This window comes from Apodemus sylvaticus, chromosome 5, assembly GCF_947179515.1.
Source record: "Apodemus sylvaticus chromosome 5, mApoSyl1.1, whole genome shotgun sequence".
Classification (NCBI taxonomy): Eukaryota; Metazoa; Chordata; class Mammalia; order Rodentia; family Muridae; genus Apodemus; species Apodemus sylvaticus.
In genome coordinates this window covers 140249912-140394090 of record NC_067476.1, presented here as the reverse complement: position 1 = coordinate 140394090, position 144179 = coordinate 140249912, and the positions used below count along the sequence as shown (strand labels likewise).

The 144179-nt window shown below is 41.7% G+C and overlaps 2 protein-coding genes and 2 pseudogenes across 6 annotated transcripts; 2 read left to right on the top strand and 2 right to left on the bottom strand.

Moving 5' to 3' along the window:
• Positions 1-15826: 15826 nt before the first annotated feature.
• Positions 15827-16394, top strand: LOC127684970 (60S ribosomal protein L11-like; annotated as a pseudogene).
• Positions 16395-21395: 5001 nt separating this feature from the next.
• On the top strand, positions 21396-39344 carry Eif2s2 (eukaryotic translation initiation factor 2 subunit beta). The gene is made up of 9 exons (XM_052184019.1): positions 21396-21570; positions 26743-26920; positions 27312-27415; positions 29696-29831; positions 33895-33995; positions 34533-34681; positions 35274-35330; positions 38188-38273; positions 38887-39344. The coding sequence occupies exons 1-9, from the start codon at positions 21556-21558 to the stop codon at positions 39060-39062; spliced, it is 1002 nt and encodes a 333-aa protein (XP_052039979.1). The 5' UTR covers positions 21396-21555; the 3' UTR covers positions 39063-39344.
• Positions 39345-44971: 5627 nt separating this feature from the next.
• On the bottom strand, positions 44972-120064 carry Raly (RALY heterogeneous nuclear ribonucleoprotein). 5 transcript variants are annotated; one of them, XM_052184015.1, is made up of 10 exons: positions 92680-92752; positions 83594-83720; positions 54556-54820; positions 52335-52407; positions 52119-52166; positions 50086-50252; positions 47983-48096; positions 47618-47844; positions 46248-46296; positions 44972-45290 (listed from the first exon to the last, which is right to left on the bottom strand). In XM_052184015.1, exons 3-9 carry the CDS (start codon positions 54809-54811, stop codon positions 46252-46254), a joined length of 930 nt encoding a protein of 309 aa, XP_052039975.1. In that variant the 5' UTR covers positions 54812-54820; positions 83594-83720; positions 92680-92752; the 3' UTR covers positions 44972-45290; positions 46248-46251. The 5 variants fall into 5 exon arrangements, with proteins under 5 accessions (XP_052039975.1, XP_052039976.1, XP_052039974.1 ...); XM_052184016.1 differs by lacking the exons at positions 83594-83720; positions 92680-92752 and adding an exon at positions 119973-120064; XM_052184014.1 differs by lacking the exon at positions 83594-83720 and having other exon boundaries at positions 92674-92756.
• LOC127686117 (sodium/potassium-transporting ATPase subunit beta-3-like) lies at positions 86585-92752 on the bottom strand (annotated as a pseudogene).
• Positions 120065-144179: the final 24115 nt, after the last annotated feature.

Here is a 144179-nt window from a genome sequence, read left to right as displayed (position 1 = left end):
ACAGGAGAGGGCTGCCACGCCTTAGGAGAGTGTGCAGGAGAAGAGAGAGAGCGGTCATGGGAGAAAAAGAACGTACAAGAAAGAAAACAGGGCCGCCATATATAGGGCCAGGAGAACACAGCCCAGAGGACGGCTCATCTGGGTCAAGAGCGGCCAAGATGGAACATAGAAATTAGTAAGAAACAATGGGGTGATGGATGGAGAGAAGATTCTGGCAGCATGGAGGATAGGCAGTTGCCCTGCTACTGTGCTGCTTAAGACATTAAAATATAAAGACTGTGTGTGCCTTTCATCATAGAACATAATGGTCTAAGTCGGGAAGGAACCCTGCGCTGGACTTGTTAAATTATTCTTATTACAGAGAATAACAAATGTTGTCATTTCTGAAAAGGGAATTACAAAGATATCTAATGACATTCTTCTCAGGACACCAATGGACACATGTCTAGCTATCTGTAGTACCCACTTAAGTAGAGCACAGTAGTGACGGGTTATGTGGAAAATGTCAGAAGCGAAGACAAAGTTGGTACTTTAAAAAGTTTTTATGGTTTAATAAAACAGAATCATTCCTAATAAGTACACTGGGACATACTTGCTACTGGGAGGCATTTAGTAGGAAGCAGTTATTTTTTGGATGGAAGAAATAGGAGGGCTAGAGACACCTGGCCAATAAGTGAAAACAAACAAACAAAAAAGAGCCTAAATTTCCCAGTTCCATATTTAATGGTCATGTGACACTGCCCTTATCTAGCATTCTACTGAAGTTCCGTAGCCTCTATGACATTGGTGCAGCTTGCAGTTTTAAAGCAAGGAGAAAAAGTTTTAAAAGTTTTAAAGTCAAAGAGACTAACATGCTTACCAGTCCACCTTCTCCCATTTTGCGGGATGGTAATTCCTGTGGTACCCTAAACACTTTTTTGTGATACCTCAAATAGAACAGCCTCGTTAGTACTGTATTATTTTCAGATAGCTCAAGGTGTGTGTGTGTGTGTGTGTGTGTGTGTGTGTGTGTAATATCACATTATACATCACAGGTCTAGATAAATACTACACGCATTCATTCTCTTTTTTCTGATATGTGTTATCAAAGTACAAAAGGCTTGTAGAACTACCACCATGTTCATGCTCATAAGAATATAAGAATATAAAGTTGGGGACAGGTGTGGGGGGATGGGTGGTGGAGGGGCTCGCAAAGCCTGAAGCATCCTCTGAAATACTTCCTTGCTTTTGTTTATTTTCCTAAATGAAACAGTTATCAGAACTATAGTTATTTGGTAAAGTGTTTTCCTATCATGGACAGAGCCCTAGGTTTGAACCCCACTGCCATATAAATTAGGTATGGTGATACCTGACTATAATCCAAGCACTTGGGAAAGGGAAGCAGGAAGGTCAGGAGTTCAAGGTCATCCTTGGCTACAAAGGAAGTTTGATATGAACCTAGGATACATAAATCCTGTCTCAAAAAAAAAACTTTATTCTGCAATTTTTTGATTTTCAAATGTTAAGTAAGACCTAACTAGGGAGTCAGTTTTGTATTTTTCCTCCCTTAAGTCTTCCAATATTAACATTTAATGTTTTTTTATTAAGCTGATTGTTTCTTGATAACCTTATGACTATATCACTGTGGCTTATTTTAAATAAATTATTCACATTACAATTATATTTTCTGTCCTGTATTTTTTGTTCTTGGAATAAATACCTGTTTTTACTTGCAGTCTTTTTATGTTATTAGTCATTAATTCTCTCTGACTCTGAAAACGAAATATAAAAATGCTTAAGCTAGTTTCAGGATAGTCAAGCATCACAGATGCCTCATTAGGGTTGAAACAGTTTCCCAGGGTGCTCATCTTCCAGGCTAGCTGTCCCTGGGCTGGCTGTAGGGACCTTACCTCAGGCCTTGCTTCTGTTTCCTAAGTTCATCCTGTTCCCTGAGGCCTTCCTTTTGTTTTAGTGAAACATGTCGTTAAGCAGTACCCAAAGAAAAGTTATGTTTGTGGAGGAGACACTTTTAAAATCATTGCATGTTTGAACCAAAATCCTTTTTTTTTTTTTTATTCCTCAGACATGACCAATAACATGGCTGAATAAAGTTCTTGGCTAAAAAAGAATTATCTCTCAGAATTATGAAAACATTTGCTTCATTGTCTCCTAGCAACCAATGTTACTGTTAAGAAATACACAACTCTTGGGGCTGGAGAGATGGCCCAACAGTTAAGAGCCTTACTGCTCCTGCAGAGGACCAGAGTTCTGGTCCCAGCTCCCATATCGAAGTAGCTCAGACCTGCCTACAACTCCAGTTCCAAGCAATCCAGTACCCTCTTCTGGCTTCTTCGGGCACTGCACTCCAGTGCACAAACCTACACACACACACAAACACACATTTTAAAAATAAAATCTTTATAAATAACTCTTATTACCATTTATAAGTAACTGTGGTGCTTTGAATGAGTCCCCATGGGGTCATATATTTGGGTACTTTGTCCCTGGTAGGTAGAACTGTTTGGGAAAGATTAGGAGGCATGTCCTTCTTGAAGGAGGTGAGTTACTGGAGATTGGCTCTGAGGTTTCAAAAGCCTAGGACATGACATTCCCAGCTAGCTCTCTCTAGTCCTTACTTGTGGATAAAACGTAAGCCCTCTACTATTGCTCCAGAGCCATGGCTGCCTGCCTACTGCCATGCTCACTGGCATTGGCAATCATGGACTCGTGCTCTGAAACCATAAGCCCCAATTAAACTTCCTTCTATAATGTGTCTTGTTCGTGGGGTCTTCTCAGAGCCATGGAAAACTAACACACACAGGGCCTTACCCCCTATCAGCAAAATGTTTTTTTTTTTATTCGATATATTTTTTATTTCCTGGCTGACCTGGGACTCACTCTGTAGACCAGGCTAGCCTCAAACTCAGAAATCCACCTGCCTCTGCCCCCCAAATGCTGGGATTAAAGGCGTGCACCACCACTGCCCGGCAGAGTCTGGAGCTTTTCTAGTTGAATTTTTTTCAGAAAATAAATCAATGTTCAGGATTCTGCGAGGGGAAAGAATCTATCAGTAGTTTAACTTCTGCAGCATCTGCTAGCTCCAATTCTCAATATCTTAGTGATATGCAAGTCTCACCTGTCTCTTAAAAGATTTTTTTTTACACCACTCTGGAAATATTTAGGGTTCAGGTTTTTTTTTTTTTTTTAAGATTTCTTTATTTATTTTGTGTATATGAGTACACCATTGCTTTCTTCAGAAACACAAGAAGAAGGCATCAGATTCCATTACAGATGGTTGTGACCCACCATGTGGTTGCTGAGAATTGAACTCAGGACCTCTGGAAGAGCAGTCAGTGCTCTTAACCACTGAGCAACCTCTCTAGCCCTAGGATTCAGTTTTCTTAGCTCAAGTATGGCATTGTATCTTCAAAAAAATGTATTGATATTCTTCATCTTCTATTGTCTTCTTTCTGACTCTCTTTGTCCTCGTAGGCTGGTAATGTTAAAACTATTCAAAGGCCCAGAGAAATGGCTCAGTGGTTATGATTATTCATTGCTCTGGCAGAGGGTCCTGCTTCCATTCCCAGCACCCACACGATGGTTCACAACTATCTACAGCTCCAGTTCCAGGGGCTCTAATGCCCTCTTGTAACCTCAACAGGCACCAGGCACACATTTGGTACATGTGGGCAAAATACTCATAAAACAGAAGGAATGAATATAATTTAAGAATTAAAAACTAAATATTAAAAGTATATTTATTCACAGTTATTTTAATGATTTGTGAGCATAAACAAAGATCAGCCTGTGCATTGATCTGTCCACACACAATCAGAGTGCAGACTGTCAGAACACCAAGACTTTGTGCCTGTTAAAGAAATTAAAACTACTGTAAACAAGGGCACACTGAGATGAGATTCTACTCCCCGAGAGGATGCTTCAGAAAGAGTGAGAACTGCAGAGCCTGCATCCACGTTGAGTGCTTACTGCCTGCCCGCCTGTGTCATCTCTAAAATGGTGATGGTCCCTCACAGACTAGCCCGCTTGTTTAACCAAGTAAGACAATTGACATAAATGTGCCACAAATATGCGTCATTTATCATGAACTCTATATAAGGACAGAGGAATATATTTTGAGAGGCAGTGTCACATAGGAGAAAGGGTGCTGGCTCCAGGTCAAGCCCATCTCTGCCTCTTGGTTTATTGTATGAGTCTGAGTTAGTTAACAACCGCTCTGAACTTTATTTTCCCGCTTTTAGCAACCTGAACAGACAACAGTGGCTTCTAAATGAGATAGCACGGGACTGCTGTGGACCCTGACTCCTAATTGCTACACAACAGTGTTAATTCCTTCTCTCAGCCTCCTAATTTGGGACTAGCTCTTTGACTATTAACATGAGAATCCTGGATTTCTATTTCCTCAATTAATGCTAAACTACATTGATAATTAGTATCTTAGATCATCAAAAGTCTTCATAAAATGTCCCGACCCGCAGGACAGTCAACAGGGTTCCTTTAAGCCACCTAGAGGAAAGGCGATGGGGCGACAAGACACAAGAGAGAGAGGCCGGACAGCCTGTCTAGTTCTGATCAAGCTGTCAAACTTTATTTTCCAGACAAGTCAATATAAAGGGAAGCATACAAGGTTTGGGAGGGGTAAAGGGGGGAACAATCTCAGGGGGTTGGCATCATTTCTAAGAAACAGTTTCTCATAATTTCTGGTAAAGCTAGTTATTGCTATTGGAATGTTGGCATGATAAAAGGGGGTCATGAAGCGGTGAAGTGGAAAGGGGTTGCTATAGTAATGTACCTACAGATGGACTTCAAAGGGAGGGGTTTTGAGATTTATGTAGGAACAGTTCTTGGCATCTACAGATGAATTTCAAAGAGAGGGGGTTTTGAGATTTATGTAGGAACAGTTCCTGGCATGGAGATCTAAGTGAGAATGACTCCTGGTATCGAAGTCTCCTGGCATTGAGAGCCAGGTGGGGATGGCTCCTGGTATGGAGAGTTCTTGGCACTGAATTCTGAAGATGGCTCCCGGCAATTCCCCCTTCTCTGTATAGAGAGCAGAGGTCAGACAGCCATTGATGGCAAGCAGATAAGGCATCAAAATAATGGGACAGCGCCTGTCTTAGGAATCGACCCGGTCATCCAACATCCCGTTCCCGTTTGGTCATCCCTGCCAGCCTCCAGAGATACCTGTCTTAGGTGGGAGTGGCCCTGGGAAGTTGCCCGTCATTGGCTAACTGCCCAGCAAGTTTAATTGTTATTGATGCCTTTAGCTTGTGGGGCTCCTTCTGGAGTCCAGGCTGGAATGGCTGTGACAAGGATGCTCTTTCTGTTAAGGCACTAGAGTGTGCTGTTTGGGCCGTTTTGCCCTGGGGGGTTTAGGTAGCCATCTCTCAGTCCTCCATAGCCAAACGATGGTAATGTACCTGAATAGGTTTGGCTGCCAGGTCATCTATCCGCTTCTTAATTAGGGCTGTAAGGCGTTTAAAAGCCCATGGTCCAAAAGAAAATAACAATAACAGACCTACAAAGGGTCCTAGGACACTGGGTAAAAGTGTGGTGAGCCATGGAGAGGTGGAAAACCAATTTTCATACCAGCTTTCTTTCTGTTCTCTTTCTCTCTTACGTTTTTCTAGGCCTTGTCTGACTATTTTCATGCTGTCTTTTACAACTCCTGTCTTACTAACATAAAAACAACACTCTTCTTTTAAAGCTGCACAAAGTCCACCCTGTTGGAGGAACAGGAGATCAAGTCCTCTCCTATTTTGGAGGACAATCTCAGCTAGGGAGTCAACGGAGTCGGAGAGATCAATAATCCCCTGCTGAAGGCGTTGGACGTCTTGATCGATGGTAGCACTTAGCTCCATGTACCTAGAGTTGGAAAGAACAAGGGAAGAAATACCGGTCCCTGCTCCTACAGCTCCAAGGCCAAGTAGGACAGAGAGAGTAACAGCAGAGATAGGTTCTCTGCGAGGGCGGCTCAAAGAAGTGGAGCCTCCAGTAGATGTGGATTGATCCCACAAGTGAAAAAATTCTTCAGAGCGATAATAAACTAAACGAGGGAACATCTTAATAAGAATGCAAAACTCAGGCTTCTCCCCCTTCTTTCGATTTTGAAAAACTGAGGCAGAGAGGCAAGGTGTAAGGCCGTCAAGGCACACCCACCAAGTTCCCTCTGGGGGGAGAATAAAATAATTGCCAGGAGGGGGAAAATAGGTTTCATTGCACAAGTGAGCATAAAGTGAGGGGACATTTGTTCCACTAGAGATCACACAAAGTCCCAGGCCAGATATCTGGGTTAACGAAAGACCTGGCCAAGCGCCCTTTTGCCAACGGCAGCGCCGTGGATCATCCGCATGGGGGGGGTCACCAAGAACAGCAATTCCTTCATAAAAGGGTGGTTGGGAATGGTAGCACAGCCAGCAATCTTCAACAAGTTCAGGGGAAGTTTCATTTAAGGTGAGAAAAGTCTGATTAACTAAAGAAAGTACAAGATTTTTAGTGGGAGCTGGCTGTACAGGCAGTGTAGTAGCTGATGGGTTAGCTGGTGGTCGGAGGGGAAATACAGAAGGTAGGGAAGTGTCTTTAATAGAAGGAGCACGGGTGCTGTCCTGATCAATTCCTTTAGGAGGAACAGGATGAGGTACCAACACAGAATTAGGTCCCATTGGTACTGGCTGAGCATGATATAAAGGCTCTTTAAGGAGCTTAATGGAGAAAATAATACCTGCATCAAAGCCAAGTACATAGAGGCGAAGACCCTGTTTATATCCTTTTTGCCAATGTAAATTGGGAGACTTTGCATGGGTGGTGAATGTAATTTGTAAAGGTGTGCACCATCCATTTGTAGAAGGATTAGAGGCCAGGCAGGACTCATCATATTTTTGAAAACTAGCTGAGGGTGTAATGTTATGTTTTACTTGGATGTAATCTCACGAGGAGAAGTCCAGAGGCTCTCCCAAAGGTCCCAAACAACCAAAGTAAATCTTGAAGATGTCTTAAAATAAATGGCAGGCCACGTTCTATTTGGTCTGCACTTGAAATCTGTAAAATTTAAATATATGGCCTTTTGACACCGTAAAGGGGGGCAATCAACAGTAGCCAATATCTCCCCTTTAATCTGTTTATAATTTGTCCAATTTTTAGCTAAATAAATTTGCCATGCAAAGAGGGATGTTGAGTCCGTAGATGTCCGTGGTGTCAGCACTAGTAAGAGGCATCCAAAGGTGTTGAGGACTGTGGCCATTTTCAATGATTATAATCAGCATCATTCTTTGTCTCAGCATTAGCATACTTTGGCAGCTAGCAAGTTCCTTCGGCATCCTGCAGAAAAAACACAAACATGCCTCTCTCTACACTCAGAGAGTTCCCTGGTATATAGAGATGTGATTTTTCCCCTCTTTTGTTTATAAAAATATTGTTTTAAAGTTCTATGGGCCTGTTTCATAATATCTTGTCTTTGAGAATTATGAGGAATCTCAGTAATATGACCAACATCAAATTGTTAAAACATCTCAAGTAACTGGCTATAATAATCAGTTTAATATTTGTCTTAATCTGATTTGGAACATCCAATATAGAAAAATAACATGTAATGACTAATTTTATTTGTTGTTGTTGTTGCTGTTGTTTCTTCTGTTAAAACATTTATAACTAGAAAGCTTGAGAAGCTGTTAATAATCATATGCGTATTTTTAATTAATTCTTTTGAATTGTATTTGTATAGATAATTGTAAAAGTTAAGAGCTGGTAGCATTAAAAAGGAAACAATTTCAAGCAATTGTAAGGCATGATATATATATATATATATAAATTTTAATTTTTAACATTTTAAAAAGAGGAGCTACAGCACCCAATTCAATTATCTGTGCTGAAGCAAGGGGACACTCAAAAAAATAAACATGTGATTTAATTATATGAGCTTTACTCCCACAGTAGATGCATTTTTATAGGATGTATGTATAAATCTATAAAAATATAAAAACATGTATGGAGGCAAATTATTTTAATAATTTATCTTTTGAATAACAATTATTAATTTTGTCAAAAAAGGCTTGCCATGTAATACATTGACTATCACTAATAATTAATTTGATTGCTGTTTAAAATAAGGAACAAACATTTTATCATGCTCTTACAACATTCTTTTTTAAAATTATTTCTATGATTTTATTTTGTAACACTTTATTATTACACCAAATCTTCATTGGAGGATGTCAAAACCTTATTTGGAGAGATTTTACATTAATGTTCTCTTTGTCAAGGAATGGAAGTAAACATATATCATAAATTGTTAACAAATACTTACGGAAGCTTTCTCCAAGTTATGTCTCTCAATATTTATTTTGTATTTACCTTGAGAACATCAGAGGCTTAAATCCTCTTATCGTAAACTTAAAGCAGTGTCTTAGCCAAATAATTTATCTTAACATTTTTTTAAATTATTTACTTAAAAAATTTAAAAGCCCATTGTTAAGAGCAAGCCATTTCTTGAGGAAGAACTTTCTAATGAAATATTTTTTACTGTTTTTTTTTTTAAGTTAGCTTATGTTTAACCTTTCACAGATATAAGTTTGAACTTTATTTTGAACCACATCTATATGAATCTGTTAAAAATGTTCTTTCGGCCAGAACTCTCTAGGTGAGGCCTGCAAGATAAGGCTAGACCTACACCCATCAGTCTTGCAAGGAGTAGCCCGTTGTATGAAGGTCAAATAACAAAAGAACCTGTAATATCAAAGCATAACTACAATTTTTTGAAAGCAAAACCCAGTTTTAAGCAATCTTTTCTCCTTAAAAATAATGGCAAACACATTACTTTTATATTGCAAAGTTTGTCTATCAGCTTGTGTGTTTGAATGTATGACAGTGTAACTTATTGAAGAGACATTATTTTAAATTTTATTTTTTATAAGTCTGAGTTCTAGGATAAGAATCACATAAAACATTATGTCAATTTAGAAATATCTTAGAGGCCTGTTTTTCTTGGCTTCTGTCATGCCTCGTGTTGCTTAAGATAGCTTTAACCCTAAATTATCAGTTTTAAACTTACCTTTTGTTACCATCATTATATTTTTTTTTTAAAATCATGTCCAATAACTTATGAGCCAATACTCTATAGTCAAGACATGTAAAACATTTATACCTTTAAGACCAATTAGAAATAAAGATGAAGCAATTACACAAATCTCATTAATTTAAACCAAACATTTTTTTCCAGGTGTAATTTCAGGGGCATAAAGCACTTTGAACCCAGTCATCACCATGGTAGAAATTTGTCTAGGAGAATTAACCATTGAGCTTGAGGCTGCTGGCCCCTTAAGAAGTAGCTTTTTCTCCAGCTGTGTTTAACTCGTAGTTAAGAATGTGAGGCACCTTTAATCATCTTCCTCTGTGTAAATTGCAGACTGGCAGGACTACCAGTAGATCACGTATTTTTTTTTTTACCATTTTTTTTTCTTTTCAACATATAACATAAACACAACAATCATTCAGCCAATCAAAACAATAGACAAACAAATTGACACACATATGGACAGGTTTTGGTGCACCAAAGACAGACAACAGACAGAGATGGAACTCGATGTCCCAAAGAGATCCAAATATCTTAACCAGAACTAAGGATATCTCTAGTAGGATTCAGAGAGGAAATAGGACGTCTCCCTTTTTTTTTTTTCCAGGAGAGTTTTGAAATAGTTTTTAACCAATTTTTTTTGATACCATGTCCTGCACATGGAAAAACTGCTTTTCTGAAACCTGTTTTTTCTCTTGTTTAAGAGTTAACTCCTTATCTTCTTTTTCTTCTGGGAATTCTGCCAGAGAAGGGCGGGGAGACACAGTGGCCCTGCTTTTGTAACCCCTATTGCGTTCATAAAAAGAGAAAGAGGTTTAGAGAATGTGATATACCTCAGGGTAGAGAAGGGCGGTGCCTAGGCAAACACACAGACATGGTATAGAATAAAGTTTATTCAGGATGGAGGATGAGAGTTAATGGGGTAGTGGAGACAGAGAGAGGCAGAGAGAGTGTGTAGATAAGTACAAACTGGCCATGACCATGTAGAAAGAGGTAGGAGGGGAGGAGACCCCAGGAATTTCTTTACAGTCTAGGACTTACATTCTGCCCCGTGAGTAGTTTTTACTTTCGATTTCTCTGGCAGTTTTAGCTGCTTCTGACTTCCAAAGAATAAATTCTCCCCCAGAGAACTCAGCTCGGGCAAGCTGGATAAATTCCTTAGGTGTGAGCCAGTCCTCCGTGCCAGAGTGAAGGGAGCAGTCCGCCCATAGGCTGTGACTGCAGACCTTAATTTTTCTAAAATTTTAAAGTCAAGGGGCTTGTTTTGGCTCTGGCTTTTTCTAGCTATTTGTCTTTGAAATAAATCTTGAAGTTAGAGTGACCATTTGTCCCTCTGAGTCTCGTAGCTCCTTTAAGAGGGCTACTTGCTCCTTGTGGCTACCATTTGGTGGAGAGAAGAAATTTTTTCAGAGGCTCTCCTGCTGGCAGCTTCTCTTCCAAGTTGTCTTCCTCCCCGGGAGATAGTGTCAGCACCTGGACTATGACTAGATTTCAGAGTTTGTAAAGAAAGATAGGCTTTTGGTCTTTTTGAGAAATTAGGGAAAAGAGCAGACATAGACAGAAACCATTTTAAATGTCCCTCCTCCATGTCTATCAAAGGCGGGAGGGATAAGAGAGCACAGAGACAGTGTCCGGACGAGCGCTTTTTCAGAGAACTAGATCTTGGAAACAGGAAGAATTCTGAATAATGTCATTAATCAGAGACCAGTAGTTAAAGACAGTAACCGGAACTTTTTTTTTTCCTTTTCTTGACCAAAAGTTGCATAGTAATCTCGTACTCTAGCCCATGTTTTCTTACCTATGGTTCCTTTCTCTGGGAACCAGGGACAATTTGTCCGACATAATACTTAAGAAGACCCTAAGTATTCTCAAAGAAGTACCTAAGATCTCCTTTTCTTAACCCAGCCCCGTGTCTTGCGAGATTCCTGAATCCCTGAAATGAGCAGGGATTGTTAAGTAAAAGCTTGCCCCATGGGGTCTCACCTTCTGAGAGACGAAGTTGTCGTGGAGACTTTTCCCCTGGCCGAGCGCGCCGGCGGGTCAACCGTGCTTCGACCAAATCCAGTTCTCCCAAGGAGCTGCTCCTCTCCAGGAGCCGAATGCGGAGGGCCCTCCTCCTTGATCCACGACCTCCTTTCTCTAGATAGCTCCACAGGTACCACACTGTTGGGCGCCAAAGTGTCCCGACCCGCAGGACAGTCAACAGGGTTCCTTTAAGCCACCTAGAGGAAAGGCGATGGGGCGACAAGACACAAGAGAGAGAGGCCGGACAGCCTGTCTAGTTCTGATCAAGCTGTCAAACTTTATTTTCCAGACAAGTCAATATAAAGGGAAGCATACAAGGTTTGGGAGGGGTAAAGGGGGGAACAATCTCAGGGGGTTGGCATCATTTCTAAGAAACAGTTTCTCATAATTTCTGGTAAAGCTAGTTATTGCTATTGGAATGTTGGCATGATAAAAGGGGGTCATGAAGCGGTGAAGTGGAAAGGGGTTGCTATAGTAATGTACCTACAGATGGACTTCAAAGGGAGGGGTTTTGAGATTTATGTAGGAACAGTTCTTGGCATCTACAGATGAATTTCAAAGAGAGGGGGTTTTGAGATTTATGTAGGAACAGTTCCTGGCATGGAGATCTAAGTGAGAATGACTCCTGGTATCGAAGTCTCCTGGCATTGAGAGCCAGGTGGGGATGGCTCCTGGTATGGAGAGTTCTTGGCACTGAATTCTGAAGATGGCTCCCGGCAATAAAAGTTATTTATTTGCTGTTTCTCTGGAGCCAAATTATAAGGTGTATAACCCAGATTGCAGGGGGGTTAGAATCCAGATCCTTTGAAGTGGTCACAAGCTTCGGCTGCGGCAGTTCTGGGAACACTGCACTATGAAATAAGACTCGAAACTTGTAATGAGTAATAAGACAGGAATGTCGGAATGCTGTGAAGACTACTAATCAAAACCTGGTCATAAGAGTTGTGTTCTTTGTTTTTTTATATGATCTTTATAAAAACCAGAACTTTCAGGGATATTATTTTGATTTAAAATGAAGCAATAGGTACAGTCCTAGGGCTTCCATTGCTGTGATGAAACTATGAGCAAAAATCAAGTAAGGGAGGAAAGGGTTTATCTGGCTTACTCATCCACATCGCTGTTCATCATCAAAGGAAATCAGGATAGGAACTCAGACAGGGCAGGAATCTGGAGGTAGGAGCTGATGCAGAGGCCATGGAAGGATGGTGCTCCTCTTGGTCTGCTCTGCCTGCTGTCTTATAGCACCCAGCACCACCAACCCTGGGATGGCACCACCCACAATTATGTAATAACAATTAAAGAAAAAGAGGTAATGTTAATTTTCAAATCATTTTCAAAAGATGTATTGTGTGTTTGCATGTGTGTGTCTAGAAGAGGGCATCAGGTGCCATGGAGCTAGAGTTGCATATAGTTCTGAGCTGCCTGAGGGTTGTTCTTCAAGGGCAGTCTATGCTTTTAGGTGCTGAGCCATCTCTCCTGTCTTTTTATAACTGGTTTGTTCCGTTTAGCAGATCATCCTCAAGGTTTATCCATATTGCTGCATATAGTATAATCCCCTTCCTTTTAAAAGGTGATATTCCATTGTATGCCCTTACCACATTTTTGCTTGTCTATTTGTCTGGTGATGAACAGCTAGATTCCCTCATTGTGACCTCTGTAAATAACACTATGAACCTGGGTATAAATATTTCTTTTTCTTTTCTTTTCTTCTTCTTTTTTTTTTCTGAGACAGGATTTCTCTGTATAGTCCTGGCTGTCCTGGAACTCACTCTATAGTCCTGGCTGTCCTGGAACTCACTCTGTAGTCTGTAGGCTGGCTTTGAACTCAGAAATCCGCCTGCCTCTGCCTCCCAAGTGTTGGAATTAAAGGCGTGTCACCACTGTCCAGCCAAATATTTCTTTATGATCCTGCTTTCGGTCCTCTTGGACACATAGCCACAATCAGAATTGCTGAATCATGTGGTAATTCTTTTAAAACTTTTTTTTTAAACTTACTGTTTCTATAGTGGATGCAGTATTTCATTTTCCTACTAATAGAACAAAAGGATTCCCTTTTCTCTATAACCTTGCTAGCTAGCACTTCTGCTTTCGTATATGGGTCTTTTTTGTTTTATTTTCTTGGTAACCATTCTAATGAGTGGAAGGTAGAATCTCGCTGTGGTTTAATAAAAATCTTCTAAGAAACCAAAACATTAAGTAGCCCTTGATACCACTACTGCCAACTGTTTACAGTATTACAATCCTACTAAATTTAAGACAAGTCCGGGCAGGGGATGGGCGGTGGTGCTGGGGAGGGGGGGAGGGAAACTGCCTTTAATCTCAGCACGCAGGAGGCAGAAGGTAGGAAAATCTCTGAGTTTAAGGCCAATCTGGTCTTACAGAGTGGGTTCCAGGACATCCAGAGATACACAGAGAAACCCTGTCTTGAAAACAAATAAATGACACTTCAAAGAGCATAGTTTTATTTTTTTTAAAGACTTATTTTACTTAGTCTCCATGCACAGATATGTGCAATACATACTGCATATGGTAAGGGTTGTCACAGAGTAATAGAAGAAAGGATTTTTACCTTCTTCTAAGAAATAAAAGTTTCCTTTGACCTCTGTACAAGGTATATAGCATGGACTCACACCCACACACTCAATAGGTGAATCAATGTAAAAATGTTTCAAAATAAGTCAAGGTGAGAAGGCTGGAGGATGTTGAGTTTGAGGCTAGCCTAGGGTACATAGCAAAACCCTGTATCAATCAACAAAACAAAGCATGTAAAAATAATTCCTATTCACGTGTTTCTCTCAAGAGAACCCACCCATGCCATGCATGCTAGTACATATGTTTAATCCCAGCACTCTAGAAGCAGAGGCAGGTGGATCCCTGAATTCAAGGCCAGCCTGGTCCCCAGAGCAAGGTTCAGGATATCCAAGGCTACACAGAGAAACTGTTTTGAAAAAAACAAAACCCCAAAAGATAGCCCCACCACCCATGACTTCTTGAAAGGATCCTCACTCTGATTTTGTCTTCTGTTTAGATCATCTGAAAGGTAAGTTTCACCTTGGAGTTACAAGATGTATTCCATTAATATTTCAGTGACTTTCCTCTTTTCCTCACCAACATTAACTTTTAAAGGCCTCATACAGTAAAGTACACACATATAGAATGAGGTAAATCGGCCTGGATTTCTATAGCCGGTAAAATCCTTACTTTAGATTTTCCATGACTTAAACATCACATATATGTGAGGCCTTAGGCTGGAGAGATGGCTCAGCAGTTAACACTGACTGCTCTTCTGAAGGTCCTGAGTTCAAATCCCAGCAACCACATCGTGGCTCACAACCATCCATAATGAGTCTGACGCTCTCTTCTGGTGTATCTGAAGACAGCTACAGTATACTTAAATATAACAGTAAATAAATCTTTGGGCTGGAGTGAACGGGACCTGAGTGAGTGGGGCCAGAGCAAGCAGAAGTCCTGAGTTCAATTCCCAGCATCCACATGATGGCTCACAACCATCTGTACAGCTACAGTGTACTCATACATACAATAAATAAATAAATTTTTTAAAAAATGTGTGGCCTTGCTTACTAAACAAAAAGATGGAGATCTATGAGACATTTATTATTATTATTATTATTATTATTTTATTATTATTATTATGCCTCAATATGGTGCACATGTGCCATAGTGTGCTTGTCCTTAGAGGCCAACTCTTTGGAGTCAGTCCCAGGACTGAGCTCAGGTGATCAGTTTGGCCAGTGTCTTAGTCACCCGCTGTTCTATTGCTATGAAGAGACACCACGACCAAGGCAACTATTACAAGAGAAAGCATTTAACTGGAGGCTTGCTTACAGTTTTAAAGGTTTAGTCCATTATCTTCACGGCGGGGACCATGGCAGCATGTAGGCAGGTGTTGGAGCAAGTAGGTGAGAGCTACATATTGGGGGGCGCGCTGTACCTAGCATGGCCTTTTGAAGCCCCAGACCCACCCCCAGTGACATATTTCCTATTTCTTCCAACAAGGCCACAACTCCTAATTCCTGTAAAGGGTAGTTATTCTTGGTTCCACACTGAAAAAATAAATCTTTTTTTACAGAACTGACTATTTGTTGGGTTTACCAACATCTCCCAAACAAGCAGTAGAGGGACAAGAAGACCTTATGAGGACTACTGTCTTAGAGTTTCTGTTGCTAAAGTGAAAAACCATGACCAAAGCAACTTGATAAGGAAATGGTTTATTTGCCTGGTATTTCCATATTTTAATCTATCAGGAAGGGAGTCAGGACAGGAATTCAAACAGAGCAGGAACCTGGAGGCAGGAGCTGAGGCAGAGGCCTTAGAGGACTGCTGCTTACTGGCTTGTTCCTTGTGGCCTGTTCACCCTGCTTTTTTCTACCAGCCCAGGGATGATGCTGGGCCCTCCTCATCAATCACTAATTTAGAAAATGCCCCAGAGGCTTGCCTATAGCTCAGTCTGATGGAGGCATTTTTCTCAGTTGGGGTTCCTTCCTCTCAGGTGACTGTAGCCTGGGTCAAGCTGATATAAAATTACACAGGTCCTTGTCAACTTGACACACAGAACTTTTCAAAACATAACTTTTCCCTTTTGAGGGAGGGTTTAGCTCCAAGATCTCAGGTTAATAAACATCACAAATGTAAAACATATTACCTAAACTTAGAAGTACCGCAGTCTTCACCAGTTCAAACACTTTAAAAGTTCAGTTCCACTTCCTGTTCTCCATCATGGCGCAAGATCAACGTGAAAAGGAGAACCCCACTCGGGAACCTTGCCTCCGCAAACTCTGCCTCAATATCTGTGAGGGGGAGAGCGAGACAGACTGACCCCGGAAGCCAAGGTGTTGGAGCAGCTCACAGGCCAGACCCCTGTGCTTTCCAAAGCTAAATACACCATCGGAGAAATGAAAAGATTGCTGCTCACTGCCCAGTCTGTGAAGCCAAGGCAGGAGACATTCTGGAGAAAGGCCTGAAGGTGTGGGAGTATGAATTATAGAAAAATAACTTCTCAGATATGGGAAACTTTAGTTTTGGGGTTCAAGAACCCCAGCATAGAACCTGAGCATTGGTACCTATAACCTGGACTTCTGTGTGGCGCTGAGTAGGCCAGGTTTCAGCATCACAGACAAGAAGCACAGAACAGGCTGCATTGGGGCCAAACAGAATCAGCAAAGAGGAGGCCATGCGCTGGTTCCAGCAGAAGCGTGGTGGGATCATACTCCCTGGCAAAGAAATTTTATTCAAAAGGCCAATAACATTTTCTCAGAAATGCAAAAAAGAAAATCAGTTCTTGTAAAAATCCAAAGACTTTTTTTTTTTTTGGTTTTTTGAGACAGAGTTTCTCTGTGTAGCCCTGGCTATCCTGAAACTTACTCTGTAGACCAACCAGGCTGGCCTTGAATTCAGAAATCCACCTGCCGAGCCGGGCGGTGGTGGCGCACGCCTGTAATCCCAGCACTCTGGGAGGCAGAGGCAGGCGGATTTCTGAGTTCAAAGCCAGCCTGGTCTACAGAGTGAGTTCCAGGACAGCCAGGGCTATACAGAGAAACCCTGTCTCGAAAAAAAAACCAAATCCAAAAAAAAAAAAAAAAAAACCCCAACACCCCCCCCCCCAAAAAAAAAAGAAATCCACCTGCCTCTGACTCCTAAGTGCTGGGATTAAAGGCATGCGCCACCACTGCCCGGCATCAAAAACATTTCTTAAATCCAAAAATCTCCTTTAAATCTTTAAAGTCTCACAACTGTGCATTCCTAGAAAATAAAAAATAAGCTAAATTCTTCCTTACTTTAAGATTGGGGCACATTCACAATCTAAACAAACCAAAACCAAACTCCAACACTGTAACTAATTCAATGTCCACTATCTGGGATTTCCTCACAGCCTTCCGGGTTCCTCCAAGAGGCTTGGGCTGCACCCCTAGCTCTGCCTTCTGCAGCACTCGCAGCTTGTCTTCTAAATGCCAATTGGCTCCACCCACTGCTGCTTCTCTCCTTGGTGGTCATCCCAGGGTACTGGCATCTCTTGCTACAACTGTACTTCCCTAGCACTAATAGCCTCTTCTGAACTCTCTTCATGGTACCAAGCTTCAACTTCTCATGACCTCTTCAATCCTGCAGCTTCAATTGCTACTGAGGCTATACCTTCACCCATAGCCTCTCCTGGCCTCTCACAGCGCCAAGCCTCCACTGCTCTCCACAACCCCCTTCAATGCCTTCAAAACCAGCACCACCTAGAGGACACCGTACACACTACCGAGTTTGGCTGCCAGCACAAGGTACAACCTAGGCCACCTCTAGAACACAGCTTCTGTGTGCTAACTCTTAGGAAACATTTCCCAGAAGATTTTACCTCAGTGATGATGCTGGGCTCTTCTGAGTCACCACTAATTTCTCAGCGACAGCTGACCAGCATCAATTGTCCCAGTAAATCAAAGGTTTTTCTTTGTCGTTTGTGGTCTCTTGTTAGTCACAGCTGATGTTTCTTCAGCTCCTGCTAACCAGACTTACAAATTCTTAAACTATTCAATGGCTTTGGGAATGTCTTTAGACAATTCTCACACTTTCCTCTGAAGCCTCACAAGCTAGGCCCCATTCTCTACCCTGCTCTCAGCATGCTTATCTCCCAGGCTCCCGCAGAACGCTTCACCAAGCTTTGAACCCTCAATGCTTTTGTAGCCCAACACTGTCTAAAGTCCTTCCACAATCTTCCCCAAAACAACATGGTGAGGCCTGGCATAGTAATACCCAATACCTGGTTTCCGTTTCTGACTTGGTTAGGGTTTCTATTGCAATGATAAAACAAACAAACAAACAAACAAACAAACAGAATCCAAACATGACCAAACAACTTGTGGAGGAAAGGGTTTACTTGACCTATATTTCCACATATTAGTCCATCAGGAAGGAAGTCAGGACAGCCACTCAGACAGGGCAGGAGCCTGGAGGCAGATGGTGCAGAGGCCATAGAAAGGTGCTGCTTACTGGCTTGCTCCTTGTAGTTTGCTCAGGATGCTTTCTTATAGACCCTACGACCACCAGCCCGGGGATAGCACCACCCACAGTGGGCTGGGCCCTCCCCCATCAATCACTAATTAAGAAAATACCCTAGAGGCTTGCCTACATCTCAATCTTACGGTGGAATTTTCTCAATTGGAGTTCCCTTCTCGCAGATGATTCTAGCCCGGGTTAAATTGACAAAAAAAAAAAAAAAAAAAAAAAAAAAAAAAAGTATGACTACTTTAGTGCATTCATTAGAGTCAACTATCTTTGCCAGTGAATTCCCTTTCTCTATTTCTGTCACTTTTCCTTTTATTTCTACTTTATTTTTCCTTTTGTTCAGTCTTTATCTTTTGAATGAACAGGCTTTTCTGAAACTTGATCCATAGCTTCATTCTCCCCTCCTCAAGGCCTCTCCACTAAGCGAGTTGAGGACTAGCCAGGAATATTTGTTATATCTCAATAACCTAGGAAGAGAAAAGATATCGGTGGTTCTTGACCAGGGGTGATGTTTGTCCCAGCGCCTCCCACCCCAGCAAACAGCAGGTAATGTCATGACTGGAGGGAGTGTGCTACTGGCATCTTTGAATATAGACCAGGTACTGAATAGCCTCTATGCAGGGAACATCAATCTATAACAGAGTTGTCTTGTCCAAATTACCAATAGTGTTGCTGATAAGAAATCCTGGAATGCAAAGATACTGTGCATAAAGAAGAGTGTGGTTTTGTGGCAGCAATTCAGATTCTCAAGGCGAAAGAACAGCCACTCGTATCAAACTGCCCAGGGTTCACTTTTTTTTGTTGTCTGCATTTGATTGTGGATACATTTTTTAGTGCTCTACAAGAAGTTTCTTCATCTGGAAAATGGGGCTAATAAACTATCTCTCTCACTAAATTTTAAGTTCCTAGGAGGCATGGATAGGCTCTGCTTAGATTAGGAACAGATATGCAGCAGGAAGCATTTCTAAATATTTGTGGGTTATCTCAGTTATCTTCAGGCCTACAGCAGAGAACATATTAAGGATTATGGAGCATGATGAGAAGGAGAGCAGCCTTGGACAACGGAGAGCTGTGCTGATGTTATCATCATGTGTGTGCTGTACTAAATAGTTTCACAGAACATTGTTTTAATTTAATTTATTTTTAGGACTAGCTGCGATTCTAACACGTTTATACTAAGTGCACAGCAAAGCAATCAGTAAGAAGACACTAAAACCATCTTTTCTGTTTTTGTTTTTGTTTTTCTGAGACAGAGTTTCTCTATGTAGCCCTTGCTGTCTTAGAACTCACTATGCATACTGTGCTGTCCTCAAACTCAGAGAACCACTACTGCTCAGTTTTGGCTGGTAGGTTTGCTTGTTTTGTTTTGTTTTTTAAGACAGTTCTCATTCCATCCTCTGGGCTCCATATTCTGGTTCACAACTCTGGCTGCTTTCCTAGAGGTCACTCCAGCACCAGGGACCCCAGACAGGAGCTCAGCATAGCTGATATTAGAGAGGCCTCATTCAGCAACTATGGCAAGATGCAGAGACCCACAGATAAACCTTAGGCAGAGCCTGGGGAATCCTGTAGAAGAGGGGGAGGAAGGAATGTAGGATCCAGAATAGTTAAGAACACCACAAGAAACCCTACGGAATCCACTAACCTGGGCATATAGGCCCCCCCCCCAGAGACTGAACCACTATCAGGGGGGCTTGCATGGGGACTGATCTAGGCCCTCTGCACATAAACTATAATTGTGTAGTTTGGTCTTCATGTGTGACTCCTAACAGCAGGAGCAGGGTTTTCTCTGACTCTGTTGCCTGCCCTTAGGATCCTTTCCTTCTACTGGCCTGTCTCATGTAGCATTAATAGGATAAGATGCCTCTAGTCTTACTGCAACTTGATATTCCAGAGCTGGTTGATATCAATGGGAGGCCTCCACTTTCTGCAGAGAAATGGAGGAGGAGTGAATGGGGGCTGGGAGGAGAAGAAACTTTGGTCAAGATGTAAAGTATATTAATGAATGAATGAATTAATTAAAAAGATAAAATCTTATGTAGTCCAGGCTGGTTATGAAATTCTAATATTCATGCTTCTATTTCTCAAGTGCTAGGATGATAATGCTACCATGCACAGTTCAGACAGACCATTTTGTGATTTCAGTAGATCAAAACAAAGACAGACTCAGTCATCAGGTATGAATACAAAAATAAATCAAGAAGAACATTTTGCCAACTACAAAAATCACTAGATACTTTCCCCATCTATTCTAACATGAGGGCCTTTTTCACTACTCATAGATTAATCCTCACATGATTCTTTTTATGCAAAAAGCATTAAAAACCTAATAATTACTCCCATCTCCTGATAGCATCTACTTACTTGAGCTATCCCTTCATTCACCTGAGAAGTCCTAATTGTGCATTCTTTCAAACAGTGGGGCTTTGCAGTTCCCTGTGGTTACAAGCACAGGCTTTTGTTTTGTTTTGTTTTGTTTTTTTGTTTTTTAACTACAAGTGCTAAGTGGCAGCTGTATCTCCCCAGGGAAAATGGATGATGCATCCAGAATTGTCTAGCAAAGACTTCATAAACAAGGAGTCATGCACCATATAAGGAAGCTTTAGACAAAAAAGGACACATAATTAATGGTCCCAGAAGATAATATCGCCTAGGACGTTGCAGTGTCTTTTCTTGTGTGGTATGAAGTTCGTCAACAAGTTAATTACTTACTCTATACATTTCTCAACATATCCCCTTTATTAAGCTAGTTATGGCTGCTTTTTCGAAGCTTCCTGACAGACTGTAGCTTGCTGGGCTGGCTCTCCTCCGAGTACGGCTTCGTTCCGCGGTTAACTATGGAAAACCAGGGGAGAAACTTGTGAAGTAAAAACTAGAAGGTTAAACTTTTCACGAGGCGAAACGCCTTTAATGAGGTGCATGCCTTCAGCGTCTTAGAATTTCTCAAATACTAGGCCAAGTGTAACATCTAGGGGCAAGTGTAACATCAGTCCCACGGGTTCATATCAAGGTTTCACTAACCTAAACCGGAAAAATGGCCCTAAATTCACTTTACAAGCAACACTGCACTTTTAGAACTACTTAGGTAACCAGCAGCACCAGAAACCGAACATCATGACAAGTAAAACAGTCGTGCACGCCCTCAAAACTCCAGATGCACAAGCGCCTGTCTTTTCCAGGCAAACTACAAGTCCCAGTATGCCCAGCGCCGGGGAAGTCGCCTAGTAACTCGCGCCACGAGATGCACGTAAGGTCTGCTTTACTGTACGCCTGCGCTTGGACGAGCTCTGCGCAGACGCACTTCCAACGTTTGAGAGGAGGGCGGGGTGTCGTTCCCTTTCGCTGATGCAAGAGCCTAGCGCGGTGCTGTGAGAGGTATCGGTAGGAGCTACGCTGACTCCGGGGTGTGAAGCCGACCGGTCTGACTTTTCATCCCTGCCGAACCCGCTCGAACCACAGCCATGTCCGGGGACGAGGTGAGAGCCTGAGCATGGAGTCAGGGCTAAGGACTGAGGCAGGAAGCCGAACCACACCTGTGGGAAGCCGGGCCTGCGGCCTAGCAGTCGCCGGCCGCCATGTGGAGCAGCCCGGCCTAGGCGTCCCGGAGCTGTGGAGCCGGCGAGGACTCTGGATCCTCAGACTTGGTCTCACCCAGCTCTCCTCAGGGCGGCGGCGGCGGCGAGGCCCGTCTCCTACCGTGATCGTCGTGTCGGAATGGAAAGCGTGTTGAGGGTCTGAAAGGGTTTGAATGCCTAGTTAGTTTGCCTGATGAAACAAAATTAGGGCGGGCGGCCCCGGCATTCCTTCCTAAACATTATCGTCTCAGCTCTCATGGCCGAGGAGTCAGGGTCCCCCGAGAAGCTCCTCTCGGTTCCGGTGGAGCACCGAGGTTAAAACTTTGTAGGCTGGCTTTTCCGGGCGGATATCTCGTTCCCGTTTCCCGCTCGAGGCTCTATTTCTTAAGACAGGAATCTAAAGAGCCAGGGGGAAAGATATTTTAGTCTCGAAAAGTGAACACCTTTCGAGCAAAGTTTTCGGGCCCGAGTCCCTAAGTTTCCTTTAACAGGGGAGATAAGCAGGACGGTCCGGCTGCGAAGCTGACTGGGTTTGGATCTCAGAATTTTTCAAGCCCCGTCCCCCGTTTTATTGTTTCTTTTTTATCTTTTTGGGTTTTGCCTTTCCAGATTTATCCTAGTTCACATAGCATAAAATGACTTAGGCATTGCTTAATGTTGGACCTAGAAGCCTAATCCTCCTTAGCCACAAGACTTTGTGTGTGTGTGTGACTTGCTTGACTTATAGGCCTAAGAGAGGGGTAAGAGGAATAGTTGAAGGCTCTGTGCAAAGTTGACTTTTGAGTGGCCTCTAGAAATGATCAGAATTTTCTCAACCAATGAGAAAACTGATCACAAGGCATTTGTGGTCAAGTAAGGAAAAAGTGCATAGAAAGTGAACTATTCGCTAGTTTGGCTGAAGTAGATGCTGGCTAGCTCACAGAGGACTTAGGAAACCATTAAGGAATCAGAGATTTGTTTCCTGGGAACTAGTTCCTATTTTAAGTTGATGTCCACGATTCTGTAAAATAGATCCTGGCAGTCCATTTTAGAGATGAGCAAATTGGAGCTTAGAGTTGTACAATGCCTCTAATAAAATCCCAGGTGGCCGAGCTAGCAGTAGAATCCCAGCTCTATGCAACATGCCTTTGTCTAAAGGACTAGGAGGCTCTTAAAGACTCACTAAAACCTGAAAGAGATGGTTCTTGCTTGAAATTCACGTTGGATATTGCTCCTAGCTACTGCATTATGTGTTTAAAAAGTTCAGAAAGTGTTAAGCCCTTGTTTTATTTCTACTCGTGTTCCAGACTTAAAAATAACCACCTGTCTACTGCTGTTGTATTCTGTGGTAAAGTGCTTATGGGTGGTAAGAGGTAATAGATAAAACACTTGTAGTAACCAAACTTCATAACTTAAAAGTAACTACCTATATATTGCTATATTGTTCTGTCCATTGCTTCTGTGGTAAAGTATGGTGTAGTAAGAAGTAATAGATAACACCTGTAGTGATGTGGGGGTATGGAAAGATTGTTTTTTGTTAATGACATCTTTGTTAAGAATTCATTTCTGGAGATGATCAGGATTTTATCAAGCAGAGATGGTGGAACTAGCGTTCAGACCAGCACAGTCTCTTGAAAGCCTAAAGTGTGTAACTTGGCCCTTAGACCTGTCAGTACAACTTTATTTTGTAAATGGAAAATGAGGACCCATGTTGGTTAGGCCATGTTTAAGTTGAATGGGACTATACCTAGCTTTTGACTTTACTCTCAGGTGGAATTCACTAGTAAAGGGAGATAGGAAGATGGGTTATGATTTTGATTTATCTAATGGTGTTGACTAGGGAAGCGTTACCAGGTAAAGCCTTTATGATTGCTAACTTAGATGGATTGACTAAAAACCTGTACATGAAGTGACTTGTAAGCCTCAAGGGACAACATTCCAGAGTGGGTATTCTGACTGATAGGCAGAAGAGAGAATAAGGCTATTTTTAAAAGTAGTTGTTCTTAAAATGGTTTATTGACATAAAGTATTCCTTTTTAAACCTGGTAATTAAACTCCAAACTCACTGTAACCTTTTAACCTAATAAGACTATACCTTAAGGAATGTGGATGCTCCTTAGTAAGGAAGGAAAGGTCCCCCAGTGTGCTGGCATTCAGAAATGTTTAGACTATTTTAAAGTTTTATTGTTTTGAGAAATGTTACCTGGCTGGTCCAAATTTGCCATCAGGTTAAGATTTTCTTTTCCCCTCAAAAGTATGTCAGTATCTTAGACTTTGTTATTCTCGAGTCCCATCCACAAGATGCTAGAACAGTGGGGTTTTTGCCCAAATCCAGTAAGGTATTTTGGAAAAGAAATTAAAAAGTTTTTTAAAAAAATGTAATTATGGGTAGACTACACCTTTAATCCCCAAACTGAGGCCTACATAGAGACTGGTAGATCTCTTCGAGTTTGAGGACAACATAGTGAAACACTCCCTCAACACACACACACACACACACACACACACACACACTAAAAAAAAAAAGACTGAAGATGGCTAGTCTTAGTGTGCTAAGCACAAGACCCAAATCCCCAGCATCACCAAAACTAAACTAAACAAAACACAAACTTAAATTTCCATGTAATCATGGCTGCCTCTGCCTCCCAAGTGCTGGGATTAAAGGTGTGTTGTCCCCCAAGGGGGGCTTGATATGAAACTTTTTAAAAAATTATTTTTATTTCATGTGCATTGATACATTGGCATTTTGCCTACCCATCTGTCTTGTCTTTGTGAGGGTGTCAGATTCCCCGGAACAGTTTTGAGGTGCCTTGTGGGTGCTGGGCATCGAACCTGGGTCCTCTGCAAGAGCAGCCAATGCTCTGATTGCTGAGCAATCTCCAGCCTCAATATGAAACTTTTTAAGCCAAGGTCTTAATGTATATCCCAAGCTGGCATGTGCGATCTTGTGATTTGGGGAGTTGTGCTTTGGGTGTGCTGACTTGGGATTTCTGGTTTCTTTATGCAACTATTTTACAAGGTTGTGTGAACAAAATTAAGTATTAATATGTTAAACATGTGTTAAGTATTCTGGGAACGTAATTACAATGTGTACAAAGATTTCTGCTTGTTTACCACTAGCCTTCATTAGGCTTCAGTCTACCTACTATATACTTAAATTAGAATTTTCTTAAAGGGTGAAAAGGTAACTGTGAAGTTATCATTTGATCATTTTAGGATCTCCCCCTTTGATCTGTCTTGATAAGGTGTAATGGTGAAAAAGGAAGTTGAGCCAGGTGTAATAATAGTGTGTCTCTATAATCCCTGCACTTAGCTTGGGAGTTCAAGACCAGCCACAAAAGCAAACTCAGAAAAAGCCACTAGTAGATCAGGGAAACTTAGACTTGAAAAAAATGAGTGGATTATAAGCTCTGCCAGAATCAAAGTTTCAATGCCTGTGGTAATTTCATTTGCCCTTGTGCCAAGTCTTCCTACTTCAAGAACACAGCTCAGCTCAACCCAGGCCCTGTAGTAAGTCAGCACTGGACTTGCTTTTGGTAATGGTGCTATATGAAAATTTCCATAATATCTTGCAAAGACTTGTCTGCTATGAGGCTTATTACAAACTATAGCTTGGTTTCAGTCTTGTGATGGACATAAAGAAATTACAGTTAGTTATTAGAATCAATTTGGGAACTTTTTTAAAAACAATTTTATTATGTCTGGAAAATCAAATCACTCCTTAGTTGAGAAATTTTCAATGACAGGATCATTGTTAGTTATAACTACAATCAGATAGTTGATTCTCCCAGTAACTTTGTTGTGGTTGGTATCAGTTATCTCCATTGTACAGATGAAGCATGGGATAACACATACAATTAGAGTCAGGTTTCCACTCGAGGTAACTATGCTCCAGTGTGCTTTAGATCACTACACAATGAACAAAATGAAAAGCTTAAACATGGTATGAAGAAAATACTTTAGACTTGAATCCAATTATGTGTGACTAAAATTTTGCTTTCCTCACTAGCAGGAGTATGCCCTATATGTTCAAATTATTTCAAGGGATCAGTATAAACAGTCTACAGGTTAGAAATTAATTTTTCACTTTTTCTACAATAGATTGAGATGAAAGTGGCTTGTGAATACTTCATATCCCATAACAAGAAACAGTAAAGGATTCCTTAGAAAAATTTCTTACAGTAAGGTTGCTGATAGGTTTATTTAAAAGTTAAGGTTGAGCCGGGCAGCGGCGGCAGCAGTGGTGGTGGTGGTGGTGGTGATGGTGATGGTGATGGTGATGGTGCACGCCTGTAATCCCAGCACTCTGGGAGGCAGGGGCAGGCAGATTTCTGAGTTTGAGGCCAGCCTGGTCTACAGAGTTAGTTCTAGGACAGCCAGGGCTATACAGAGAAACTCTGTCTCAAAAAAAAACCAAATCCCTCCCCCCCCCCCCAAAAAAAAAGTAAAGGTTGATGTGAGCTTCGGCATAAATTTTTAACTTTTTAGATTTTTTTATTTACTGTTTTGATAGTTTCATACATGTGTATAATACATCTTGATTTTGTATTTACCTCTAATTTCTCCAAACACTCAACAGATGAAAAATTTAAAAACCAAGTCTTAGGTCATCTGCTGTTAGCATCTATCCACCTTAAATAAATGTTTATCATCTGCCTAGACATTGTTGATCCTCACCCATAAGTGAGGAATGCAGCATAGGTTGTCCAAAGTCATTTTAAATTTCACGATTTGTTCAATCTAAATTTGCTCATAAGATAAAAATGAAATTATTGTAGCTTATAATAGCTTACAAATTAAAAGGCATTTGTGAGGTTCTCCCCATGTTTAATGATGTAAAGGAAAGTTAAGTAGACTTTCTATAAATTCTGTTTTGTATTTTTATTGTGTATATGTGCCTTTTAGTGTGTATTGCCTGTGAAAGGGAGCAAGCAAATAAGCAAGTGAAGGCTGCAAGTCTAGGGCGTCTCCCCAGCCCCTCTTTTTGGCATTTTTAATGTATCCTGTTCTTTAAAGAATACGTTTTTTGAAAATAAAGGATATTTGGAATGTGAACTTCATTAGGAATCATTTGGTGTTTTTAAATTAAAACAGATGATTTTTGATCCTACTATGAGCAAAAAGAAAAAGAAGAAGAAGAAGCCTTTTATGTTAGATGAAGAAGGTGATGCCCAGACAGAAGAAACCCAGCCCTCAGAGACAAAAGAAGTGGAGCCAGAACCAACTGAAGAGAAAGATGTGGAAGCTGATGAAGAAGACAGTAGGAAAAAAGGTGAATAGTTATTGCAGTCACAGTTGTTGTAAAAGGAACCCTTAGTTCCTCCACTGGTTTGGTAGAGCTGGAGCCAGACACTTGAGTGGTAGAATGTTGGATGGAACAGGGGAAGTAGACAAAGTGAAGGGATAGAGTTGGTGAGGCTTAGAGATTGTGTCATGGAATGCTCTCTGACATTACATGGTGTGATTATTGAGTTTCATATTTTTGACCTGGGCTTCTAACCAGATCCTTCTAGAACGCTTGAGTTGGCTTGTCAGTTTCTTCAAAACCATAACTTTGATGGTTGTGGTAGGACTACCATAGGAGTACTTGAAAGGAGCTGGCATAACTCAACTTGGTGCTTGCCTTAATTGTTAACAACTGGAAACCTTTAATCTATTTTTAGATGCTTCTGATGACTTAGATGACTTGAACTTCTTTAATCAAAAGAAAAAGAAGAAAAAGACAAAAAAGATATTCGATATTGATGAAGCTGAAGAAGCTATGAAGGTAGTATTGTTTTCTTATTGAAGGTAAAATTGGGATTCTGGTAAGGTTGCCAATAGCTGTTTTCTTCCTCATCTTATCTTTTGGTAGCTTTGCTTTTGTTGTTTAGCACTTAGCTACTACTATTAAGGTAATGTTCTTAGGAATATATCTGACTACCAAGGATTTAGGTCTTATGGAGTCATATAATGTCTACTGTCTTTAACCATACCAAAATTGTTTGGCTAAGGGCATCTTGGTTAAGATGTCTCTATGGCTGAGAAATCTTGAGGAACAAATATTACAAGTATTACTATAGCTTCTTGTTAAACGTTCAGTAGCAGCAAAGAACATCCCTCAGTGTGGTAGTTGGTAGCTGATGGCAGTAACTCTATAGGAAAACTAGCCTTGTGTGGCCAGTTCTGTGGAGAGTGCTCTGTTCTAATACACGATCATGTATGGTTATTGTCCTCTTGGGTTGATTTCCAATACAGATATCTGAAAAATTCCTTGAGTAAAATGTGGATAGGTGAGTAGGAAGGTGAGTGTAGGAGAATAGATGGGTGAACAGAGTAGCTAAAAGACTATTCTTTCTTGCCTGAGAGCTACCATTTTAAACATGGGACTAGGGAGATCACTTAGTAGCAAAAGTGTATTTTGCCATTAGGTCTCCAAGGATGACGTTAAAGCCTGCCTGGCAATATGCACCTGTAACCCTGACACTAGTCGGGGTGGAAACAGGTCGATTTCTGAACTCACTGTTAATCCAAACAGACAATGAAAATAAGGTGAAGTAATTGAGGAAAATATCCAGAAGTAAACCTCTGGCCTCTACCCACAAACATAGGTAAATGTATATTGACTCACAATTTGCTTCGAAGCTGATGTAATAAGTAAAATAAAAGCAATTTGGTTTTTACTTCTGGTTCCCCATTTTCAACTCCTGAAAACCTCCTAAGTCTTCAAAAACCCATGTTTTGCTCTTGAGAGATCTGGTATCGAGACAGTTTCTCAGGATGGATGGTTAGTCACTAAGAAGATCAAGCTATAATTAGGGTTTGGAACTTTAAATGGCCCCTGCGACCTCTGAGAATGGACAATGTGGAAATTGAGTTCTGTCAAACAGCTGAGTTTTAGCAAATTACTGAATATGGGCAGAAGGTCTTTACATTTGTAGCTTAGCAAAAGTGTAGGTGACATTAGTGACCTACACTTAATGAGAGCTCTTAGACTATGAAGTCAAGTTTTTAATTTAAACATGGGATATCTGAGTAATTACTCCAGGAAGTTCATATTCCATTACAAATGAATAAGATGGTGGTGCTTAATTTGTATTAGGGAGTAGGACGATTGTGCAAAAAATAACCATGTATTTGGTGTCGAAAGAAAAATCTCTTCCATTGGCCCTATTTTGAAACTTAAAAGGGGATGAAGAGTTGAGAGGAGGTATCAACATAAACAAGTATGCCTGCAAATGCAATAATAAATAATAAAGCAAGAAAGTTTATTAAGGTATAATTGACTTACCATTTAATTCATCCATTGAAAGTAAGTAGCTTTAGCATATTCAGAGTTCTGTAAATCATCAATTCAGAACACTTAAACCCTCATGAAAACAAATCACACATTCATTGTCACTCTTCAGTTCTTCCCACTAAATGCCAACCTCAGGCCTCAGCTACTGCTGAATCTGCCTCTGTAGATTTACCTGTTCAGAACACTTAATATGAATAAAATATAGTATTGGGCAAGTGGAGAAACTTAAAGTACTCTTGAATCCTGTTCCTGCTGAAAATGGCCAGTTAAAAGATTGAAGAATAATAGTTTCTCAAGTGACTCAGGTAGTACCTAGTTTAGGATATAGATAGCAACAGCATCCTAAAACTATAATAAAAAGGAAGAGCTGGAGAAAGGCAAACAATCCTAAAATATATCTTGAGGAATTCACAGTTTAAATATTTGACAAAGCTGAGCGGTGGTGGCGCACGCCTGTAATCCCAGCACTCTGGGAGGCAGAGGCAGATGGATTTCTGAGTTCAAGGCCAGCCTGGTCTACAGAGTGAGTTCCAGGACAGCCAGGGCTATACAGAGAAACCCTGTCTCGAAAAAGCCAAAAATCAAAAAAATCAAAAAAATCAAAAAAATAAAAATAAAAAAAAATTGACAAAGAGTCTGAGGAAATTTGGCCTACCTGAGAGACATTTCTCATCTATAATTTTAGATATGTGAAAAATATTCTAAAATGATACTTCTCTGTGTCATAAAAATAGTTCTATCAAATACTGAGACATTTCAATTTCTTAGGATGTTAAGATTGACAGTGATGCTCAGGAGCCAGCTGAGCCAGAGGATGACCTTGATATTATGCTTGGCAATAAGAAGAAGAAGAAGAAGAACGTTAAATTCCCAGAAGAAGATGAGATACTAGAAAAAGATGAAGGTAATGTTGGGAATTCAGCACTTTGTTTTAGATTACATAATCCTTTAATCTGAGTCTCCTTGGCTAGGTTGAGCTTTTTGAAAAATATTTGTCATGCCTTTTATTTCCACTGTGTGATAATGAGATGTGTAAAGAAAGAGTACATCCAGAGGCTTATTATTTATGAATTAATGCCTAGGCCTTAAGTTAGGCTTGTTCCCCAACTAGCTAGTAACTCAACTGGTTTATACTAATCTAGGTCTGCCATATGCCTAGTTATAGTTCTTTAGTTTCATATGCCAAACTTTCTCTGAGTTCCCTTCTACTACCCCACCACCACCCCACCCTGCCGGATGTCCCACCTTCTGATCTTCAGCTTATTGACCATCAGATTTTAGTTAACAGTTGATGCTTCCACTGATCAACCAACCCCCCTTAAGTGACGACAGATATCTGCCACCCATCAAATTACCAAAACCATCCACCCAAGTTTTGTGGAATGGGGTATCATCTTAAAATTGTTTTCTGCTGTCTAGAGGCTATATGGCATCTTTTGGGGGCCCATAGGAAAATTGGGATATTGGTTAAGTCCTAGGAAAGCTATATGTAATATTTGTCATCTAGTATCTGTGTGATGGGAAAATGCAGGGCTTAACTGGGCGGACTAGCTAACCATATAGGAGATTTTCTGGATGCAGATTTTTGAGGAAACAGCATGTGAGGTTGGATCTTTTAGACTATTTGTCTTTGGTGTTTTGTCTTTTGCAAACATAAATTTTCAAAGATAGAATACATTTCTGCATTAACACATGTATAGAATGTGCTGTGTGTACGATTCAGCTAAAGATGATTTTTTGCTCTATGTTCAGAACAGGAAAAGGGCATCAAACTTCTAAGTCTGTTTGAACTGTATATTCACATTTTTATATAAGTTTTCATCCATGCTGTTTGAAAGGATGCCATAATAAGTCTTGAGGGCTGTAGCCAACAAGATTTATTGGTCATGCAGAAACCAACCCTCTCATGTCTCAGTCTCAGAGCTGTTCCCATGTCGAGAGGGATCAGCATTCATGTCACCTGGTTTGTTCTTGGTTTCTTCCTTCAAGGTTACAGCCTAGATTTTCAGGAAGTCTTCCTGGTCAAATCTAATTATTTTGATGGAATCCATAGCTTTTCTTTCCCTATTGAAACAGACAAATACCTCTTATGACAACGTATTTCCTACCTTCCATTCTGAAGTTAAGACATCCTTAAAACAAATGGATAGACTTATTTCAGCAGTTTTTCCTGTAACCCAGTGTCTCTCAGTAGCTGTTTTTTGCTTAGTAGCATTTAAAAAATTGAAAGTTAATAGAGCATTATGTAATCCATCTCTGGGTGTCTTCGTTTTCTTTCTGTTTATTAAGCATCTCCTTTAGAATACAGTTGCTTTTTTTTTTTTCAATTGCTTGTCCTGTGGGATTATGTTTGTACCTGTACTATGCTTTATATTGTAGTAGGCAAAAAATTGCTTCACTAAGATGTTTGCTGCACCATTGTCAGTCTTAATTTGTGTAGGTATGCCCACAATACCCATAATTTCTAATGAGTATGTAACTACAGAATCAGCCTTTTCAGAACTAAAAGCAATTGCCTATTGAAATCTTGATATATGTTTATAGTATAGTGTACATATTTTAACTTTCCATTCTCTGTAAAATGAAACGTCCATTTGCCATATTTCATTTCTTTGGGTACCTTTGCTGTTAACATGCTTTTTCCTATGAAAATTTGAAGCTTCTAAGCACATTGTCTACATTGCTGATCAGTTTCATTATTACCTTGTGCCAGATGGCCTAGTAGACCTATATGGGATCTGATGTGTTATATATAATAGATGATTTCTATTTCTAATTACTTATAGTTGGATAAACAGTGGAGTTAATTTTGAATCTATATGAATATGACCTCTTTCTGAATATTGAGAGTCAGTACATTAAGAGATTCTGGAAAGTCTACCACCATAGGGATGACATATAGCTTTGATTTTTTTTTTTTTAACTAAATCATATGGATTTTGAATTATTTTACTTATATTTTCTGATTTAAGGGAGAATCCAATTATTTTTATAAGTCGCTGGCTTTGGGGCTATTTGTTGTTAATCTCTCCCAAAAAATTACTGCAAGCTATTCGTCAACATTTTTACCCATAATGAGGCAATTTCAGTATTAGTCCTCTCTGCCTAAATATCCCTGTGGGAGAATGAGTAGAAGGAATTTCTTTTCTACCAGAACCAAATTCTCTTTTAGCCTCAGCTGATAATTTTCTTGGACTATTTAAGTCCTTATTACCTTGCAAGGTTTAAAATAAATCATTTAGCTCTTGAGTAGTTAATCCAATTGTGGGCCTTAACCAATTAATGTCTCCCAACAATTTTTAAAAAAATCATTAGGAGTTCTTAATTGGTCTCTCCTGTTTTGTTCTTTCTGTGGTCAAATTTTTTATAGACCTATCGTATGTATGTCTTAGATAATTAGTAGAATCGCCTTCTTGTATTTTTTTTTTTTCAGGAATAGTTTGCAGTCTCCAGCAAGGCAAAATTCTCTTCATTAAACATTTTTTCCTAAGGTATCATCTGCATTTTAGTCAGCCATCCATCCATATAAATTGTATATTGAGGAAACTGTTTGAGTTACTTCTAATGGCTGTTGTACAAAATATTGGCATAATGTTGGACTGTACAGCATTCCTTGTAATAAGACCCTCCAGTGGTATCTTTTAATAGTTCAAGAGTTATAAGTAGGTATTGAGAAAGCAAACCTTTCTCTGTCATTCTCATGCAAAGGGATTTTGGAAAAGCAATCTTTTAAGTCGGGCACTATAATAGGCTGTGCCTTAGGTAACGAGGAAAGCAATGGGATTCAAGGATAAAAAGAGCCTGTTGGCTGAATAATTTTATTCATAGCTCTCAGATCTGTTACCATCCTCCATTTTCCAGATTTCTTTTTAATGGCAAATGAGAATTCCAAGGGCTGGTAGACTCTTCTCTGTGTTGACCCTCCACTTGCTCTTGGACTAGCTGTTCTAGTGCCTGTAACTTTTCTTTTGTTATAACCATTGCTCTGCCCATTAGTGGTAGGGCAGCTAGTGATGTACTAGCAATGGCACCCCCATAGAAAGAATCAGCCTTTGTTGTATCCTGCGTAATGGACAGTTTGGACATGTCAAGCTTTGATTTTTCTAGGTGTTTTTCAGAATTGTTTTTCCTTGGTGGACAGGACACTAATGGCTCTTTGGGGGTGGGGGCAGGCTCCTTAACTTTCTGACATTAAGGAATTGCTTCAAATATCTTTGGATGGCCTACATTCATGAGACTTCAGTCTGTTCTCTCCACATCTACATTTCACAGGGAACTTTCTCCCTGAATTATTAGAGGATTTTCTCCTTAGAAACTGTTTCTCCATGTAGTCTTTTAGGGAATGACTGTTGTGGGCAAGCACTTCACAGCCTTAGCAATGGCCGTTTTGAGTTTTTATATCTGTAATTGCTTGTCCAACTACAACTGAATTGTGAGCATTAAATCCTGTATCTTCATAGGGGAAGATTTAATTAAAGTATGATAAATATTATTTATAAAAATCATTCTGATTCATACAGGAAAATTGTGAGTTTTAAATGTTTAAAATTTTTAGTATTTATAGTTTTATGTTATCGGGGTTTTTTTAAAGAATTTTTTTAACATAGTTAAACAGATGGGTTTTTGTAGGTACAAAAGTTTCTCAAAGGTTTAAAAAATCAGACTCTCCCTCCTTTAAGTACTTGATGTTTTTTTTTCCTTGTTTTTGTCAAGAAACATTTCACATATTACCATGGATATCTCATTAAAGGTCTTTGTACAGTTGTAATATTCCTGTCTATAAGGAAAGAGGACTTCTCTGTGATCTCTTTTACTTGAAGCTACTGCAGCTATCACTGTGAAAGAGATGAGCAGTATCTGAAGCTGACATTCTCTAGATCTGTCGTCGTCTCTCCCTCCCCCACCGCTTTTGTTGGACCAAAGCCCACTGCTCATTATTTTTTATTTATTTATTTTTGAATCTGTAGCTTTAGAAGATGAAGACAGCAAAAAAGATGATGGCATTTCATTCAGTAACCAAACTGGGCCTGCTTGGGCAGGCTCAGAAAGAGACTACACATATGAGGAGGTGAGACAAAAAAATTTCTTTTGAGAAGGGAATTAGAGCTATTCATTTAAGAACAGAGAAAAGCAGGGTATGAATCTTCTGCATTGGAAGAGACACTGAGATACAGAATGGTGATAGAAGAGAGTCCAATGGGCCATGCAACCAGTGCATGACAGTAACTGACACTCTCTCCACAGGGCAGCCTATGCAAAGTGTGGCTGTCCCGATAGTATTCAGCCATAGGTATGGAGTCCTCTGTGAATTAATTAGTGGGGCTTTGGTGACAAGTGGCAGATTTGTGGTGAGGGTGGTCTTTCCCTTGTGTTGTGACTTTCCCATAAAGTCAGTAGAACGAGCGGGAAAATGAGTATCCGTGAAGACTCAGATTTTGGTTTAACAGTTTCCTCCCTTGAGAAGTTCTAGTTCCCAGAGCATAGCAGAGATTCATGCTTACATTTAATAAAAGTAAATCTGCGTCATTAAAGCAGAGTATCTCAGATCGAAACTATATTGTTGTTATTACTAAGAATGTGATTAAATTCCACCTTTTTCTTAAAGTTGCTGAACCGAGTGTTCAACATCATGAGAGAAAAGAACCCAGATATGGTTGCTGGAGAGAAGAGGAAATTTGTTATGAAACCTCCACAGGTCGTCCGAGTAGGAACCAAGAAAACTTCTTTTGTCAATTTTACAGATATCTGTAAACTGTAAGTTCACTAGTGGGAACCCTTCATTCCAAGTTCCAGATAGTGGGGCATTAGGAAAGTTAAATGTCTTTACTACAATATTTTTCTGTACAAATATAGAGGTCATAGATCGAGGGAAGTCAGTTTATTTATGTCTGTCTGTTCTTAGAGCTTTATCTCATCCAAAGCTGAGAAAAGTAAGTTAATGCTGCCTGATGAGTAGGGTAGGTGCTAGGGGCTGGAGGGATGACTTTGTGGCAGTATTATGTATAGGCAGGCAAAGTACCCATACACATTGTGGGTTGAACTTCCGTTTCTTATGAGTGCTGGGAATCAAACCTAGTTCATCCACTGGAAGAGCAGCCAGTGTTCCTAACTGAGCAGGCTGTTCGACCTATTTATTTTTGGAACAGGCACCCACTACCCCAGGCTGGCTTTAAAATCATCCTGCTTCCGCCTCATGGATAATAGCCAGGGCTGCACAGATCCTTGTTTCTATGTGTAATTGAGTTGTATACTGAGTAATCACAGTGAAATGACAAACAGCATGGGATGTTTGTTTGTTTTTTAGGATTTCCATGAAAGATTTTTAAGTATTTGACTTTCTCTTTAGATTACATCGCCAACCCAAACATCTCCTTGCATTTTTATTGGCAGAATTGGGTACAAGGTAAGAAACTGTATGTAAAGAGTACTTATATTTTAAACTTCAAAAGAACCATTTGTGTAATTTGAACATGCTGGGAGAAAAAAAAATCTTGCGTTCCAGGGGAACTTTTAGGTCAGACGGGAAAGGGGAGAGTTGGGTGCCTTAGGGATGGAGAATGGAGCTGACAGTGGTTCATCTGAGCAGGCCTTTGGTGTTGGAAACAGGCACTGCAGGTACTACTATATTTAGTCACTATTTGGAATTCCTGGGTCCTTTTATAGGAAATAAATACAGGAACTCAATTCTTGCCGGCTCAGGTTCCCCCCCCCATAACTGGTAAGAGACTGTTGATGAAGCAGGGCTTACGAGGTGATGAGTGCCATAGGAGAGACCATTTAAAACCGGGTCTGAGCCGGGCAGTGGCGGCACAATTTTAATCCCAGTATAGATGCATAGTTAAGATATCGAAGTTCAAGGCCAGTCTGGTCTTCAGAATGAGTTTCAGGACAGGACCCTGTCTTGAAAAAACAAAAATAAATAAAACTAGGGTCTGAGATTAACTAGCACTCCCCATCTGTAGAGCTCACCTATTGGAGATACTGAGCTAGTTAATTATTCAAGGAAACCAGGAACTCATGGAGCCAACTAAATGTATTCTTACCAGTGTCTCTTTAAATACATGGAATCTAACATTGATGAATTGCCAAGTTCTGCTTGATGTAGATGCCATTTCATACAGTTTTGTGAAGCAGAAAATAACATTTCTTTGGTCATTTGACAGCCAACCTGTTTGATAACCTTTTGATAGTTAGCAGCACAGACTGCAAGCTCAACTCTGCCTGCCTCTTGACTGGACCGTTAGCTCAGAATGCTCCGTCTCAGCTGAAGTACATTTATAATTACTTATAATAGTAAATTATAAATGTATAGATAGTAATTGGATAATTATCCAATATCAAGTTGGATATTGTTGATATTGTTCTTGGTTGTGATATTAAGTAATCTGCTTGAACATGGATGATGGTGTTAACAAGAGTTGTGGCTTTTATTTATTACACTTATTGTTTATATTAAATATAAATAGGAAAAAAGATAAATATGCTTCTATGTTTCTCAGAATAAGCTGGACTTTCTGTAGAGGTGGGATACATCCTAACACGTTGTGATTAGGAAATGTTATGGTTAGTGGGGTAAATGTTTATGAGTTGTTGGGAAAGTTCCTTTTTCTTTTTTGTACTTTTTTTCTTTTTGATAGTGAAAAATGCCCTACATTGGAATTAGGGTATTAAGGGTTACAATTTATGGTATGTGAATTTTTTTCCCCTTGAGGAAAATCAGTTCCTGAATAGTAAATTTAACTTTATATTTTACTTTATGGTTTATTGTTTTTAACAAGCAATAGTGTCTAACAAGGATCTTTACTTTCTCAAGTGTTTATTAGCTGCTTCCAATCATTAAGTTCATTGTTGACAACTTGTAGCATCGGATTTCAGTTGTACATTTTTTGGTAACAGCTTTCTTGACATACAACTCTCAATTTGAGTATAACTATATCATATGTTACTGAGTCAAACTGCGTAGTACTTAAAACCATTTTGTGATAGTGTCTTACTTATGTTGCATAGGCTGGTCCTCAACTCCTAGGCATGCATAGTGATCCTATGATAACTGGAATTACTGGTTCACTCAGCTGTATGTGGCTTAGATTATTTATATATCGATGTTCTCAGACAGGGTCTCAGTGTGTACCTAGACTTGACTCACACCCATGGCGGTCCTTCCTCCGGTTTCTGCCTCTTACATGCTGGGAGTACCACCAGGCTTGGTTTCAGAATTTTAAAAATAACATACAGCCTAACAAATACAGATTTGCAGTTTTGCATTCAGTAAGTTTTTCTTTGTTGGTTGAACAAGCAATCAAACTCAATTAAGGACTCTGTTTTGGTCAGCTACAAATCAATTCAGTTGTTACTACAGACAGCTGAAGTTGAATTGATTACATGTTAAGAAACATGAGTAAGCCATTAAATTAAAGAGAATTTTTAGGATCCCAGCAGTAGCGGTACACACCTTTAACCTGAACACTCCCAGAGGCAGTGTAGGTGGATCTTCTGGGTTTGAGCCAGTTTGGTCTACAGAGAGAGTTGCAGGACAGCCAGACTACATAAAGAAATCTTATCTCAAAAAGAAAAAGAGTTTGAGGGGTTGGAGAGATGACTCCAGTTAAGAGTAGATAGTGCTCTTGCAAAGGACCTGAGATAGGTTTCATGTTGGGTGGCTTACAACCATCTATAAATTCTAGTTGCAGGAAATCCAACACCTCTAGCTTGTAAAGAAACCAGCACTCACAGACACAGACATATACACATAATTAAGAATAAAATGAGCCAGGCAGTGGTGGCGCACGCCTTTGATCCCAGCGCTTGGAAGGCAGAAGCAGGAGGATTTCTGGGTTCAAGGCCAACCTGGTCTACAGAGTGAGTTCCAGGACAGCCAGGGTTACACTGAGAAATCCTGTCTCGAAAAACAAAAACAAAAACAAAAAAAAAATTAAATAATAATAATAATAAATGGTTGCAGAAGATTAACTCTACAAAAAAGGCCAAGTATAGTTATGTATATACCTGTAATGTTAGCACCAGAAAGGCTGAGACAGGAGGACTGGGAGTACAGGGCCAGCCTGGGACACATAAGTTCCTATCTAAAGAAAAAAGAAAGGACACAAAATTTGAGAGACCAGATAATATAAAACATCAACTCTAGAAATTATCCTACGCTACTGAATGTATTTTAAGTTCTTAAGCATGAAGGTGCAGGAATTTGGCTCCCTCGGAAAAGCAAGCAAAAGTAATGGGGATATTTCTGTTTTCTTTCATAGTGGTTCTATAGATGGTAATAACCAACTTGTAATCAAAGGAAGATTCCAACAGAAACAGATAGAAAATGTCTTGAGAAGATATATCAGTAAGTGTATAATTTTATCACATTTTAAAACGTTCTCTATAGACTCTCCTCTTTTGAAGAGAGCCATTTGTAATGGCCGTGGAAAAGCAAGCCTTAAAAAGATGGGAAATGGGGCAGGGCATAGTGGGACCTTTAGTCCCAGCACTTAAGAACCAGAAACAGGTAGCTCTTTGAGTTTGAAGCCAGCCTGGTATACATAGTGAGGTCTAGGGCAGCCAGGGCTACACACAGACCCTGTTTATTTATTGTTTTGTTTTTTAAAAAAGAAGATAGGAAATGATGAGCAGGAGGCAGAAAGCTGAGTTCATGCAACCTCTGCTAGCTGATTCTGGTACTAAAGACAGCCAGAGAAACATGCCCCTTACATAGCATGGCCTGTCTCAGCCCCACTTTGTTACATAATCATTTAAAAATTGACATATATCTTGCCTGTTCTCACATAAGGCAAAAGTGGATGGTCCAGGCATCTGGTAAACTTCCCTTTTATACTTGGGCATTTGAAATCCTTTCAACCTGTTCTTACTGCCAAAGGCTTTATAGAAGACGACAGCTTAGTTTATAATTTTTTACCCCTAGAATAGGTATGCTTAATGTTGTGTTGCTTTTCTTGCAGAGGAATATGTCACTTGTCACACATGCCGGTCACCGGACACAATCTTACAGAAGGACACCCGGCTCTATTTCTTACAGTGTGAAACTTGTCATTCTCGATGCTCTGTTGCCAGTATCAAAACTGGCTTCCAAGCTGTCACAGGCAAGCGAGCACAGCTCCGTGCCAAAGCTAACTAATTTGCTAATCACCATTGATTTTTCCAAAATGTGTCGGAGATTTGGCTGAACAGGTTACCATCAGAGTGGATGTACCATTGAGTTAAAAACTAGAAAAACTGCCAAGTTCTTTGGCAAGTGATTGTTCTGAAATCCTTGCAAGATACTGATATTCAAGCTGTTGACATACTTGTTGCCTACTTTAACAACTGTCAGAAGCGTGATGGGGTAAGGAGGTGCTTTTTAAAATCGTTCATAAACTTCTGTAAAATGCAAGATAAATTAAAGTTATTATAACAGTAATTCTTTCAATTTGATCTGTCCTTCAGTTTTCTTTTCTACTATAAAGTGCTTATTAAATCTGGCTAAAAACAAAACAACAAACTTGATTCCTGGGCTCTGGCAAATTCTCCTTGTCCTTAAAATTCAAAATTGGCAGATACTGGAGCTGGGGCAGCCGTTTTCCCTTTCAGTGTCTCTTGAAGCTACACGGCTAGAATAGATATGACTTCCCTTGAAAGAGTGGTTGGAACATAAAGAATGGGACAGCAGCCTGTTTTTAGTGCCTAGAAAATGACTGGAGATTTTAATTTCCTTTTGTGGGGATTGTTGCTAATTCTTCCTAGCCAACTCATTCTCTCATGTGATGACAGCTGAAACTGCCAGGTGCTACATTCCTCCTCTATGGAATTTTCTGTTAGGCTAGCTAGTCCTCTTCTTGAGGAAGCATATGGTACAGAGAATTCTTAGGGTCTGAACAGTAGCACTTAAGGAAGCTTCTCCAACCCGTGCTCTATGTCAGGAAAAGTTGTTCCTCTGAAATGCTTTTCTGTACTAAACTAACTTGAATGTGACCTAGAAACCAAGAAATACTGCTGCATGTGGGGTCTTGTTACCTCCAGCTCTGCAAGGTATTCTCCACTGGTCCACAGGAGGGTCAGTCTTGTGGGTCTGTGCTGTAATCTGTGTTACTTACACCCACCAGGATAAGGACATACACGGTGCTCAACTTTTCTGCCACCAGACTGTTAACCTTGCTAAATGGCCCAAGAACAGTCACTTAGCCCTGCTGTCTTGACTATGTTTTTAATCACTGTGACCTCTGAATTTTTCAAGTATAGGCCAAATGAGCCAAGTAACTTGGCTGTGAAGTGGTAGAGGGAACTTTCCCTCAACCAGGTAGGTCAAGAGATGGGCCATCTACTGGTTGACCTGCCACCACCACTCCTGCCATGTGAGTAACTGTTTATGACTGCAATGTCCTTCCCCCCCCCCTCCTTTTTTTTGTACCTCTGCCCATAATCCCCAATGTTGGCTATAACTGCGTGAATAAAGCAAGGATCAGTGCCTCTTGTATAACTAGTGCTCCATTGCTTTTGTGCGTATGTTCTGTCCAATTTTTCTTGGTGGGACCACTCGGGATGGCATAGTAGTTTCACTGTTCAGTATGTGCTGCTGACTTCAATCACAATTTTCAACTTCAAAAATGGGGATTTATAAAGAGCAAAGCTGGGTGTGGTAGCACACAGTTGTAAACCCCCAGTACTTGGGAGGCATGGTCGGCAGCTTTAAGAGTTTATAGACAACCTAGATCAACAAAGTGTGAGGGAGGAGGATACAAAGTAAGTATAAAAGAGACTGATCTGTTTGCAACTTCCCATTCCCAGTGCCCTCTTGTCCTTAGGAATTGCATGTATGTGGTATGTATACATACATACATACAGGCAGTTAAACAAAACACTCATACACTAAAAACATGAAAACTTTTTAATCTAATGTGAAAAGGGGCCTAGGCATGCATAGCCTGTGACCAGCAAGCCAGTCAAAGATGTAAATGTGGTACAACAAAATTATAAACTTATTTTAGAACATTTCCTATTTCATGCAACTCAATCACATGGGGTTTATAGATACCCTTTTGTTGGAATGTCAATAAGTGGAACATGCCTGAATCCTAAGGCAGTAGGATTAATGGTAGCCCATATTTCCATGGAAAAATTAGAGGAGTGGGAAATGCATACTTTGTCAGTAGGGTAGGGTTTGTCTCCGGTCATTAAAGACATCAGTTTGGCTGCCACAAAACAGAGTATGATGCCATAGGTTAGGTTCCATAGAAGGGTAGAGGGGTACAATAAAAGGAGTTAAACAAAAGACACTGGGAATGCACAGAGGAAGGCCCAAGAGACTAATCAGGAACAGTATTTTCAGTCATGTAGGCTACAAGTAGAGTTGTATTATGACTCTCAAGTGACAGGAGCTTAGGCAAATTGTCAGTTCCCAGTGCGTTAGCAAGATGTACATCTACTAATGGGAGATTGTAAGGAATAAACTGCCTGTAAAGAATTTAGCAGAATACCCATGAAATCTCTATCCTCCCTTCTCTCAGAACACACATTCTATAGAACCCAATACTGCATGTGTGGAGGCACATGTCTGTGATTTCAACACTCAGGCTGAGACAGGACTTGACAAATGTGAAAACTCAGGTCTGAGTATTGTCCTGCACCCAGAATCTATTCGTTACCAAACCTTGTAGTCAAAACCTAGGCAGAAGCTCTGCTGTGTGGCTGGTATCTAGAACTGGAGAGGTTCAATAAGGTATCCAGTAGTTTGCAAACATCACAGCTCACCTTTGATGAGCTGGAGTCCTAAAATGAGCAGAACAGCTGCTAAATCAAGAGGTGGTTTCCCAAAACAGAAACAAAGTCAGCAAAATGTCTGAAGTACTGTCTACAGCCCCATGCTGATGAGGCTACTTCTGTTGTCACTCAACTGGACTGAGGTAGGTATTTGTCAACCGTGAATGGCTGAAAAAGACCTGCTATGGCAGTCTTGAGAACTCAAGTTTAATTTGCTCAAATGGAAAATAAGGGATAAAATTAGTAACAGAAGATCTGTGTATGATCCTCTCCTAGGCTTGCAGCTACCAGCTCAGGTGTGAGGGAGACAAGTAGGCAGATGTTCAAGATAACAAACATTTCTTGAACCTTATAGACAAATAAATCACCTCTTAAAGGGCTTTTTGTCTCCCCAAAAGATTTTTAAGCAAGTAAAAATCTTCCCTTTCCTCACCCTAAAGACAAGATAAAACTAAAGAGTTGTAAAGATCTCTCCTACTTGCTAAAAGACTATACCCTTAAGTTAGTAATTAAAAGAAACAAGCTAGGTATTGGTCCCAGTACTCTAGGGGCAGAGGCAGGCAGAGCTGGAGGACATCCTGGTCTATATAACAAGTTCAATGAAAGCTAGGGCTACACAGACCTTGTCTCATAATAAATGGACAAGCTAAGAGTATTTGGCTACTCTCAACCTTAAGGTTGTCTAGTTATAAACTGCTTCAGAAATGGGGATGGAATGATAATGGCTCGGCACTGGTTGCTATTCCAGAGAACCCAAGATTGGTTCCAAGAACTCACATGGTAGCTCAAAATCAGTAGCTCCACTTCCAGGGGATCCAACACCCTCTGCAGGCACTAGGCACATAAGTGTTACAGATATAACTGCAGGCAAAACAGTCATAAAATTGAAATCTTACTGTGTTTTGCAGCTAAAATATTTACATTTTGTCATTCATACTTAAAGAATTTTTTGAGGTTTTTTTGAAATACGTGAGTGCTCTTATTTTAATGGAACTATGACAAAAGTGTATAAACGCTCAGTAAAAATCTGTTCCTATTTTAATAGTTTAAAATTAGAAATAACAACTCTGGGGTTTCCATGAAGGATATTCATAGAATGCCTGGCTTTAAATTCTGATGTTTGCCTTGGTCTCAAGTGTTTGATGTCATATCTGTCATCAAAAACTGGTAACTGCCACTTGTTCAAAATGGTACTACTGATGGTCTCCTACAGGGTTAGTACTCTCTAACTCTGCCTACCAGGTTGGGTGTTATAAATGATCAAACCTAGAGCATTTGTATTTGCTAGGTGGAAACTGTCCTACACCCTCAACCTAACATACATTCTTGGGATCCTGGATGACAGAACTATCTAATTGAAAAAAGAGAATATCTATGCATGTTAGTTAACACTTTTTTACTTTTACTGGGTATTGCTTCGACTTGATTGTCAAAATGGACTACTTGTGGCCTTTTGATCTGCTTAATTCAGATGGTCTAGTCTATGGGGACCCTGGCTAAGGAACATTTTACGAATCTGGTAGCCAGCCTTCTGCACTGTACCCTCTCAAGTTTTAAATGTCTATAGTCATCTGCAAAACTTTTGTCTTTCTTTAGCTCATGTGGCAGACTCATGATCATGGCAGACACACGATCGTAAGGGCACTGTAAACTGAAGATGTGTTAAATATCAGCATGCTCAAAATGGCAGTGATGGAGTAGAACAAATGGCCCACGTTTACCAACAGGGGAAGAGCCTTTTTGACTCTATAAGAATATTTGTATTTTAATGGGAAAGTGTCTAGACAGAATAAAACATAGTCTATTAAGATAGCTAGCAACATCAAAAAAGAAACCTATCACGTTACGAAGTGACATAAAGTTCCAAGAAGCTGAAGAGAAACAAATTCTAACAAAAAATTCATCCTCCTAAGGCAGAAAACGTGGCTACTTCTTGATCGTTTGATCCAAAAACCAGACTAAGAAGCTGAACAAAGATGCGGCTTTGACCAACTGCTGGATGACAGATGGGCTGGAATTGCTTGGCACCAGTGCAACACCTGCACAGTTACCTTATTTTAATCTTATTTACTGTTTTTTTTTTTAATTGAAACAGAGTCTCTTATGTAGGCTAGCTTCAAATGTTATATAGCCAAGATGACCTTGAACTTTGGATTCTTTTGCCTTTACCTAACCAGTACAGGGATTACAGGTTCATGCTACCTACAGCAGCTTTAAAAACAAACAGAAACAACAACAAAAACCCACTCCTGCTACATACCATTTTGGAAGAAATAAAGCTATTTCTTGCTTCAAGCTATTTAGAGTTGCATCAAAGCTCTAAAAATGGCAGATACATTTATGGTTGTTGAAACAAGCTCTCATGTAGCCCTGACTAGTTATGAACTGATTCTTCTGCTTTTATCTTAGTGCTGGGATTATAGGCATTTGCCATCATACCTAACTTAGCAAAGGAATACTGGTGTTAATGGATCAATATTGGACAAAAAACAGTACTCCCTGGAGAAGAGACGTTAGTGGAGAAGTGTTTAATATACCAGCTTTCTGGTAGGCAGGAGCCAGGATACCACTGAGAGAAACCACAGGCTAGTGTTGGCTACTTCTGTCAACTTGAGTCATTTAGGAAACAGGAAACCTTAACTGTGAAAAAAAATTCCTCTACCAGATTGGCCTGTGCTGCACTTTCCTGACTGATCATTGATAACTGATGTGGGAGGGTCCACCCCAATGTAGCACACAAAGCAGGCTGAGTAAGCCATGAGGAGCAAACCTTTAAGCAGCACTCCTCCATGGCCTCCAGGAGTTCTTGCCTCCAGGTTCCTTCCCTGACTTCCCTTAGTAATAGACTGTTTCCTGGAAGCAGAAGATAAAATTAGGGGCTGGAAAGATGGCTCAGTAGTTAAGAGCACCAAATGCTCTTCCTGAAGGTCCTGAGTCCAAGTCCCAGCAACCACATGGTGGCTCACAACCATCTGTAATGAGATCTGATGCCTTCTTCCAGTGTGTCCGAAGACAGCCACAGTGTACTTACATATAATAAATAAATCTTAAAAATAGAAAATTATCCTGCTCTCACCAAGTTGCTTTTGGTCATAGTAGCCCACATAAAGGTAGAAAGAGCAAACTGTCTCCACAAAACTGTCCTTTAACCTCTACAGATGGTGTGGTATACACATGCTTACCACCTAATACCATATACACACATCAACAATAAATGTAAACAAAACCAACCAACCAAATAAGCAAACCATTCCATCTCAAAGCATATTTGGATCCAATCTCTTTATTGTCAGGTTCCCCCTCCCTCCCTCCTCCCCTTTACTTTCAAACCTATAGAAAAACCCCAAGCCTGGGAATGTCCTGGGGAAGAAGAGCAGAGTGGTTCTGCCCCTTGGCCCAGGCAGTGCAGACAGGAAGAGTGCATGGGTAAGGGTAGGCCAATAACTCCACTTGCAAAGGATGTAGCACTCACTGGCTAGGATGCATGGGGAGAGGAGTTACTGCTGCCAGCTTTCCTCTGGTACCCGCTATAGACTGGCATCCAGAGATGGGTGCCTGGCTTGAGGCGTAAGACAGTGATGCCCTGCTGGTGGCCAATGATACTGTTAAGCTGAAAAAGAAAGAAAAAAACTAAGGTTGAAGGGAAGAAACCCTTTGATCGCAGGATAAGGAAAAAGGATACAGTCTGCCCAATTTTCTGACCATATATTAATCAATCATGGGAAAGGCTTACAACTCCTGCCCTGAGCCTCTATCTCCCCATCTAAGCCTCAATACCTAACATGAACTAGCTCCACAATGTATAATAAACAGCTTTTTGGGGTAAAAATAAATTCCAAGAGGAAAGACTTAACACAAGGAATTTTCTGAACTCATCTGGATGCTCTTACTGGTAGAGGTCCTGCATTACAAATGTGTGCTCTATTGAGACAGCTCTCCAGTTACTATCTTGGAAATTTATGGGACATACTGATATTTCATCCTACTCTTCAGTGTCTGCATTTCCACTTCTGTTGCATAGTTCTTCTCTTGCAGAGTAGAAGGCAATTGGATAAACATCAGCTCCTGTCATACATCTTGTTTACCATCTTTGTCCCATAACAGGATCAAGTTGAACCCCTAACTCTAGTCCAGAAGATATTAACTAGTCACCCCCTCTGAAGATAAATGGCACCTTTCCCCTACTCTTCAGGGCTAGTCTATAGAATTTGTCCTTACAGCATCCTAAAGACTGTCACAGTGCTGTGCTCACATAAAGGTTGTCTGTCCTCTCCCCTGTGGAATGCTTCTCCCTCAGTAACACACAGACTAAGCTGCACAACACTTCTTCCACCACCCCAGGCTGCAGCTTTCCTGTACGGTCACTCGGCTCACAAGGGAACCCATTCTAGGTGGTCCTCATGCACAGGCTCAGGAGTAGGGCTGCACAGAAGGACATTCAATCTTGGCACAGTATGGCCGTCTAAACCCAAGTCAGGGAAGCTGCAGCCTCTACTTCATTGCCTTCCTGTGTTTCCTAGCACACACACACACACACACACACACACACACACACACACACCCATACCTGGTTACTGCAAGGCTCCATCTTCTGCATCGGTGTCCTGGCTGTGCTCCTGAGAGGAAGAAGACAAACACAATCACTCACTGCAGGTTCCCAAGTTCTGTCCTGAGCCATCTGTTCTGGAAGGTCCTATGGCTCAGAGGACAGTTAGAAAGGTGGTCCAGCTAAAGGAAATCAGCCAATAAAATGGGCTTAGAATCCTGAGAGGGTCATTTGAAGAGCCTCCAGGAAAAGGGGAGAGAACAGTCAAGGGATGGAATATGCTGGTGTAAGAGGAGCACATTTCTATGCATGGACAGAGTGTGCACTACAGGAAGCTGAAAGTCACATAGGCCAGTGGGCTGCCCAAATCTAAGGAACTTTTTAGACTTCTTTAGAACTTTCACAGAGAAGATGGAGTTCTAGGCTAGGTGTTTTTTGTTTTTTAAAAATATTGTCAAATAGAGTTTATTTAGGGCATTAAAAGACGGGGGTGGGGGTAAGATGGGGGGAAGCGGGCCAGGAACACGTGGGGGTGAGGGGGAGAGAGGAAGAAAGGGGTCAGTGAGAGAAGAGAGTCAGGAAGAAGGGACAAGAGAACGAGAAACAAGCTGGGTCTAAGTATTTATGTCTATCACCACTAAAGCCAGTCCTCATCCTAGACCCCAGCAGAGATGAAAAGTAACAGCTCCACACCGAGTACAATTTAGACTCATTACAGGCCTGTGGTACGGTTTACTTGTGGTACGGTCCTGAGCAAGGCACCTGCTAACTCTGAGCTTCAGCTTCTCCCAGGGTAAGTGTGGCCATTCTAATCCAATGAGTAGCTCAGGATTACTGTTCAGGTTAAATTACCAAGTGTAATAGTCAACTCAGTGTTCCCTATAACAGCAGCAAATACATGGTAGCACATTTTGATTGATGGAAAAACTAGACCTTTCCCTTCACTTTAGGCCCCCTGTCATGGCTCCTAGCCTCACCCTGAATACTTCCAAGTATATATAGGAGTCGCCCCTTTAAGAGACAGCCTGCTAAGAGCTTGAAAGGGAATAGCTTTTAGAAAATTATGATGTAAAATTAAAATCCCCATCTTCTCACGGCTTCCCATCAACCCCAACCTTCCCTGAGAAGCTAGGTGTTGTGTACTTCCTAGGCCCAATTCTCTTCAATATACCTGGAGTTGACAGCAGATTGGGCCCTAGCTTTGCCAAGGCCTGCCCCAGTCTTCAGTGGGACTTCTGATCAGAAACTCAAACAGTGAACTAACTACACACTGCTCATTCTTCCCTACTCGTCATAGGATTGAGGCTCTGGAAAGCAGAAAGGAGGGAGCTCACAGGGAGCAGCCAGTTCTCATTCTTCCACTCTGTCACCACGCATAGCCAGGCCCTTACCAGCTCCTCCTCGCTATGTGTTAGCAGTCCCTCCTCATCACCATCATCTCGAGTTTGGACTTCTCCTTGGGGTGTGCCCGCTTCAGAAGCCGTGTCTTCTTGGGGGGCTGGTGGCCGGCTGCTGCTGCCACCGCCGATGCTGCCACCACCTCCACTGCCACTTCCACCTCCACCACTGCTGCCCCCTCCTCCACCACTGCTGCTATTGTCACCCTTCTTCTTGCCATCTTGAAGGATAAAAAGAAGTGGGAAAGGGACCAAACTTCAGCACACCTTGGTGAGAGCTGGCCACTCCATAGCAGGATCTCACGGCCCCACCCTACCCCTTGGGCACTGTCTTCCCAAGGGCTGCCCTCAAAGCTGACCTGGGTTGGCCTTCTGTTCCTCAGCAATCTGTTCCAGACGACCCAGCAGGGCATCGATGTTGGACTTGATCTGCGTCAGCTCTGTTTTGATGGTCTGTAGCTCACTACTCTTTACTGAAGAGGGGAAGAGACAGGATTATCACTGAGGGGCACAATGCAGACAACCCCCAGCCTCATTCTGTCAACTAGGGTGGCAATTCTTTTTTTGGTTCTTTTTTGCCCAGGAAAAGGTTGTTTTGTTTTGTTTTTCCCAGAGAACCAAGAGGCCATCCATAGGGTGCCAAGCTCATAGATATGAACCTGGCCATTTGAGACCTCTCAATCCTATGGGAACTACAGGTGACTAGGAATGTAAGTGTATATGTTCCTATAAACACCTACATAATGGCATGTGTCTTAGTTGTGTTAAAGGGTGGGATCTGTTTTTAAAGGTACAAAAGGGTCTTTTGCAATCAGATTTCCTGGGTGCCTGATTCAAGTATAAAGAGACCAGAATAACACTGCCCTTTATCCTTACTATAGAAAAAAAACAAACCACTGCTATTTCTTCAGTGGGTGTCACACCACAGCACTGGACTTCTTCTGAAGTTGTGTGAGAGTAGTAACTTCAACTGTAGATTTGTTCCTTTATTTTATTTTAAATTTATTTCTGTATTTTTTAAATGTAGGAGTACTCTGTCTCCATGTACATTTACATGCAAGAATAGAGCATCCAATCCCTTTATAGATGGTCATGATGCATCATGTGGTTGCTAGGAATTGAACTCAGAACCTCTGGAAGAGCAGCCAGGGTTCTTTTCTGCTGAGCCATCTCACCAGCCCTGTTCCTTTATTTTTTAATGTTTTTTAAAACAAACAAACAAACAAACAAAAAAAGCAGATACACCAGAATCAGATCTCATTACAGATGGTTGGTTGTGAGCCACCATGTGGTTGCTGGGATTTGAATTCAGGACCTTCGGAAGAGCAGTCAGTGCTCTTAACCACTGAGCCATCTTACCAGCCCCTTATTTTTCAATGTTAAGAAAGTATCAGCTGGGCAGTGGTGGCGCACGCCCTTAATCCCAGCACTTGGGAGGCAGAGGCAGGTGGATTTCTGAGTTTGAGGCCAGCCTGGTCTACAGAGTGAGTTCCAGGACAGCCAGGGCTATACAGAGAAAACCTGTCTCGAAAAAACAAAACAACAACAACAAAAGAAAAGTACTGTTCGCCAGGGGTTTAGGGGTGGGAGGAGTTTTACAGTCTTCAATCCCAGCAATCAGGAGGTAGAGGCAGAGGCAGAGGCAGAGGCAGAGGCAGGCAGATCTCTATGAGTTCAAGGCCAGCCTGATCTACAGAGTGAGTTTCAAGACAGCCAGAGATACAGAGAAACCCTGTCTCAAACAAACAAATAAACAACAACAATAAGCATGATTCTAGGGCCTGGAGAGATGGCTCAGTGGTTACGAGCACTGGTTGCCCTTATAGAGGACCTGAGTTTGGTTCCCAAGCTACCCATAACTCCAGTCCGGGGGAGATTTGTCACCTGCTTCTTTGCCTCCCAGGCAGTGCATATAAATGGTGCAGAGACATACATGCAGGCAAAATACCCCTATGCTTAAAGTAAAACATTTTTTTGTAAAATAAATAAAATAAAAATCCATTGTTAAAAAGTACAATTCTATCATTTTAGTGGTGGCAAAAAAAAAAAAAAAAACCAAACCATCTAGCTCAGTGGTTCTTGACCCTCCTAATGCTGCAACCTTTTAACACAGTTCCTCACGCTGTGTTGACCCCCAACCATAAAATTACTTTATTGCTACCTCATACCTGTAATTCTGCTACTGTTATGAACTGTAATGTAAATATCTGATATGCAGGATATGCAACCCTCAAAGGAATCAACAACCCACAGGTTGAAAACCACTAATCTAGAAAGATAAAATATATGTTACCAGGTGTACTTGTGTACATCTTTAATCCCAGAACTCAGGAGACAAAGGCAAAAGAATCCTTCTAAGTTTTAGGTAGTCTGGTTTACATAGTGAGTTCCAAGCCAGCTAGATACACAGCGAGATCCCGTCTCAAAAAAGAGATTAAAAATAAAAAATAGATGTTACTCACACTTGATTTTGGCTGAGCCAGTAGTGATAGCTGTGGAACGGGAGAAGAGCTTGACGGGTATTGTAGTTTTGACACGTCGAACCAAAGGGACCGTAACACGGGGACGCTTCACTGGAACTGCCCTGGGCACAGGCACTGGAGAAAGGCGGCCTCGATAATCAAACAGCCTGTGAAGGTAAATAGACCAGAGGCTGCAGCATGGACTGTGACAACTAGTAGGTACTACAACACTAGTAACCTGTGTAACCTGTGAGGGGCCACAGAGTCCTGGTGTGAAAGGGGCTTTCTGGAGCCTACGGGCCGATGAAGTCCTTACTATTTCTACCTTACTCCCAGCTAGGCCAAGAGAAACAGTGTAGGAACAAACAGCCCAATGTCAGAAAGAAGCCTTTCCTGAGGTCACTGGCATTGAGGCCTGCCTTCTACTCAGAACTGCCACCTCAACCTCTGATCACTCTACAAATCTCACAGCAGCATAAGCCTCCACGTTTGAAAATAAGTGGCCAACCTTTGAATCTTGGTTTTCCCAACTACGTAGTGAGGATGGCTATGGAATTCACTATCTACCTGAGAGTACAGTAAGGGTAGAACATGAAACCCTGGTTAAAACACCTGAGAAGGTGTGACAAGTGAAATCCAGGACAGCAGAGAACTGATTACCCAACAGAGAAACCCCTGACTCCAGACCCTAAGGCCATGTTTTTTGAGATACAGGCCAAGAACTCAACAGCATTTCAAGGGTAGGTATCTATATTAGATCTAACGCTCCCAGACTATGTGTTCTCAGGCTAATATAAATACTAGAAGGCTAAGTAGGGAGCTCTCCTACCATGTCTGCTATCACCAGGGTTCTGAAGGGAACCACGGCCTTGGTCAGGAATATATATATACTGTAGAACTATTTTCTGGATTAGTCATGGTACCTGCTATCAGTAGGAAACTCAAACAAGTCCCATTTTTTGGTGCTCTTTTCAAAGAGTTCTACAACTGGTGGCAGATGGTAATCAGTCTCTGGAATGAACTCGATACCTGATCCTGCTTTTGATCTAACCCACAAGAGGAGGTGCTGACTCTGGCCTTCAGAAATCACAGAACCATAGAATGCCAGAGACATAGGAGTCTCTGACATCTTGAGAGATCACTTGGTATAAGCCTATCTCACTGACTAGTACAATGGCAATTTGCCAAAAGCCAGATAATCCATCCACTGGCAGAGTTTAGAATAGCATGCAAGTCTCCTAACTTTTGGGTTCTGGCACTTTCCACTGTACCACATTATTTACTGAAAACACAGCAAAAAAAAAAAAAGGTTCAGAGGTTCAGAAAAATTATTTTCCCTAGGCTGTCTGAGGGATAAAGAAGGAAGAAGATGACTCAATCTTTACTATAATGTCAAGACATGGCCAGGAGCTGATATTGTGGTTAGTCTTGTAATCTCTGCACTCAACAGGCAGATGCAGGAGAATAATGAGTTTGAAGACTGTTCTCAACAAACACATGTGGCTGGGGCTACGTTGAGCCCACAACATCAAGGTTGAAGTTATGTAGGACTGGGGCTAGAAGATAGATGACAACTTATCAGGGACTAATTCAGGCCTCCAATGATGACCTCTTAGTAATAAGAGTCAGACTAAACTATCTGTAGGCTTTCTTTTTGGCTGGGCGATCACTTACAGAAGCACACACTAAACAACGTTAAAGGCTCAAGAACTACCTGTGGAGGTGCTGTGCTTGGTTCTGTATTCCACCTGCTCTGTGTGCTCATCTCTTAGCTGAATACTCCCCTACTCCACAGAATTAGGAGGAGGCAGGGCAGCCAAAGGTTGAGAGTTTGTTGTGATGATAAGAGCACTTACAGAATGAGACTCTAGCCTAGCTCTGTCACTGATTTGTGAAGCAACCTTGAAGCAAAGACCCATTCACACTTCGATGCTTCAGTTCCCAATTAGAGACTTTATAAGCTATACCAGCAAACTCTCAAGACCCTTCCAGTTTGGCTGTTTAATACCTGAACAAGCCCCTTCCCTGCTCACCTGGCACAGAAGTAGTCTTGGTAGTAATCATAGCCAAAGCTGTAGCCACTGGGAAAACAAAGATGGGAGATGGCCACTCAGCCCACTTCTCCACAGGTCCTCATCTCCAAATGTCTTTCTAAATTCTAAGCTCAGCATACCGTCACTATCAGCATTTATTCCCTCGATAAAAAAAGGGACCACCTGTACACACAAAAAACAGACATAGAGCCCCACCTGTAGATGGCAGTTGCTGCTCTCTTTAGCCCCTTGGGTCTATTAGGCTTGGGCTCTCCAGCCATGTTGATGTCTGTGTGAGGGAAGAAACAGAGTTGGAATGCTGATATGACAGTGGTATGCCCACACATCACTATCATGCCTCCATGTGTTTACACAGTGCACACATGGAACTAAGGTAGCCAAAGATCTTTATACATTTAATATTCAAACATTAGAAGAATACCTAGACATCACATGGATGTGCCTCGTTGCATATTTATACATATTCTCTCTCTCTCTCTCTCTCTCTCTCTCTCTCTCTCTCTCTCACACACACACACACACACAAGTCTTCACATACCATATATGCCATGTAAATATAAATTTTCAACTAGGTTAATATAAATTAGTTATATGTGAAAACATACACACATTCATATATACATATCCAGGTAAGAAAGTCATATACATAGGTAACATCTACACTCAAATATAGTTAGACTGCCTACAAAAAAGCCAATGAATATTCATGGGCATTACAGCAAACATCTCTATACCTAGCATAGAGCTTAGCCCATAAGACCAAGAAATAGTAAAAAATGAAAAAACAAAAACAAAAACAAGCACATTTGCTTCCAGTCACAAATATTCTCACACATATTATACTTATATATGCAAAAGTATGTGCTCACATATTATCTGTACATTCACATACATCATCCTCACTAGTATATATAGATGTCCCTTCTAAAACACAAAAGAAATATGTGAGCATGCACATGCACACACACACACACAAACAGAAAACACTGTAAGGTAAATACCAACAGTTATTTCACATGTGTGTGATCAATAATGCCAAGAGCAGGCATCTTCCCTTCAGTCCTTGATTCATAGCTCCTCATAGCTTTCAGAAAGGGTTCTAACCCTCTCATCTTCGGAAGACTGGAATAACAAGCCATACTAATTCATTTTGTTCCCCTTCTATGAAGAATCTAGATTTTAACTAGAACCATAAAGCTTGCTATTAAGACACTACAAGACAAGATCAGTGAGTGCATTGCTCAATCCACACCTGAGGCTTCTTTCAATACACAGGACTTAATAGAGAACAACTGGAAAATGTGAGGCTTTGGAGCACTCAGTTCTAAATGGGATGGATGCCTTCATCAAACCACTCCCTTAAGGCACAAGGGTCTATGCAGAAGAGAAGGTGGAAATGATTCTAACAGTCGGAGGTGATAGATGACTCCAAAGAAACAGTGTCTTCTAGACACAATAGGACTAATTGTACCTATGAACTCAGAGACTGTGGTAGCACACACAGGACCTACACAGGTTCAAGCCGCAGCACTAACGGGGTTAAGTGGAATAAGGTTCTTTACCCTAACCAAGAAGCTACGTGTAATTGATATCTCCTGGCAAAAGGAAAAGTCAGTTATCTCCTATGCAGCTGTCAGTAGATCTATCAACCATACACCAGGACAGGCCCCATGTCCAGGAACAACTGGCTAACACAAAACTAAATGAATGTTTGTTTGGGAGGAAGGAAACTTTTGATTTTTGTTTGGCATTTTTGTCTATTTGACTTTCTTGTTTTTATTAATTTCTTTCTTTTTTTAAGAGAAAGAGGGAGAAAAAAAATAAAAGTTGGATGGATAGGTAGATCTAGAATGAGTTGGGAAAGGGCAAAATACTCCAAAAGATATTGTATAAAAAAATTTTTTTAAGTTAAAAAGAGAGAGAGGGGCTATGGAGGACAGTGGGAAACGTCATTCATCTAGTCATCCTGATGACCAGATCCTTGAACCCACATAAAAGTGGAGAGAACCAAGTCCATCAAGTTGTCTGTCCTCCGACCTCCACACATATGTCATATGTGTGACATATGTGACACGGATCAGACATATGTACTTGTGTATGCACACCCCCTTCTTTTGAGACAGGGCTCCCTGTATAGCCTTGGCTCACCTTGAACTTGAGATATTCACTTGCCCTCCCAAGTGCTGGGATTAAAGGCATGTGCTATCATAGCCAGAAATACAATTTTGTTTTTGTTTTTGTTTTTTTTTTTAAAGAGGCACTGAGAAAGCAAGGACAGAAAAAAGGGCTTCTGTAACAATCTTCTATTTAGCACTCATTTAAGAATTACTCAATTTATATTTGAAATATTTCTATCTGTTGAAAATTTACAATATCGATAGCAGCTACTCAGAGGACAAAAAGATGTTTAACTTACCCAGGGTCTGTCCAGCCAGCACCCGCCCATTCTCTCCCAGCACAGCTGCCCGGGCATGGCGCTCATTGGCATACTGGACAAAAGCATAGCCTTTGTGCACAGAACAGCCAGCCACACGGCCATATTTGGAAAAGATGGTCTCCACATCTGACTTCTTTACCACAGCTGTGTTTAGATTCCCAATGAAGACCCTAGAGTTGATGGACTTAGGGTCATTCTTGTTGGTTACATTGCTGGTCTGAATCTTCAAGGACATGGTGTCCACCTGAAAAGAGAATGCCAATGTGAAATTGGGTTCCCAGGCTAGGCTGAGGGAATGTTCCTTACTCACCTGGATTGCTCCTTGCCTGTCTACACATTCTCATCCCTATGGTACCCATCCCTCCCTGATCATATATCTTGTTACATTAGCAAGAGTTCCCACATAATGGCTGCTCATCTTATACTAGGTACCTTACAATGTTCCTTCATTTGGCACTCACATACTATACATGGGAAAAACTAACATGTAAGATCGCAATGCTAATCAACTAGTAATGCTGAGACTCACCAGTCTGCTTGAAACCAATTCATTTTAACCAGATACTTTAAAAATATTTATCTCAAATATTACCCCATTGTAAAGTTAAATTTAATAACTTTCTACAGCTTTTCTTTTTGTTCCTTCAACGTACAACCATAGCAAAGAGGATACATGAAAACTGTAAGAGATGCTTACTAGAGAACAGTCCCCCGATTACAAAAATTGCTCAGTTTGATCTAAATGTACCTCATTTTTACTAACCTAGCCAGTAAAGTCTTCACTGTGCCAGCCATTCTGCAAAAGGTGTATTTACAGAGAGGCCTTACCAGGCACTCACTGTAGGCTAAGGTAGCTTATAATACTGGATGAGTCCAAGACCTCATGGGTGAATATAGTTTGCTATAGACTCTAGTTAAAAAAAAAAAAATCTGGTAAAATTATTAACTTGCTAATAAGAGACACTTAGACATGTTTAAAACTCATTTCTGTCAACTTCATCACTCTGCCTCCTAGAAGTAAAGCCAATTTAAATAGTTAAGATAACGTGTTTACCTCAGAATGGTCTTTAATAATTTATTGGTTATCCACTTTATACTGATTTCAATCTGTTCAGTTTAGAGACAAGTTAGCAACTTACTCTTTCTTGTGTGGATGTATACGTGTAGGTCAGCAGACAAACTTTGGTATCATTCCTCTGTCTACCTGTTTTTTTTGTCTTGTGAGATTGATTTCCACTATTCTAACTTCACCAAATAAGCCAACATGCCTGACCAGCAAGCCTAACTCTGTCTCCTCTTCCAACACTGGGATTATAATGCATGTCTCAATACCTGACTTTAAAATGTATGCCCTATTTGCTACAATGAAGTATACCTTTAATCCCAGCACTCAGGAGAAGAGTCTGGTGAGTTCAGGGCCAACCTGGTCTACATAGTGAATTTCAGGCCAGCCTGGGAAATACTGTCTTAAAAAAAAAATTCTGAGAATCAAGGCCCTCAACTGACCGGCCCTACAAGTATTCATTCTCTATACTTTGGCAATCAATCTATTTAACTCACAAGGCCTCTCTGCAGTGAGGCTATACCTTGGCTTCAGGAGAAAGAGAAGAAAGATGTTAATTCCAGTAGGAGAAGTTTGCAGTTTGGACTTGGCAGTTGTACTTACTGGCCATGTTTTGCCTACTGATGCAGGTTTGTACAAAATCATCTCCTAGGGTGGTTTCAGAAGATACTAAGTAGCCTCCAAGAAAAATATATTTTAAAAACCTTCATCAGCCTGCCTGTTTATTATACCTAATGGGGGAGGGGGTTGCTTTCAGAGAATTAGGTAAGAAGCAAGTTGAAGAAACCTGTTATCTTTCCAATGTCTTCTCTGTATGCTACTCTGTAGACATAGTGCCTTGAAGTTGGCTGATTCTCACCAGCTGGTGGCACTGTTTACAAATAAATCACAGGCTTAACATGGCATCTATTAAGGAAAAGGAAACTGCTCCCAGATCTGAGTTTGTTATAAACTCAACGGACTGACAGAAGTCAGATGTGTATTATCAAAGCAAGGGGCTCAGAGCTTATCTTGCTGCTACTAATGAAGAGCTGGTATGGTCTTTAGAACTAAATTGGAAGAGACAGGCTCTTACTAACAAGTTTACTTTTATACCCCAATCACCACCATTTATAAAGCACTGAAAGAAGATTTGATTACCCATGAACACACCCAACACACTCTGCACAAGCAACAGGAATGCTTAATGATCCCCGTTTTCCAGTTACAACAGTCCTCCTACCTGGATGGTGGTTCCTTGTCCATCCACAAATATAAAGAAACTTTACAAAGGACCTGTGTGACACTAGATGACTGATCCTGCTCAAAACTATGAAGTTTTAGCCAGAGAGATGCATGCCACTTAGTTTGGTGGAACCATCAGGGAACCATCCAGGCCCAGGGTATGGACTGCAAAGGGGAGGGTGTACTGGCTGGTTTTGTGTGTCAACTTGACACAGGCTGGAGTGATCACAGAGAAAGGAGCTTCAGTTGAGGGAAGTGCCTCCATGAGATCCAGCTGTGGGGCATTTTCTCAATTAGTGATCAAGTGGGAGGTCCCCTTGTGGGTGGTGCCAACTCTGGGCTGGTGCTCTTGGGTTCTATTAGAGAGCTGGCTGAGCAAGTCAGTAAGAAACATCCCTCCATGGCCTCTGCATCAGCTCCTGCTTCCTGACCTGCTTGAGTTCCAGTCCTGACTTCCTTTGGTGATGAACAGCTGTGTGGATTTTGTAAGCTGAATAAACCCTTTCCTCCCCAACTTGCTTCTTGGTCATGATGTTTGTGCAGGAATAGAAACCCTGACTAAGAGGGAGAGATGACAGTTTAGAAATAATGGCAGTGGCTCTGCAGTGTATCTGATAGGGACAGGCTAGTTACGGATCCCCTCAGACGCACAGAGAAGGAAGTATTCACTGGTTTGCTTTAGAACAGTCCTTCAGGTTTGGCCCTGCCAACCTTCTCTTTCCTCATCTGAGTTGGGACAATAAATATAAGAGAATTTTGCAAGCTGTGGAAGCTTTTACAAGATCAAATATTAGTATAACTATTTGTGTTTGTCTTTTCTACTAATACTACCACTAATAGGACCATTCTAGAGTTGTGATCAGACCAAAACACATTCTTAGGATACCAAGAAGAGTCAACCATGCTACCCTGTTCTTATCTCTAGAGATGACACAGGAAAGTATATGCATGTGGCTACTACATACATAGAACATGCTCTGGTATCCAAACCCCAAACTCCCAATCTAAATCTTCCCCGTTGATTTTTAAGTCTTGTATGATGCAGTGGCATGCAGGCTACTCTGTAGACTCCCTAAGCCCAAGAGGTCAAATGTCTAGAGAGTTGCACACTTGAATGGTACTACAGAGGTATGTGCCACACTACTACCTAGCTTCCAAGCCTAGTTTTCTAGTTTGGTCCAAATGTTCACCTTTACAAACCAACCATCCCCAACTTCAAAATCACCCCTATTTTATGCCCCCCCCCCACAATCTTCTTTCCACTTTTTAAAAAGACAAAGTAGCATGCCTTCAACTTGCTATTTGCCCAGGATAACCTTAAATTTCTGACCCTCGTCATTGCAAGTGCTGGGACTACGACATCTAGCTTCTTTCTGGGAATCCTAAAATATCAATATAGCTTCCAGCAAACAACTACCTAACTTGATAGTCAAGGGGACTTAACATTCTACAGTCCAGACTAATCTGCTGTAAAGCTGACTCTGACATGCCTCCCTCATAAAGCTTCCAATCTCGCCTCTCAGATTAAGTCTAGTATTCAAGCCTGCCCAGGAATAGATTTGTTTCTGGTTCATCTGCAAGGAGGAGTTGCTACTCTTGGTCTTGTTGCACCAATGCTGCTTAGTCAGTTTTAGCCAGTCCTGGTGGGTTATTTCTGGGTTTATTCTCCTCCTTTTGCTCTTAGATAACCCTAGGACAACAAGCAGTAAGTAGCTGTCAGTGATATGGGACTATCTCTGGAGAAAGCCAAGCAAATAGACAGCTCAGTATCTAGGGACTCCTTAGTCCAAGGATCCTGGTTACCAGGCAGCCATGGATGACAGAACATCTATTAATCTCATTAAACTCATCAGGCCTCCACTCATTAACACTGCCCAAATGATCATTACTGGCCAGACAGGCCTAATTTCCCAAGTAGTGCTGACAATTTCCACTCCCAAGAGAAACCCCAGCTCTCAGTTACCCAAACACAGAAGTGCAAGCTGAACTGGCTACAGACCCATAAGGCTCTACTTTAGCTTGTTTGTTCATGTGACCCAAATGAAATCATGTCATTTCTACAAACAATAGCACTCTTATACTAAAAACAGAAAGCATCTCCCTGATTATCTTTTTAGACCTGTATTGTGATCAAATAGGCTAATCGATGTGAAAGTGCTCTGTTGCATCTGCAACAAACTGTTCAAAAGAATACAGGATTAAAGCTATTTCTATTACTGCCCAATTTCTATACCTCACATTCAACAACCATTTTTGAGTGTTCTCCATGCTGACCTTGCTGAGAAAAAAAAATAGTCTTCAATTTGTTTGTCAAGAAGCTCTCTCTCACCATGCAAGTCTTTAATCTCAGCAGCAGGTATATCCTGGTAGCTGAGGACAGAGTAGTTTACACAGTGAGTTCCCAGCCAGCCAGCCCTACATAGTGAGACCCTGTCTCAAAAAATAAAAATTAAAAAAGCCTTTTCTCTGGGAAGCTACTTTTTTCTTATTGTTAGTTTTGTTTTTCCTCAAAACAAAGGAAAAATAAAATGAAATAGCAAGATCAACATAAAAGTTGGAGTTAGGTAGGATTGAGTTCAAAAACTAGTCCTATCAATTTTTAAGCTGGCCATGTCCCTCACACCTACTGGTTTCAATTTCCTCAATGGTGAAGCTGTTCTTCTATGGCCAGAGACAGTACCCAGGAAGCCAGTGAGATGGCTCAGCTGGTAGACACATGCCACCAAGTCTGAAGACCTGAGCTTGTTAGATCTGTAGGGCATTTACAGGAGAGGAAGAGAACCATTTCTTGCTTGCTGTTCTCTGATGTTCACAAGTGCACCCACAGACTGACTACATACATACATACATACATACATACATACATACATACATACATGGAATTTTAAAAGAAATTTAAGTGGGAGGTGGGGGCTGGAGAGATAGCTTAGTAGTTTAGAACACTGGCTGCTCTTCTGGAGGACTAGGGTTCAATTGCCAGCACCCACATGGCTACTGACACCTGTCTATAACTAGTTCCAGAGCTTCTAATACCCTTCCACAAACATACATGCAGGTAAAATCACCAATGAACACAAAATAAAAATTATATATCTTTTAAAAGTTTAAGTAAAAAATATTAAGTCAGGCATAATGATACCCATCTTTATACTTTTCAGCACTATAGAGGCAGAAGCAGGCAAGAACTCTGTTAGTTAAAGATAAGTCTAGTGTGACAGCTATTCTTGGTTGTCAACTTGACTCTATCTAGAATTATGGCCCAAGCAGCTGAGCTCTCCTCGGGGATATTTTATTTATTTTATTTTCCTCTTCTCCCCTTCCCCTCCCCTCCTTCCTTTTTTTGCAGGGGATAGGATAGTGGTTCAAGACAGGGTATCTCTATGTAGCCCTGGCTGTCCTGGACTTGCTTTGCAGACCAGGCTGGGCTCGAACTCTATCTGCCTCTACCTCCCTAGTGCTAAGATTAAAGGCATGTAATACCACACCGGACTGGGCATTTTTCTTAATTATATCATCTTACGTGGGAAGACCCACTTCTAATCTGAATCTTTGAGGTGGGAAAATATACCTTTAATCTGGGTCACACCTGCTGCTGGCAACCTACATAAAGGACATGGAAGGAAGGAAGCTAGCGCACTCTCTTTGCCTGCTCTCATTTCTGCTGGCAAGTCCATCACTGGCATTAAATCCTACCTCTTTGTGATTCCAGTGTATACTGAGGACCAGCTGAGACATCCTGCCTCATAGACTGAACAACTACTAGATTCTTAAGACCTTCTGTTCAAGACAGCCATTGTTGACTAGCTGATGCAAATCATTCTAATAAATACTCTTTCTATAATATATAGAGAGATCCATTCTGTATGTTCTATTCCTCTAGAGAACCCAAATATACAACGAGCTCCAGGACAGTCAGGTCTACACTGAGAGACCCTGCCTCAAAATACTACCTAAATAATAAAAGGAAATAAAAATTAAGTAGTATCCAGTCTAATGTCAGGTGCTGGTATGTATTAAGAAACAGAATGTTGTCATGTGGTGGTGGCGTATGCCTTTAATCCCAGCATTCAGAAAGCAGATCTCTGAGTTCCAGCCCAGCCTAGTCTACACAACATGTTCCATAACAGCCAGAGAAACCCTGTTTCAAACAACAACAAGAGGAAAAGAAAAGGTAATGAAGGGGTGGTAGGAATGTTATGGTTTGGCTATAATAGCTCCAAAGGTTCATGTGCTGAATGAAGTCTTATTCTCCAAAAAGAAACACTAATTTTAATGGCTGTAAGGATGCTAGTCAGTCTATTGAGGATTAACTAACTCCCTAATGAGCTCATGGCTGTACAGGCTGTGTGTTTTTGTTTTTTTATCCATGCCCCCTCTACCATGACATCCTGCTTGACCACAGACCCAGAAACAAAGAACTAAACATTGGTTGAAACCTCTGAAATTGTGCACCAAACCAAAACCTCACTTCCTGACTGCACCTGCGCTGCCACAGTACCAAGTATCAGTCGTAGGCCTGGGGGATTGACAGAAAACACAGACATGGGTCATTCTGTAAGGAGAAAGCCAAAGCTTTACTGAGTGACCAGCAATATATACTTGAGGCTGGGTGAAAAACAACAGGAAAAGACAATCATAGCCATAGGTCAGGCACCTGGGAAGTCCTTACCACACCGAGCAGGAAAGCAGGAATAAAGCTAAGCCTCGGGATGTTTTGTTCTCAGGAAACCTGCGTAAACAGCTCAGCTGGGGGCGTTGAGCTAAGCTCTCCAGTTCCCAACAACTTCCTGTACTGAACAGAACGTCTACACTAAATGCTCTTATCCCATCTTAGTGTCTAGTATCTACGAACTTTTATTCTATGCCTATAAAACCATCACAGCAAAAGAAGGGATTCCGGGCTTCACAGTGGCCACCCTCACTTACTGTGCCATAAGGCCCTAGTTCTGTTACTATTTTAATGTTGTCACCATGTAGTAGGACTTGAAGGGACGCCAGAAGGCAGGATAGGTCTCAGTCATCTCTCCACGGCATATCCAGAGTGTATATCTCACTTCTGTATGCGACTTTTGACTATGGCTTTACATGGAAGCTTAGAATCTATGAGGATTGTTCCTTAACAGTTAACAGAGAAATGCAACAGTGGGTAAGTGACTATCTTAATAATCTCCAAAACTGACTTAAGATAGTAAAAGAAATCACCCACAAACATATGTATCCATCTAATCATAACTAAAAATCCAAATTCTAAGCTAATCATGGGCCAAGTATTAGCAAATGAACTGTGTGTTATTCATCTAGTAAGTTGTCTGGTGACTAGACTCAGTCAAATGACCAATGCTCAGAGAGCAGATGTGCCCTGGGTCAAGCCCACGGCCCCAGAAGTAGTCTAAGCAAAGCAGTGCAGGGAACCAGAAAGGGAAGGAACAGGGAGAAAGGTCTACCAAAAAGGAGACTGTCTAAGATGAATACCGCTGGGTGGTGGAACAAACTGTACGAATTATGTCTTTCTTATGACTTATCCCTTCTCATCTGCTTCTGTACATATTCGCAGACTTAAAGAAGCTTCCCTAGTCGATTTCTACTGGATATTTTGAGAACCTGACATGATGTTTTGCCATAAAACATGAGATTTTTAGATCACAAAAGCCTCTCACTATGAGGCAAATGGTGTTCGATGTAACCAAAGAAAAGTTAGTATTACTCAAGTCAGAGCTGGCACAAATATGAGTGAGACCAGAGTTGGTCAGTTTCTGATCAGTTAGGTAAATTCATGGTCTTTCTTAGAGCAAACTTACAAGCCAAGAGCCAATCAGTACTTTGCTGTGAAACTGCAATTTAGCCCTCTCCCACTTTTCATGTCTTCCAAAGCTGGCTCCTTACCATGATAATGTGGCAAGATTAGTCACTGCTTGCTATTGCTTGATTATAGCTATTCTTTGCTGTAAATGAAGTTTAAAACTCATCAAAGGGTTTGTCAGCTATGACTTACGAGCCTTTCTCCTGCAGAGAAGTCAGGCAATGACAAATGCCCCTCTAGTTCTGCTATCCATTATAAGTTGGAAGGTGCCATGTTCCAATTACTAGAAGACCCCACTACAGCTCATGGAAAACCTTGCTCTAGGCTATAGCCATTACTCAGGCCTGGCAGGGATACCCTAAGCCCAAGCCTCCTTAAGTAACAGTAGACAAGAGTACTTTTCCTGACTTTTGAGCCAGTCCCTTCCACCCTTACCTTATATTAACCCTAGTGGTTTAGATACATTTCATAGAACCATGTTTGTTACCTCAAAGTAGTCAGGTTAGAGACTGCCTACACATTGAGGAAATAAGATCATATATATAGTCAGGTGAATGATATGAAATATGATCCTTCAGGGGAAAGTCAGAAGATCAAGTATGTGGGGTGTTCAGATAAAACAGACTTAAAGGACCTTTAGAGAGCCTCTATTATAATCAGTGGCCACAGTATTTAACATCCACTAACTATATTTCAACCCTTGTCATGCTGGAAGCTAAGGAATATAAAAATGACAAAATATGGCCCCTTTGTCATGGAAAAGAAATGAGAAAATTGAGATCCTGATAAAACTCTAGCTCTGGTAATATACATTAAAAAAAAGTAGAGGGACAAAGAGTTCTTGTGCACATTCTATGCAGAAAATGGCAGGTCTATCCAGATTCCTAACACTTACTACTCTATAACCTCTCCTAAGTCTCAGAAAAATGAGGGTGATAGCAAGACTTGCTTCAGAGTGATGAAGAGGATTAATGTGCACAGAAGGCATTAGTAGACATATATTTTAAGTAACCTAAATATTTACCACCACATTATCTATAAAGCAACTCTTTGAAGTAGGTACTGATAATTTAATCAATGAGAATAAAGATCATTTCTATTTTGTCATACAATCCAAGTAAGTCTGTATTTCTCAAAACTATTCATGAAGGATGTTTTGTATGTTTTTAAAATCTAACAAGTACTGATACAAGGAAATGTCAAACAACCAAAGTAGTTTCTAAGTATTTACTCTTCATACTTAAGAATGAACTAGCAAAAACAGATGGGCTACAATGTAAAGAACAGCTCTAGGCTCTGCCATAGCAAACTCCATGAAAACAAAGCAGAAAGGGGGGAAGAAAAAGAAATTAATTTCATCTCTTTCAAGTCATTTAACCTGAATTTTTTACACTTTGGTGTCAAGATTACTTTATAAAAACTGCCACCATCATCCTTTTCTAAGAGTGAGGAGAATAGGCAGGCCAAGGATATGTTGTTTTAGAGGTAATTCATCTTAGTTATCTACTCTGTAGGCCATGTATAGGGGAAGACAATTTAGGTTTAACAAGGACTAGAGTGGTTGCTCTGGTGCCAGAGGCCTGAGAAGACGACATATTCCAGAAGAATGATATTTATAGCTTGGTTCTCTGTACACCAAAAGAATAAAGACATCAGACAGGATTAAAAGGACATGTCCTAGCTTTTTAATTTACATATGTATGTATGTGTGTGTGTGTATATATGATGTGTGCTCATTCGAGTGCACAGATGTGGAGAGCAGAAGTTAGGATGTCTTTATTGCTTTCCACCTTGAGACTAAACCTGGAGCTCATATTTGCTAGAATGCCATCCAGATCCTCCTATCTGGAACCTGCCCAAGCACCAGGGTTGAAAACACATAATGCCACCACCTGGCTTTTAGGTGGACATTGGAGATCCAAATTCAAGATCCTGTGCTTGCATAGGGTCACAATCCATGTGGTGGACTGAATAGAAATGGCCCCATAAACTCATGTGTTTGAATGCTTGGTTCACAAGAAGTGGCACTATTAGGAGGTATGGCTTTGTTGGAGTTGGTGTGACTTGCTGGAAGAAGTGTGTCACTGTGTGGGCAGGCTTTGAGGCCAGAGACAGCTCACTTCCTGATGCTTATCAGGATATAGAACTCTCAGCTCCCACTCCAGCACCATGTCTACTTGCATGCTGCCATGTTTCCTACCCCATGACAATAATGAATAAACCTGAAACTGTAAGCCAGCCCCAATTAGATATTTTCATTTGTAAGAGCTGCAATGGTCATAGTGTCTTTTCATAGTGTCACAGCAATAAAACACAGCAATAAAAATACATAAGTACTTTAATCACTGAAGTATGTTTCTAACCCCTTTTATTGTGTTCTGTCTTGTATCATGGCTGTTTGTAAATCAGCTTCTCTTTTTATCTAAACGTTTAGAGTAAAAGGACTACCAAAGTCATTTCCCAAAGCTACTATACACCTAAGACCATGGCTAGCAAGGAAGGACTCAGCTTGCTGTAGGTTGCCTTTAAATAAATGTCCTGGGCTAGAGATGGCTTAGCAGTTAAGAACACTGGCACTCTTCCAGAGGACCCAGGTTCAATTCCCAGCACCCACAAAGCAGATAACAACTATAACTCCAGTTCCAAAAGATTCAATGCTCTCTTCTGGCCTTCATGGGCAAAGACACACACATGCAAAATAATCAAACACATAAAATAAAAGTGTTTAAAAAATATTTTTAAAGACAAAATATGTCAGCTATGGTTGCTGATGTCTTTTAACTCAAGCACTGTAGGAAGAAGATCTAAGTTTGGGATAAGCCTGATCTACATAATGGGTTCCAGTACAACCAGGACTATATAGAGACACTATCTCAAAAAAGAAAAAAAAAATTTTTAATAAACAAGCAAAAAACCTACAAAGCCTGCCATCAAGCAAAAGTCAACACTGAATCTCTTTGTGAGAAGCCATGAACTGTTCAAGAGAGTAATTTTTGAAACCACTTCCATTCGTCACAGCTGAAATATCTGTGTAATGTAAGCTTCAAGAAATATGCTAATTCTCTTTTTAAAAATTGTATTTAGATGTGTTTGTTTTGTATGTATTAGTGTTTTACTTGCATACATGTATATATATACACCACATGCCTTCTGGTGCCCTCAGAGGTCAGAAAACAGTTTTTGGGTCCCCTGGAACTGGAGTTACAGCTGGTTGTGAGCCAACATGTTAAGTGTTGGGAACTGAACCCAGGTCCTCTCCAAGAACAAGTGTTCTAAACCCAATTCATTTATCCAGCCCCCGAAATATTGTAAATTATTTGTGCAGATATCTCTTCTTAAGGTAGGGATAGTCATACATATCAATAGGCTTGCCAGAAAGTGAAACAACTTAATTCATGTAAGCTTCCAAAACATTACAAAGCATGTAAATAAGGTTAGGTTTGGTATCACAAGCCTCTAATCCCAGCACTCAAAACCAACCAAACATTGGCTTTATTACAGCTAGAACTTGTAAGAGTTTTTTCTTTGTGATTCTGATGGGGCAAGTGGTCAGTCAGCTCTACTTTAATGGTAATCTAGAGTTAAACTATGATAAAGGAAGCAGTACTTACTATCACTGGATATAATCAAGACTCTTTAAATGGGTCACCGAATTATATAAAAGAGACTATTTTTTAACATCATAGGGATGGTTCTAAATGTGACAGGAGTGGATATCCATCAAACATTTAGTGAATGAGTATCTGAAATTTAAAAAGCACCCTACAGAAATTACAAAGAATCCAAGTTGAAGAGGACAATAAGGCTGCACAAGACTGTGCTAAGGTTGTATACATGTCACCCTTTCTGAGCCTATACTAGAATGACAGAGAAGGTCACCTAACCCTACCCCATATCAGGCCTTAAGTTAGCCCTAGGACCTAAATCCTACCTCTACTAGCTATGAGACATTATGAGACATTGGGAAGTTATTTAACTTCTTCAAAGCACAAAGTTTCCCTATCAGGTGCAGTAGTTCAGACTTCTAATCCCAGTATCTAATTCCCCTACCACTATGGCAGATTAACAGGCCCAGTTAGACAATGAAACCTGTCTCAAAACAACAAAAGTTTTGTTAAGTTTCCCCACCTGTAACGGAGAAATAAAATCTGTGTCCTGTCCCCTTGCAGTATAGGTGTTGTGAAGGTGAAAAGAGATCCCATGCTGTGTTGCTTGAGTGTGCTATGTACCTGCAGGTAAGAAGACCCCTTAAAGTGTGGAAAGCAGATACAAGTCTTCAGAGGCAGAGCCACCTAGGCAGGTAAGCAATTAGCTGGGGCAGGACAGGATGGTCCAAATGGGCATTGCAACCAAGGATATTACCTCTTAAGATTAAGGATAGCTGATCTAAAGTCCTTTCAGGCAGAATCAATATTTTCCTCATTATATAACTCCTCCTTGAAAATTCTGACCACCATCCCTAACCACCTCACAAAAGTCTTGATCCTAAAAACAAATGTATTGACTCTCTCTATATATAAATTTATATTTATATATATTTAAATTTATATTTATACATATAAATATAATAAATATATATATATATAAATATATATATATATGTGTATATATATATTTTTTTCCCATATTCAGTGGGATATATGGGTGCTCAGTCAAACATAATTTAGTATTCTGCTATAGTTTGGATAGTGAATGATCACCTAAGAGCCATGCACTGAAGGCTTGGTCCTGGATGGTATCACTGGGAGTTGACTGAACTTTTGAGAGCTGGGATTTAGAGGAAGGTCTTTGCTTCCTGGCTTACCCTATCAGCAATTCTAGTTCACTATGTACTCTTGCCATGGGTGTAAAGCGAAGAGACAACTGACTATGGGGTAGAAACTCGTAAGTTGCAAGCCAAAATATTTTTTAGTAAGTTAAATTAATAAATAATAATTTATCATAGGTATTAGTCTACGAGAACTAAAACAGGATCTGAGAATCATCCCACAGTGCCACAAACTTGGTACAAAGGGGCCCACTCAAAATCATTTATTATTTCACTAGTTTATTGCAATAGAAGTTTTTCTTTTTAAAGGATTTCTAATGAAGAGCATATATTTGTGTATGTGAGTGCAATGCCTGCAAATGCCACAGGAGGGCATTAGATCCCTTAGAGCTAGAGTTATAGGTGGTTAACACAGGTGCTGGGCAGGTGCTGGAAACTGAGTTCAAATATTTAGTAGAATCAATAACCACTCTAAACCACTGATCCATCTCTCCAGCCCTTTCCATATAGCTGTTTCCTCCAAACTGAAAACATTGGGGGGGGGGGGGGGCAGACAGGGACGGGGGAGCGAGAGCAGTAGGACACAGACGGGACACAATACACTCATAAGACTCATGAAGTAAAGGAATTCCATAAGGCTCAGAAAGATCCTAAAACCTACACAATCCACAAGGCCTGTGTCCAAAGTTATATGAGTAGCAACAACTGCCAGGGAGGAATTCTGTCTCCCTAAGCTACCTACAAATTGTGCAGAGCTCCAGAATTGTCACCTATAAAGGGGTAGACTTAACAGTGATGCCGCTGCCTTCTGAGTCACTCATATTCTCATAATTACCCCTACCCCAAAGAATTCACTGTTTCACTAAGTTTGTCATTGTTACCCTATCTAGGGTAAACAGAATTGGTTTACAGTTGGGGGTGGGGAGTGGGGGTCAGACAACAGGATCTCACTCTGTGGGCCAGGATGGCCTTGAATTTGTAGCAATCCTGTTTCAGCCTGATGAGGATTACAGCTATGAGATACCATGCCCAGCTCCTTTTCTTCCTTCTGTAACACGAACTCCACAACAGCATCTGCTTATATGATCAGTCAAATATGTCCCTACTCTTCTACTGAAAACCTTTAAGAGCCTTCCATCTACCAAGAATCAAGTCCAACTCTTTTCATAAAGCTATGAGGACCTTCACTAAGGCAACCAAATTCATATGCAACAATCTTAAGCAATTATAAGCCACTTACTTTACACATGAGTAGACAAAAAAAAGTTTTAAACATTACTTTGGAGTTGGTGGGCAGTCCTTCAAATGTTCATTGTGTTACATAGAGCAACTAATTTTGTCTTTGTACTGTTGTCTACTAGTTTCTTGGGACAGATTCCAGGAGAAGAATTACTGGCTATATATGTATGAACATTTTTACTGCTCTCGAGATATACTGTCTAATTGCTCTCCCAAATGGCTGTACCAATTTACAGTGCTATCTTGAATGACAGCCACTTTCATGGCAAGCAGGATCATGTATATTATACTGTGCTTGTGTATGAGGTATGACTCAGTAGAGGAAAACAAATCCATGTGAAAATGAATAGTCTTATAATTTTGTTTACTAGTTTTTACTTCCATAGGTTTGAATTCTACAAGGAAGTAATTATAGCTCCTTAGACAAAAGAACAAAAAGATTTCTTTGCTGATTTATCAAGAAAGCATTTATTGGGGCAGAAGAGATGGTTCAGGGGTTAAGAATACTTACTCTTTTGCAGAAAATGCAGGTTTGAATCCCAGCAACCATATCAACAGCTCACAACCACTAACTCTCCAGTTCCAGTGTATCCAATACCTGTGTGTACACCCTTAATGGAAGCATCAGAAATTCTAATCTTATTAAGAGAGACAAAATAAAGTCAGTCCACATGCAATGGATGTGGAAACAGCAAAAGCGAAGTTACAGAAGCTTAACTTCCATAGCTTAAAAATAATATGTAGACAGTCTGGGATGTGTAAGGATTCATGCTGCAGAAAATGACACCAGAGAAATTAAATGACAGTCATCAGGACAACTTTGTGGCCAGCAAAGAGGATGAGAGCTAGTATTTATTCTTAGGTGATAAGCCACAGTGCTCTGTAAGAAGGCACATTAAGCGCTCTTGAGACTCAATCCCTGGGCAGAATATCCTGTCTCATGCTGACTTTTCTTATTTTTAATTACATACACCTTAATTTCTTTAAAATAGGGAAAGGACACACAAACCCCATACAGAAGTCAAAGGATAACTTGCAGACGTTGGTTCTCTCTTTCCACTGTTAGATCTAAGGACCAAACCTCAGGTCAGGCTTAGCAGCAAGTGACTTTACCCAGTAAGGCATATTGTCAATACAGATTTCTTATTTGTAGAACAGAAATATTATAGATCTTCCTCATACATAGGTCACCAGGAAAATTTAGTTAAGCATTTGGGAAATGTTCTTTTTTTTTTCCTTTTTCTTTTTTGTTTTGTCAAGATAGGGTTTCTCTGTGTAGACCTGGCTGTCCTGGAACTCACTCAGTAGACCAGGCTGGCCTCGAACTCAGAAATCCGCTTGCCTCTGCCTCCCAAGTGCTGGGGTTAACCACCACCTGGCTTTGGGGAGCGTTCTAAAAGACATTACTATTGTTCCCATTTACTAGATGGCTCGAAATTTCACAGAATTAATATTAAATGGGGCATAAGAGCATATGCGCGCGTGCACGCAAACACACACACACACACACACACACACACGCAAGAAAGAAAGAGACAGAGACAGAGAGACAGAAGCAGAGACAGGAATGGAGCCAATTTCAGATGTGATGAAAGCTGAGGTCAAATGAATTTCCCAATTACAAATACTTTAATGTGAATGATAGCTCCAATTAAAACTTTTCAGGTAAAAATTTGTTTCTTATCACTCAGATCCTCCAGATTCTGAAATCATTCTCAAATCTCAGGTATATATCTGTTGCACATCTGTATTTACACATCTGCCTCCCTGTACTAAAGCAAATAATCTAACAAGGAAAAAAAGATACGAGTACATGCAATCCTGGCCTCCAACACTATTACCCTAAAACCAGTGGGTATTTGTTAATATTAATGCAAACAAATAGGTGTAAGAATCTTATCAAAGGGCTACAAGATTGCTCAGTGCTTAAGACCACTGACTACTCTTCCAGGGGCCCTGAATTCAATTCCTAGCAACCACAGGATGACTCACAACTATCTTTAATGAGATCCAATGCCCTTTTCTGGTGTGTCTGAAGACAGAAAGCAACAATGTACTCACATACATAAAATAAAAAAAAATTAAAAATTAAAAAATTTAAAAAAAAAACTACCAAAGCTGGCCATGATGGTATGTATCTTTGATCCCAGCAATCATGTATGTGTTAGCTCAAGGAATCCTACCCCAAGTCCTGCTACAGTAAGTGATTCTTCACAGTTCCTGATAGAAATTTCTGAATGTTAAATATGCAGTTCCTGAGATTTACACAAGTCCTTCACCCCTCAGTAGGGAAGAAGGAGAGACTAAGCAGTGATGAGAGAAACAGAGCAAGAGGCTAAATTCACTACATTACTGTGAACAAAGGAGAGGCTGAGTATTCTGGCCAGACTTCTAGATCTGGGCTTTCTGTGGTAAGGACAATGCACAAATCTTCACAGCAGGGAATAACAAAAGCCAGAAAACACTATCTCTGTGAGCAATCAACACAAAGAGGGAGGCCCAGTCCTCCCACTCTGCACTGCCTGGGGATCTTCAGTATGACCAACTGTACTTCACGGTGCCCCACCAAGCCAAATCGAACACAAGGCAGGCACTTCATGCTAAACTATAGGTCATACCTTCTAAAAAACCAGGTGGGCTACCCACTGACCTCCTCTTCTCTCTGTTCCCCAAGACTGAACCACCAGTCTCATCCCTAGCACTACAATAGAACACCAGCTGCAGCCTTTCTTCCAGCCTGCCCACATGTGGATCCTCCACGGATCTTCCCTTAACTTCCCTACCCAAATCTGTTGCTTCCTCCCAGACCCCAACTCTGCTAACTCAAAGGCCACTCCTCCCAGGGCAACAAATAGGCTGAATACCTCACCTATAGCTCCTAAGATCCAATCCCCACCCCCAGTCTCATCCCCAGGAAACCTGTGTGGTTTCCCTTTCCTCTAGGACCTCATTGCCAACAGATCACAAGGACCCTTTTCTCTAACCTTCCTGCCTCCAATTCATCTCAGTATCCCTGCCTCCAACACCAGCAGCAGGCTGTGAACATACCAACTGAATAGGCTAGAAAAACAGGCCATCACATTCTCCAAAAATCAAAAGAAACAAAAACTAAGGAACAAAACACCCACCTAACAGAGACAAATCCAGATATCAGCACCTAGACTTCTAATCATCCCAATTCCAGATGTTAAGAAGACAACTTAAAAACACACTAACCACCAAGGCAGTATTTCTCCTCTGGAGCCCAGCTGACCTACTACAGCAGGCCCTGGATATTCCAACGTAGCTAAAGCACAAGAAAAAGTCCTAAAATAAGTCTTCATGAATATAATATGATCTAAAAGAGGAAATGAATAAATCCTTTAAAGAAATCCAGGCAAACAATGTAAGGAAATAAATACTGTTCAAGACCTGAAACTGGAAATAGAATCAATAAAGAAAACCCAAGGAAAGATGGCTCAGCGGTTAAGAGCATTGACTGCTCTTCCAAAGGTCCTGAGTTGAAATCCCAGCAACCACACGGTAGCTCACAACCACCTGTAATGAGATCTGATGCCCTCCTCTGGTGTGTCTGAAGACAGCTATAGTGTACTTACATATAATAATAAATCTTCAAAAATAAAAGAATCTTTCTTAAAAAAAAAAAAAGCACCCCCCTTCCCCCCCCCCCCCCCCCCCCCCCCCCGCGGCGCACACCTTTAATCCCAGCACTTGGGAGGCAGAGGCAGGCGAATTTCTGAGTTTGGGGTTTGGGGCTAGCCCTGGTCTACAGAGTGAGTTCCAGAACAGCCAGGGCTACACAGAGAAACCCTGTCTCAAAACACCACACACACACACACACACACACAAAGGAAAAAGAAAATGAAAATGAAAACAAAAACCCAAACTGGGGGAATTCTGAAAGTGAAAATTTAGAATTTAAACAGGAACTACAGATGCAAACTTCATCAACAGAATACAAGAACAGAAGAGAGACTCTTCTGGCACTTAAGATACAATAGAAGATGGTTACATCAGTCAAAGTTAATGTCAAATCTTAAAAACTTGACAAAAAAAAAATCCAGAAAATTTGAGGCACTATAAAAAGACCAAACCTAAGAATGATAGGTATAAAGGAAGGAGAAGAAACCCAGCTCAAAGGTCCAGAAAATGTTTTCAACAAAATCATAAAAGGAGATGCCTATAAAAGTACAAGAAGCATACAGAACATGAAATAGATTGGACTAAAAAAGAATGTCTCCTCAGCACATAATAATCAAAACACAGAATATAGAATATTAAAGGCTGCAAGAAAAAAAAAGGCCCAAAGACAGACCTATTAGAATTACAGCTGACTTTTCAATGACCTCTAGGAGCCAGAGGGCCTGAACAGACGTGCTGCGGATTCTGAGACCACAGATGCCAGCCCAGATTATGTTACCTAGCAAAACTTTCCATCTCCATAAAATGAGAAAATAGGATAATCCATGAAAAAGTCAAATTTAAATGGTATCTATCTACAAATTCAGCCCTACAGAAGTTGCTAGAAGAAAAACTCCAACCTAAGGTGGTTGGAGTTACACCAAAGAAAACACAGGAAACAATCTCACACCAGCAAAAATCAAAAGGGAAAAACACACACACACACACACACACACACCAACAAAAATAAGATCAACATTGGTCAATGATACCTCAAACGATACCTCACAACTGCCCAATAAAAAGATAAAAATAGAATGGATGTGAAAAACTGACTCCATCCTGCTGCTGTACCCAAGAAACACACCTCAACATCAAGGATAGACATTACCTCAGGGTAATGGATTAGAAAAAGATAGTCAGGGCTGGAGAGATGGCTCAGCAGTTAAGAGCACTGACTGCTCTTCCAAAGGTATAGAGTTCCATCCCCAGCAACCACATGGTAGCTCACAACCATCTGTAATGGGATATGATGCCCTCTTCTGGTGTATCTGGAGACAGCTACAGTGTACTCACAGAAAGGAAGAAGGGGGGGGGGGGGGGAGACAGAGACAGAGACAGGAATCTGATGCCCTCTTCTAGTGTGTCTGGAGACAGCTACAGTGTACTCACAGAAAGGAAGAAAGGAGGGGGGGGGAGACAGGATGGGGGGGCAGAGGGGGGGGAAGAGAGAGAGAGAGAGAACAATCAAATGAACCTAAGAAGCAAGCTGCTGTAGCCATTTTAATAGCTAACAAAATAGATTTCAAGCCAAAACTAATCAAAAGAGATACTGTACACTAAAAGGAAAAATCCACCAAGATGACAATTCTTAACATCTATGACTCAAACACAAGGACACCCAAGTTTGTTAAAAGTAACAATACCATAGCTTAAATCACATATTGAACCTCACACACTTATAGTGAAAGACTTCAATATCCCATTCTTACCAATGGACAGGTCATCGAGACAAAAACAGAGAAAATACTAGACCTAACAGATATTTATAGAACATTACACACACACACACACCCCTCCTTCTTCTCTGCAACTCATAGAACTTTCTCCAAAATTGGTCACATACCTGGGACACAAATACATAAAAATAGAAATAACTCCATGGATCCTATCAGATCACCATAAATTAAAACTGGATATCAACAAGTGAAATAAGAGAAAGCTTATAAACTCATGAAAACTAAACAACTCTCTCTACTGAATGAAAATCGAGTTAAGAAAAAACTAAAGAAATTAAGGACTTCCTAGAATGTACTGGCTGGTGTTGTGTGTCAACTTGACACAGGCTGGAGTTATCAGAGAAAGGAGCTTCGGTTGGAGAAGTGCCTCCATGAGATCCAGCTGTGGGGCATTTTCTCAATTAGTGATCAAGAGGGGAGGACCCCTTGTGGGTGGTGCCATCCCTGGGCAGGTTGTCTTGGGTTCTATAAGAGAGCAAGCTGAGCAAGCCAGGGAAGCAAGCCAGTAAGAAACATCTCTTCATGGCCTCTGCATCAGCTCCTGCTTCCTGACCTGCTTGAGTTCCAGTCCTGACCTCCTTTGATGATGAACAGCAATTTGGAACTGTAAGCTGAATAAACCCTTTCCTCCCCAACTTGCTTCTTGGTCATGATCTTTGTGTAGGAATAGAAACCTTGACTAAGACACTAGAATGTGATGAAAATGAATACACAGAATACCCAAACTTAGTGGGCACAACAAAATCAGTGCCAAGAGTAAGTTCATAGCATTAAGTGCCTACATAAAGAAATAGGAGTGATCTCGTGCAAGCAACTTAACAGTACACTTGAAAGCTCTAAAACAAAAAGAAGTAAGCACACCCAAGAGGAGTAGACAGCAAGAAATAAACTGAAAGCTGGAATCAACAAAATAAAAACAGAATACAAAGACTCAATGAAACAAAGTTGGGTGTATAAGAAAAGTCAGGGAGGGGGGAGTAAATCCAAATGAACAAATTCAGAAACAAAACAGGAGAGATTATCAAAAGACGCCAAGGAAATCCACAATCATTAAGGACATACTTTTTAAAGTCTGTACTCTACCAAATTAGGAAAGCTAAAAGAATCACCTTCTTTACAGGTACCACTTACCAAAGTTTAATAACTATTAGATAAGCAATTTAAATAGGCATATACCTGTAGTGAAACAGAAGCAGTCATTAACAGTCTCAAATAAACAAACAAACAAACAAACAAAAAAACAACCCGCGAAAACCAGATAGTTTTAGGCAGAATTCTACCAGACTTTAGAGTTAACACCAATGCTCTTCAAATTACTCCACAAAATAGAAACAGAAGGAATACTGCCTATTTGATTTTATGAGGCCACAGTTAACCTTGCTACTGACATCACACAAAGACTCAACAAACCCCTAAGAGATTTATTTACAGACCAATTCCCCTTATGAACAGTGATTCAAAAATATTCAGTAAAATACTTGCAAACCAAATCTAAGAACACATAGAAAAGATCATCTACATCCACCATGATCAAGTAGGCTTCATCCCAGAGAAGGTTCAATATATGAAAATTAGTAAATGTAATCTATCACATAAATAAACAGAAAAGAACCACATTAGGTACAGAAAAGGCCTTTGACAAAATCCAACATGCCTTTTTAAGTACTGAAGAAACTGATGACATAAGGGACATAACTAAACATCATAAAGGCAGTTTACAGCAAACCCATAGCCAACAGCAACTTAAATGCAGAGAAACTCAAAACAAGTCCAATAAAATCAAGAAAAAGATGAAGTTGTCCATTCTCTCCATAGTTATTCAATATAGTACCTTCAACTCTTAGCTAGAGCAATAAGACAACTAAAGGAAGGAGATCGGGGTGTACAAACTAGAAAGGAAGAAATCAAAGGATCATTATTTGCAGATGATATGATAGTATACATAAGTGTCCCTAAAACTTGCACCAGAGAACTATTACAGCTGATAAACTGTTTCTTTTTTCTTCTAAATGTATGGCATTTTTGCAGGGCTTCCCAGTCATGAGCCCCTTATTACTTACTAAAATTTGGCAGGATTTTAGATAATCAAGAAACATCAGTTTTTCCTCAGTATTGATTACTCTTGAAGTTGTTTAGTAGTCACACTAAACAGCCAGTCTAATTCTCAAAAAGTGAGGAGTGAAAGCAGGTGAGTGAATGGAAGCCTGGCAAGAAGCTAATGCTGGCTGTGGGACCAGACTCCTTAACCTCTTGAGACAAGCCTAGGAAGTAGGTTCAAAGTGTCATCTGGGATAGCAGTTCAGGATCAGGGTCAGTTCAGGTTAATTATATGGGACTAGGAGAAGGGACAGAAGTGGGAGACTAAAAAGGGAAATAGACTGAGATACTTTTGCTTTATTCTGAGATACAGAATAGTTTAGGAAGAGAATCGTTTAAAAAATTTGAAAACAACAGCAGCTGGTTATAGAGCGTTCAGCATATCCTCTAGCTCTACCTGAGATCATACCCTCATGATCCAAACTGCTGAGATAGCCATCTGTTCTCCCATGCTTTTGGCAAGTAAAGCCAAAACTATAGCAAAGCTTTCTTGAATCTAGGCCCTGGCTGTGTTCTTAATGAAGGACCTATACATAATCTCAGTACTGCAATACAGAAAGAAGCCAGTCACACTGGCCCTGAGCCTTAACATTTCTTTGTATACTTCTCTAGAGAACAAATTCCTTATCAGTAGCAGTCATTCCTTTTTCTTTTGTCTTTCTCTCTGTGCATGTATTCATGTGGGTGTGAATATATGTATGTATGCAAGTGAGTGTACACAGGTGAGTGTGGAAACCAGAAATCAACATCAGATGTCATTCTTCAATAGCTATCCACCTCGTTTCCTTTTTCAAATAGGGCATCTCGCTAGCCTGGAGCTCACCAAGTTGGCCAATGAGCTACAAGCATCTGCCTGTTTCTTAGTTCCCTAGCACTGGTATTATAGGAGCATGACATCACACTCAGCTTTTATTTACTTATTTACTTTTGGTCTTTTTTTTGAGACAGTCCACTATATAGCTTTGACTAACCTGGAGCTGTTATGTAGACCAGTCTAGCTTTAATTTCATAGTGATCTGCCTCTGCCCACATTTAAAGGCATGTGCTACCACATCCATCAAGTTTCCTTCTCCCCTCATCCCACCCTCTCTCTTTGGTTTTGAATACAGGGTTTTCTGTATAGCTCTGGCAATGCTAAACATCACTCTATAAATCAGGCTGGCCTCAACCAGCAAGCTTTTCTTAACATTGGTTTTGGGAACTGAACTTGGGGTCCTAATGCTGACATGGCAAACACTTTACCAACGGAGTTTTATTTCCTCAGACCGTGTGTGGACCTGCTAATCTCGAATACTAGGAAACCTCCATGACTTCACTCTTCTACCTTCCCCCATCCCCATGCTTGCTTTATCACAGAATACTGGCACACAGAATGTGGATTATTATATTTTAGCAGCTGGTGAGATGTCAATAGTTAAGACTGGTTGCTCTTCCAGAAGGCCTGGGTTCAATTCTCAGCACCTATTTGGCAGCTTCCCCAACTGTCTATAATTCCAGTTCCCAGGAAATCCAAGGCTCTCTTGTTGGTGTCCTTGAGGACCATACAGGCAAAAATGCCAACATGCATAACAATAAACAAAATAAATGCTGTTTTATAACTGAATGACATTCTGAATCTAAAAATTCAAAATGGGTTCAAAGTATATTCTTAGCCCAAAATCAGGCAATATGGCTGTAGTTTCACCATTAAACTACTTGGTGATCTTAAGAGCAAGTTCCAGTCATTCTGTGGACCCTCTGTAAATGAATTATCGCTTATGATCTAGAAGGTTCTTTTAGTGTTGAAGGTGAGATTTAGACTCATAAAGTCCCAGGGATGATACTCTTCGCAAACCACCCATATATTCCAAGGAATATAGGAGGCACAGCCAACACCCACAACACCCAACATAAAGCACATAGAGCTCTGTGGTCAGCAGCGTTATAGACTATAGGTTTCCTTAATTCCTTCTGATAAACTGCCAAGAATAAATTGAAGGTAAGCAGCAGAGCATTTTAATGAGTCCAAGGCCTAATGAATCTTTTTCTTCCAGTGTCAATTAGAATTTCAAAGCCAGGATCTCCAAGGACCAATTTATTGGGAACAGAGAGAAAGCCTGCCTTTTGTTCTTCAACTGCAGCTTCCAGGGCCTCCAACCCAGCCCTTGTTATCTGTTAGATAAAGTCCTGCTTACTCATGCACGCAGGCTGCTGAGACAGATCCTGACCTAGGTAACTCTTTTTTTGCCCAAGACCTCTGAGAACTGAAATTGAAAAAGAAACTGAGACCCAGAATTTCTTATGTAAGGGTGATTAGAAAAGAGCTGGCTTTACCGCCACCTCCAGGAGTCTTCCGAGAGCCAACAAAACAGACCAGCTCATCTTAGCCTTTACTCAATCAAGTACTAACACACACAGACCAGCTTGTCTTAGCCTTTACTCAATCAAGTACAATAAATATTACAGTATTTACCAAAAGTATTTAACTCCCAAACCAATCTCTGTTGCTTTATCTGTCACAATGACAAATCACCTAAGAAAGTCAAGTAAGGGAGAAAATATTTATTTTGGTGTATGTTTTCAGTCTGTGGCTAACTAGCTCCATTGCTTCAGGTCTATGACAAATGAGACTGCTCACCTATGGCACCTAGCATAAGACAGACAAAAGGGGCAGATACACTCTTCAAAAGCATGTTTTCAATGACCTACATCTTCCAACCAGACCTACTTCCTAAAAAGCCCATTCAGTATGAACCTATCAGTGGATTTAACCCACAGAAGAAGTCATTACCTTCATGGTCTAAACACCTCAATAGTGCTACCAGCTAGGGAACCAAATCTTCAATTCACTGAGGAGGCAGGAAATGACCTACCATTACATCTTCATATCTAAAAACTGTTACAATCTTAAAAGCCATTATCAACAGTACTATTATTAGACATGAAAACTGAATTCTTGAGAAGCAAAGAATTAACCTAGGAACAAAATTTGGAAGTTAGCAGGCAGGGATCAGAACATATATAATTCTGAAGGGGGTTCTTTCTACCAAACTACACCAACCCTGTTTAAAACAACACACCTGCAGATGATGTCCACAGCATCAGAGATGGCCTCCATCCAAGCAGCTTCAACAACACTTGGACACGTGGCCAAGTCATGGAAAAGTGTAATGTACACCAAATCCTGCCCTAGAAATCTCTTATTTAGTTGATTTGTGTAATATTTCCACTTGGGGATCTAACAGCTCAGCTTCCATGCACCTAATCATTTTCTGTCCTGTTCTTTTCAAGTGGAACAGTGCCAGCTGGGTTCCTACTGTTCAATCATTAGAAAATATATTTTGATGTAAGCAGACATAATCAAATCAGGTTTCCAAATGGTTATGAGGTTGAATTTCAGAACACTGATGGGAAAAGCAAGAGTCAACATATAATTTATATTGCAAAAGGAAGAAAAAGAATCAGAGCAACAACTGTACAACAGACAGATAACATACAAAATTCTAACCTAGCTTCTTTATGACTCTTCTCTGTGTTTATATGTTACAACTGTTTATAACTCCAACTTCAGAGGACCCAACACTCTCACACAAACATACCAGCAGGCAAAACCCCAATGCACATAAAATAAAGAATAATTTTTTAAAAAGTGGTAGCATTCTGGCAAAGAAGAATCTACCTACTGAGTATAAAAATAATTGGGCAAGTGAGATAGCTACAAGAACCAACTTGAGTTCAATCTCTGGAACCCATAAAAAGATTGAAAAAGAAAGCCAATTCCATGAAGCTGCCCTCTGACCTCAAACACATCAGTGGCACAAACACAGATACATTTTAGAACCTGACAGGCTCATTATATTATGAATTAAATTATGCCCTGGCAGGAAACATATATCCTTAGGCCTATCAACCTCACAGAAACAGGATGCCAGAAGAAAAAGAACCCTGATACCCAGCCCAGGTAGAAGTTAATCAAGTGTTACTGGTGGCCACAGCCACACCTAGTTCAAAGAGCCTGGAGTAAGAGTTGCGGCATCTGTCACTTATACACAGTATATAATTTTAGGCAAAAATCCTTTCCTGGGGCTCAGGTTTCACAATTATAAAATGTGAATACTGGTTGAGGTCTTTGTTGTTTTTCAAATGGTGTTCAGGAACTTGGGTTTAAAGCAAATGCCTCAAGGACAGTCTTTTAGAAAGTTAGGGAGATGAGCTACAGTGCTTACTGAAAAACTACAACAAAGAAAGCAACTCTTTTGTAAATGTGTAATTGTCTGATAAGGATCCTTGACTCTGATATCCTAAAATTCCACGATTTTATGTCAAATGGTAGTGACAAATAAGAGACAAAAATATACCCATCCTTTTTACTCTATTCTTGAAAGTATAGCATAACAAGTGGTCCCATTAAAAAGTCCCTAACAGTTGAGACAACCAGAGTTCAACAGGCTCAGCTTCCTATCAAGTAGGAAGCCTAGACATGAAACTCCATCTTGTTTTTAAAAAGGAAAAAAGGGGAGGGAAGAGAAGGGGAGAGAAGGAAGGGGAGCAAGCAATCAAACAAGCAAGCAACAGTAGCTCCTACCAGTTAAGTATGAATGAGTATGAAGTACAACATGAAAACACAGGAAGTCTCAGAAAGCAGAGACTAGGGGCTAAGGTCCTGCCCCTTCTGTGACTAAACAGTGGATGGCCCAAACCTGGGGATGGAACCCTCTAAGAGAAAGCTTAAAGTCACTGGCTTCATGGTGACTAAGGATTTGGGATTATGTCATTCAATAGCAGAGCTCTCTCTTCACAGTATAAGCCTATGATGATATACCACTTTGTAAACTCCAAAGTGAATACAGATTTGAGGACCTATCTAAATCCAAAACAATCTTATTTCCAAAATCTGCTGCATGTCTCAACTCCCACTCCCCTGAAGGAGGTTCATTGAGCTTGATATTAAGCTTGATACATACAGACTTCTTTTTTCCTTCTCCTGCTTTTCAGTGGCAGGCACACAGGGGGACTTATTTGCCTGGAATATTCCACTCTCTCAATTTTGAAAATGACAGGTACATGTTTTACTAGACACTTTTGTCATGTCAAAGATGGCCTTTTGATTCTTGGCTCTCTGGGTTCTGCAGATTGAGACAGGGTTCTGGGAATCTGAGTTCTGAGTACTGCAGTTTGAGACAGGGTACGGCAGAGACCTGAGAAAATGACTAAGGCATAGAAGCCTCCATTTCTCAGGCTACCGTATGCCCACCCTTTGTTGAACCCTTTTTTTCTTTTTTCTTTTTTCTTTTTTGAGATAAGATTTCTCTGTATAGCCCTGGCTGTCCTGGAACTCACTCTGTAGACCAGGCTAGCCTCAAGCTCAGAAATCCGCCTGCCTCTGCCTCCCAAGTGCTGGGATTACAGGCGTGCGCCACCACTGCCCGGCTTGTTGAGCACATTTAAATACTCTACTCTTCCAGAAATGATGTGACCAAAGGCCACTGAGGTAGAAAGTGCTCAGTCTCTAAAGTTAGGAGGTCAGAGTTCAAAACAGAGCTGTTTTAGACAGGATGTATGTCTAAAACATTTATTTTCTTCACTATAAAGCCTTAGCTTCCCCCTCTGGAAATACTAGTAATTTAATTAGTTACAAAGATTAGTTAGACAATCTATTTAAAATACCAACCACAAACACATAGTAGACATATATTAAATAGTACTCGAAAGGGAGAGGGAGTGGCACAGGAAAACAGTGGGGGTGAGAACCAAATGAAGAGGCATGTGTATAAAGACGCTATGAGGAAACTCGATTCTCACACAAAGCTAAAGAGTTAATAATAAAGGAAGACTAGCAAGATGGTTCAGTGGGTAAAAGTGTCTTAAGTTCCACCTCCAAGATCTAGATGATAAAAAGAAAGAACCAACTTCCAAAAGTTTTCTGACCTTTTGTACTGTGACATGTAAGCAACTGTCCTGGCTGGTTTTGTGTGTCAACTTGACACAGGCTAGAGTTATCAGAGGAAGGAACCTCCCTTGAGGAAATGCCTCCATGAGATCCAACTGTAGGGCATTTTCTCAATTAGTCATCAAGCAGAGAGAGCCCCTTGTGGGTGATGCCATCCCTGGGCTGGTGGTCTTGGGTTCTATAAGAAAGCAAGCTGAGCAAGCCAGTGGAAGCAAGCCAGTAAGGAACATCCCTCCCCCCACCCCCATGGCCTCTGCATTGGCTGCTGCTTCCTTGACCTGCTTGAGGTCCAGTCTTTCCCCAACTTGCTTCTTGGTCAAGATGTTTATGCCCTAAGACAGCAACATTGAGTCTTTTCTATCAAATACTATAAAACTTGGGTTTATGACAAGGAATTCAAGTCTTTTTGTCTCTCCTACTTACTTTGTAAGACTTCATGCACATGTTTTAATTCCATTCCCCTAAAATCATTATTTAGACAAAGGCCCCTGCTATAGTCTTGGAATGAAGTGGTTAACTCTCCCCCCCCTTTTATTTCCTTTGTACTTTTATTTTCTTCTTCTTATTATTATTATTATTGGTTTTTTGGATTTGGATTTTTCAAGACAGGGTTTCTCTGTATAGCCCTGGCTGTCCTGGAGCTCTCTCTGTAGACCAGGCTGGCCTCGAACTCAGAAATCCTCCTGCCTCTGCCTCCCAGAGTGCTGGGATTACAGGTGTGCACCACCACCCAGCTGTACTTTTCTTTTAAAAGTAGTCAATCTTAAGAGACTATAGGAGGCTGAACCCTAGGCTATGGAAAAGAGACACAGACCCTACCGGGTGTTAGAATAAAAACAAGCCGGGCGGTGGTGGCACATGCCTGTAATCCCAGCACTCTGGGAGGCAGAGGCAGGCGTATTTCTGAGATCAAGGCCAGCCTGGTCTACAGAGTGAGTTCGAGGACAGCCAGGGCTATACAGAGAAACCCTGTCTTGGAAGAAACAAATCCAAAAAACCAAAAACCAAACAAACAAAAAGAATAAAAAACAAGTACACTTCCCTTCTCTGTGTGCGTGCTTCTCTACCTCTGTGAACAGTACATCCCTGTGATGAAGAGAAAAGTTTGCCCTGCTCAAACTCTTACTGGAGCAATGGTCTCTTTCTTTGCAAATTTATTTCTAATAGCATGCATGGCATCTATGGACATAAATTAATTTTTTAAATTCTTAAGTGGGAAAGAACAAACTAGCAAAAAACCAATTATTTGATTTTTTAAATTGAATCATTAAAAATAATGATTCTAATTCACATGATGATAGTAGAGAGGACTCAGGGACAAACCCCAGTCAGCAAATCAGAGTGTAACACCACAGGAATGGGCTAATTAGACAATCTGCTGTGCTATTCTAAGATCATCTGGATCTTGTACTACCAGCCAAAGTAAACCAAACAGGAGTGCTTTTGAAGCACTTTTTTCTAAAACAAGTACACTTACGTTATTGACACCACAGGGGACTTAAGAAGGCTGTTGATGAAGATGTAGGAGAGCTGACATTTCTGTTTCAATCTTTGCTACAACATATATATGAATGCAAATGACCTTGGCTCTGGAGAAGAAAACCCTGGAATGAGACAGAAGAGATTTGGAACTTGGTCTGAGCAAGTGACTTCACTTCTAGATCCTTAGTTTTTTCTTTCGTTATCTCAGTATTATTCCACTACGGGTCTACTCTATTATCACTATCTCCTCTTCAAGGTAACAGTAAGGTTCGGAAAGATTAAGCTACTACTGACAGGAACTAGAATTCTGAGTATGTCTTTCTATTCAATTCTACTGCATTATCTGTTTGTTAAAAGAAAGGGCTGGATTAGAGAAAACAAGGCATTTCTAGAGCTGGGAGAAAAAAACCAAGATAACAAGTAAAGTGAATAAGTAAAGACAGACAGACAGACCAAGATAACAAAAACTGGTTTCAAGAAGATTCTAAATATTCTAGGGCAAGATAAAGTAATTTTTTTAAATGTACACAGTTATTTTGCTCACATGTAGTGTCTGTGCACCAATTATGTGCCTTGTACCCGTGTAAACCAAAGAGGGCCTGAGACCTCTGAAAAGCAGCCAGTGTCATTTCTTCAACCCCTAAAACACTACTCATGAAAAACCTTCTCATGAGGCTGGAAAGATGATTCCATGGTCCACAGCATTTGCTGCTTTTGCAGATTACCTGGATTTGGTCACATCAGGCAGCTCACAACTGTAAGACCACCAAAAACCGAGGGTGCCTTAGCACCCTACGCCTGGGAAGGTGACACTCACATCACTCGCGAGAAACGGTCTCGATGCAATAGCATGAGGATTTCTTTATTCCAGAATTCTGGGTTCCATAGCCATACACTGCGCAGGGTTAGAGGACTGTGGACCCTGAGTGCAGAATTGGGACAGCTTTTATAAGTTCACAACGAAGCCTGTGAATCACCAACCAATCATTCCTTAGCATCAAGAGCCCTCGAAATGCGAGCCAATCGATTTGTACCACTCCATAGTTTTTAGGCCAATCAGTTTAAATTATCAGAGCCCAAGCTCAGTGGACCAATTAGCTTATTTTCTTGGAGTCTATAACTGCGTGAACTCCTGGATAGGTAATGGCGTAAGCAGTTTACAGAAGCAAGATAAACTTAGCTCATTTCTAGTAACCTTGTGGGGCCAGGATCACCTATTCAAGGCCTTTTTGCCTAGGTCTTAAAGGGTGGGCTCTGGAATGTGACCTTTTACCTAGTTTCTAACAAAGAACACAAAGAGCAGGCTCTGGAATATGAAGTGTTTGGGGCTCCTTAGAAGGCTGGAGTTAGGCTGTATTTTCTATTCTTTCACAACCAACTACAGCTCCTGCTCCAGGGGAATTTCTTCTAGCCTCCAAGGGTTCCCACCAAGCATACATACACATAAATTAAAAAAACAAAAAAACAAACAAACAAAAAACTCAAATCCTTCTCACAAACAAAATTTTCTTGACCAAGGGCAAAAGCCAGAACACAAATACAACTTGAGAACAAGGGAGTGGGCCCTCAAGCTTTCTACCCTTGTTCCTCCTTTTATAGTTGAGGAAACTGAATTTTAGGAATGAATTGCTTTCCTAAAGTTGGACAGATTAAGTTCAGAGCCTGAGTCACTACTTTTTAAATCTAAGTATTTAAAACATGATTTGAAAATTTGTTTAAGTTACTGACAGGTGGACACCACCTATAGATACTAGGTCTCTTGCTGTTTCCTTTCTTATTCTCTCTGTTCCCTTTTTTTTCCTTTACCTTTCAAGGAGCAGGAATATTTTTGGTTTATCCCTGCACCAGTGTCAAGGAACAGAGCAGTTTGCATCACTGCACACAGGAAGCAGGGAAAGGGAGAATACGGCCCCAGAACATACAGTCCAAAGGTGAACCTCAGCAACCTGTTTCCTCCAATAATCCATCAGCAAGCATCACAATAACCACAAGGGAAAAGTCAGTAAAATTAATCACACAGAAGATAATGTTAGAGGAAAGACTCAAATCTCAGTATAAATCTGGCTACTTTCTTTAAGTCCATATGGTTTCAGGTTTTGAAGAATATACTCAACAATTAGAAAGAAACAGTTATTCCTTTAGAGTCTTTGGACTCTCCCTATGCACTTTGTAAGGTAGCCATAGGTACAGCTAACTCTAGAGATGTAAGGGAATGGTGATAAAGGTAGAAGAATGGAAACTCAGATAAGACAAAAATGCCAGGCCAAAAAGAAAAAAGAAAAAAGAAATGAAAGAAAGCCCAGAGGCTTTGCTTCCTCTCCCAGCTCATCCTCTGAAGTGGCCAGAACTACAGTTCTGTACCACCAGGGCCAGCTCTTCCATCTCTGCTTTCATGTTAAAGGGATCTTTTGTAATAGGTTGCCCACTACCTAAATCCCATTAGATAGGTTAAGTTCCTTATATTGTCTCTTGACAAATGATTTTTTAAAAAAAAACTGTCTATCATAGTATGGTCTTGAACCTAAGATGGAGTGGCCTTGTGCCTTCTATCATTCATTCGTTATTTTCTTTTTAAGGAACAGTCTCTGGAAGCACCCAGGCTGAGCTCGAATTTCTACAGCCAGAGCAGAACTGAACTTTTTGGTCCTCACGCTTCAGCCTCCCCAGTAACTGGGACTACAGACCCTCGCTACCGTGCCTCACTTCTCATGATCTCACCACAGCTACCAACAAACTTTGGTTTCCTGAACTGTAGCTTCCAATTTGCCGGTGGTGGCGCACGCCTGTAATCCCAGCACTCTGGGAGGCAGAGGCAGGCAGATTTCTGAGTTCGAGGCCAGCCTGGGCTACAGAGTAAGTTCCAGGACAACCAGGGCCACACAGAGAAACCCTGTCTCAAAAAAACAAAAACAAACAAAAAACAAACAAAAAAACAAAAACAAAAACAAACAAACAAACAGACAAAAAAAGAAAAAAAAAGGTTCCAATTTGCTAACTTAGATCCTGATTTCTTGGCAGTATTCTTAGTCTCAGAACTCCCTGTCACCACCAATGTTCCTAGCCGTGTCTCTTAACTGATCTGACCTACAGGACCTCTCTTACTTAGCTATCTTCTCTGCCCACTAGCTCAGTGAAAGAAAAAAAAAAATCTTTAGCTTTAATGAAAGTAAAAGGGAGGAGGGTCCCCTGCACATATACACATAGTAATAATAAATAAGTACAATTTAAAAACCATCTAAGCCTTAAGATAATCCATGAACCAGACATAATAAAACCCCTCAATAAACTGGGGGGAGGGGTTTACAAAGGAATTTTCTTAGCTTAGTAAGTCACCCACAAACAGATGTTAATGGGGTAAGACTATGTACTACATCCTAAAATAAATGAGAACTAGATAAGGTAACACTCTCATCAGTTCTGTACCGCACCATATTACTAGAAAGAAAGAGGTACTAGCTGGTCAGAGGATTGGTTTTTTGTTTGTTTGTTTTGTTTTTTTGTTTTTTCAAGAAAGGGTTTCTTTGTGTAGTCCTGAATGTCCTGGAACACACTCTGTAGACCAGGCTATCCTGGAACTCAGAAATCCGCCTGCTTCTGCCTCCCAAATGCTGGGATTAAAGGTGTGTGCCACCACAGCCCAGCGGGATTTTTTTTTTTTAAGGCAGCTGATTATGAGATTCTTCTACTGATTTCATTTAAAACATTCCTATGTCCTCTTCCTTAAGACAACTTCTCCACAGTCTAAGTCCCTCTGCTTATTTCCTCTCTAGACACTAAAGAATATAACCGCCTTTATATTCAATGCCTTTTGTTTCTTCAAACACAGCCCACATGCTGTGCAAGGACTTCTGACCTTGCTGAACTGCACTTTTTTTTTTTAGATTTATTTATTTATTTAATATATTTGAGTACACTGTCACAGTTTTCAGACACACCAGAAGAGAGCATTGGATCCCATTAGAGAAGATTGTGAGCCACCATGTGGTTGCTGGAAACTGAACTCAGGACCTCTGGAAGAGCTGTCAGTGCTCTTAACCACTGAGCTATCTCTCTCCAGCCCTGAACTAAACTCTTGTGCCTAGAATGTTATTTCAAAATACACAGAGCTCAATACTTCAGCTTCTGCACTGACCTTATTGTTTAAGTGAGACCTTCCTTAATCAAAGGCCCCCTTATCCTACATTACTTTTCTTCATAGTTATTCATTTTTCTGCTTTCTTCTAGAATGTAAACCACAGGATCAAACTATTTTATTCACTGCTAAATCTCAAAACCTCAAACCATGTGCAATACATAGAAAACAGTAATAAATACTAGGTAAATGAATAATAAGTATCTTCAAAACAATCATATAGTAAAATGAATTAAAAGGGAGAGCTATGATCCAAAAAAAAAGTCTGAGGAATTTACAAATCAAAAATATCAACAGAAACCTCTCAAATTGCTATGAAAATGGAATAAATTTATATAGATTTAGAATGTTCCTAGTAATACAGTATATCCCATAAATAACTACCATGATAAACTAAAACCACAGCACCACCCCATCTTAGTACAGCACACAGATGTTTGTAGGACTGTTAACCACCTTTATATTCAATGCCCTCCTCCGTTCTATTACTTTAAACTTATTACCATTTTTTCACCCTTTTTATTACTGTCAGCTTCCTGCTTTACCTCTAGCTGTTAATTAGTGTAGCATAGTTCTTCTTGTTGCTTTTAATTTTATCTGCAGAAATTAAAAGAAAGATTGCTAAACTTGTAATAACATGTTAAAAATAAGAATAAATTAGTACTATGCAAGGACTTAGGGATAAAAACGTTTTGCTTCCCTGTTTGTTTTTCAGCTGGGTTTTGGGAAACTGTTGAATAAACCATTATACACATGCTTATATATTACACTTATTTACATAGAATCATTCACTTTTACACAGGGTTTCTCTGTGTAGCCTTGGCTGACCTGGACCTCACTCTGTAGACCAGGCTGGCCTCAAACTCTAAGAGATCAGCCTGCCTCTGTCTTCTGAGTGCTAGGATCAAAAGCATGCGCTGCCACCACCCAGCTGAACAATTCACCTTTTTAGGTAAAGTGAAATGTTTTCACAGGATATTAAGTTCTAAGATTGGCACACAACATGGAAAGATCAGAATTTGTAGAACTTTAGATCATCAAGACAAAGATGTTAGTAAAAACCTGAAGATTCAGAGTAGGAAGAAAAACGAGAACTTGCCAACACTATATTCAAGAGTACCATGTGGGCATTATATTCCTCTGTCAAGCAGACAGAGGTGAAATACAAAATTACCTAAATCAATGGCCAGGGGGGAAAATACTGTCTAGTGAGAAAACTGGAATGAATGACCAGTAAGATATACAACTTCAAAACAAGTATTCTTTTTCACTAACAGTTGGGGTGGGAGTAGGCAGTTCTTCTGAGACAACGGAAACAAGCAATGTACATAGCTGGTTAGTGTTGAAATGGGTTCTTTAAAAAATTTGCTTTAGGGCTGGAGAGATGGCTCAGCGGTTAAGAGTGCTGACTACTCTTTCAGAGGTCCTGAGTTCAAATCCCAGCATCCACATGGTGGCTAACAACCATCTGTAATGAGATCTGACGCACTCTTCTGGGGTATCTGAATACAGCAACAGTGTACTTACATATAATAAATAAATCTTTAAAAAAATTGCTTTACAATCTATACTACGGCAGAGGCCTCACAGCCTGGGCACCTGAGTGCATTTAAACCTAATCCTACAGAACACATGATGCAAACTGCAGCTGCCAGCATTGCATAGTTCTGTCACCTGTGCCCTGAAATCCATTTTCCCTATGATAAAATATTGCTCTGGGTAGGTCCTGCAAAAGAAAAGGACAGAAAGATGGGGGAAAGATTTATGGCAGAAATTCCCTAAGGAAAAGCCTCCCTTTTGACATTGGGGAATAAGGTTGCAAGCAGGTCTCACTTTGTCTCGTTCGTGCTACTTACTGATTCACAAACTTTCTAACTTAGATTTTTCCATTTGATTCTCTACATTATCACTGAATGGTTGGTTGCACACACAAAAGACAGATGGCAGGGGGCTGGGGATTTAGCTTGGTAACAGAGTGCTTGCTAAGTAAGCACAAAGCCCTGGGTTCAGTCCTCAGCACCAAACAAAAACAGAAACAACAAAAACATAGTGGCCAGGAGAGATACAACTGGACTAACTGGATACTAACTGGACACAAGCTAAGATGTAATATTAAAAACTAAGATCTACCAAGGTCAACCAAGCTGTCTATGTCCTTAACTCCTATCAGTCCAACTTCTAACATACCTTCAGTTCTAGAAATTTCCTTCTTCCAGTCAGATGGGTCACTTCCTGCACAAGTTGTTCCTATCTTGTACTTTTTGATCCCCTCATTATAAATTCTACTGCTCACAATGGACCCCAATTCCTCTCCATACTTCTAGGCTCCTCAAATAACTTGAATTTCTGAAGAGGGCTGTCTTCTTACATTTATAAACAAGCAAACAGCAGAATTCCATGGAAACTAGCAAGCAGCTCATGGAAAAAATCTGTCATATCATAATGGTATTCACAGTGACCTGATTCTAAGATCAGCTTTATAGGTTCCTAGATTATATGCACTTCCTGAATCTCAATTTCTTCATCTATAAAATGGAATTGTTAGACAGAGTGAGATCTAGCATAATACAGTCTCAATGTAGTTAGTGACTTCCTTCCCTCCCTCTCTGAGCTGCCCAACGCCCACTTCACACAGCCCTGCTGGATCACTTTATCCTTACCACCACTCAATGTCACATTCTACAGGACAGAGCAGACTTAAGATTTCCTGATGCTAACATGGGGGGGAGAGGGATCACAGAAGAAACTGGAGTCAAGAAGATCCCCAATGGCTTTGAGAACATATCAACAGAATTCATGAGAGAATATACATAGCTTCTAGGCCCTGAGATATATATACCCTCTCCTCTCTCATAGCACTGGAGAGCAACAAGGAAAGCAGCCTGCTTTCTGGCAAATGATCCCAAACATTCTTTTTTTTTTTTTTTTTTTTTGTATTTCACAATTTCTTTTTATTAGGGTCCATAGTCTGCTAAATAAAAGCACTTAACAAGACATTTTGAAAAACTATATACAATTTATGTCTTAGGAATTTCATTTCATTCAAAAAACAAAACCATACAAACAAAAAAATCAGTGCACATTCACCTAATTTAAATGCTGTTTCATCAATGTGTCTAAGTAAGATACCTGAATGTGGAAGACTTGATTCCAACACTCAAAGTCACCCCAATAGTATAAATATGTATTACAACAGAGAAAAGTTTGTCCTCTCATTAAAATTAGATACAGTCTAATTCAGCATGTAAAAAATAATCTGGAGCATATGGATAAGCATGCATTCACACATGAGCCGAAGCAGAGTCAATACTTTCAGATCCACTTTATTTCCCTTCCCCCCCCCCTCACATGCAGAACTTCTCACACATTTCTTGCAGCTAAAGTCACTCAATGTTGCCAAGGTACCATTTCATCCCTAAAACTTTGTTGGCATCAAAATATGACAGTTACCAGCGTTAAATCCATAAAATATTTACACAGCACAGGACATGAGCTTTAGCCATTTGGCAATTACACATAGAAGAAGACAAGAGCCCCACTCTGCATGCTTGGGATGGATAGCTCACTGGTCCCCATCTGGTGACAGTACATGGGTTCAAGGGCAGCAGAGGCAGTAGGCAGTTACTTCAGAAAATGCGGAACACTATGATCTGGAAGCATGTTATGCTGTCACCCAAGTGTGTACCACACCACTTCCTCCTCCAAGGTGGCCTCATAATCCTAGAATGGCAGGTCCAGCTGATACAAACTGGAAAAAACACAACATTTATTCTGTGGAGACATCCTATTCCTAGGCACATGCTGAGACTTTGAACTTGTCACATTCATTCGTGTTTTTTAGGTTCTTGGATCCAGCAATTTGGCACTCAACTGTTACTTCTTGGTAACACCAGACTCAATTTTGACCTGGACAGCAACTAGGGGCTGTCGATATCCAATGTGCCGTTTTTTTCCCATAAATATGGAAAATACTTTAAGTTCATAAGTCCATATTCAGGATAAGTTGCTATATTTGCTATGTTTTCATCCTTTATCACACAAGTTATATGTGGAGCTCTATCCAGGACCAACTCAACTATTCTGTTCATTTTCACAAGAATACAAGGTTGTCCTTTGGAATAGCCAAGATCAGCATCATTCATACCACTACATTCTTGAAGCAAGGAAACTGGAAACTGACACACACTATAATCTGGACCCTTCTGATGAAAGTGTTCAATCAGGACAATCTGTAAGATTCTTCTGTTCTTCTACAGAATATGGCTTTAGGAAACTCTTCAGGTCTTCAAATTTCTCGTAAGTATGTGGCTCAGACACGCTGTATGCATATTCCAAGGCTGGGGTCTGAGAAAAACCCTAAGTCCTGGACTAGGAACCTGGTCTCAATATCTCAGAACTTCATCATTCATAGTCTGGAGTATGGCCCACATTGTGAATGTGAAGAGTGCAGCCAAGAACCCATAAAATACTAAGGAGAAGAGCAAGATCAGGCCCCAACTCTTGGAGGTGTGCCCCAGAAACTCTCTGCTGGTCGGCTTGTAGATGAACAGCTTCCACTTGGCCAGGCTCTGGTGGAAGGATTTCTTCTCAGTCTTCATCATGATGGGCGTGGAAGTTGAGGTGAACTGAGGCCAAGGAGCTGGACGGCAGCCAGTGTAGCCCAGCAATGGCGATGGGGAACAGAATGTCCAGGAACAACTCTCATTACAAGACCACTAGAGTCAACCACACCTCGCCTCAATCCCAAACATTTTTAAAGCAAATGCACGAAAGTGACCTCAATCCTTCTCCTAAGCCAGTAGGCCACCTAGGCTCATATCCAACCTCTAGAATAATCCAACACCTAAAAATAATAACCACTCTAAGACTGTACAAAGGCTGAAAGGAATTTCTAAACTAATGTAGCCCAATGTTGCCCAAACTGCCCGGATACTCCCGCTCACCAGTACCAAGAATGAGTTTAGCCAGCTATTTCGTCCTTTGGGGTATGGGGTCAACAGCAGCTGTCTCTAGAAATAGGGCTCACCTGTAACAGAAAAAAAGAGGTCTGTCAAGGGTCTTACCCTCATAACACTTTGCATCCTGGCTCAATACTGAATATATGATTTTCAGACCATGTTGAGTGTGAAGAAGAAAATTTAAGCACAGTCATGAAAGAAAAACAGGACTCAACAACTGGCTCACCAAGAGGTTTGCCCTCTGACCAACACACACACACACTCGTACAGACACAATTAAATTAGTAAGTAAATATTAGAAATAAGGAGAGATAGAGTCCACCATGGAGAGGAAGGAGGGCATAACAGCACATTGGTCAGGAAGCAGAGAACAGGCTGTGTTATAAAACCGCAAGGCCTTCCCACAGTAACCTACTGGTGGCGCCATTTCCAAAAGTATCCATACTCTTCCAAAATAGCGCAACCAGCTAAGGAACAAAGTATTCATACACATGAATTTACAGGTCACATTTTTCAAACCACAATACGAGGCATTTACCATACTGGACCACAATCTTTTTTCCCCACTACTTAGAGGTATCCTACACATGAGCATGCTATGGTACATATGTGGAGGTCAGAGAACAATTTGCAGGCATCAGTTCTTTCCTCCCTTCCCCATATGTGGGAATCAGTTATTAAACTGGGTTATCACACTTGGCAGTAAGTTCCTTTACCCACTGAATCATCTTATTGTCCCCTCCCCCTATTTAAAGATCGATTTTATTTGAGGGCTGGAGAGATGGCTCAGTGGTTAAGAGTACATGCTGTTCTCCCAGAGACCCATTTGGTTCCTAACACCAACATCAGACATCTGATAAAACAGTTGTCAAGTGTGGCTCCAAGGCTCTCTTCTGGCCTCTGTGGGGACCTGCCTCATACAGGCTATTCACTCACAAACAGCCAGGCACACACAAATAAAAATAAGAAAAATCTTAACACAGACACACAAAAATAAATATTATCAAGGATGATGGTTTATTTTATGTGTTTCTGTGTGGGTTTATGTGAATGAATGTTAAATATGTTCAGATACCGTGGAGGCCAGAAAGTATCAAATCCCCTGGAGCAGCAGTTAGAGAGGTACTTGTGAGCCATTGGATGTGGATGCTGGGGACCTTATGGTGTCACTTTGCCTGAAAGAACAGCAAGTGCTCTCAGTCACTTAGTCACTAAGCCATTTCTCCAGCCCTACATGCTAAAGGTTGAGACCATTAACAAGTAGGCTTGTCCTGAAATATCTGACCAAAGCACTTTATACACTGATATGGAGACCTTTCTGAGAACCAGCATTTACTGGGTCCTGGGTACATATTCTGTCCTAATTTCTGAGAAGCACATTATTATGGCCCAATTAACTGCAAGTTAGACTGAAGAGAATTGCCCTTCCCTTAGACTATGTTATTTTAGAATATTCCATTTAAAAATAGGGAGCAGATTCTACAAAAGTATAAGGAAACCAGGAATCTATAATTAGAAGCAAAGAAAAATAAATCAGGAATATAAAATTATGGGAACAACAGAACCCAAGCAGTAAAGATGTGGTTAATCAAACAAAAGGCTCAGTGAGATAAAAAGGTAATATTTTAAGGAGTAGAAGACTATAAATTTGACAGAAGCAATCATTTTCTGTATTAGTAAACAAATGCTTAAATAGTATGTCTTTATAGGACCCTTAGTTGTTTACAGTGAATGACTTCCAAAAGGCTACCTCAAAGGTGGTGCTGAAGTGGTATCTTCCCGGGGAAGGAAAAGAAAACAGACTGGGTTTCCTTGGCCTCTGGAGTAGCAACCAAGACAGGAGAGAGCAGGCACAGAAAATAATCACTAGTTTCAAACTCCCTCCAGCAATGCTCACCAGCAGAGGGCCTCCACCAACCTACTACTGCTACAATCAGTACTTCTGGGCTTCCAACTGCTCACACAGAGATAATCAAAGATTAGCACTCAGCCAACAGCCAATGTCCACAGCCAAGCTTGCATATGGATTTACTAGTCCTGTTCCAGTGTCTCTAACCTCCCACTTTCAAAGTTGCCTCAATCTTTTTTTTAAAAAGATTTTACTTATTATATGTAAGTACACTGTGGTTGCCCTCAGACACCCCAGAAGAGGGTAACAGATCCCATTACAGATGGTTGTGAGCTACCATGTGGTTGCTGGGATTTGAATTCAGGACCTTTGGAAGAGCATTCAATGCTCTTAACTGCTGAGCCATCTCTCCAGCCCTACCTGCCTCAACCTTCCTATGAATCTTGCTTTTCTTATTAACCTTGAAACAACTATATTGTGTAGTTCTTTTAAGATTCCTCCCACTCACAAAGATATCTAGTCAAGACTAGAAAAATAAATCAAAATGTGTGTTGCTTCAAGACCTCTTAACATAAATATGTAGTCGGGTCTCAAAGTGTTCCAGCAAAATCCCACCCTATTCCTCAACAAAGCCAGATGACATATTACAGATCAGGAATATTACAGAAACCCTGATAGGTAGCAGGTAATTTAATGAGACAATTAAGAACATAGTATAGATCACAAAAATTGAAATTCAATCCAGGCAGTCTCCAGCCTGCCTGGAGGAATGTCCTAAGAATACAACAGATGTGCAAATTCTTGTCTTTGCATATTCTAGGAACTAAAAGCATTTCTCCTTTCTCAGCCAAAGCTGTCTCCAGTTTTCCCCATCCTCCTTCCCTAAGAAATTATCAAGGGAGGCACAAGTAATTACTGTTTTCTTTTCTCCATGCTAATGAGACAGTTGGATGGTTCCCCTTCCCCCTCTAGAGCTAGGAGAATCTAAGGCTTTATAATCAGAAATCAACACACTAAAGCACATGCCAGACAGTGTTCTGTACAACTGAGACTATATAGAAGATGGCTTTTCTATCCCTGATGAGAGCTGCACTGAAAGACTATACCACCTGACAGAAGAGGTCAGATGAGAGCTAGTAGGGAATCTGTCTAAAATCAGAGGCAAGTCAACAGCAAGGCCACAATGAGCTTCCTTATTCCCAACCAGTGTGCTTTAACATTATCCAGACTTCCTGCAATATACAATCAGTGTGGAATTCCCTCAATGCTGGGACTGTTGGTTTCAAATTCATGTCAGTTTTGAGACAGCAAGAATAACTACCCACTCTGGAAACAGTTTTGCTGAAACTCAAGGAACAGCTGGATGTAACTCCCAGGGTTGGTTCCACTCCAGTAACTGAGTTGTGCCTATTCCTAGACTCTTGCTATTAAGAATAGCTACAAATGGTTACAATCTTCACAGTTGAAGGTGGTGAATCTCAAGCACATTAAGATGCTAGCATAAATTAATACTCTACATTTATAGGGGAGGGAAACTTTGAGGAAAAGGTCAAAAGGAAAAAAGAATATGCTTTGTCACTGACCCTTGAAGAGAAGTCCCAAGTCTCCCAAAGTAGCCATCTGTACTAGAGCTTCTAAAAACCAAAGATATAAAATGAATTGGGTAATGTCAAACTGAAGGCAGAAGGGAGTCTGGAATCCACCATGTCTTCCCCACCATGATAGACTGTACATGGAAACCATGAGCCAAAATATACCCATCCTCCCTTAAGTTACTTTTGGTCAGCTATTTGGTGACAGCAACAAAAGGGGGGGGGGGGTGACTGGTGGGAGCTGGAGAGATGTTTCAGAAGTTAAGATATTTTCCAGAGGATCAGAGTTACAGTTCCTAACACCCATAAGGGGCAGCTCATAGCCACCTATTACCCATATCCAGGAGATCTGACATCCTCTTCTAGCCTCTGTGGGTACTTACATGCATAATATGTGCATACAGATGTACACATAAATCATAAAAAAATCTTTTTAAAAAAACAGCACTCCAAAATGGGACCACTGCTGCATTAAACCTGACTCATGTGGTTAGCAGGAGTTTGGAAGAGATTTGCAGTAGGCATATGGAAAAAGAACTGAAGACTAAAAGAAGAACTAGAATGGTATAGGCAGAGCATACTGGGTCATTGTGGAAAGCCATCCTAAAGAGAGTGCCAAAGACTGGAAAGACAAAAAAATGCAAATAGTAAAGACTGGAGGCCTAACAGAATGGTTCAGTAGACAAAGCATTTATTTGACATACAAACCTGATAACTCAAGTTCAATTCCCCAGATCCCACACAAAAGTTGAAATAGGAACCAATTGCACAAAGCTGACTCTCACATCCACACTTGTACCATGAACAGTGTGTTCCCTCCCATTCTTCATTCAATTAATAAATACATGCACTTTACTATTTTAAATTTTTATTTTGGTTTACGGTTTCAGGGTAGATATGACTGCAGGAACACAAGGCAACTAGACACCTATACAATCAGGAGGCAGGGTTGAGATGGATACTGTGGTTTAGCTTGCTTTTTCCTTAGTCTGGGTCCTTACCCCCTATGAAATGAATGTCACCCATGTTCTTCCTTGCTGATGGCTTTCTTAAAACACATTCATAAACACCCAGTGATTCTAAATCCCAAATGACAATGAAGATTAGCTATCACTATCAGGAATAGTCTAGAAATCATTAACGCTTGGATTACAACTACTGCTTCTGTTCTTGATGGCAGAAAACACTTTCCTAAGTGACACTGTGGAGCAGGATTGTCTATCTAGACTTCTCAATAGGCTGGGTCCTTTTTTTATTATTCCAGTGAAGAGCATAGTTTCTCTTTAGCAGTGCTAATATTTTCAACAATTTACAATCACTTTGCCACATCTACTCTTTCTTCAACTTTGACCAGATTTAAGCTCTTTTCCTCCTTTACTATCTTTCTGCTTTACTTGTTTTCTCTCACTGTAAGCCTAGGTAAACTTAACAAGCAGTAACTTTACTATAGCCTGAGTGTAAAAATGTCAGGAAATATCTTCCACCAAATTAGTCTCTAGTACCTTTGAATTCACCATTTTCATGTTTTTAGGACTTGGACAGAATGCAGTTGGATGCTTTGCTAGAATGTAGTAGCCCTTGCTGGCCTGGAACTCACTATATAGACTAGGCAGGCTGGCCTTGAACTCAAGAAAGGTCCACCTTCCTCTGCCTCCCAAGTGCTGGATTAAATTAAATGCTAGACTAATAAACACCGCATCCCACCATCTCTAACCTAACTCCAACTGTTTTCTAGGACATTTGTCTTTCCAACTGAAGAATCTTCACATTTACAAAATTCTGTAAGATGGGCTGGAGAGATGATTAAGAGCACTCAACGATTAAGAGCACTGACTACTCTTCCAGAGATCCTGAATTCAATTCCCAGCAACCACATGGTGACTCACAACCATCTGTAATGGGATCCAATGTCCTCTTCTGATGTGTCTGAAAAGAGTGACAGTGTACTCATATAAAATTAATAAATAAACCTTTAAAAAATTTTTTTCATAAGAAAGAATCAGACTGATAATGAGGCTTACTACATTATATTCACAATCATCTAAGTCTTTAGGCAGTTGGATGACTGGCCCAAGGTTACACAGCTATTGAAAGCACATTAGTATTTTCCTACATAGCAAATGTCTTTTTCTAACTATGATATTGATAGTCCAACAAAGTTGTTTTTTACAAATGTAAGAGACATAAAAAACAAGTGTTATCTGTTGAATCATGTTGCTAACTTCTTTTAATATTGCCAATCTATTTCAGGCTGAGTTTTAATGTTTTCTTCTTACAAAATCTATATATTAACTAACTTGAATATCAGCCAACCTTACTTTTCTTTTTTTCTTTTTCTTTTTTTTTTTGTTGTTGTTGGTTGGGGGTTGGGGGGGACACAGTTTGTTTAGCTCTGGCTGTCCTGAAACTCATTCAGTAGACTAGGCTGGCCTCAAACTCAGAGATCCATCTGCCTCTGCCTCTCTCATGTGTCACCAGTGCCTTTTCTGTGTAGTGCTGGATAGCCAGAATTTTAGGTTTTGTGGAGTATGGCAGAAATTCCTGTAATATTCAGCATATCACTGTAATACAAAAGTAATCACAGATAAACAAGTTCTTTGGGTATATAGCTGTTTAACAGCCCATGATCATATTGTACTGATAATTATTCTTAGGAATACATAATATATACTGCTATCTGAGCCCTGTATCTTCTCAATGGATTCAATTCTTGTTGTCTACTGGATAAAGTTTAAGCTCTACCTTCATCATCTACCATATCCTTTCCCTGTACACTACTCCAATGGCAACTGTCATAACCTAGTAGCTCCTAACTTTGACCAAACTACTTCCTAATACCTACAGTGCTTTTTCTCCATCCCTCTGCTATTCCCTATTCAAGAACAAATGAAAAAAGCTTGGTATATCTTTGTAGATGATCAGTGGAAAATTAATTTTCTCACTTTTCTTGACCAGCTTCAGATAAATCTGTCCAGCATATCATCCACAAATTGAGTGTTAAAATCAACTTTTCACAAGCCTGCCTGTCTTAACTTACTAGGTGCTCTTGAAAGTAGAAACTGTATCTGTGTACTGAGTATCTATGTACCTCATTTTTTCAGTACCTCGTATATTAAAGCACTCAAACTTTCTAACACTGAGTAAGGTTTATTCTGCCCTGCATAATTTTTCATATACAAACAGCTGTTCACTGCCCCGCCGCAATTCTACAGTTCTCAGGAACAGGGACTATGTCTTATTCAACTATATCTCTTAACTATTAGCATAAAAAGTAGCAGCCAGTGTCTAGCGATTTTAACAGACTTCTCTGATTCTACCAGAATTCCTAACTCAGTAGTACTTTAGTTGGCTTAATAGACTTAGACCTTGTCCTCATCCTAAGATCTTTCCTGAGGCTAGCCTGGTTAACTAATTAAGACTGCACACTCATCGATATTATACAAAGTTAGAGAAATTAGAAATATGTGAAGAGACTTCTGTTTTCAGACTTTCTTGTTCCTAACCTCAAATTATGATTTTTTGTTTTTGTTTGTTTGAAGTAGGACTTGATTAGCTTTGAATTCCTGGTGATCTTCTTGTCATCGGCCTTCAGAGTGTAAGGTTTACAAGCTCACCACCACAGGTGGCTAAACAGCATCTAACCCTAAATCAACAGTCTTCCTCCTCCCCCCAACCCCCACCCCCAGACAGGGTTTCTCTGTATAGTCCTGGCTGTCCTGGAACTCACTCTGTAGACCAGGCTGGCCTCGAATTCAGAAATCCACCTGCCTCTGCCTCCCAGAGTGCTGGGATTACAGGTGTGCGCCACCACCGCCTGGCTAACAGTCTTCTAACAAATGCCATTTCCTTGGTCTTCAAAGCAGAGAATTTCACTCAGAAGCTGAAGTCCAATTTCAACTTAAGAAAAAAGAATCAGATATATATGGTAACAATCATTTTGATCACCATTGTCAGGGCACACAAGCAGAGATTGTGTCCAGAGTAAGCCTGCAGTTCACCACTGCAGCTACCCTAGCTTTAAATCTATGGGACCAAAGACTAAGGTGTTGATGAGAAAAGCAAAAGAACTTTTCTAAGCCCAGAAGAGAACAACATTTCATCTGAGTAACTGAGCCTGCCACAGGCCTGGGGTTCTTACTATATCTGCCATTTCAGGATTACAGCTGTCAAGTTTTAATTAGGGTAATTAGAGTTTAAAATATAATTTCATTTCAGAGGTATTTTAAACAGATTCCATTAATTTCTTTTTTAAAAAGCACAGAGAGGAGGGGCAGACTATATGGAATGAACGAAATTCTGCCAAAAAAAACAATCAATTTACCCAGGCCTGAATTTTCATATCACTGCCAAGAACTCAGCACCTCTGGCAGGCTTGGCCCAAAAGACTGCTGGTTTTCCAGCTTTCCTTCCTTCTTCCCTCTATAGAACTCTATAAATTTCAATTGATACCTGCTAATAAATCTAACTGTTCCTCTACCTGTATATGCCTTACATCACAGTCCTCCAATAGCTAACAACTGAAATGTGGCAAAGGACGAGGGCTCAATCAGATTTGCTCTATGTTAAGAACTGCTCCAAGGTCCACTCCTTTACCCTGGGTTCTTGAACATATCTTTATGCCTTTATCTGTGCTCCCTTGACCTAGGGTGCCTTTCCCTACTGTAACTCTTACTTTTCCTTCAAATCACAGGTAAAGCCTATAGTGCACACCTTTAATACCAGCACTCAGGAGGCAGAGGCAAACAGATCTCTGTGAGTTCAAAGCCAGCCTGGGCTACAAAGAGTTCCAACAAAGAAAAAAGGAAAAAAGAAAAACACACACACACACACACCTAAGAGGCAAGTATCAGGCGAACAGTGGTGGCGCACGCCTTTAATCCCAGCATTTGGGAGGCAAAGGCAGGCATTTCTGAGTTCGAGACCAGCCTGGTCTACAGAGTGAGTTCCAGGACAGCCAGGACTATACAGAGAAACCTTGTCTCAAAAAAAACAAACAAAAACAAAAAAAGAGGCAAGTATGGTGACATACCCTTGTAATCCCAGGAGTCAGAAGTAGGATAAGAGGAGTAAGAGTTTGAGGTCAGTCTGGACTACATGAGACAACCTCAAAAAAAAAAAAAAAAGAGTATGCACAATCTACTATGGTTAGTATCCTTCCCTGAATAATGCTAGATTATGAAGTTATCAGGATTCCTTAGTACTACCAAAAGTTCTTTTAAAAAAAAAAAAGATGTATTTATTTATTATATATAGGTATACTGTAGCTATTTTCAGACACATCAGAAGAGGGCATCAGATCTCATTACGGATGGCTGTAAGCCACCATGTGGTTGCTGGGATTTGAATTCAGGCTCTTCGGAAGAACAGTCAGTGCTCTTAACCACTGAGCCATCTCTCCAGCCCCCCAAAAGTTCTAATATATAGGCAACAGTCTTCCAATATTTGTTGATGACCAACAATAGGAAGAACTGGGTCTGACACAACACATGTTAAACCTTCAAGTTCTCAACATCTAGAAATATCCACAAGAGTCCTTTTCTCCTCCTTCAACAGGCTATCACTCTAAAAGCCCTAACAAGGAACCCAAAAGATGACTTCACTTCCATTAGAACCTGCTCATTCCTTAGAGACATTAAAAAGGAGATGACAAAGCAAAAGCAAGCAGAGCTCCTCCCTAATTACTATCTCACTACTGGTTTTTTAAAAAATTTCCTCCAATCTTTGAAGGGCTGCAAGAGGACCCAATCTTTAATGTGTGTGTATATAAGGGTAAAGGTGGGGCCCAGGCACAAAACTATTCAGCGGCTGGAATTATAATTGTGTCTCAAATGTTACTGGACACCACCACCAAGACTATGCTATGTCACAATGAGCAGTCAAGACTGTTTGCTTTGACTTCTCTCAGCTTCCATTTCCTTTTCTAATAAATTGGAAGAAACTTGTAAAAGAGCTTACCCACTATTTAACATTTAGTAAGTATTAAATGTGACTTTTCCATCTGAAGAAGTAGTCTATAACTAGTGAGGAAAACATAACCAAGGAGGATGCAAGTTCACCAATCTTTTTGACAATTTATTCAGGGCAGCACTGCCTACTACTGGTCCCAGAAGAGGACTACCCTTTCAGAACTATGGTGCTAACAACAATGTATAACTAGATAAATTTCCTGCTAATCAGTCTCCCCAGGTCTGGCTACAAGCCCATACAGATCAATTTCTAATTAGGAATCACTGCAACACTTCTGACAGGTCGGGCTTTTTGATAGTCTCTGTTGGCCTCAGGCCATATGTCCTGAAATGCCCCACCCATAGGACACTCTTGTGAGGTAAAATATTCTATACTACTCTAGTGAGACAGAAAAAAAAAATCCAAACTCCTCATAAAGCAGTCAGATGTGGTGGCACTTGCATTTAATCCCAGCACTTGGGAAGCAGAGGCAAGTGAATTTAATGCTGGCCAGATCTACATAGTGCAGTAGTTCTCAACATTCCTAATGCTGTGACTCTTCCTATGGTTGTAGTAACCACCAACCATAAAATTTTTATTGCTTCAATAACTAATTTTGCTACTGTTATGAACTGTGATGTAAAATCACAATTTGAAATGCAGGATCTCGGATAGGCGACCCCTGAACCACTGGTCTAATCTAATATCCTCTACTCTCTTTCGAAAAGATGTCATAAATGGGTCAAACAATCAACAATCCACTTACTAATCTGTCAGCAGGCATTTCTTTTCAAAAATAGTTTTTAAAATTAAAATGTCTGCTAGATCCAGGCCAGCCATGAATACAAATTAAGACCGTCTCAAGGGGAAATTTTTTTTAATGTTAAAAGGTCTGCTTGGAAGATAGACAAGCTCAGGGAAGAGAACAGTTGCGCCTTGGGGTGAGGAGCATATGGCAGATGCTATTGCATTAAGTGTGTGGGATTTTTGGGCAGAAGTATCAGTGATTGTGCAGAGGGGAGGATAGCCTTCAAAAAGAGAGTGATCTGTCCTAAACTATCAAGTCTCTTAGCTTCCTTCTTTCTGTAATAGAACTCACTCAAAATTTAAAATAATCTTAATTGGTTTTTTCAGCCTCAACTCCCTATAAGAAACAGCATGCTAACAGTATAAACACCTGCTCAGAAGCCCTGACTAGGTTAAACAAAAAACAAATAGAATTAAAACTCTGTGACTGACACCAGTCCCAGTTCAACTCAATGAGAACCACATAAATCTACATAAGCCTATTTCCTTGCTTTTGTTCTACTTTTTCTATAAATTTTAACACTTCTATGGGGAAAACAGACATACTGAGTACGGCTTTGTCTCCGGTGTTGGGCTGAAACCACAAATAAGTTTTTCATATCACTTTTCTCTTTATGGGGGCAAGTGGCCTAACCCAGAGCCAGGCTTCTAAGGGCTCCAGTAACAGTCTACCATTTCTGGCCCCATTACCTATTTAGCCATGTCATTCCCAAACAATAGTGTATTTCACAGGTCACTAACATGTATCTTCAATCCACACAAATCTGACTAAAAAAAACAAAAAAACAAAAAAATCCCGTTAGCTGCCAACATTCAAAATAGATCATGCTTTTTTAAAACTTTAGATTTCCAGGCAGTATGGCGAAAACACCTTTAATCTCAACACTCAGGAAGCAGAGGCTGGTGGTAGATTTCTCTGAGTTCAAAGCTAGAGCTGTCTTTAAAATTTTAAGTTTAGGAGACAACAAGGCTCTCTTTTAAAAAAATTTTTCTTACTGTTCTAATAGTTGTCAAGATCTGGATAATGTCAAGTAACATTAGTCCACTGGAAGGTCAAAAGACTTTTTATGATCTTTTCATTCTTTGTTGTCTTCTCATTTAACCTTAAACAAAACAAAAAACACATCCATTTCTTGGGCTGATTAACCAGTTGTCAGTTGCCAAGCCTCCCTGTACACAGAAGATACTGTTTCCACATACACTTATTGCATGCTTGCACCCCCAAATATACAAGTGTACACACACACACACTTTTTAAAAATGCATGCCAATTTATTAATCATTCCATACAACTTAAAAATGGGGTTGGGGGCTGGGAAAATGGCTCAGTGGTTAAGAGCGCTGACTGCTCTTCCGAAGGTCATGAGTTCAAATCCCAGCAACCACATGATGGCTTACAAACATCCATAATGAGATCTGATGCCCTCTTCTGGGGTATCTGAAGACAGCTGAAGACAGGTGTCTGAAGACAGCTACAGTGTACTTACATATAATAAATAAATCTTTAAAAAAGAAAAAGAAAAAAGAAATGGGGTAGGGTTTTTGGTTTAGTGGTAAAGTACTTGCCTAGCACAATCAGGCCTTAAGTTAGATCCTCAGCAACACATATACAAATCCCTTTCTGTGTAATTTAATATTAAGAGCAAACTCTGGTTGGGCATGCCTTTAATCCCAACACCCAAGAGGCAGAAACAAATGGATCTCTGTGAGTTCAAGGCCAGCTTGATCAAAGTTCTAGGACTGCTACGGTTATGTAGAGAGCCTGTTTCAAAACAAAACAAAACAAAACAAAAAAACAAAAAAATAAAATAAACCAAACCCCAACCAACCCCCCGCAAAGAAAGAATTTTAAGACTGCCAGTTCTAAAATGTAAAAGAAATCAAGTGCATTGACACTTCAAGTATACCGAGATTTTACATGTTTGCCACATCTGAGAAACTAACATCACAAAAGCTTAGTTTGAATACCTTTTGAGTTATACACTTGCTGGCATCCTGTCAGGTACTCCATATCCTACAATGACCATGTTACAATAACTTCCAGAAGTTTCTTGCTCAGAAGATGCCTATTTTTCACACACAGGGGCTGCTAATTACAGCTACAAGAAAAAGAAACGGGTACTAACTTGTAAGTAAAACAGGTTTTATTTTAATGAGAAGTCATGGCATCAGACCTACTTCCCTTACTATGCACAGCCAGTTTACAAATATTAGGAATAGCGAACAATGTCAGCTTAAACAAAAACAAAGTCTACTAAGTTTGTCCTTTTTGTTAAGTCCTGCAAGAGGCCAGGACACAGACTGACTAGCCAATAGTGGCATGAAAGGTTCCTAGTAAAATAAAGGGACCTCACTTACCCTCAGAAAATTTAATAGCACTATAACTAGCTGAAGTCTCTTCAATGTTACAAGTTCAGCCAGCTATACCTTAAATCCTAGTACTTAGTAGGTAGAGGCAGGAAAGGTCAAAAGTTCAAGGTTAATCCTTGGCTATAAAGAAAATTAGAGATTCAACAGGCAGTAACAAAATGAATCCATCAAATTTCCAAGATAAAAGTGGAAGGAAAAAACAAACAAAACAAGCAACTGGTTCCCACCTTGGCACCAATGAAAAAGAAGTTAATAGTGTGGCTCTCACAAACTTTAGGACAAATATGTTGTTGTTTAAAGGAGCTTACCCAGATGGAAACAGTAAGAGGAAACATGAAGATAAATAATTGAAGGTTGTAAACTCAAGGCTTCTTCCTTCCACGCTACAGAAGATTTCCCAAAGAACAGAGTCACAGGTTCTCAAAAAGCCAAGTAAAAACACACAGGCAAGGCACTAAAGAATCACAAGAAAGGGAGGGAACCCTGGTAGAGAGCACTCAAGGTATGAAGAATAGCCAGGGCCTAGGCCTAGTTCCACTCCTGTAACTGGTTTAGAGGGGACAGGAGTAGGGGGCAGGCCTGGAGCAAGAGTGGGGTCAAGGCATGTCCAAGCCCTGAAAATCTTGTCCTGAGATTTGTAGAAATACAATCGCTCTCCCCACATGCCCTGGGCCTGCACACCCTGGTGCACATCACCCTGTGCCCACACATTCACCCACCAAGGAGATCATGTAACCCAGTAGTCAATTAAAATTCCTTTCCTTTTCTAAGGTCATATCAGGCAGCACCTGGAATTTCTCCTTATTCAAATGAGGCATCCCCCAGCAACCTGGCCTAGGATGTACACTCACCCCAATAGCCAATAAACTGGTCAGTTCTCAAATACAAATGACCACTAAATATCTGAAAAAGTAGTGACTATTCTTAGCCATCAGAGAAACAAAACAAGTGCTTAGGAGGATATAGGGAGAAATGCTCCTGCTGGTGAGACTGTAGCCTGGTGCAGCCACTTATACTAAAGTGTGGCAGTTCCAAGAAAGAAAAAAAAGCCTAAAATAGAACTACCATGTGGCCTATATACTGGATGTACACCCAAAGGACTCTAAGTCACACACTACAAAAATACTTGAACATCCATGTTTATTGCTGCACTACTAAAAATAACCAGGAAATGGAGCCAACCTAGCCACTGATAGATGAATGTATGTATAAAAATGCACTCTGTATACACAATGACATTTTACTCAACCACAAAGAAAAGTAAAATCATGACATTCACAGTAAAATGGCTACAACTGAAGATCAATGTTTGGAGAAATAAGCAAGACTCAAATAACCACATTTTATCTTGTATGTATATTGTAGGGTGTGTGTGTGTGTGTGTGTGTGTGTGAGAGAGAGAGAGAGAGAGAGAGAGAGAGAGAGAGAGAAGGAGGTGGGGGAGGGGGAGAGAGAGAGAAAGGGAGAGAGAGGGGGAGAGAGGAGGAGAGGAAGGAGGAATCTTACTGTAAGGGATTGGAGAGGAAAGGGGAGGAAAGGGGCAGGGGAGGAAGCAGAAATGGGAGACTCTAGGAAAAGGATGGGACCAGTAACAAAAGGGCAGGGAACATAAGTAAGGGCAGTAGGGAAGTGGGATAAGAACAAACTGTAATATATGTATGAAAGTGAATTAAGGACATCTATTACTTTGTACACTAACCAAAAATAAATCTCCATTCACATGTCACTCTTTTGTTGTTGTTGTTTTGTTTTTTAGATTTGGTTTTTTCGAGATAGGGTTTCTCTGTATAGCCCTGGCTGTCCTGGAACTCACTATGTAGACCAGGCTGGCCTCAAACTCAGAAATCCGCCTGCCTCTGCCTCCCAGAGTGCAGGAATTACAGGCGTGTGCCACCACCGCCCAGCCATCTGTCACTCTTGTAATGCACATCAGGGTTATCTCAGGGTCTAACTAAAAACAAACAAACAAACAAAACAAAACAAAAACCATAAAGACAACACATATTCAGAGCCTAACAAGTAGGTGGCCAGTTTTTGATCTCTGATCTAGAGAATAAAATACTCTGAAGAGTTCTAGAATAGAAAGCACTGGGTTGTTCCCAAGGGTAAAAAAACTGTTTTCTCTCAAAGGGCAGGTCTCTGAAGTCCACAACTAAAATTTTCTTTGCAAAAGAGTAAAACTGCCTTCATTTGATAACACTGGAGTGAATAGTCCCACATAAATGTTGGCTACTCATGAAGCAAGATAGTACTCCATTATTCTACTGCCTCTGGAGTCTTTAAATATTTCTACAAAAGCAAAAACACCTCTATCCAACGAGGAAAAAAGATGAGTAACCCATGAAACACTAACTGAATCTCAGGAAGATTTATTGCTAGAAAAACATTTGGTTTTTATTTAAGAAGTCTCCCAACTATATTTATGGTCACAGACCACCACCTACCACCACCTGCTTACAGGACTCAACAGAATTTACCTTTGTAGGGCTGAGACAGAACTAAAAAAGATTCGTAAGGGGTTAGCATATAACTTATCACCTCTGTGAGCACAAATACATGGTATTAAGTATGGCATCATTACAAAATGGGCACACAATCACTGCAACTATTAATATGAAGACAGATTCAGTACCCAGGCCAGATTTTTTTAAATAAATATTCAAATTGACCAGGAGCCTAATATTCCTCTGGTTCATGTCTCTAGTGGAAACTCCAAAATCCCTTGATTCTTAACATATGCCCCACAGACAAAGAATCAAGAGTTGAGTACTATTTAACCCTAGGAACAGCTGGGGTCATCTTTTTTTCCCCTCAGCCAGGTAATTTAAGGTACATTTTCTAATATTTGCTCATAGAACAAAGAAAAAAAACATGATCCACATTCATGGAAGCCTTCAAAGTGCTTTGGTAAAAAACACCCAGCAAAGTTCCACTGGCAGGATAAAAGCTAACAAAGAAATGGTCATTTTTCCCTGAGCAAATACACAAGTAACAGGGTGAACTAAGAGACAGAGTCTCAGTGTTTCCCTTCTCTTCCACTTTAAGAAAACACAAACTCTCTACATACATGGGAAGAAAAATCTTATAGCTCCAGGGCAGGGGTCAGAACGAGTGGGGCCAGAGCAAGAGGGAAAAAGGGAAGGGGGAGAGAAAAGGGAAAAAAAAAAAAGAATAGCTCCATAGACTGACCTACAGGCAATGATTGATGTAGGAGGGCCCTGCTCACTAGGAATGAGATCACCCCTGTGCAGGTGGTCCTGGATAGATAAGAAAACAGGTTTGAGGGGGCTGGAGAGATGGCTCAGCAGTTAAGAGCACTAGCTGCTCTTCTGGAGGTCCTGAGTTCAATTCCCAGAAACCACATGGTGGCTCACAACCATCTGTAATGGGATCCGATGCCCTCTTCTGGTGTATTCATATAGATTAAATAAAAAAAAAAAAAATAACTCTTGAGGGAAGGGGAAGGAAGAGGAGGGAAGGGAGGGGAGAGGAGGGGACTCTTCTGAAGTTCAATTCCCAACAACCACATGGTGGCTTACAACCACCTGCAATGGAATCTGACACCCTCTTCTGGTGTGTCTGAAGATAGGGACAATGTACTCATATACATAAAATAATTTTTTTTCACTTGTTATTCTTGTAGACATATAGGCTTAGTTCCCAGCACCTACTTGGTGGTCCACAACCATCTGTAACTCCAGATCCAAGGGACCCTTCACTCTTCTGACCTCCATGCACACATACAGTGAACATACATACATGCAGGTAAAACATTCATACACATCAAGTAAAATAATTCTAAAATTATGTAAGAAAAGAGAAAAGAAAGGAGACAGAGTGAGCCATGGGAAAAAGCCAGGAAGTTCCTCTGTGGCCTCTGCCTTCCCTGGATGATTGGACCAGAAGCTGTAAAATGAAATAAACCCTTTCCTCCCCAAGTTGCTTTTGGTCATGATGTTTTATCACAGCATCAGAAGAAACCCCAACTAAGATACCTCTTTCTTCCCTCCTGCTAATCATTACCAGGAACATTGATGCTACTCTGGTCATTCATCTGTCTCTCTGTTCAATGTTCACATCATACAAACCATCATCTATCTCTCTTCTAAGAAAAGTAGAAGAGGGAAGGAAGGATTGATTTACTTTAACTGAAAAAGAAAATATTTGAGTGCTGTTTCTAGATAGAATCTGGGTAATATAGTCCAGAAACAGAAAGAAATACTGGCATTTAATCACTTGTAATCATAGACAGAATATTAGAAATGAGGACAAAGACAAACAACATTCACCATCCTTATACAAGACCAACCTAACTCAAATATTCAAGTGATTTTTCTCCTTACTCTAGATCAGTTCAGATTACTCCTGCTGTCTCAGATAACTACAGGCCAAAGCCTATGGAAGTCCCTGCCACTTACTACCTATTCCTTCTGACAATGCCTCACAGATTCGCCACATTACAACTGCTTCACCATTTTACTTTATGTTGCACTTTTAATACATTACCTCATTTTCCTCATATTTTCCTTACATGCTAAGGAAAGCAAGATATAGACTATTAACCCCATCTTATGAGAAAATGGAAGTTCAGTGAGAAAAATGATTTCTCCAGTTTATTAGTGCCATATAAGAAAAGTAGACCTTCTTGTCCCAAGTTTAGTTGTCAAAGATACTACACCACCTTATTCTCAGCATTTTTTATCTCCCCCAAAGAGACTTACTTATAGGGTCACTAAGGACCAGAAAATGCCTTAGGACTCCAATTTGACCCACTGCCTTCAACATTATCTCTAACCTTCAAGAGACATGCTTCTTGTGTGTGTGGGTTGGGGGGAGAGAAGCGGTGGGCAGTGTGGTACATGCCTTTAATCCCTGCACTTGGGAGGCAGAGGCAGGTGGATTTCTGAGTTCAAGGCCAGCCTAGTCTACAGAGTGAGTTCCAGGACAGCTAACACAGAGAAACCCTGTCTTGAAAAACTGGGGGGTGGGCATGGGGGTGAGGGAGACACGCTTCTTAATATTTTTTTAAAAAACTATTTTTAAAGATTTATTTTTTAATTATTGTATGATTGTATATTATGTGTATGAGTATTTTACCTGCATGTTTATTGGTACACCATTTTTGTGCCTTGTGCCCACAGGGCATTGGATTCCCTGAAACTGGAGTTAGAGACAGCTGTGATTCACATGTAGATGGTGAAAATCAAACTGGAGTCCTCTAGAAGAACAGCAAGTATTCTTAACCACTGAGCCATCTCCTCAGCCCCATTAATTATGAGAGGAGTAGGGAGGGAGAGTGAGTAAGTTCTAGGAGCTGGTTCTCTCCTTAGACCTTTGCAAGAATGGTGATGGGAATTCAGAATGCCAGGTTTCTATAGTCACCCACTGAGCCATCTCAAGAACCAACTTATTCTTTTAGACCCCTCAGGCAACGCTAAATTGCTGCAAGAAATCATGAACCATCCTAAGTAACTTTTCTCCCTTAAGAGGGGTTCTGGGATCAGGTGTAGAGAGCAAACAGAAGGAAAATTGGGGGAAAGAGCAATCTCTAGGACTTGTCAGAGACTAGGATTGGGGGAGGCCTCAGAGAGTCTACAAGGTGACCGACTCTAGCTGAGAATCCTAGCAGTGGGGGATATGGAGTCTGAAGTGGCCACCTCCTGTAGTCAGGTAGGACTCCCAGTGGAGGGATAAGGACACAGGACACCAACCCACTCACAAAATCTTTGACCCAAATGTGTCTTACCTACAAAACATGCAGGAACAAAGATGGAGCAGAGACGGGGGAAATGGCCAACCAATGACTGGCCCAATTTGAGACCCTCCTATGGGCAAGAACCAATCCCTGACAATATTAATGATACTCTGAATGAGAGCTTCACCCAGCAGCCAATGGAAACAGATGCAGAGACCCACAGCAAAACATTAAATGGAGCTCAGGAAGTCTTGTGGATGAGTCGGGGAAAGGATTGAGGGATCCAGAGGACAGGGACTTCACAGAAAGACCAACAGAGTCAACTAACCTGGACCCTTGGGGGAATCCCAGAGACTGAACCGCCAACTAAAGAGCAAGCATGAGGCCTAGGCCCTCTGCACATATGTAGACGGTGTGCAGCTTGATCTTCATGTGGGTGCCCCTGCCCCTGCCCCTGCCCCTGCCCCTGCCCCTGCCCCTGCGAGTATCATTCCCCTAACGGAGCTGCTGCCTTATCTGGCCTCAGTGGAGAGGATGGGCCTGCTCCTGGAGTGCCAAGGTGGGGTGATACCTGGGGGGGGGGGGCTCCCCCTTCTCAGAGGAGTAGGGGAGAAAAGGGGAGGGACTGGGGGGGGGGACCAAAAGGAGGGAGGCTGTGATCAGGATGTAATAAATTATTGAAAAAAAGAGTTCTTCAGGATTAGAACCTCCATGTTTCCTCTATTTCTTTTTGTTTTTTTTGTTTCCTCTATTTCTATTTCCATTTTCTAAGACTCCATGCAGCAAAACAGTCAAAGAAGGCAGTCACAATGATGAACTTTGAGAATCACAATTTAATCACAATAAATTACAAGTTGATCAAATTCCAAAAAACATAACTCAAATATTGCAAATAAAACAAAGTCCTATTTTATACCCAAAGATAACACCAAACAACACCAAATCTTTCTGGAAGCCAGCCTAAGATCTGATACCGAAATTACAGAAGGTCCGAGGCGGATGTCTGGACCTTCAACAAGGTCAATGTTCTCCCCTATCTTAATGCTCTGGACTTTACATGCCAGAGACTGGGCTCATAAGATATGGACACATTGGAAATGGAAGATAAATAACTGGCTAGTTAACAGGCAGAAAAAAAGGAGAAGGGAAAATACCAAAAACAGATCAATACACCAGAATTCAGAGAATCAAAGCCTCTAGTGATGGTATTCATCAATTATGCTATTTCCTGTCTGAACTTACACCTCAGGTATCTGGGCCAGAGAAGCAAAGGGAAGAATGGGATACAAATTGTTACTGTTGTTTAAATTTTATGTAGAAAGTATTTGCCTAATGTTCTCATCATAACGGCCATGTGGAGGTCAAAGGACAGCTTGCCAGGAGTTGGTTGTTCAACATGTGGCTCCCAGGAATCAAACTCTGAGTCGTCAGGCCTAGAGCAAATAAATTTCTTTACCCAATATGCCATCTAACTATCCCTGATTGATTTTACTGACCCCTCTCAGAACTGAAAGAATCCTGTCTTGCTTGCTTTTTATGTTCTCTACTAGGAGAACAAACAGTAGAAACACGAAATTGCTGCAATGACTAGGTGAGTTTAGGAAGAGAAGATAAGCTGTTGGGATTTCCAAACATAATCATATTACATCACCAAGATAGCACAGTAACCCTATTCACGACCCTAACTATAGAAAGGGCTATTTCAATTGGTGTGAAAAGCCAACTTAAGGTGAGACTTTAGGGTTTTAAGAAAAGTTAATCTTAAGTTCCACTGATTCATGCACAGGCCTCATGATTATATTGACAGCACCATTCGTCAGAGGTAGCTTATAGCTATCTAGAAAAATAAAGTCAAAGGCCTGAAAATGGTCTGTCAGAACAGCAAAATATGACTTCTCAGTATAGCATGATCAGACCTAACACAAAAAAAATCTAGACTTACAAAAATATGAGTTAAAGAAATGACCCTTTTAAATTCTACTGCTGGGATTGCTTTCACTGGCACAAAGAATTTCAAATCAAACTAGACAAACAGATCAAGAGAAACCATGCAAACATCGCCTTTTACTAAGCTTACTAAAATCTTTAATAAACAGGAGACAGCTAAATACCAGATAAATGCCTCCAGAATCAAGAAAACCTGGCCAAAAACATTAAGCTGCTAAACTTGGCTTTTTAAAAGAGAATATTTGTTGGAGTAAAACAATCATTTTTGGCTTGACAAACTGAACTACTCATTTAGATGTCATTTCAAGGGCCCATTGTCTACAGTAGGGGTACCTATCTCATAAGGCTAAAACTGCAAAAATGCCTGCTTGGGAGCCAGGCATGCTAGCACACACTGTTAATCCTATTATGGACAAGGTGGAAGGCAGATTGATCTCAAGGGCAACTTGCTCTGCCTATAAAGTTTTAGGACAGCCAGAGCTCCAGGGACCCTGACTCAAAAAACCACACAAACAAGCATGTTTTGGTGTTATTATTTTCACACTATTGTTGTGCTATATTTAAGTGTTTATACTTTCCTTTTATTATGAAATTTTCAGACAGTTTTTTACATATTTAAATGTAATGTTCTATACAGTCTTAGGCTCCCAAGTCTGTCCCAAAGGACTTCAGTTCTAAGAGTATATTGGAACTCAGCAGACAATTTGGTAAATTAATCTTATAATTTTCAGCTATCTCTCACTCCACTCTAAAAAGCAATATCCATCTGTTTATATAATAAAAAATATATTTGATGATCCCAAAATTTAACCCTGAGATATCTGTAATATTTTAGGTAAACCCTTTCTCCTTCCAGAGACAATTTCCTATGCCACTTTCATAAAACTGTAGTATAAATATCACGATTATTCCAGGGCTAGCTAGATGGTTCACAAGTCAGAGTGATTGCAATCAATGAAGAGTCTGATGGCATAATCAGAACTTAGGGTGAAAGGAGAGAAGAGACTTCCAAAAGATCACCACACTTGAGACATAACCCAGACATTCCCATTGACACAAATGCATCATACGCATATACACATACAATAAAAGATTATCTAGCCCTATCACCTTGTTTTACAGTCTTAAGTAACTGTAACTTATATGAGTTCAGCAGCATCAAAAGCCCACCAAATGCTATTTATTTTAACCCTGATGCTCTCACTAGACAGGGTAAGAGGACTACGAGAGTTGCACTTTCATCAACTCTCAACATTCCCAGTACATATGCCCTCTAAGAAACCCATGTATTCAGTCACAACCTCAATTCATTACCCCATCCAGAGCAGGACAGCAGACAACTCAAAGTGCTCTTCAAGAGATGAAGAACTAGAAAAAGGGACCACATCTCATTTTCCTCTTTTTCCTTCCAAGAGCTATAACACATGTATTACTATAAAAGTAATTATGAAATGACAGTTAACATGGAAGAAAAAGTGCCATGGAAACAATGAAAAAAGATACCTCTAATCTTGTTCTGTCACCAGTTCTCTAATCTTTAGGCCTTTATAGAATTTCGGAGACCTCCTAGATTACTTTATGAGGAAAACAGATCAGTGAATGAAAGAGGCCCATTCCAAGCCAACACACTTAGAAGCAATAGACAAGACCAGATAATCCTCCGGCCACTCAGTAACTTCCAACTTAGGACTCCCTCTGTCCTCTGTGCACTGCACTGTGAACACAGATCTCAAATTTTCCTTCGCCACTTAAGAAAAACAAACCAGCATTACTGCTGTTGTTTTCTCCTAACATGAAGCTAAAAGTTGAGCACCTGTCTTTCAGGCACTCACATGAAAGCCCTCTATCTCCTCTCTATCCAACTGCTGTGTCTACATCTTCAGCGATAGAGTATCTAAATTATCTAGTCGAAAAATGTTACTGCTAGAAGAGAACTTAGTTATCCAGATGAACAAACCTGAGAATTTGCCACCTGATATAAGGTCTGGAAAACCAGTCTCCAAACCCCTATCTCTATTTAAAAAGTCCCTGATACAATTCCATCCTGTCCTGCCCTGCTTAACCCCACCACCCTCTCCTCTCCCCACCCTGCTGCCAAAAGTCACTGTGATCTGGGGCTCTTATAGAAAGGGAGCTCCTTGAGCTCTGTTACTTGCTTTTGTTTTCCTGTTGCCTAGCTTAGGTGACACCACTTATAGAACAGCACAGAGTATTATAAGATGCTATCTAGAGAAAACATAAGATTATCCTAGCCTAACAAAAGCAGTCTTTGCAGTGGTACAGAATCTAGATGCCTAGGAACTAGTATTTCCCTTTTCTAAAACTAGTGTTTTCATCACTCACTTCAATCCAGGGGTTCTCAACCTTCTAACACTGGGACCCTTTAATACAGTTCTTCATATTGTGGCAACCCACAACCATAAAATTATTTTTGTTGCTACCTCATTAACTGTAATTTTGCTACTAAGCGCTATCTCAGTTCCTAAGACTGCTGGAAATATGTTTTCCAATGGCCACGACCTACAGGTTGAAAACCATTGGTTTAGCCAAAATATTAGATTTTGAAGTCACTCTAATCCCCATCTCCCTTCACCACTGGCCTCAGCCCTGATTGAAAACTCTTATCTATGAGAGATCAATGAAAGCAGATACAAGATAATCAACACAGTAAGACAAACTGCCCGGGTGGAGGTGGCGCACAACTGTAATCCCAGCACTCTGGGAGGCAGAGGCAGGAGGATTTCTGAGTTCGAGGCCAGCCTGTGATCTGGGGCTCTTATAGAAAGGGAGCTCCTTGAGCTCTGTTACTTGCTTTTGTTTTCCTGTTGCCTAGAGTGAGTTCCAGGACAGCCAGGGCTATACAGAGAAACCCTGTCTCAAATAAACCAAATTCCAAAAAAAAAAAAAAAAAAAAAGACAAACCCGCACCCTTCCTTTCTGTATTTCCTCAGTTCCCAAGCCCTTATCTGTATGACAGGTTAAAACAAGCTTTCTTCCTTATCCTCCATTCCAACAACCACTGCCTTGTTACTTGGTTCACCTTTTCATTCACACCTACTCTAGGTGTACTGTCATCTGAAACACCAGAACCTTGAGCCAGTCATACCGTACCTGGAAAACTGGTCTCAACCCTAAGTCTACTCCCCTAGTAGGTTAGTGACATAGCCTTTAAGAAGATGCAGAAAGTCACAGCCCCCTCACCTTAGGATAAGGTCCTGTCCTTGTCATAACACTTCTCATATGCTTGTTTCTTTTGCCTGACTATGTATGCCCAAATCCTGGAGCCTAGTACCATGCTTAGTAAATGCCTCAAAACTGATCTATGAAAGCAGGCATCAACTGTGAAAACTGTTTTAACTCTAAGCTGAGACAGATACACCCCAAGTTCCAAATTAGTCTTAGCTACATAGTAAAACCCCGTCTCAAAAAATTTTTAACTCAATAAATGAAAAAAAAAACTTTCCAATAATGATGTGTCCATTCAAATAGTCATCTAGAATGTTACAAGTCTGGTCTAAATATCCATCCAGCAAGAGCATTGGCTGTTCTTCAGAGTATCTGGGTTCAATTCCCACCACCCATTGGCAGCTCATAACCACCTGCAACTCCAGTTCTAAAAAAATATGACATCATCTTTTGGCCTCCTTGGGCACTGCACACATAGTACACACACATATATGGAGATAAAACACCTATACATATAAAAAATGTAAGCCTGTATTCAAAACTGAGGACCTAGCTCAGTGCTTGAGGGCTTATCTCCCAGGCATGAACTCCAGGTTCATTCTCAAGCACCACAAAAGAAAAAAAATATGGTACTTTATCAAACATATTATTCAACAAACTATGACTACAGGCAAAGTCAGCTATCAGATTTTTATGTTTGTTGTTCTATTCCTCGTCTCTGGAATACTACCTACTCCAAAGCCAGATTACCATCAGAACAAAATTCCAAACATTTTCATAAATATAAAAATCTCACAAGACACAGAATCAGACAAAGCAAAGTTTATTTTGAAAGACTACATGTAACACCTAGCCCCACTCTAACCACAGCAGTGAGGAGCCATAAGAATTTCTAAGACTCCAGACTCCCAACAGTCCCTTCTGTGTGCCTTTATGGAAGGAGAAGAGACACAGAAGGTGAGCCTGTCACTGAGGTGATCCACTTAATCAGCTGACAAGTTCTAATCCAAGCTGCTGTCATAGTTCTGCTATTCCTGATCACTACGGCTCGGATGCCCAACCCTAATGGCAAACAAACATGGACAAACAATCAAAGAATATGTCGGGGTTCTAGTTCAAGAATAGATCTCATCTGAAAATACAGGCGCTAATATAATCCATAACTGGCTTCAGCAATAAAGTTTGAACTACAGAGTGGAGAAGGGGGCTTTGCCAGAGGCACAACCTGGCCTGCATTCCTGCTCTGGGGATGTCACTGCTGCAGATGAGAACTAGTAAATCATTCTGCATTTATTCAACACTGTAAAATGAAGGAAATGCTAGCTGTGGTGATCACAAAAGGAGAAAGATTGAATTATTTCACTTCACTGTTAAAGTCCTAGGGTAGTCAAATTTACACCAAAACACAGAATGGTGTTTTCCAGGAGTCTTCAACAAGAAGTTAGCATATGACCAGGAAAATTTCAGTTAGGAAAAGGTAAGATAATTTGGTGATGTCAGCTATAGAACAATATGAATATACTTAATCCCATAGAATTGCACACTGTAAAACTGTTACAATGCCAACTGTTTAAAATGTGGCATACATATCTGATACCACAATTTTTTAAAGCATCAATGTTACTGTCTGCAGAGTGAATCCAGCTTGGCCCTAATCAAATCAGGTAACCCTTCTCTAAGCCTGATCTTCTGTAAAGCAGGGACAATACCTAGTTCATAGACTGCTCCAAGGACTAAATGACACTTTTCACTAAAAATCTTCAGTTCTATAACTAATAAAGGTGAGCTATTATTAATGGTAACAAGCATTCTCACAACTATTTCCTTGTAGTCTCCATAACACCCTATGAGACTTTACACATAAGGAAAGAGACTCAAAGGGCCCCAAGAAGTGGCTCAGCTCTTTGTAGAACACCAGCTAAGGCAAATGTCCTAATCTTGTCTCCACTGCCTGACACTACAAAGGCATAAATAAAGCCCTGAAAACGACTTCACACAAGATTAGAAATCAGATAATGGTTATAGCAGAGTACCTAAACCATTAGGAAACTAAAGCAAAATTGGTAATAAGAAACTACAGGCATCTGGCCTTTTAGACACTGAGACAGAAAAAGCAGCTGAGTTTACACAGGGTCTTTTGAGATGTCCAATTACCTGAGATTCCTGATCTTGAGGCCTGAAAAGGTAGCTCATCATATTCAACAAATGGCAACATTTGGGAGAAGTAATAACAACAAAAATAGACTGAAAGAAAGGCTACTAGGAATCTTGTAATCACCAAGGTACTCCATTTATAAACATTCCCCTTTGCAAGGGCCAGTTAGAAGAAGGGGTGGTCTATGGAGACATCAACCTCCTACATTTCACCATTACTGTTTCCTAGAATCTTAAGGAATGGATGAAACACAGTAGACCTACAGGTCCAAAGAACTAATGTACACCTGTGAACCTTCTCAACAACCAGATCCCCACAGCCAGTATCAAACTCACCGCAAAAAGGAAAACAGATGCCAAAGTTAACTTTAGCTCACTTTAATCCCTCTAGGCATTATTGGAAGACAAAGAAAATTAACACTATTTAAAGGCAGGTAGTTAAAGATGTCTTGAGCTACCTACATCTCTGACTGATCGATCCCTAGGACCATAAAGAACATACAAGACTGAGGTGGTGGTGGTGGTGGGGGGGGGGGGGTTTGAGGGAGACATGCAATTACAAAGTAAAGGGTGAACTTCCATGAGGTCCTTAAGCCAAACACCTCAGAACTTTTATGTCTGAGACTTGAGACTTCTGGACCCGTCCAACCACAACACCAGCAAAAATTTCATCCTAACCACTTTCCCTCTGAGTTCTGATATCAACAAAAGGGGATTTTATCTATGGCAGATCAATCCATGTCTCTCAGTCAATGTCCCAGGGAGGAACCTACCTTTCTTACCTAACGGTAAATCAAAATGCCCTCTGCACAAAGAGATGACACATGCTCGTATCAGGAAGTAAGTAACGGTTACTAACAGTGTCGTACTTCTATGGCGGTTTCATGTCTCTGAACCTCGATTTCTACTCCTATGAGTAGGGCCAACTCTGGAGGACCACTGTGGACATTAGGCGACACATTCACTAAGTTCCTGGGTCAGTCTCATCAAACGTTACCTGTTGGCATTTAAGGCTTCTGCCATGTACTAACTCCCTCCCTGAATTCACTAGCACCCTGAGAGGCTGCGTTTCTTGTTGACCCCATTTCACCCAGGTGAAAACTAAGGCTCGGGCTGGAGCAAAGTGGGGTACGCGGCCCCAGTTCGAGGGCTGGTCGTTCCGTTCCGCGCCCCAGAAGACAACAAGCAAAGGATAGGCTGGGGTAGCGAGAAAGGCGCTCAGACCCGTAAGGAAAAAGAAAGGACCAGTTTTGCGCGCCTAAGGGAACCCAAAGAGCTGGACCGACTGGAAAGCCGGAAGAAACCCGGGGCCCCAACCCAGGCCAGAGCCAGGCCCCAGCCCGCCCGAGGCCTCCCCGGCGCAACCTCCGCTCCCTCCCCTCCTCCCCTCGCCGGTCGGGGCGGGGCGCGAGCACAAAAGACTCCAACTTCCGAGCGGGCACCGGCCCACCCCCAACTCCTGGCCCGGGCCCGGCCGGCCGACCAGAGACGAGCTGCAAATGCCAGGCGGCCGGGGGCGGGCGCGGGTGGCCCCGGGCAGGCGACCCGGGGCGGCGGGCCTGGGAGGGAGCACAGAGGGAGGGGGCCGAGAGTTACTCCAGCTCCCGGGACTCCCGGAACGACCGAAAGAAAGAGTTTCTAAAAATAGGCAACAGCCCGCCCGAGGAGGTGAGGAACGAAGAGGCACAAGGAACAACCTGCCCGCACTCCTCAGGAGCGGCCCGCGGCCCCCACTCACCCGCGCTGAGGTCTGCAGGAAGCCGCGTGGCACGAAGGCGACGGCGCGTCTGCTCCCGGAGGGCGGGAGGGAAGAGGCGGCCCCGGCCGCCGCGTGAGGAGCCCGAGCACACGCGCGAGAATCGCGACCGCTTCCGCCCCCTCGGCTCCCCTCGGCTCCACGCTCCGCGCTGCTTGCGCGCCCCGCCGCACTGACAGAGGCGCGAGCCCCGCAGCCGCGAGTCCTTCGCTCGGCCGCCACCACCCGGGCGAGCACAGGGAGGGACAGTGCTGGACGGGCCTCTGTGCTCGGCCTGCCCGCCGCCCCGGCTCCGGCCTCCGTTCTCGCCTCTGTCCTCCGGGTCGGACCCTGCCACCCGAGCACTCAGTCCTCGCCACCGCCCCGCACGGGCCGGGCTCTCCAGACGCGTGGACTCCCTGCACACCCCTCGCGCCGGGCTATGGAAAGGTCCAGAGCTTCGGCGCGCAGAGGAGGAGGGCGGGGATGGGGCGGGGCCTAGCGGGAGGAGGGACAGAGTAGGCGGGCGGGGCTTAGGGAAAGGAGTTGGTGGCTTCCACGAGCCGGGTGCTGAGGGCGGGGCCGAGGGGGAAGAGCGTGCCCAGGGGAGGAGTCTAAGGGGCGGGACTAGGGCCTGCGGAAGCGGAGGCGGCGCTAAGAGGTGGCCTCGAGTCTGAAGGAGGTGGGCCTGATAGCACAGTGGGCTAGAGGGGTCTGAGGCTGACCCTGAGTGGGAGCCGGAAGGAGGAAGATCCTAAGGGAGGAGCGCGGGGGTGGTGCTTGATTGGGCGAGGCCTGGAGGTGGGCCCCTCTGTTAGCTGGGGGCGGTGCGGCAGGGTCCCGAAGCAATCGGAGCCCAGTTGTTTCACTTTCTAGGAATTAAAGCGCTACCATTCGCTGCGAAGGTTTGGATTGGGCGGAGACGCTTCGGTGTCTGGGGTCTGGATACCTCTCTTCAAAGGTGGAAAGGAAAAAAAAAAGCCTGGTCAAGTAGTTTTGCCCTTATGGGATGAAATGTTTTCTTACTTAATCTGGATGTTGGTTCTCCTATTTCTCATGTCAGGATCTCCCATCTGCCTCCAGTCTCTCCCACTCACATCCCCACTTTGCCTCTCCAGACCATCAGGGGTCTTCTGAGAGCAAAGAGGACCATTGTTAGCTATAGTCACAAATCTCCCAGAAAGCTGGAAACGTATTTATTTGTACTCCCCATTCCCTTCAGACCTGTGATTTCATAACCTTTTGGGAGTTAGAACAAGAGTTTGAGGCAGGGTCTCTGTAGCCCAGGCTAGCCTTTGTACTTGCTCTGTAGCAGAGAATACTCTTGAACTTCTGATCCTCCTTTCCTCTGCTTTCCAACTGCTGGGATCACAGTGAGGCCAAGCCTTTTTAGTTCAGAATGGGCGATTCAAACAGGTACTCAGCCTTGAAGAGCAATCACTCTGACTCACTAAACCATCTCCCCAGTGCCAAGACCAGGAATTCTTTACTGACTTTTGCACATTACTGTGTTTCCAGACCTAATTCGTACTCTGGTGATCAATAAACACTTCCAGCAATCAGTCCAGCGCCCACCAACCTCCTCTGCTCTTTCTGGTTTTCTCCAGCACGTCACTTCCATCTCTGTGCTATAGTCTTCCCCTATTTACTCAAATATACCATCTATTATTCTTTGTGTTTTCTTGTTCGTTTGTTTTTTTTTTTTTTCAAGACAGGGTTTCTGGGTGTAGCCTTGGCTTTCCCGGAATTCACTCTGTAAACCAGGCTGGCCTCCATCCACCTCATGGGCCGCCACCCCCACCAGACTTGGAATATAGCACTCTGTCAACGCCTTCTGTGGCCGCCTTTTCACTCATCCCATGCTCCGCTCAGAAGCTTCTCACCTCCTCTGAGAAGCTTTCTCTGCACTTGCCAAGCCCCGCGCCCCACCCACCGGTGGTCAGGCCAGCTGCCACCGTTGCCCTGCTCTGTTCATGGCTTCCATTATAAAAGATTGCTGATGAGACCTGCTGGCACTGGGAATTCTGTACACATTCTACAAGGTCCTGAATACCTTATCACCCGCCACCCTTCTGACACTGTGTAAGCTTTAGTCTGCTATTTTGCTCCACCGACACCTTGGCCTTTTTCCTGGTCTTCTAAAATGCCAGGTACATGGCTTCTCCTGGGCCTTTGCCGCTGCCCTCCTATTGCCCTCCTCCACACCGGTATGGCTCATCCTTGCCATCTTAGCAGTTTCTTCTGTGCTTTTTTTCTTATGCTTTTTTTTTCTTCTAAGTTTTAGGTTTTTTGGCTTGGGGTATGTTTTTATTTTATTTTTTTTTTTTTAGTGTTTTTGTTTGTTTTAGACAGTCTCACTCTAGATACCCAAGAACTAAATATGTAAACCAGGCTGGCCTCAAACTACCAGAGATTTGCCTGCCTCAGTCTCCTAAATGCTGAAATTAAGGGTATATATACCACTATGACCAGTCATCATCAGGCTTTCTAAAAAGAACTCTTTCATGGTCAGCAGTAATGGTCCATACCTTTATCCCCCGGCATGTGGAAGTAGAGACAGGGAGATCTCTGGGAGTTTAAGGCTATCCTGGTCTACATACCAACTTTCAGGCCAGACAGGGTTATACAGTGAAACCCTGTCTTAATTAATTAATTAATTAATGCCTAACCTGGCCACATTCTAGATAGCAACCTTTCACTACTATATTCTTTCTTGCTGGATTCTTCTCCAGAGCAATGTCCCATCTGGAATGTGTATATTAGCTTATTGTCTCTCTGTCAAACACACCACAGCGTGATGAGTGCAAGGACAGGCTACTGTCTGTTTTGTTCAGTCTTCAATGCATAAAATAGTAGATCCCTCATTCATGTCTGTTTTATGGTTGACCATAACAAATCCAACAAAGAAATGTCAAGAAGACTCTCAGTATCACCTCAGAAGAATCTCGCAAGATGAGAACTTGAAGGGTGATGTTTCTAAGGAAACGTGCTAGCAACACTAGCTAACAGTTATGCAGCATTAACTAGCTATCTGCTCTTCAAGTTTATTTAATCCCCATTAATAGCCTTATGAAATAAGTACTATTAAAATCCCCAGAGGTGAGGAGACAGTCACAAAAGAGCTTAACTTTCCCAAAACCACACAGCCAGAAAATGACATCCAGTTGTAAAGTCTACATGCTAAACTATTGTGCTACAACTTCCCTAATTATTTTTTAAAACTTATGTGTATGGGTGTTTTGCCGACATGTATATATGTGCAGCCACATACATGCCTGATGTCTGATGGGGTCAGAAGAGGGCATCAGATTGTCTGGAACTGGAGCTACAGGTGCTTGGTTGGTAGCCACGGTATGGGATACCGGGAAACCAGCTCAGGTCCTCTGCAAGAACAAGTGCTTAACCACCGAGCCAGATCTCTGATCCTCCTAATTATTAAAAACCCAGGGTAAGCCAGGCGTCTTGGTACACACCTTTAATCGGAAACCAGAGACAGGTGGATCTCTGTGAGTTTGGGGCCAACCTGATCTACAGATTGAGTTTCTGGACTGTCAGGGCTACACACAGAAACCCTGTCTCAAAAAACAAACAAAACCCTAAATAAATAAAAATAACTTTAAACCCCTAGGGCGATTAATAAAAGGGAAGGATAAAGAAGAGATATTCTGTTTCCTGAATGGCGTACGCTAGTATGATGCCTACAACAGGGCAGATTTTTTTTTCTCAGTTACCATGAAGGACAACAGCCAGAGACAAGATGTCATGGAAGTTTTGGAGGAAAACGAAACTTAGAAAATATTTCTGAAAAACTATGTCTGAAACTTGATGAAACTGTTCAGAAAATTCACTCACTTCTGGATTTTTTTACTTGGGGGTAATGTATATATTCCACCTATGTGTATATTTGGGAGGGGTGTACAGAAGTTTACATGGATATCTTCCGTGATATTTCCCCACCTTAAAAAAAAAAACACTTTTATCTCTGTTATTTTATTCCCATACTGTAAGGTTTTTTGTTTCGTCTAGAATATCTTTTTCTTCTGTGCCTAGGAACTCTTTGTTCCAGTATCGGCTACTCTGACCCTGAGCTCTGTAAATTCAGCATAGTGGTATCAGGCTTTGTTTACCAGGACATGCCCAAAGACCAACGACTCAAGCTCCAAATGCTCACGTTCAGCATGTTCTGCATTGTTAAGCATGTGTGGCAAAAACACAGCCCCTCCTCAGGCCATCCTGTCCTGGTAAGCCAGGTGTCTCGGTACAGCCACAGTGTCTGGCCCTGGCACACCTCCCAGCCTCACCACTACCATTACACACACAGAACGGCACACGTTGCCACTTTAACATCTTTCATACTTGATGGCTTTTCAAATATGCACACCCTAGATCACCTGCTTGAACAGCTTTATGGTTATTATCATATACATGAAGGCTTGAGCTGCTTGCTGTGCGTGGTTTGCTGGTGTTTTCTTGGTTAAGAGGGTGTGGGGACCATTTCACAGGTCACCTTGGGCCACTTACACAGTAAATCTTACAGGAATAGCCTTCTTTTAAAGACTTTTCTATTTTATTTTTATTTTATGTATGTGGGTATTTTGCCTGCTTGTATGTCAGTGCACTACATGTATGCAGTGCCCTCAGAGGCTAGAAGAGGGCATCAGATCCCTTCAGAAGTAGTGGTTGTTAGCCACCATAGGGGTGCTGGAAATCAAATGAGGATTTTCTGGAAGAGTCGCCAGTGCTCTTAACTGCTAAGTCACCCCACCCCCACATTATTTCTTGAGATAGAGCTTCTCAACCTGGAGCTCACGGTTTGCCTAGACAGCTCTGTCTCCTAGCACTGGGATTATGGATGGATGCTGCTGTGCCCATCTTTCTGTGTGGTATGGGAGAGGGAAATCCAGGTCCCTGTGCTTGCAGGGCAAGCACACTAATGACTGCACCATCTCCTCAGCCTGCCTCCAACTTCAACATGAACAAAGGCATCTCATAGTGGGTTTTCTAACTTGGCATTGTAATTTCCGAACTAAGATAAGTAGAACCCAACAGAGCCCACATTAGACTATCTCTAGGATCTGGTTTCTACATTCAACTGAATACAGAGAAGGTTTTTAAAGTGTCAGGGTAGGGAAAACATTTAAAATTCATCTTACTCAACTGCCTTTTAAAAATCATATCAACCCTCCAAAGCCAGCCTCTCCCCTGTTCCAAGGATGAGGAAATGTGACATGGGCAGGGTCTGACAGGTGGTGGGAGGGAAGCAGGACTAAACCCAAAGCCGTCTGAGCCCTGTGGTATACACTCAGCCCCCTTCTCTTCCCAACATCTGCAGACCATTCGTCAGCCCATCCTCCTGTGTGGAAGTGAGCATCTCAGCAGCTCGGCTGGAAGCTTACAGTCTGAGAAAGGGCGGGAGCATTTCCCATAAGATGAAGCCCATGGCTCTGGGCAGACTAAAGGACAGATTTTTGCCACATGTGCCCCAGAGTCACCCCACCAGTGCATTACTGCCCAGCTCTCCTCCTTCCTCCTCTCCTCAGAAGCCTCCAGTGCCTTCCCATTGCCATGCCAACAGCATGAATCAAAAATTCAAATGCCTGCAGGGGCCAGAAAGCATGTTAGGAGCAAGATAACAAGGAGTGGAAGGTACTGTAGTATTGGAGAGCGCACAGCGATAGGTGACAGCCAACCAGCTGTTACTAGGACAAGACTGTGCAAGAGAAGCCCTAAATATGGATTTTTCTCACATGAGATTTCCCCGTTTCTAAGTATCAGACCATGGTTGTTTTGTTTTTGTTTTTTGTTTTTTTTTTTTTTTTTTTTTTTTTGATTTCCTTTTTTTTTCGAGACAGGGTTTCTCTGTGTAGCCCTGGCTGTCCTGGAACTCACTCTGTAGACCAGGCTGGCCTCGGACTCAGAAATCCGCCTGCCTCTGCCTCCCAGAGTGCTGGGATTACAGGCGTGCGCCACCACTGCCCAGCTCAGACCATGTTTTTAAAATAAACCTATCTAAGTCAAATAAGTTACGTCTGCAGATTAATAATTGTAGACTGTGGTCTAAAAACTGACAATTTCTTACTGTTTGGTTAAAGTCTATTACTAGAGACCTTTGAGGTTTGTGTTAGTTTTCTATTGCTGCAAAATAAGCCACCTCAAAACTTGGTGACTTAAAACAGTGATTTGTTACTGTTTTTAAATTTATTTTATGGACGCATCAATGTCTGACCTGTATGTGTGTGCACCACATGCATGCTGTGCCCCGGGAGGGCAAAAAAGTCTCAGATCTCGAGACTGGACTTAGAGAAGGTATGTTAGCCCAGTGTGGGTGCTGGGCTCTCCTGAAGCGCAGTCAGTGCTTTCAATCTCTCCAGCCTGACTTGTTGTTTCTTATAAATGTATGGGCCAATCATCTTCTGCTTCTATTTCTACCTCTCATGCATGCCACCGGCTAAGTTGAAATGAGACACCACCTGGTCTTGTCATGTTTCATGTTTTGAATATCACAGTGACCGTCACCATCCAGCATGGAAAGGACTGCATGAATATGGGGGGACATGACACGGCAGGCTTAGAGGTGCTGTAGAGAGAATGCACAAATCCTTCACTCAAGGAGTGTGTGTGCAGTGAAAACATGCCCAGGGGAGCTTCCCCAGTTTGTGTGGCCTTTATCTACAACGGCTAGAGCATATGTACCCGCTCACCCAGGACCAAGGCCTTGTGTCTCTGTGTGTCCTTCAGCACAGTCACACAGGATGCCCCCAAAAGATGCTGTCGGATTGCATTGACCTGAAACTGGAAATCCAGATACCCTAAGAATATTTAGTCTAATTTCCCATGGTACAGTGATATGAGGTCCCCAGAAGGGAGCTCATGTAGACTGGAAGCTGCCCATCAAGAGAAATGCAGAACAGGGCAAGGGTTTCACACACTGACTCCTAGGACAAAGCAGGCCAGTCTGTGTTGAACCCTTGTCACTGGGAATGTCTAAAACTTAAAGACATTTCTCATTTTAGATGCATCCATTAGCAAGCCTTAGTCAGGAGCTTGGCCCTCCCTACTGTTCAATAATTGATGACACTGGAGCCAGAAATCGAAATGAGCAGGCCTCTTTAAACCCTGAGTCCGGCCACTTACGGGCCAAGCTCCCGCAGTTCTCCATCCTCTCTAAAGTGGATTCAGATAACATTTACCTAGAAAGTTATTTTGAAAACTAGAAATAATGTGTTTATTATTCCCTGTCACAAAGAAGGTGCTCTTGGGTTGAGAGCTCATGATTGTCACGAGATGAAAGGCAGGGGCAGAGCTCTGACTTACTAAAGGGAAAAATCGTTCCTGAAGCTTGACTCTTGGAGAACATAAATCCATATTCTTTTCCTAAACAAATCCTCTGTAATGCAGTAAGGGAGGGAGAGGAGGAGGAAGAAGAAAGTTTGGCAGGTTGTAACTATTTTTCTCTAAAAAGGGCCTCACTCTCTCCCCCCAACCTACTCCCCACCGTGCTGACTGTGGGTCACAGGCTGGCGTGCTGGTGAGAGACCACTAGTTCTGAGCCGTCTCTGCTGATCTTGAAGAAAGTACGTGTGGCAGGATCAGGGCACCCAAGGATAACAGGCTAGCAGCACGCAACCTCCACCACTGGGGCTGGCTGCTGGCATCTCAGGGCTATAGGCAAAGTTCTCCTAAGTCAAGGAAGCAGCGTGTTTCTCACTCCCCACTGCCTGGGCTCTCAGAGCCTTTGCTCTCCTCTCTGCCTTGTCAGAAGGCTCCACGTTCATTTTATATCAAACAGGAGACAGACCGGCATCTTTAAAGTATGGTCTCCATTAAGGAGACAGTAAATCATTCCACAGCTTCCGTCTTTTACCAGGGCCTGTAAGCGCCCTAAGTGGAGCAGCCCTCCCCCCCCACACACACACACCCAAGTGACCTCCCGCACCCTGCACTGCATCCAAGAGTGGCAGCACCCCGATCAGAGGCAGCTGCGCTAATTGAAACGGACATTAAGGGCTTGCTTGCTCAAGCGGAAGCACATTAGAAGGAATATAAACAAGGATGCGCGGGCGCGGCGTTCTGTGGCATTTGTATTAACAAGAAAATCCACTTCTGAAGCATCTTATTCAAAAAAGGACTGAGCGTCCAGGAAATGACGGCTGTATAGGTCTTCCTCCCGCCCCCACGCGCGCGCCCCTACTCCTAGAGCTCAGAAGCCTCATATACACCAGCCGCGCCCTCCCCTCGGTTCTGCCCTCACCTCCCAGGTGCTCATCTGTGGGTCTCACTCATCAGACCCCCATCTGCTTCCCCAAAGCCGATTTTCCACAGTATTTTAAGAGCTCATGACTGAAAATTGGTCCCAGATGGTTTTACTTGATGCATTTCAGCAATTCTTGACCAGGGTGGCCTGAAAACTCAGTTTTGAATCCAGTCAGGAGACTCACGGTGCCTGACTCAGGCCTTGTCAATCAGCACGTTCTGTCCTCCTGCCCACAACGGAATCTCTTTCCACAGGCACACAGGCATGCCAATCCAAGTGATTAAAACCTAGTTCAGACTTAGTCTGCTTCTCTGACAGCCTGATCTTGCCAGGCAGAGCTGCAAATTTTAAATCTGGACTAGGTTCAGAAAAGAAAGTTCTGAGAAGGGAGACATAGACGAGCAAATTTCACCCTACAAGGGAAGGCACACTCCCTCTAGCTGTTCACTGTACATCCTGGAAATGGCATAGTGGACTTCTAGTCTGTAAGCCTCCAGTGCTGTGCTGCCTATCACGGTTCATTTTGTGATGCTGAGGTTCACACCCAGGGCCTTGCACTAGACAGGAGCTCTACCACTGTGTGGCATCTTCAGCCTGCACTCACATTCTGATGTGGTCTGCTGAGTATGGGCCTGTGGGACCTCAGCAAGCATAAGGCAGGCCGCAGCACAGCAAATGTTTGCACAGCAAAGCTCGCCCTCTTGGGATCTGGAACCCTGGTGTTGGGGTTTTGTCTAAGCTCCACTCCACACCTACCTGGCAATAGCCAGGTATGCCCCGCCCCAGAGATCTGGCTCACTATAAGAGGGGCTACTTGCCCCTCCTCTCTCTCTTTGCTCTCCGCTCTCCCACATTCTCACCTCTCTGCCCCTAGGGCTCTTCCCCCCTCCATGTGGTCATGGCCGGACTCCACTCCATTCTCTCTATTCTCTCTCTCTATTCTTCTCTCTCTCTCTACCTCTCTCTACCACCAACTCCCATCTCCTACTCTGAATAAACTCTATTCTATACCATGTCTGTGTGTGTGTGTGGTCCCTCAGGGGCAGAGGTGCCCAGGCAAGGGCCCGCCTGGACACCTTCCCCCACGCCGCCTAGCCACACTCACCTAACCCCCCTATACTCTCCCCTTTTAAGCCCTTTCATCTTGGTGCATTGGCCAGGAATCGAACCCGGGTCAACTGCTTGGAAGGCAGCTATGCTCACCACTATACCACCCCTCTTATAGTGGGCCAGATCTCTGGGGCGGGGCATACCTGGCTATTGCCAGGTAGGTGTGGGGTGGAGCTTAGACAAAAACCCAACATCTGGTGTCTTAGTCAGGGTTTCTATTCCTGCACAAACATCATGACCAAGAAGAAAGTTGGGGATGAAAGGGTTTATTCAGCTTACACTTCCATGTTGCAGTTCATCACCAAAGGAGGTCAGGACTGGAACTCAAGCAGGTCAGGAAGCAGGAGCTGATGCAGAGGCCATGGAGGGATGTTTCTTACTGGCTTGCTTTCCCTGCCTTGCTCAGCTTGCTCTCTTATAGAACCCAAGACTACCAGCCCAGGGATGGCTCCACCCACAATAGGTCCTCCCCTCTTGATCACTAATTGAGAAAATGCCCCACAGCTGGATCTCATAGGGGCACTTCCCCAACTGAAGCTCCTTTCTCTGTGATAACTCTGGCCTGCGTCAAGTTGACACACAAAACCAACCAGTACACCTGGACAACTGTACAAGAAGTCTAGTTGCCCCGATGGAGGGAGAATCACATGGAGAGAACACATGGAGAGAAGAGTCTCTAAAACCACGCGAGGACTCCTAGCAGCTTCCCTGCTGATCCCAGTGCTCAACCAATGCAGCCATAAGAGCAATCATCAGAAAAGTCCATTGTAAAGCCACCCAGCTGAGCTCAGCCCACCCTGAAAACGCACAAGGGAATCAAGTAGCTTTTTAAACCACAAAGTTGCAGGAAGGATGCTTTGTCACAGAGCAATAAGCCACCAAAACAACAGCCGTGTTAGCAATGTTGCCTAGTTCCTCAGCTCTCAGTCCTCTCACTTGGGGCTGGAGAGATGGCTCTGTAGTTGAGAGCACCTCCTCCTCTCACAGATAGACCCAGGTTCCCTTCTCGGCACCCATAGGACGATCACTCACAGCTGTGTGTAACTCCAATTTTAGGCGCTCTGACACCATCTTTTGGCTTCTGTGGTCACCTGCACATACACACACAAGAACAATTTTTGTTGTTGTTTTGTTTTAAAAAATTCAAAGCCTCCTTACTCTTGAAAGAATGCTATTGTTAATGCTTTCACGTCAAGAATGAGGAAGCTGTGACCAAGCAGGAGCAGAGCTTCCACATGCCTGTGCTTCTTGGTCAGCTCCTTCTGCCGTGAGAGCATCCACCCAGGTGAAGACCCTCAGGAACAGCCGTGGCAAAGCTCATGGGGGAAGGGAGGAAGCTCTCTGAGAGAGTCACCATGACCTAGTTTCTAGATGACCATAAACAATTGGAGCCACTTTCCTGTTAGAGTCTCAGTCTTCCCAATTGTCCGGTGAACTTAAAAGCTTCCAGACCAGCAGGCAAGGGAACAGTTGGCACGGACCAGGGAAATGGTGGGGTGAGTACTGTTATGGTGATCCCTAAAGAGGCACAGTCCCCAATAGGCTCCTGAGCCCCATATGGTTAACCTGGTTAACTGTTTGTTTGTTACCCTAAAGAAACTGGAAACTTCGTTTACAACATGAACCTTTCAAACATGGAAATATTATTAATTCATCTGAATTTTCAAAAGCCTTCTTCTCCTCCTCCTTCTCTTCCTTCTTCTTCTTCTCCTTCCCCTTCTTCCCCTTCTTCTTCCTCCGTCTCCTCTTCTTCTCCTCCTCCTCGTTCTCCTCCTCCTCTTCTTTTTTTTTTTTTAAGAGCAGGTTTTACTGTGTAGCCTGGGCTGTCCTGGAACTCTTTCTATGAAACCAAGCTGGCCTTGAACTCAGAGATTCCCCTGCCTCTGCATCCCGGATGATGGGATTAAGGTGTGTGTCACCACTACCTGGCTGACCACAATTATTTCAAAATGTCCTGTCAACATTTATGCCGGTATCAAAAGATATCCACTCAGCCCATCCTATCCTACACACACCAGAATGGTCCCAGTTGTATAACCTCACCCAGGTCACAAGAGACTGCCTACTAGAGACTCCAGGATATGGTTGTCCCATTTTTTTTTCTCTGGATTCTCATCTTTAGTTCTCCTATTCCTGTGACTGTAGGGAAAAGATGCAGACCCCCAGATACATCCAGTAGCCTCTCCTAGGAGAGAAAGGCAGGAATAGAAACAAATTAGCACTCTGTAGTCTGATATAATGGTGAGGGGTCCTAACCCAAATATACCTGGGTTCTAATCCCAACTCTACTGTAAACTGTGTGCCTCTGGGCTAGTTCTTCTCTTTCCCAGTCTCAGCTCACTCATCTGTTTCTAATCACTTAAGCTTTAGTAGGATTAAGCCGGAAAACGCATAGGCAACACATACTATAAATTGACTGCCTCCAAATAATCCTGTCTCCCTTGGCAAAATCTGGCTCCATTTCCTAGACTCTCTAGCAGGTGAGGCTGGCCACACAGACGAAGTCCGGCTGATGATATAGGAGCGGAAACTATTTGGTGTTACCAGAAAGTGTTTTGTTTGGGTTTGGTTGCTTGTTTTATTTTGAGGCAGGATCTCATTGGCTAGTCTGAAATTCACCATGTGGACTAGAGTGGTCTAGAAGTCACAGAGATCTGCCTCCCAGAATCCTGGGATTAAAGATGTGTGCCACCTGATTTTGGCTCTCAAGCAAGATTCACCTGGTACTCTTTAGCCTTTTGCATGGTGCCCTCCCTCATCTTCCCTTCATTTCATCCTCTGCTCGCTTGTTCAGTTGGAACACAGATTTGATACCCCGAGGCGCGGCAGCCATATTGAAACCCTGAGAACAAGAATTGACTTGTTGAATCTGACAGAGAAGAAATGTAGAGCTAAGAGTCTCTAGAATTCTTGTTACATGAGATAAATGTCCTGTTTGTGCTGCTGTTTTGAATCTTGCTACTTTCTGTCAAGCACATTTCTGACTCACCCAGCATAATATCTAGTTCACTCTAGTGTTCAGTAAACATTAGCTAATGTTGCTTTACCAGTTTTACCTTTTATAATCACAACCACCCATGCTACCCAGATTATTGCCCTCAGTTTAGAATAGAGGGAAGTCAGACTGCTCCCCAGAGAGGGTTGAAAGTTTCAGTGACATAGGTTGTCCTAACAACAATCATTTACTCAGAGCTGACACAGTTCTAAATGCTTCCCACATCTTACTCTGCTGAATCCTCACAGCAGCCTGTGAGGGAAAGGTGGTTATTACTCCCAGTTAGACGAAGAAGCTGAGTGTCTGTCTGTCAGAGAGGCGAAGTTGTCAACTTACAACCAACCTCAAATTCAATAGTCTGAGGAGAGCAGGTGCGTGTGTGTGTGTGTGTGTGTGTGTGTGTGTACCATATGCACACACCATATGCATGCCTGGCACCAGTGTGGGTCACAAGAGGGCAGAACAAGATGGAGTTACAAATGGTTATGAGCTACCATGTATGTGTGTGCTGGGTCCAGGTCTTTTGGAAAAGCAGCCAGTGTTTTTAACCCCCAAGTCATCTCTTCAAACACCCTATCACCTTTTGATGGCATTTTAAAATTACATTTATTTATTTATTTATTTGAAGTTTACTATGTAGTATTTAGCTATGGCTGACTTGAAAAAGTCTACCTATTCCCGCTCTCAAGTGACGAGACTAGATGTATGCCCAGTGGATTTGTTTGTATGTGTGCCTGCACACGTTTTTGAGGGCTCATGCCAGGCATGTGGAGATTAGAGGGCTACCTGCTGGAGTCAGTTCACTCCTTCTACCACGAGGGTCCCAAGAATAGAACTCAGGCTGTCTAGCCCAGCAGCAAGTGCCTGTACCCACTGAGCCACCTCACCAGCCCTCTATCACTTCTCAGTCAGTCTTTATGTGTATCCTATCCCTGCCTGTATTCAGGTTAGTGTCAGGGTGTCAGCCAGTCTCCTTGTGAAATCCTTATGTTATCCCAAGACACAACAGATGATAGATGGACTTCTGCAGTGAGTCGCCCTCCTCTCTCCACTGATCCAGTGGAATAGCAGGAGCCCATAAAACATGGTTTAGAGGAGTGGAATTCACTTGGCCACCTCAGGTAGGACCCTACCGAGGGGTATTCCTGGCCGTAAGCGCAAGCTTGGTATATACTCAGGGAACCAGAGCAGAGGATGGAGATGCAGTGCCCACAGAGATATCCGCCATCGAGTGGCAGGTGGTGAGTTGATAGTGACCCCCATATCCTTTCCCAGTGTGTGGGATAACTCTAAGGCGTGGTTTTTACTGTCTCCCTGAGCCCCCACCCCACCCCGCCCCACCCCGCCCCACAGATCTGGACTTAGTTGCCTTTGGGGGAAAATAACCTTTTATTGGCAGCCTTTCCCGTCTGTCCCATCCCTTCCTAAACTGGATTCTTCAGATCCATCCCAGCAAATAAAACACTTGTTTTCAGTTTGAGGCTTTTTGCTGTTGTTTTGTTTGTTTTTGTTTGTTTTTGACAGGGTCTCCCTGTGTTGCCTAGGTTAGTTTTGAACTCCCAGTCTTTTTTTTTTTTTTTTTTTCTGAGACAGGGTTTCTCTGTGTAGCCCTGGCTGTCCTGGAACTCACTCTGTAGACCAGGCTGGCCTCAAACTCAAAAATCCACCTGCCTCTGCCTCCCAAGTGCTGGGATTACAGGTGTGCGCCACCACGCCCGGCTTCCTGAACTCCCAATCTTATGCAGTCTTCCCCTCTCGGCCTCCGAGTACAGAGACTATAAGCATGCACTACCATACCTTACATTTAGCTCCAGTTCTTGTCCTAGAGTCTACATCTGAAATAACCCTTAGACATCATCCAGTATTTAAAAATACCAGATCCATTACATATCCTATGGGGGGGGGGAGGGCTGATAGACAATAAGATGATAGAATCAAGGCAGATATTGCCTGTCATTCAACAAACCACTTCAAATGTGTCAATCATGTGATACATACATACTTTAAATATTCTTAGCTTGTTTTAAAATATACAAGTATAGTTATGTGCCAGTCTTTTGGTTGATTGTATTTTGAGGAAAAAGTTCCCGATGTTATCCAGTTGGCCTTAAACTTGGCTCAAGTGATCCCCCTGTTTCTGCTTCTCAAGTATGGCTACTTGACAATCTTGACGCCTTTGACCAATCTTAAGAAAAATCTCAGGGGCTGGAGAGATGGCTCAGAGGTTAAGAGCACTGACTGCTCTTCTGAAGGTCCTGAGTTCAAATCCCAGCAACCACATGGTGGCTCACAACCATCTGTAACAAGATCTGATGCCCTCTTCTGGAGTGTCTGAAGACAGCTACAGTGTACTTACATATAATAAACAAATTAATCTTAAAAAAAAAAAAAAAAGAAAGAAAGAAAAAAATCTCACACTGTTCCCTAAGACTTCTGAATGAGTAGAGATGTGACAGGGGGCCATTTAAAGGAATCCAGGGGATGACAAGAGATTTGATCCGTGGTGTGGCAGAGGCAAGAAAATAGATCTAATATCAGCATTCAGGGCTGGTGTGGCCCAACCCTCATATCCAGGCCAGAATCTGCCAAGTCACAGAGACACTATGAAGCTGGCCTGGAAGGAGTTGAAGGTCAGTGGGTCCCCATGTTTCCAAAAGTACTACCTCAGAGAGCCAGGAAACTGCTGCCTGCATTGCTATCCAAGTCTAGCCACCCTGACAACATTTAAGGTTAAATTCTACCCACAGCTCTACAAAGGCCAAATCTGAAGGGCTATCAAAGACAGCATGAGATGGGGCAGTTTCCTTGAATAGTGCTATTTTACAGCAGGGTCACAGCAGTGTAGGAAGAACTTCTAGATCACACCCCCTCCTCCAACACAATATACACACCAGGCTCCTAAGGTGCAGACCGGGCAAGGGTCTGGGTGTGGTTTGAATGAGAGTGACACCCCCCACCCCCCCCCCTGTTTCTCATATTTGAATATCCGATCCCCACTTGGTGGTCATGAAGCTTAGGAGATATGGCCTTGTTGGTGGATGTGTGTCACTGGAGTGGGTTTTGTGAACTTAAAGACTTGCACCATTCTGAGTTTGCTTTCTCTGCTTCCTGTTATTGTTAGAGATATGAGCTTCCAGCTGTGACTCCAGCCACCATGTCTGTCACCCACTGTAATGTTTTCCCACCAAATCTTGATTGTGTTGTTTTATGACAGCAATAGAAAAGTTAGGGAGAGGTATGGTGATGCATGCCCTTGATCCTAGCACTCTGGAGGCAGAAGCAGGTGAACCTCTGTGAGTTCAAGGCCAACCTGGTCTGCATAGTGAGTTCTAGGATATCCAGGACTACATAGAAAAACCCAGTCTCAAAAAAACAAAAAGAAAAGTAACTAAAACAGTTTTCCACTCACCTCATGTTCTGTTCTCGTAACAAGCACAGGGTCTTGTGGTTTCCTGTGAGTTTTCTCAGTGTCCCTCACTGTATTCTGCTAAGGATTGCCAACCCAAAAGCAAGGAGTTCAGACCAGGCCAGTTAATGGCATCTCCTTTTTCTACAAGGTGAGAACTTTACTAAAGTGGTATGTTCTCTGTCCTCCAGAAGTTACCAGAGCCCAAAGGCTGTAACTCTGGAGTCTCTATTGTGCATATTCCTCTCCCTGTGGAAAAGAGAAGAACCTGAAGGAGTTTGGATTTCTGGATCCAGGTATCTCTCAGATCTGCTCTGCCCCGCTCATATAGACCAATAAATATACAGGCCATTTATAGACCAATAAAACCCCATCTTACTCAAACTAATAGCAATTGTGTATATCCCAACAAAGAGCCCTTGACCAATACATATATTCCCCCAAATAGGACAGAAGTCTCCAGGAGGCCTCCAAGGCAACAGATGTCACCTGTTCACTGGTATGGGTGGGACTAGACAGAAGCATCTTTCTTAATGATGGCTGCCAATGGGTGGTCTTCAAGTGCTTAAAATCCTTTATGGACCTTCTAGGAATACATATAACCTCCCAGGCCCCACACACACTAGTGATAAAAGAAAGAATCTTTAAGGAAAGGTATTAATGTGAGGCAGCATTCCCAGGTCAGCTGCCATATTGTATAACTCCCCTGCCAATCCCATTCCCAAAATCTGTTTTCTTCTTAGGTATTGTTCAGACTCTTATGTCCGCTCTCCTTTTGGGTCACTTATACGTCACTTTATTACGTCTCGTAACCTTCTATAATCACAAAAAATAGAACAAAAACCATCCTTTATGAGGAACTGCACAATGCACAGTTCCTCTCAAACAGAAGCTCTTGTGTGCATGAAAAGCCTGAACAGAAAGCATTGGACTACTGCTGAGTCCTCTCAGAACCAGCCCCAGCCTGTTGGGCAGAGGAGGAAGTGGAGAGGCCCACACTCTTGAGTCAATGTTGCGATGTCTAATTTCTTTATTATTGGGAAGAGATACTGGTTAATTAGAAAAATGAGCGTGAATTTTTCTAAAGTTCTATTCAAGAGGAAGCTATTGTGAATATTCATTATTTTGAGGTTTAATTGTATTGTGGTACTTTAGATTGGAGGGAACATAGGGAAGATTCATAAATAGGGCTTGAGGTCCCACGTGAATAAAAACCATTTTAAGATAATGATAGGTGATGGATTCTGCTGATGCCTGGAACACAGCCTCCCGCCCCTCCGCCTCCATAGATGGCACATACGTTTCTTGTCTTGATCCTGAGCTTGGCCACGAGACTTGCTTTGACTGGTAGAACATCACCAGATATGGACAAAAGGATCTGAAAGACGCTGGCATTGCTGGGCACGTTCTTCTGCAATTCCATTAACTCAAATCTTTAAATATGCTCAGGTTAAGCTGTGACTCCGGGAGGGGAATGGGAGAAACAGTAAGCCAAGCCACCCTGATGACCAGGAGACCCAAAACCCTACAGTGATGTTGTCATGTGCCAGTGCAGTGTGGTTTTGTTTTGCTTTGTTTTGTTTTGTTTTGAAGTGTATGGTGTTTTGTCTGTGTTTGTCTATGCACCTCATGTGTGCAGTTCCCACAAAGGCCAGAAAGGGGCATGGAATGCCCTTAAACTGGTGTTACAGACCATTGTTAGCTGCCATGGAAACCTGGGTCTCAGCAAAAGTAGCCAGTGCTCTTAATTTCTGAGCCACTTCTCAAGACTTGAGGGAGTTTGTTTCAATTGTTTGGTGAAATTACTTTAGCAATAACTCATTGACACAAGCCTTCTATATGGTTTCTTTGAGCACCAAAATTGGAAAGGCCCAGAAAAATGTGGGTTATTTTGCTAAAAATATTAAAATCACTGAAGCTGGACTCGGGATCTCATGCCTATAATCCTAGAATTCAAGAGGCTGAGGCAGATTGATCACCATGGACAGCCTGGACTATATAGTGAACTCCAGGGCAGCCTGAGCTACAGAGTAAGACCCTGTCTCCGAATAAATAAATAAGTACTGAAGGAAACCATTTGCTCAACTTTTTTAAACTTATTTTTTTTAATTTTATTTAAAGATATGGGTGTTTGTGCACCACTTGCACGCCTGGTACCTGCAGATCCTACAAGAGGGTGCCACATCCCTGGAACTAGAGTTACAACTTTTATGGTGAGAACCGAATTTGGGTCCTGCGGAAGAGCAGCTAGTGCTCTTGTGACATCTCTAGCCCTCAGCTTTTGTTATTATCAATTAAAATGAAGTCAGGACGGATGCAGTAATAACCCAGCCTAACCAGTTGTGTTCAGAGTAGAGAATGATGCAGTTTCAAGCCTGGGAGATCACAGGCCCCCTACGCTGAACCTGGCTGTGGGACTTGTGCAGTGGGTGTTCGGGGACTGTGAGCACCCCTTCACGTTCTTGTTGGACAATCCAAGAATGTCAGGCTGGGACTGTCCTCTTCCCAGGCCAGTTCTCAAGTAAGCAACATTGAGGGTCTTAACTATGTGTTTGCCTAGACAAAGAACAGGCTTGATAGTGCTATTAAAGAGAAGTCATTTCCCCAGACTCCATTTACTGCCCTGTTACCCTGTGCACAGGCCTCCAAAGGATGTGGGCAGCACGGAGAACTCGTGTGAACTTGCGGTTCTGCCTCCATCTTCTCTGTGAAGAATGCAGTTCCCTGTGACTGGGCTAGGAGACCATTTTGGCAGTGTCTATAACAGTCTCTCTGATAAAATTGCATGGAGGGAAAAATCTCAGAGGATCACCTCCACGCACATTAGCTGTCTCACCCATCACACAGGAATGAAGTTTGCAGACTTCTTCAGAGAAAAGAGGTTTCTGGGGAAACGTGGAGGCAACCAGAGGCAAGAAAACGTAAATTCTCGACTGTATAAACTAGATCCAAGGCTGTAATTTTAAATATGTCACGTGAACACACACACAAGCACACACAGCAAAACCAAGACATTTCTACACTTAAGATACAGTCTGACACTAGCTAAACTGTTAAAAAAAAAAAAAACCCTTCTTATTCTTCTTTCTTGATCCTTCTGCTTTTCTTCCACATATGTGCCAGTTAAATAGTACTTTGCCAGTGTGGCACACGGTTGAGGTGTTAGACACTTCTGTGACTTTAAAAACTGCAACGTGGGACTTGGGGCGCAACTGTGTTAGAACACTTGTCTAGAATGTGTAAGGCCTGGGTTTACTCCTCGGTACTTAGAAAGATAAAAGAAAACAAAAACGATGATGTGAGCGGGGCCTACGGCCGTGGACACAGCAGAATCTCAGGTGTGCGCTGTGCCTGGCCTCACCACCTGCTTCTGTTTGCTCTCCTTGCTTATTTGTTGAGGAAGGATCTTGCTGCTTAAGCCTGGCTGGCCTTGACTTACTGTATAGCCATTGTCACCCGCGAATTTGCACACATGAGCAAATGCACTTGTATCTCTTGTATGAGTGGAGATTAGAGGACAGCCTGCAGGAGTTTAGTCTCTCCCTTCACCCTGTGTGTCTGGGATGGACCTGAGTTGTCAGTTTACCCACTGAGCCATCTCTCTGGTCCATACAGTCTCCAAAGCACCAAACGTTGATGGTTGCAGGATTTTTTTTTTCTACTACCAGGGACCTCAGGTACTACTCAGGGAACCCAGGACCTCATAGAGGATGGTCAATCATTCTACCACTGAGCTACAGCCCCAGGAGTCATATTATCCTCTTAACTGAAAGATTTGGTATAGCAAAAATGTTAATCCTCTCAAATCTATAGCTTTTATGCAAGTACTGTTAAAAACATAGCAAGGGTTTAAAAAAAATAGACAAGTGAACGAGATCTAAATCAGTACTGAGGAGCAGGAAAAATAGGGGGACTTACTACATGATATAAAGCCTACTGTGATGGTATGGTAATCACAGGATAGAGGCTTGGCGCAGAGATCGGTGACACAGAATGAAGACTCCAAAGATAAACTAGCACAAATATACCACACTGGTTTTCTTGGAAAATGTGCAGAATAATTCAAGGGAAGGAGAGCGGTCCCACAACTCCTTTTTTTAAAGCAGAAGCCGAGGATGTCCTTCAGCTTCCGGTCCCCGTGCCTGGGCCTCCCACGTGCTGGGATTTCACCGTGCCTGCTTTTGAAGGATAGTCTTTTAAACAAACATTGCTGGAGCAGCAATGACTGATTCTGCATGGGGGAAATAAAGAAGAGAGTGCTGGGGAGAAGATGACGGGAAGAGAAGCGAGAGAAACAAAGAAAACCACTCAAACCTTACACGTAATAAAAATACTAACTCAGAAACTGAGTGCCAAATAGTTCTAAGTCCTGACCTACAGAAGTATGGCCAATAAAGGAAGAAACTGATACATTAGACTTTTGTTTTTGTTTTTGTTTTTGTTTTTTTGAGACAGGGTTTCTCTGTGGAGTCCTGGCTGTCCTGGAACTCACTCTGTAGACCAGGCTGGCCCCAAACTCAGAATCCGCCTGCCTCTGCTTCCCAAGTGCTGGGATTACAGGCGTGTGCCACCACGCCCAGCTGAAACTGATACATTAGACTTTATTAAAATTAATAACATTTTCTCTGGACCAGTGAGATGTCTTTGTGACTAAAGGGGCTTGCTGTGCAAACCTGGTGACTTGAGTTTGATTCCCAGGACTCACATAAAGGTAGAAGGAGAAAATGAACTGTGCAAAGTTATCCTGTGACCTGCACACATGTTCTGTGGCAAGCACATTCCCACACTCACAGCACACACAGGTCGCACATACACACACGTTAATAGAATAACGATAATAAAAACATTTTCTCTGTGAAAGACCCTACCAAGTGAGAAAAGGTTTGCAACCCGCATATCTGAAGAACCAGTATCTAAATGTGTCAACAACACTCAGAACTCAACAGTAAAAAATAAACAACACATTCAGGAAGTGAGGGCAAGCAACAAACCGACATTTGGCCAGAGGAGGCAGACGAAAAGTGTGTAAGCACTGTGGAGATGTTCAGAGCCTTATCATCAGGGAGCTGCAAAGCCTTAGAGAGACGTTGCTGTGCCCATCAGAATTTCTAAAACAAAAATCAGGGCATTAAAATGATGATGGGCCAGAGCTGGAGAGGTGGCTCAATGGTTAAGAGCACTAACTGCTCTTCTGAAGGTCCTGAGTTCAAATCCCAGCAACCACATGGTGCCTCACAACCATCCATAATGATATCTGATGCCCACTTCTGGAGTGTCTGAAGACAGCTACAGTGTATTCACATATAATAAATAAATCTTTAAAAAAATGATGATGGGAATCACGGAAACTGGACCACGCCTACATCAAAGTTGAGACTATTAAATGGTCAGGCTACTCTGGAAAATCTTGGTAGCTTCATAGGTATGTGTATGTGTGTGATATGTAGATATATAAATATGCGTATATGTAGGTGATCGTGAGGGTATAGGAAACAGAGAAAGGGGATGTTAATGTGTAATAACGGGTACAGAGTTTCAGTTTTGCAAAATAAAAATGTTCTGGCAACAAATGATGATGGTGTGTAAAAATGTCAGTGTGCTTAATACCGTTGACTCGACATTTAAAACTGCTTGGAGGGGTAAATTTTGTTATGTGTATTTTATTACTACTAAATATGCAACTCTGTACAACCCAGCCATTGCATACTTGGGCATTTGTCCTAGAGAAATGAATGCCTATATCCATATGAGAATCTGGACACATACAGTTTTGTTAACAACAGTTCAAAAGTTATTACATGTTTGTTTGTTTGTTGATTGAGTATGTGCATGAACAAGAGTGTATTGTGGTGTGTGTGTGAAGGCCAGAGGACAACTGGCAGGAACTGGTTCTGTCCTTCCACTAGATGAGTTCTGGGGATCAGACTCAGGTCACCTGATTTGGCAGGAAGCACCTTTATCCACTGAGCCATCTCAAGGGCCCAGTAGCCCAAAACTTCAATGAGTGACTAATTTAAAAAGCTACAGAATAGTCACACCATGACAGATGAGTTCTCCATAAAAAGGAATGTGCAAGAACCTGGCTGAACTGCCTGAGAACTCTGCTGAGTTAAAAATCAACCCCAGCGGCTAAAGAGACGGCTCAGGGGTTGAGCATTTGCTGTGCAATCATGAGGCTGGAGTTCAGGTCGGAGCACCCCAGGGACAAGCCGGGCACTTCTGTGCATGGCTGGAACCCCACTTCCAAGGTTGGGTGGAGGAGATGAAGGGTCGCTGCGTCTTGATGGTTTCCAGCCTAGCAGGGAGAATGCAAACACAGGGTTCAGGAAGAAATGATCATCTCAACTACAGTGTGTGTTCCAGGCTAGCCTAGGCTACAGGAAATGCTATCTTAAAAAAACAAAAACCACAACAATAAAAAATGGAGAGGGTGAGAGAGAGGAACTTACTAGAGTGTTTAACTTTTTTAACTGTATGAAAAACTCAGCACCTGAAAAGATCCCTGTAGTTTCTGGGTAGAGAATGGGTTGGATAACCCAACAGTGGTGTTAGACCCTGAAGGGTGCCATAGTCCCCGGCTAGAACACAGTTCAATTACATACTCATCAATGCAGCTAAGCTGTTCTTCAAAGCAGAAATCTGCCTCACCTCAGGATAGCAGCCCGTAGCTCAGTGTGTGTTGGGATCATTTCGCAATGTGGGAGGGCAAGGGGGGTGTCAGTGGGGCACTGTCTACCAAGGCCATCTCACCAGTGCTCTCAGACACTGTGTGCTTTGATGTGAGGACCCGAAGGGCTCCACCCCTTGATGCCCTTTGCCTAAGCTGCTCCCGCCACTAGAATGCTTGTCCTGCCTACTTTAAAATGTTTATAATTGGATCTGGAGAGATGACTCAGAGGTTGAGAGCACTGACTGCTCTCCAGAGGTCCTGAGTTCAGTTCCCAGCAACCACATGGTGGCTCACAACCATCTGTAATGGGATCTGATGCCCTCTTCTGGTGTGTCTGAGGACAGCTAAAATAAAATAAATATTAAAAATATTTTATCATTATTTTATCATTTTATATGTATGGGTATTTTGCTCATGTATGTCTGTGTACCATGTATGTGCCTGGTACCCACAGGGGCCATCAGAGGCCCTGGAACTGGAGTTATAGATGGTTGGGAGACACCAAGTAGGTGCTGAAAATCAAACCTGGTTCCTCTGGAAGAGCAGCCCATGCTCTTAACCAACACCAACAAGTCATTTCTCCAGCCCCTTATCCCCTATATCACTCAATTTATAGTCTCTAACTTGTGTGTGTGTGTTTATGGATGTGTCAGTGTGGTACTGGGATTGGAACTCACACGTTGGGCACAGGTGCGTTATTACTGAGCCACATCCCCAGCATCTGACCTTGCTTTTTTTCCCACAATTGTATGTGCCATGAATGTAATGATGCATGTGCAGGATGCAGAGGCACACGCATGTGTGATGATCAGAAGACAGGTGGGTGAGCCAGTTCTCTCCTTCCACATGGGTTTGGACATTTAACTCCAGTCACCAGGTTGCCACCACAGTGACTCCCTGGTCCCTACCCCACTTTCCTCAGCCAGTAGTTCACGTTATCCAAGCTGGGCAGCAGCCTTGGCCTCTGAAGTAGGTGAGCTCACAGGCATGGGTCACCACAGCTGGCTATGGCTACTAAGTCTTTACAGCCACATTCAAGTTCCTTCTCTTTTCTGAGCATGTCTAAAACGATCCCTCCCTGAAGCCCGACACAGCCACCAGGTCAGGCTTCCCCAACCACTCTCTCTAATTCCCATTTGATCACTTGAGTGTTGGCGTGCACTCAGATGGCCCTTTAATTAACTGTTATAAATATAGATGCTACTCCATTTATGATGGGGTTATGACCCAACAAACCCGTCGTGAAGTCAAAAAATCACCAGTCAGCTATAATTAGCTGAGTGGCCATTTGTTTAACATCAGCTTCCCCACTAGCCTGCCAGGTCCAAGAGTGAAAGGTCAGAGCCTGTGTCTGTCATATAAACTCATTGGCAGAGACAGCAGCTAGGATCCTGGGACTCTCTAAAGAACCTGGAGAGAGAGAGACAGGGAGACAGAGAGGAGCGCGCACGTGTGTGTGTGTGTGTGTGTGTGTGTGTGTGTGTGTGTGTGTGTAGGTCCGTGTAGCACATGCACATGGAGGCCAGAGGTTAACCTTGGGTATCCTTCCTCGGGGGCTCTCCATCTTAGTTGAAAAACCAAGAGAGTTGTTCAAATGCTCTTTCACTAGGACCTGGGACTCATCATTATTCTAGACTGGCCAGGCAGTGAGTCCCAGGAATCCTCCTGTCTCTATCTCCTCAGTGCTAGGGTTACAATCATGCCACCATGCCCTGCTTTCTGGGTGGGTGCTGATCCTTGTGCATGCATGGCTGGCCCTTTCCCAAACAAAGCTT

Coding starts and splice junctions, on each gene's coding strand:
- Eif2s2 (XM_052184019.1), top strand. Junction 27,416..29,695: donor AAGCTGAAGAAGCTATGAAG/GTAGTATTGTTT, acceptor TCAATTTCTTAG/GATGTTAAGATTGACAGTGA. Junction 35,331..38,187: donor TTGGCAGAATTGGGTACAAG/GTAAGAAACTGT, acceptor TTTCTTTCATAG/TGGTTCTATAGATGGTAATA.
- Raly (XM_052184016.1), bottom strand. CDS start 54,811: ATGTCCTTGAAGATTCAGACCAGCAATGTAACCAACAAGAATGACCCT. Junction 48,097..50,085: donor TGGCTCAGCCAAAATCAAGT/GTGAGTAACATC, acceptor TCCCCTCTTCAG/TAAAGAGTAGTGAGCTACAG. Junction 47,845..47,982: donor GGAACAGAAGGCCAACCCAG/GTCAGCTTTGAG, acceptor TTATCCTTCAAG/ATGGCAAGAAGAAGGGTGAC.